We start from the raw sequence: 143,403 nt of genomic DNA, 5'->3' as shown, positions 1-143,403 counted from the left end.
ACTTTAAAAAAAAAAAATTGTATTATCACACACAGTCACAAAGCGTTCCTCATCAGAAAGATTGTTTCGAGTCTCTTGAAAGCCACCAGACTCCTCTGAGAAGAGCATTTTGTCTCGCTGTGCACAAACATTGCTTGTGCGTCGCTGTCTAGATTATTTGTTAATGTCGTGACACTGAACTCAGACAGTAGCACACACTGAACTATCTAGGAGGCCGTGGGACATAAAGCCCTGTGTCTTGCCTGCTGGATCGACTATTTTCTCAATAGAATGTGGTCGTTTTGAAGAGAAGAATATTACAGCACAGTTACCCATCAAAGAGAAATGTCATGCGGCAAGTTAAGGCCAGGAAGATATATGAAATATACTGTACACATAAAAGGTAGTCAATGGTTTGTTGATGTAAATAGTCTCATGTAATTTGAAAGAGTTTAAAGGACCTGCTGTCATCCTGACGGCAGATACAACAGTACACCTTGAGAGGTCTAGTGAGGCAGAAAACAATCGAATACTTCATGAGACAGGTGGTCATAAAGTTATGTCCGATTTGTATACAAGTGAAGCAGACAGCAGCATGAACATCAAAACAATGAAAGGAATTGATTTAGATCGACAAAACAGTATGTGTCATTCCAGCAAGTAACACACGTCACATCCAGCGAACGTCACTGTCAGTGACCACAGCGTCACTGCACGGCAAGATGCCATTGTTTCCTCTTGTCTTTAAGATAACATGTCTGGTGAACAAAAAAAAACACTGTGTTCTCACCACAAAGGTATGTGCAGTGACTGTGAGAGCGAAGCTGAGTTTGAGAGTCAGGGTTATGACAAAAGTTCAACATGGTTCAACCGCTCATATTGCTTGTTGTGCTTGTCTTGTTGTGCCACTGTTTATTTTAAGTAAATAAAAGCATTCTGTGAAGCATATATGGGAGAAATGCTTTGACTATTTAGAGCACATGTATGTAAAAATATCTGTTTCTTTGCATGTGAAAATCTGTGATTTGCTTTTCAGACTTTGGTGGTACCTGCATGTGGTTTCCTCAGGTGAGACGGCCGCGGATCGTGGCAGCCGCAGAAGCTTCCTCTCTCTTGAAACGACAGCGTGTGTCTCGCCTTCCGCTCCGATTGCTCGGGGTTAGAGTGGCAGCCCTCGCTGCGCACCGCGCCGGCCTCGCTCTCACTCGTGGTCTCTGTGTGGTAGCCCGTCTTCCTCTCCTGGGACGCCGCCGCTGCCGCCTTCCGTTTCTCTGCTGACACCTCTTTTCTCGCCTCTTTTCGTTCCTCCTCCCGCTCCTTCCTCTCTTCCAGGGATTGTTCCCGCAGAGGCAGGCAGGGCACAGCTGTCTCGGGCTCGGAGAGGGAGATGGCAGTCTCGTAGTCGGTGTTGTTGGCTGTGCTGGTGTCAGGTAGTAAGGGCTTCTCGGCGCTCGACTGGGCTGGAGTGAAGAACACCTGAGGAAAGCACTTTTTTTTTCAGTTTCACTGGCAATCTAATGAGGGAAAAGAGCTAACAGTTTACCCAGAGAAGATTCAGCAAGCATTTATTAAGTGGATGTTTGTGTCCTTAGGTGCTGAAGTGTGCATGTTTAAGGAGCAAAGTCATACAATATTTACTCCTCAGTCACCAAAAAGTATAAAGATTTTTTTTATAACTGTTATACTGTGTAAATGGCTTCATTTTAGAGGTCCCTCTTGCCTGGGAGAAGAGAATAAACTCTTTACAGGAGGAGAACTTGTAACCACAAAGGTGTGAAATGTGAATGGTGGATTGCAGACATATACAAGTTATTTTTTTCATACCTCAGCTGATTCAATAAAAAGGACTTTTCATGCCCAATGCTCAATTTGTATGCCGCATTTCACAATTTTCAAACACTGGCTACAAATATTCTTCACTTCATGGTTGTTGTTCCTGACATCCAAGGACACCAGTGGTTATACTGCGAAGTCACGGCGCATTTAAAATATGTTTTAGAGGTGAGTCTTTGTCTAAAAAGAGACAGACTTTTCTGATAATTAAGCCTGCTACCGAAGTATATCTTCATCAATAAACTCATGCTGACTGCAAACAGCTTGTCGACATTCATTATGAAAGCTTCTTGGACAAAACAGGAGTATTACCTGGGAGGTAGAGACGACCACGCTGAAGCTGTCTGCAGCAGGTGGAGGCTCAGCTGGAGCAGCGGCCGCAGCGGGTCCCGGCGCTGAGGACGGTCCTGGGCAGAATCCAGACGCGGGGCTGGGAGCTGGCAGAGCGTCGGCCTCTGACACCGAGTCCTCTGTGATGGGTATGAACTCGGACGGCGTGATCGCTGTGGTCCGGTCCTCTGATATCATGGGAGACTGGAGCGAGCTCTCGCCTCCGGCGCCGAGCAGTTCGCCGGGCCACGACTCCGGGGTGACCCCCCCTGCCCCCGGGGTGACTGTGGCAGAGCTGGGAGGCTCCAGGTTTACTTCTGGCGGTCTGTGGTGATCAGACGTGCGGGAGAAGCGGTGGTGAGCTGAGAAGGACTTTGGCAGCAGCTGCTTCTTCTGGCGTGAAGAGCGCTTGTTGCTGTTGCTGCCACCGCTGTAGTCGTCCAGGAACCCGGAGTCGTCGCCTTCGTTGGTTCCTGAGCCGCTGATGCAGTTGATGAAAACATTCCGATTGGCCGAAGAGGACGACGAGGAGGCCTTTTCAAAGTCCTCCGTCTGAGAGCGCGTGATTTTTTTCTGTTTGTGGCTTCCAAATCCGAACGAGTGTCGTGATCTGGAGCGGCCGCCGCTCTCGCCGAACCCCGTCGACGCCGACGTCGTTATCGTCTGCTGGTTATTTCCATTTGCGTCAGTGCTCTGCGAGAGCGGGGGTGTGAGGTTTAGATTGATGGGCTGGACCCGTGGGTCGCTGTTCCGTTTGAAACTGAGAGAGGGCGTGCGGAAGAGGCTCCGGCGCTTCCCGGTGCTGCCGGAACTGGAGTTGGTACTGGACGGTGAGGAGGTGTGGACGCCATTTCCCACTCCGCCCGAAGACGGGGAGGAGGGGAGGGACTCCTGCCTCTTGCTGTTGCTGCGGCGGAAAATTGGCAGACGGGAAACGAGTGTGGAGCGGCGAGAGCCCGATTCACCCATCGAGAACCTTGGACAGTGGGGCAACCTGAGGAAAGAAAAACAGCAGCATTTAATGAACACAGTTTTTGTACTTCAAATTTGTCACAGTATGACAGAAAAGTGACAGCTATGAAAACACAAGACTGCTATTCTTCTCTTTTTCAGTTTACTCATTCACTGCCATGGTGATTCTTTCATGAAGCTGAATAACAACATGCAAAGTGCCTCATCAAAGTAAAGACATGGCTACTTAAAGAAACTTTCACAACAAAATCTGGCTTTAGATCTTTTTCTTTAATACATTTTCTATATGTTGTTTCATAGTTTTGATGTCCCCATTCTTACTTTACAAGGTAAATATTGAAAGAAAAAGAAAGGTGTTTCCAAACTTGTGACTGCTACTGAATATCATTAAATATTGATACACATTGTACATCTGCATCAGTCTTCTGTCAAATTTAATGATGATCTTGTTGTTTCTGCTCATCTCTCCCTCATCTCTTCTCCTGTTTCATCCACCACTTGAGCTACAGCGTGATCACACTTTGAACATCCAATATGCTATTTGGAGCACAAGTAACATTACGCAACATTGAGGATACGGTATTTCTGAAGAGATCGATTCAGGGAGGGTGACTGTACAGAGTGGTGTAGAGAGAGCTCACACATTTCCCACGCTGCATGAGTCAAAAGCAAATCTACTGAAGATCTTCACACTACAGATGCTTCTGGATCAATTTGGATCAGGGTGTCATATGTTAAGTTATGCGATGTAAAACATTTTTTTTAAAAAAAGGCCCTGAAATAAAAAACAGGGTCTTTTTTCATGGCACAGTTTCATAGCACCTGTTGTGGTTAAGGGTTTTACGTTGGACTGACATGGAAAAGATTAGATATGAAGCTCATGCTGAGTCATGTGTTTGCAGTTTTTCACCTTTTTTTTAATTCCTCTCCTAAGAGCTTGTTATTGAGTACAACATTTTTGCCATGCAGTTACTTTGTCATTCCTTCATTTTTTTTCTAGATCGAACTGCTGTCTCCTTTTCTGTATGTGTATGTTTCTGCTTTCATTTTTTTTATTTGACACATTGTTCTATTTACCTGTTGTTGCGAAAACTCAAAATCTGAAACTTTCTTTTGAAAGACAAAAGGCAAAACTGTGACCATCTGTACTCATCTGGTAGCTCACATACTGAAGATGACTTCTTGAAGCACCGGGATGGTTTTTGGTACATCAGTGAGTGATTAGCGTATTGGTCACTCAAAAACCTTTCACCACAATCAATATTTTTCATTTGTTTAGTTTATCATGTGTGACTCAAAATCTACAGCCTTCTGTTAAACAGTCACTGTGAGACGAGGGGCTAGATTAGACATTCTTATAGTTCAGGCTTAATTAAAGTAAAGAAAGTGTGTAAAAGAAATGTGATTAGTGCTGGTGCGACACCTGGAGGGCTGATGTCTCTTTAACGTGTCCCAAATTACAATTAACCTTCACTTGACAACTCGATCATGTAAAGACAGGACTAAAGCAGAAGACAGAAAGAAGGTGAAACCATATGCACAGGTTATTCTATTGTAGTGGTGCAAAGTGGTAAAAAGAGGTGATTATGGCGAGGACCTACTAGTCTGTTCTCGCAAGGGCAGGGAATCAATCCTGACTGATGGCACACATACCACAAACCAAGATAAAGGATAAACCCACTGGAGCATTTTGGGAAAAAAAGAAAAGCGTGAGAAATATGAAAAAAAAAAATGCACTTGGAGGGCTCTCCATCCATCTGTACTGTGTGCTTATTCAGGTTGTGTTCACTCTCTTCAGGCTTTGTTCAATTAAGGAGAAGTCGACTGCAGTTGCTCTGCTGCTGCAGCTCAATTGACCAAGTTTGAACGCCTGAGGCTAAACCCTGTAGTGGATCAAACAGGCTGAAGAGGACCTGTTCCTCAAGGGATCGCCGAGTAAACAGAACCCAAGACATTCAACACGGGGAAGCAGCAAACACAGGATGTAACGGCTCAAAACGTCCGTCTCCTTCAGCAGCCGCTGTGTGCACGATGAATTCCTACTGCTGTGTGAACGCTTTTTCATTTCATACCCGACTGGTGAGCGGTCGGCCACTAAAAATTTTCTCAAAATATTCCCACAAGAGCACTTAGTATAAAACAAAGCTTTGTTGTGGATGTGATGAGACTGTCACATTAAAAAAAAAAAAAAAACACAAAAAAAACTGTCCAGTGTTCAAACATTCAAATCGGATCATAGAAGTAAGAAAACCAGGCTAAAAGCAGGCTTTTTGCTTTTATCTGCCCAAAAGAGCAATACCAGAAGTGTATGCACAGCAAAAAGCACAAGCCTACAATACTGTCCCTCAAGTAGAGTTATTTTACCAACTTTATTATAGCTGTAAAGCCTCCTGAAAAACAAACATGGGAAAGTGGTCTGCTTGTACGAACTGTTGCATCAAGAGCCTGAAGTTCCTTGTTTGACACAGACATTAAATGGAGTCATTAATTCCTATAATTCCTCACGTTTGCATTGTTTCCAGCCATGTAAAAGCCTCACAGTGACTATCGTAGCGTTGAAGACGCTCTCTCTGCAACAGCCAGCGGCGTGGTTTGCTTTCAATCTCTGTGTAATGAGATTACATTAACACCCTTTACTGAAGTGGCTGACTAGAGTGTCACCTCCCTGGAAGTAAATTTGATCAAATTCAAATGTGATGTAGATCCGACTTTCATTACGACTTAATGCAATAACAAACAATATCAGAGACATGAAAGGCCAATCATACCAAGGAGCCAAGGCACAGTCTGCAATGCACAGAATGCAATATTCAGACAGTGAAACGCTGTTAAGACTTTGGTGGCTCTGCTGTCAATCTAAGCTATCAGAGGGCACGACAGGTTAACAGCCTTGTCAAAACCCTTTTTTCAAATGAGCCGGCGGCTCAGACGCTTTTGGTTTTCATACCGTCAAAGCCACTTGACCAGGTCACGGCGCTCTTACTGCCTAAGACAAAGTCAACATCCTCTGATCAATTAGCCTGAGATTAAAACAGACTGAGAACACTTCTCTTATTCGCCTCAGCCATGTGAAGGCATACACACATTATTCTGAGTGACGGCTCGAAAGGTGTAAAGCTGTGTGAGGAATAAAATGTTGAACAGTCCAACTGACAGTATTTTAAGTGCCGGCTCTTGCTGAGTATGTGCACAATTACAAGTTTTCTTTTTAATAATCCTGCTTTAAGTAACTTAAAGATCTCTAATCTAATCGGGAACAAAATAAGAAAGTGGTACAGATAGAGAGTCTCAGAGGGACTCTGTTTAGCACAAATGTCAAACTCAGCCTAGTTCAGACAAAGTCAAATTGAAAATGTAAAACCAGCAAAATGACAGATTAATAATAATAACTGAATATACAAATGAATCCTGTTAGTAATGACATTTAATATTGCTCGCTCTCAATTCTTTACGTATTTACAACTCCATAACTTTATAACATCCAGTCTTTGTGGCTTTCCTTCACAACTAACTCTTTAGATTCAATCTTAAAAATTAACCCTATCTCAAAGGGGACAATTGGGAAAGTTTACTCGCAGTTAAATTCACAAAATCAAGAATCCTTGTCTAAGCTGAAACGTCAGTGGGAAGTAGCTTTGGGGGAGCAGATGTCTAAGGAGGTCTGGAGAGAAGTCTTAGACAGAGTTCACTCTTCTTCCATTTGTGTGAGACACAAAATCATTCAACTTAAAGTGCTCCACCGCCTTCACTGCTCTAAAGTTAAATTGGCTGAAATTTGGCCGAACATAGATCCTACTTGTGACCGATGTAGACAAGCAAGAGTGACCCTGTCACACATGTTGTCGCAATCAATATTTAAATTCCTTTCAGATAGTCTGAAGACATCCATAGAACCGTTGGCTACCACTGCAGTCGTTAGCAACATCTCACATAGTGCTCAGCTCAGCCATAAGGCAAACCACATCGTTGCCTTTTCAACTCTCTTGGCAAGACGGCTTATTCTAATTAAGTGGAAGGAGAGAAACACCCTCCAACATTGCAATTATGGATTAGAGATCTCCTGAAACATTTTGCCTGAGAAAAGATCTGCCAAACCACAAGAGGTTGCACACAGAATTTCTATTCCACACAGCACACTGGATCATTCCTATTTTGTATTGTAGCACAGTAACTGATTATGAATCTACTTTTTGGAAAGAATTGTTCCTTTTTGATATACCACATATATTTAACTTAAAACTTTATTTGTATACCACTTTTCATGTTCATAAAAAAACAACACAAAGTGCTTAACAGTAAAATCTGTATAAAAACAAAACAAAGCTGCACCTTTAATCAAGGTCACACACACGCACGCACGCACGCACGCACGCACGCACGCACGCACGCACGCACGCACACACACACACACACACACACACACACACACGGCACAGAACATCATGGGAAACACCACCAGTGGGGCCGCCCACACCGGGAGAAGTCATAGGTCAGGACTGCTGGGGTTCCGGCACCCGACCCCCAATCCCGCCAGACCAAGGGAATCCCCACAACAGGGTGGGGAGCCCCCCCTAGGCCCGCCAGGACAGGAGGACCCATGCACAGCAACCCCCACAACTAACCAGATAAGACTCCCAGTGTGAAAGACCCCCCCCCCCCCCCCCCCCCCCCCCCCCCGCGGGAAACACTGGAGTTAAAAATCTAAAAACTTAAAAGGATGTGATGCAAAATTGATCAGAATAAGTAATAAAACATTAAGTAAAGGTTTGTAATAAAATAGAGTAAACTTTTCTGACAATATCACAAGCAACATGAAATGAAACATCAGGACAAAATGGTCAAATGAAGCAGTTTTATGAGTTTAATGTTCACAAAAACTGGGGATGGCCCTGCTGCCTGATACCTTTGAGTAAAAATAGTCAGAAAAAGGAAAACACAGTTTGCAGCCTCAATGTACTCAATTACCTTTGCCAAGTCTTTTACCTTCAACAGTTTAAGGAGAAGCATATTTCAGAGTTATGACCTCAGACCATGTGGAATCAGAGTGTCTCTGGGTAAACGATGTGAAACTAGTATGGGTATGGTGAGCACCCCTAGCAGCAGAAGCTCTCTGTGCAGGTTAATAACAATATGTTGGAGTAGAATGTGGCTGTGCATTGCTCCAGAGGAGGGATTATATGACAAAGTCAACATGCTACCCTGCTTTTGTTTTATTAGTGAAAGTACTCACATCGATCCAAACAGGTTGTTTTAAAACTCCAGTCTACTCGAGCACTGCTACAGACAGGAGGACTGGTACTGTAGCGCCAACTCGTGGTCGGTTGCTGCAGTTAAACAGCCGTAAAATGAGCATAACAGTTTTTGATTAAACCAACTAATATTTCAGTTGCTTCCCAGCCAGAGGCAGACATTTGATTGTTTGGCCACATATATCCTTAGTGAAAGTCTGACCCTTCACAGACCTCACAATTTCTGTAGCCTTCAGCAAAACATGTTTTCACAAATTCAACCTCACACAGTATAACATTACCAATAATGAAGCTTTCACAGCAGCATTTTAGTGTATTTAACAGTTCAGCTCTGGGTCGCAGCGTTGCATGATGTCTGCTAATCTCACCAGAGAGATTAGCAGACCACAAATTAAAAACAGCAATTACTTATATTGAAAAACTGAAGGCAATGTCCCTGGTTGTATTTCACACTTTACGAGATGATCCTGCAAGCTGGACTGAACCCTCTGCTGGGCCGTACGTTTGCCATTGTTCCTGTTGAACTCTAAAAGAGATAGTTCTGCAGAGAAACATTTATTTACTTCCTATCTGCCCGAGAAGTGAAACTGCATGTATTAGAGAAGCCAGGCCTCCCCCAATGCAGATCATACTACCTTTGCACTGATAGAGATGATATATTGAATAAGAGTAAGCAAGCTGACCTTCAGCATGAAGATGTTTGTTCATACGCAACTGTGTGGTTTGTAATGCCTTTTAAATATTCTCCACAACATGTTAGTTGCTAATAACTTAACCTATGTACTACACATTCACTGTAAAAACATGCCTCGATGGAGTTTTCCACAGTTATCTGCCAGTTTAAAAGAGTGTGAGGTGTGTAAGTGGAATGAATACCTGGGTGTTTCCAACACAACAGGTTCTTGATGGGATCTTTTTCTCCAGCTGTAACCACATATTACTTGTAAATCATAACCCTCTAAGATATGAACAGGACTTTAACATGTTAAATTGGCTTGTACTGTGTTAGCGACTTCTGCCTGAAGACTGGAAAAAATATAACTCATTGAAGCCCTGATGTTTTAACAAAGGTTAATAAATGAGCTTGAAACCTGATGTGAAAAGATTTTGCACAGAAATTTCAACAAAGACAGTTCTGGGTAATATTTTACCTAGCCAGTGGAAACTGAGAAACATCATATTTCATGAATAAAATATTGTGACTGGATAAAATCAGGCATTTAATAGAAACTGTTTTTTATTGTTCACTTAGCTTGGATCTAACATTAAGCTATCTGAGGAAACTGAAAACAACTAATGCGTCTTTTGTTACTTAATCTTTTAAACATAAAGCTCACCTAGGTCCTGGGTCCACTGTTTACATGTAGAGAGTTTCATCAGAATGAACATGAGCAGAACTATACGCAGGCCAGAACATGTGGTCAAAAACAACATGTCGACCCGTACAAGAGGACTCCTGTTCTCAACTGTCTCAACTCAACTGTCAAATGTCATTTCTCACCCTTAGCTTCACACAAACAGCTTGAGTGTGAACAACTTTCAGTTCAAACTGTAAGCAAATAATTAACCAGCTACAGCACAATGACGCTCTGAGGTGGAGCTGAAAGTCACGTTTTACAAACGCAGTGACATCTGAGTGCATGTGATAACAGGGAAATCCATGGCAGTCTTCAGACCAGTGCGGTAATATTTATGACAACAGAATAGAACTATTGTATTAATCCTAGAGGGGAAACCTGAAAACCAAAGGATGTGGCTGCTACATATAAGGTACTCTATCCATCAGGTTTGAAGTTCAGCGATTTGCTCAAACACACATCGACATACGGACAGTGAAGATTGGGAATTGAACCAACAATCAGCTTATCAAAGAGCAACCATGCAACCAACAGAGCCGCAGCCTCCTCAAAACAAACAAAACACCTCCAGGCACAACGACTGGGAATGTATGTGTTTTAAAGGAAGACTACAAAAAGAAAAAAGTTCACATAAAACAGGCCCAACACAGACAGAACTAATGGAATATAAAAGGAGAAAGGGTTGGGAGTTTGCATATTCATCCTGAGCACTGTTTTACTGTCCACATACTCCAGTTTCCTCCCTCAGACCAAAACATGCATTCAGATCTAATTGGTGGCTCGACACTGCCCGTAGGTGTGAAATTATGTGTTCACCACATAACTTGTCTCTGCCAATAACCAACCAGGATCAGCTCCAGCACCTCCAGCAACCCCATCCCCCAATGCATAAGACATCAGAAATGCTGGATGGAAAAAATGGAGCACATGTTGGAAGAAATTATGCACTGTCTGGCACCACATAATAATAATAATAATAATAATCATAATAACAATAATAATAATAATAATAACACATTTGTATAGTGCTTTTTAGGACACTCAAAGTCACTTCAAGCAGACATAGCAGACATTCATAAAGTGTAATTTTATCTCAATATAAACATTAACAGCTAATATCTGGAACAGATGTTGAATAGTAGATACGATTTAAATCCCTAATGTAACAATTGTCGATACTCAACAACACAAAAATAGAGTACTGCATAAATACCTATCAATGTGTGTTTTTCAGTGTGAAATCATTCTGACCAACACACAAGTACATACAAGTTACAATTCAAGTGAATGGCAAAGACTGATGAAGACTGTGTTGTCTGACTGCACTTGTCATTTGGAAGAGATTTTGCCATGTAAGGCACAAACTCCTACATGATGTCTTGGCTTGTCTGTCATGACTTTCTTGGTCACAGTGCCAATTATGTCTGATATGTCTTGCAGGGGAAATTGGGCCCCCTAACATTTGCTTGCACTAGGGTGATATTCTACCAACACAATGAGTTGTAATAGACAAAACACCTGGAGAATCCAAAAGGTAATTACACGTATTGACTACTGTGTTCACCATTCATCCACCTATACGCTTCAGAAAAGTTAAGGTCACGGAGAGCCATACTCTTTCCTAATAAACATAGAGCGAATGAAAGGGCACATCCTGGACAGCTCAAAAGGCAATTACCCACACATACACTCACATTCACTGCCAAATTGAGCCATTTAAAGACATGTGCATGCATGGGTTTACATGTAAAAACTAAACAAAATGCTGCACCACAGAGTCAATACCAGATCATCAGACCTTTATTTTCCACACATTTCTAAATCAGCTTTTTTCAAAATAGCATTGGATTAACTGAGCCAATCCCTGCTGACAATGCGAAAAAGGCAGTCGATCACAGGACTCACACAGACCACTACAAACTATCACCTATAAGGTTGTTGATTTGTTTGTTTTCTTCCAGTCATTAATTGTCCTAGCTGGCAGGTTTTGGACTATGCAAGAATGCTGGAGTTCCCTGAGATTTCCCCAGCAAGGATTTGCAGAGGGGTTTTCATGCAAAGAGATGAAACTGGAATCCAAAACAGCACCTGTTACAGTGATCTCAATGGAGATTGTTCAAACTGTTTAGGTGGAGAGTTACTATGAAAATCATACTATTGTGAATTATAAGTCCATCAATGCTGAGCCACACAACACAGCTAAATACTGAGGCACTACTGGTGTTTAAGGCAACGTGACTGGAGTTTCTAATGTTTACAGGAGATAAATAAATAATAACATCTCATGTTGTCTTTTTGGATGGTCACTATGTTTTAAGGCCCATCACAACCACAACAATAAATGGGCCTCAGCACTGATGATAGAGGGAGCTCACAGCATCCTCCACAGTTCTTACAGCTGTATGTCTAATATGCCCTGGTGGGGTTTTTTTTACTCTTATTACTCCATCACTGCATTAGTCACGGTGTAGTTATCCCATTATAGCCGCATCGCTGCTGCAGAGATGTAAACGCGTGTCACCTGCAGCAGCGCAGCGGGGCGCCAGCAACTGTCAACACAGCGACGTCAACAACGATTTGGAGCTCTGGCGACCTTAAATCCCGACTAGCTAGCTGGGTCCTTTTGCAGGCGCTCCTAATGCTCCCTGAGACGGTATGAGCGCGGCATAATGCACCGTGCCAGCCGCAAAGGTCAGCGGTGTGCGGGAGGGGAAGAGGGAGGGGGCAGCCCGCAGCGGGCACCGTGCAGCCCTCCAGCCGGCCGGCGGCTAGCAGGTAGCAGGTAGCGGACAAACACGTTACCTTCAGCGGATTCCCGGAGTCCCCGACGAGGCCCCTCTGAGCAGAAAGAGCGGAGAGTATCCTCGCTTCCTGCTCATGTGAGTTACTGTCGCCTACATGCGGCCGTGAGGATGAGGAAGTGTACAATGGTCCAGGAATCGCACCGAGGAAGCACCTTGCGTCGCGCTGACGCCAATGTTACACCTCCGCGACGTGGAGCGTCTCTTCCTCCTGCGTCTCTTCCGCGTTGGAACGCGTCAGGCCGCGGGCGTGCACAGCGTGACGTCCGCGCTCCCGCTCCTCCTCTCCTCCTCCTTCTCCTCCTTCGCTTCTCCTCACATACCCACACAGCAGCATCCTCCAGCAGGTGGATGTATGAATGATTCAATCATTCACCACCAGTCATTAAGCGCCATTAAGCAGATGTTTGGTGACCTTCAAAAATGCCTCATTCGGCTACAGGATCATATAATTATGTTTATGTTGCTGATATCTACCTCTACAACCCAGATTTCGAAGATGATGTGCCAGATGTAAATAAAACAGGATGTGATGCTTTGCACCCACCGTAATGATACATTTTATTCCAATGGAGACGATAAAAAAAATCATGCCAGATGATGAGCGTGAAATATTTTACATCCTCTCAGACATCTGCTGTACTACTTCATCCAACTTCACTCATCGCCGCCGACTATAGCAGGATACAAAGTGAACGAGCTCGTCAACTTGCATTACCTATTCACCTAAAAGCATACCAACGCCTGGAAGTTATGTGCTGTTATTGAAACTCAATCTGAAGAGCATTTTGTACCCAGTTACAGCCAAAAAAAAGGTTGCCTTAAAACCGATACATTGTTGCCAACACCATTCAGAAAAGTTCATTTGCATTCGTTGGTCAAACTAGGTGATGACGTCACTAAACCGATACATTGTTGCTAACACCAGTGAGAAAAGTTCTACAAGGCACCATCATCTTATTTGCATAGCCATTCATTTACATTCGTTGGTCAAACTAGGTGATGACGTCACTTTAAAGTGATACATTGTTGCAAACTATTGGTGAAAAGTGCATCAAGTGGCTTGACTGAGATAGAGTCACAGAGAGCCCTGATCATTCAAAGACAGCTTTTAAATGGATGTACAGACATCAATTGCCGTACCTCTATTATGTTTTATTCTTTTTTAAATGTGGAAATGCTATCTACTGCTACAAATTAAATCTGATTGGTGTCTTGTCACATATTATCACACAGCAACATTTGAATAATTTAGATTAATGTAGCATGTCCTATTTGTAATTTATTATTTATTCTGTCAAGTGTCTATTCATTTGGTTAGTCATATATTCAGTTTTATCATGCATAATTGAACATGCATTTTAAAGTTCCATTAAGAGGGGATTCAAATTATTTGCCAAATTTAAACACATTTTTTAAAGTATTGCATTAGTTACTTTTCTGAGAAACTACTTACTTTTAATATGTTGTAACTCCGTTACTGACTCCGTTTTTTTTTTTTTTTTTTTTTTTTTTTTGAAGAAATAACTAGCAACTATAATTAATTAAAACTAACTAAACTTCCCAAATACTGTAGCAAACAAGTCAGTTGGTTGTGTTGGAGCCCAGGACTTCTGTCCGGCCGACTCCACCCGGTTCTTTGATTCTATGCTTGGTATGAAAAATGCCAAAACGACTGACTTCAAATTATTACCATTTATTTAAGTATAGCCAGATGTAATGCTCAGCGCTGGACCTTACAGGGAAAGATACAAAGTATTTCACCCCGAAAGGATCCTGATTGTTGATGAAACAGAGTTTTTATTCCACGTTCTTCTGGGCTGGGCCTGCCCCGACAGATAGGTTGGACTTTGTTTGCAATTGGACAATTTGATATTGATGTCAGCTGCCAACCAAGAGCTGACATCCTTATCCAGTATGTTTTGGAACACTAGTGAGTGTGTGTTGGTTTCTCCGGAACGTGTGGGTATGTTTACACTTTAGCAGAACATCTTATAACCTTGGTGTACTTCTCTCAGGAAAGGCCTAATGTGCAGTTAATACAATTATTCCATAGTAGTAGTGCTAATTAAAGTATATCCCTAACAGTTGGATACACAAAACACCTTTTTAACAGAGGCATTGCCTTTCAGAGGACTTAACATAGATTCAGGATTTTGCAACAAAGAACTACTCAAAAGTATGAAACAATTTATAGGAAATGTTTCTAATTGTAAGTTTGAAGAGAACTAAGATCAAACCATTCGCACATCCATCCATCTATTTTCCTTTTACATCCTCCAATGCAGTGTCGGAGGGTGCCATTGAGGGAGGGAAACTCATTCACACTTACAGATAAAACATATTCAGTAGACTCCAGAAAGAAAAGCCCAAAAACCAAAACTCCTCATTGTTACGATGGTTACCACTACACCACCGTCTGGCCTATGGATGTACTCATAATCCACAAAAACTCAAATCTACAAGAAATGAGCAATTATTTAATAGAATATCAATGGAGAGTGATTTTCCACAGCAAAGTGCCAGTATAAGCACTTAATTTGGAGGTTGAGGCTTAACAACCACTAAATACTGCAAATTCTGAATTAACTTGATATTTGAGGAATAGCTCTGAATGTGAGTACTGTGTGTGTTTGAGAAAGGGAGAGAATAAAGTACTTTGAAACCCTTTAGTCATCTTTAGTGTGTAGCAGCAGTTTCAAGGTATTTATAGATTCTTTTAAAAATGGATTGTAAAAATGTTTCTACAGCTTCAATGTGTAATGTGCAGAACGCATTACACAAACTGGGACAATCCTGAAATAGGAAGTGGTGTGTTTAAAGTAAAAAAAAAAATGCAATATTACATTTTATGTATGTTAACTGACAGTATGCAAATTACATTGAAGTGAAATGGATAAAGAGAAGACTACAGACAAAATAAATTTAGAAACACTACTTTTATTTGATAAAATTCCCACACGGCAAATTAAAAAGTGTAACTTTCCCAGGAATAAAAGCAAAGAACAGCATTTCCACACCTTCACATAGTACACATACAGAAATCCACTACGGTGGCCGACAGGTGCAAACGCGCTGCAAACACAGAAAACACATGCAAGAAAGAAACGCTGCAAGAAAAAAATGCTGCAAGAGAAAAAAAACGCCGCAAATACAGAAAACACCTGCAAGAGAAAAATGCTGCAATCACAGAAAACACATGCAAGAAAAAAAACACTTGCAAGAAAAAAAAACACTTGCAAGAAAAAAAAACGCTGCAAGAGAAAAAACCGCTGCAAACACAGAAAACACTTGCAAGAGAAAAATGCTGCAAATTCAATCCACAACGGAAGTGCGCCAGGTCGCTCCAAGAAGAAGAAGAAGAAGAAGAAGAAGAAAGTACGGAAGCCCTACAAGGACATGGTTAAATACTTTTTTTTTTTTCCTCCGCTTTGCCGTGATAACGAGTTAATTTCAGTGGTTTATCGAGAAGTCGACTTATTTTTCCACGTTGTCTCGACAAAACGACAATACGGTGAACCGGGAGTCCCAGTCTTTCACCAGACAGCGACGCTCCGCTGCCACGGACCACAGACAGAGGTGAATTCAGCCTGTTTATGAGTTTTTTGTACTGTTACTCATTTCTGAATAACTTATATGATGCACGCAAATCAAACAGCTGTCTGTCCAGCATCTGCACAGTGGAACTGCGATATTCAGCCTCCTGATGCAGGACCTGTGTGTTTTCTGGTGTCTGACCCAGACTGTGTCTGTTCTGGAGCAGCTCAGAGAACTGCAACAACCTCACCAAATTCACCAGGTCAGCTTTTCCATGCTGCTTCATGCAGACAGGCATATGACTTGTAAGAAAAATAGTGGAGCAGTGAGTTGAAAGCTGATGGCGACAAAATCAAAGACAGCAAGCAGACTGCTGGAGAAACCTGTTGCAGGAGTTCTAATCAGTGTAAAACTTAAGTGGGGATGTGGTTGATAAGGGTCTCATTCAGTTCTGCTTTGTTTCATTTTTTCCCACAATACTTTTATTGATTTTCAAGTTTTATAGTGAAAGATAAACAAAAGATAGCTTAAGAACACAGCTCAAAACACAAACACACCCATTCACACCTGGTAGACCTGCACCAAATGACTCATATATGCACATACATGTACACACACACACAAAACCAAGTGGCATGCACAGAACACTGATAATGGCGAGAAAGAAAATAGTAGTAGTTTGAATGTCATGTCCAGTTCTGCTGTAACATCTCTTTTCATTAACTCACTCACATGCTCACTAACTCACTTTCATTTACTCACTTATTCACTTTTACTGACCGATGCCTTGTGTCTTTTTTATTTTACAGAAGGAGCTGGACGTCGTGATGACAATGTGGAACACCGGGATCCAGCCAGGCACTAAAAGATACGATCCCTTCCATGGAAAACCTTTCCTCTGTATCATGTACCAGAACTTTACCGAGCACAGGACGACCTCCAGCCAGTGGACAGAGGGAACATTGTCTTGGAAGAGGACATCTGTCTTTGGAAAACTGACTTTGTCTGTGATCCATATCTTCACCAGCTCTGCCTTGTGGTCATAAATAAACTGAATCTTGAGGCAGGTCATAATGCTGCTGAGGCAACCAGACTGTACAGACAGCTGAAGACTTAATGAGAACACAGCTGTCAGTCAGATTAACCCCCACCTACCAAAACTGTTGCCACAACAGCCAATATTAAAAACTTTAGCCTACCGCTTTGAGCACACTTCCATTTCCAGTGTTTCATACACCCCTGTTTTCTGATTTTTTTTCTTTTTTTACAGTGTTAGTTTGTATGAAACATATTGTAAGAGCCATTGTAATATAGTCAGTTCGGTGCTTGTTGCATCATTTAGGTAATGGATTGATCTTATAGTTTAAATGAACAGGTAAGTGTGGAGGCAATATTTTATGTTAAGCTGGTGTCCTGCTTCTAGCAATCAGCTTGATTCTCCACAGGTTGCTGCTGCCTGCGAGGCCCGCAGAGGGGCAGGCTGAAAGCTTATTTGTAAAGGTGCTGGATGGGAGGAGGAGTTCAGTTGAAAAAAGTTTTTGACCGTGCAGCACAAGCGTGGAAAGAGGGAATATTTTGGATCTGGTAGTGGACCAGAAACATTTTGATTTTTTGTAAAGCCTTAAGTTGTTCGTTTTTGTTCTGAATAAATCTTCTATTAAGCTCAATCTTCTCATCTGGATTTTTGGAAGCACGCGTCTAAAAACACGACCCCCTCCCTCTATGTGGCCGTAAACAAGATTTTGGAAACCTTAGAGAACGGCCACAACACATATCATGGATGCACTGAAACAAATAAATGTGTTCAGTTTTAATGTGGGATGTTTGCATGTCCTCTAAGTCCAACTATGCTTCACAAATATCCATTTTCTTAAAGAAAAAATCCATTGTATATGCTTAACTTACACTGCTGGGCTCAGCTGTGGCGTTCTTTAATACTGAAGTAACAGTCAAGATCCATGTGTGCTTGTTTATTTTGAAAGGTCAAACCATCATTAGGTCATGTTAAATAATTTAATTTTATAGGACAGCTTGATGCTTGAATGTTTATCATTTTTGTAGATATTTTTATTTACACATCAAAGCAACCAAGATGTCAGACATGTAGCCTAATAAAGGTTGATGTCAGCTGGTTTATCTGAATCTTACACCTGTGTGACAACAGTGTGACGGAACAAATGGTTAACTTCAAACCTAAAACCAGGCATTTCAGTTTATGGTACAGCCAAATTTACACCACAGCCACATTTCAGTTAAGATCTATAAATTTGTTGAGTCAGTCAGTTTTTATGAAGAGTATCTCTTTATAAAGATGAAACTGTCCTGAAAAGACTGTTTAATTGTTCTTATATATATGCATTTATACCCTCAAATGGAGGCTGATGTACTCAAACATTTTTGACAATGTCCTCATGCATGACACTCATGTGGGCTCAGGAGCAGCTGTGATTCATAAAATCATAGATAGGAACCAAAACAATTTGACTCGAAGACATTACAAAAAACTGGATTGAATTTCAAACAGTTTAATACAAAAATAGAATCTTTGTTGACAATGATATTCTACAATAAAATTATTCAGGATCTGACAAGATTGTCATGAAAATAAAACGGCATGAAACTGAGCAAGAGCAGAAAGTGTAAAGATGGCCTCCACACGGCTCCAGATGAGGAAGAGACTTTGACAGGGCTTCCTCATCCTTCATCCCACCAGCATCTTTGTCCACCTGCCACAGTAAAAACAAAAACTGAAGTTACAAAAGAACAAAACATATAATCAGGAAGCATTCTTGGCTGCATTACTTGTCATCAATAGGATAGCCTGTAAAGCTGGAACACAGCAGAACCTTCCTGCAGTCAGCATCCAGTCCAATACGATTTTTTTTTCCCAATTCAGGAAAACCTTAAATTTCACTCTGGTTCATTTCAAGTCCCAATTTCTAATTTACTGTTCCATAACTGATTCATTTTAATTTCATTTTGTGAAAAAACAAACAAAAAAAGTTTGCCGTTTTTGCTTCACTATGAATTCAGACAAAACATTAGTAAATGTATTCTATTTTATTTGGATGTTTGAGACTTCCAAATATATCTAAAGTTTATCAAGCAAGTTACAGCCACCTTGCTCTTGTAACTCAACATTACCTGTGATTGATTATTCTGTCAACATCGACTCATTTGAAACGACTTTTTTTCTGTAATGAACATATGGCTATAGCCAAAGTGGCTGTTCTGCTATATGTATATAACTGAAAAAACACCAAAACAGTACAGTTGTCAGGATGGGAAGCAGGGAAACAGCAGTTTTTGATTATTACATAAGTACAGAAAGCTGACCTGGTGAATCTGGTGAGGTTGTTGCAGTTCTTTGAGCTGCTCCAGAACAGACACAGTCTGGGTCAGACACTAGAAAACACACAGGTCCTGCATCAGGAGGCTGAATATCGCAGTTCCACTGTGCAGATGCTGGACAGACAGCTGTTTGATTTGCGTGCATCATATAAGTTATTCAGAAATGAGTAACAGTACAAAAAACTCATAAACAGGCTGAACTCACCTCTGTCTGTGGTCCGTGGAGCGGAGCGTCGCTGTCTGGTGAAAGACTGGGACTCCCGGTTCACCGAATTGTCGTTTTGTCGAGACAACGTGGAAAAATAAGTCGACTTCTCGATAAACCACTGAAATTAACTCGTTATCACGGCAAAGCGGAGGAAATAAAAAAAAAAAAAGTATTTAACCATGTCCTTGTAGGGCTTCCGTACTTTTTTCTTCTTCTTCTTCTTCTTCTTGGAGCGAGCTGGCGCACTTCCGTTGTGGATTGAATTTGCAGCATTTTTCTCTTGCAAGTGTTTTCTGTGTTTGCAGCGGTTTTTTCTCTTGCAGCGTTTTTTTTCTTGCAAGTGTTTTTTTTCTTGCGAGTGTTTTTTTTCTTGCAAGTGTTTTTTTTCTTGCATGTGTTTTCTGTGATTGCAGCATTTTTCTCTTGCAGGTGTTTTCTGTGTTTGCGGCGTTTTTTTCTCTTGCAGCATTTTTTTCTTGCAGCGTTTCTTTCTTGCATGTGTTTTCTGTGTTTGCAGCGCGTTTGCACCTGTCGGCCACCGTAATCCACCACTTACAAACCACATCCAGTCCTTTGAAGAAAACACAAGAGGGCAACTGTACCGACACTAATCAACCGAGTTTCAGAGGAGGAGGGCATGACTAGTGTTTAAAATTCACACCGTAGCCCAAAAAGCCCATTTAAACCTTAAAGTAACCTAGAAAATAACAGTGCAAATTGTCTTCATAGGCTTATGTCTATTATGTCCCTCTATAGTCTACATCGAATATTGCACACACATATGATACACACCTGCAGAGCCAAACACTAGCTGACATGCTACAGATTCTTAAAGTGCTAGCTTGAGATTGGATTAAGAGCCAGCCCGCACAATATTTGGTTTTAAATTCGTTACTGAAAAGCCAGCCAGAGAATGCATTTCATTCCGGGATCAGCCTTGTTATTGAAACTGCAAGACGTCTGTAGGATTTCTGCACATACAAATGCACCATGACTCCAAGTGGGGAGGGGAGAACACTCACAGTAGGACATTCAGTTATTTGTGATTACATTCGGTGATTAAAAATATAAATCTGAACATGTCCTGCCAATTCTTAGATGCATAGATGTGTTAAGTAGATGTTACAGAACTCAGTTCTTTTAACACACAGGAGCCAGAGTTCAGACCCAGTGAAAATTTGTGAATACCTGTGAGACAAAATATAAACACAAGCACAGTAAATAAATATTCAACATGGAGAATTCCCAGCGTTTATGCAGGTAAATGTCGGCACGGATTTATTAAATGTTTTAGACCCAACACAAAACTATATATATCCCATACTCCATATTTTAAACAGATACTACATAGAGGAAGAAATGGTTCTCACTTTGGAGGAAAAAATAAAATCCTGACAAAGGCAGCTGAACCTACTTACAGTAATTTCCTTTAAGTGATCCACAAACGAACACCAACTGATCACAAGAACATTTATGATGCACTTTATTTCACCGAAAATAACAGACTCTGGATTATTATGTACATGGAATTTAAAATCGCACACTTTGAAAAGATCAGCTTATGTGACATGACAGAGAAGGCGGAGATACGGAAGAGACCGACGCAAACCAAGCTGCAAATCAAACCGAACTTGTTTCTGTAAGGGAAGGTACAGTAGTTAAGGTTTTCCAGGCCTGACGAACAGAGGTAGTAGGTAGCATCAGGCCCAGGTCAGGGCCAGAAACCTGAGAAAACACACGTACGCAGATTTCCCTAAACCTCCAGAAATCAAAAACATATTTCAACGTACAAACAAACTCAATGTGCAGGCACATACACAGCATGTCTCTGTACAGAAAACAAAAGAAAAGAAAACTAATGTGATCACAAACAAGTCTTGTGTGCTTTCTTAGAGTCAACATCTGAACTGAATCATTCAGTGGAAGCCAGTCAGTCATTTGGAACCGTGTTTAACAGCCGAACAATGAGACGTTCACATGCTACGCTTATTAAGTAAATAACGGTAGTGACAGCAGAAGGGAGCGAGCGGTTTGTTTCATGATAGCACTTCTTGTAAGAACCTGAACAACTGTAGGTGAGAAAGGTTAAAGGCTGTGGGTTGCACCGAAGTCAGCACCGGAACCAAAAAAAAAAAAAAAAGCAGCTTTGGTGACTGCAGCTGGTGAAGTAAGCGGTGCTGTAGTTGCGTGTCGAATTCAGTGTCAGTGGAAATAACGAGACGCTTACGAATCCAAGTAACTACTCGAGGATTCAGTGAGTGAAGGTTGACACTTGTGAGAGTGAAAGAGACACACTGAAGAGGCTGCGTGTTGACAACCAGTGAAGTGAAGAGGCTACTTAGGTAGTGATCATGTGATGATTGTAAAGTTCATCCTGTGTGATGATTCACGCATTGTATTGTGCAAAAAAGAAAAAAAAACAGCTGAACATAACTGACAAGTAGTGTTTTCTAGGATAAAGTAGAGTAAATATGCAAAGAAGAATTAATACCAAAACCCTTTTACACCAGTGTGATCAGACTACTACAGTAAATACACACATATGGTATCTTTGCTGCGAAGCATTTCCATAATTCTTGTGCAATGACAGTAATGTCAGCTTGTTAGAGCAAACTAAGTGACCCATTTTCTAACAAAAAAAAGGCACAAAGGCGCTAGTTTCAAAAGTAGCTACAAGGCTCTCTCAGGTCCACTAAGATTACATATCCACCTATGCTGCTACTTTTTGACAAGTAATTATAGAAAACAGCAAACAAATACCACCCAGTAATTATCACTATGTACACATTAGTCTATAAATATAAGCCCGGCAGAAGAGGAAGTGTCGGTGTGAGATCAAAGGCGTTTATTGATAAAAATCAAGATTTAAAGTGACCGCAGAATAAATGTGCAGCCAATCCCACATGAAGAGCTTCTCACAGGTGACAGTTAAACCCAGGTGGAATACAATTAGCAGATGCAGAGACTTTGGTAATTAGAGAAGAATTTTTTTTATATCTGAACTAGCCTCTGAGGACCTTAATCATACATTATGCATGCCGACTCTAAACGGGCCAGTCTCCGACAGACATCTCAGCTTCACATTATTTGCAAAAGATCCCGATCGTGTCTGCCTCATCTGACCCTCAATCACCATGGTTTGAACTGCACGCCGTCACCCTGTAAGTAAAACCTTGCTCCTTCCTTGAGGTCTGATTGCACCGCTGCCCCTCAGAAAGTCAGTCTCTTGGCGGCAACAAACTCCTCCAGCTGCACTTTGCCGCTGCCCAGGAGGCCAAACGCCGGATACATGGTTCCCGAACAGTCCACCTGCCTCTCGTAAAGGCACCTCATGGTGTCGGCGTCGAAGAAGTACACCCGGCCCGCGTCGTAGTTGAGGCATACGCCCAGGCGCTGCGGCATGGGGAGCACGCGGCTGCCGGGGTCGCCGAACGACGCGTTGGCCGAGGAAACAGAGGAGGATGAGGAGGACTTTGGGATGAAGAGCTTGCCCATGCCCAGAGTGAGGAGGGTGAAGGGCTGCGAGAGCTCGTAGCACGTGTCTTCGCTGCCGCTGTCGTGTCCGCTGTCATGGTCATACCTGGCAGGAAGAGACCAGAGGGCACAAACAAGTTTGGGGGGGGCAAAAAAAAAAAAAAAAAAAAGTAAAATTATTGTATGTAGGGTTATATTTGACAACCTGCTATTAACTGCTTTTCTATTAACAAGTAGTTTCTAAAAGAACTGATCAACATGCTTCAAACTGCTGAAACAGAGCTCCAAAGGATTTCAAACAGGTCAATAACGTTATTTTTAAATGTAAACTGTAATTTTGCTAACCTTTACTGTAATTTTTAAGTTGATTTTAAATCAATATCTTAAATATGTTTGACTTCTTTGGGTTTTAAACTTAACTATGGTTTGATTGATAACATTTCTATTGATGTTTTTATATTTCAAAAATCCTATAAAGTTTATCTCCAGCCGATGATTCAGCTGCAGTTCTGTTATGTGATTTGACATTTAATTGCCTCTAATCAGAATTTTTTTATAATTGAACTGATTCTGGTGTGTATTAGGCTCCCTGTTTTATTTTATTGCTTTGCAAATTTGGATGATTTTATGACTGTAGGTGTGGATGTTTGACAAAAAAAATAACTGAAAATATTCGCAATTATTGGTGAAACACTAATGTACTTATTTCCACAGAGATGTATTTTGATGCCTGAAAGGTGCCATTTCAGTAATAAAAAACAATTAAATTGGATAATTTTTTTTTTCAACTTTATCAAAAAATATATAAAAGCTGTAACAGTCGTCAACATGTCGCAGTTACTCAGGTGTTTTGTTTGCTGTGACCCATAACACAAAGAACAGTCACTCACTTTCGCATGTTGTCAAAAACCAATTTACAAAGATTTTCTTCAAAAGAAAAAGATGCGTCCCCAGCTTTCTCGTAAACAGCTGGTGTTTACAACCTTGGAGTAATTACATCATTTCCATAGCATTGAAAAGTTTTTGTGAGAATAATGTGGTCCCGTCTGCGCTTTACCATGAGCAGCTCCACCGAGACAGGCGGGCTTTGTCTGGCTCTAAGCTCTTTACAGGTTTATACTGGTTCTCTTACATCACGGGATTAGGTTCTACTCACTCACACTTAGTGCTGGGCTCTAATTGTGTGTGTTTACAGAGTTGCGTTCAGATTGTTAGAATGCACATTCCCCCCCCCCCCCCCCCTGCATCACCAGCCTGCGTAATCATGTGCATATAGTAAAACAGGAGTCATGGGGCGGGACCTACCTTGGGCTGCTTGTGTCTCTTGGATTATGAAACCATTCAAGCAGCTTTGTGTCTGAGGCCACGCCAACTTTAACCATGTAGGAGTACGGCTCCACCTTAAAGGCCCAATAGTGTCTGGAAAACAACAGTACTTTTATTACTTTGCTGCAGCACATGGAAGGCCAATGACAGAGTGTCGTGTCCAGTAAACAAGAGAAGGCAGACAGTAAAACGCCTAAAAACATTCTCAGGTGTTTAAATTCATTTGTTTGGTTTTCATAGGTGGAACACTTTGAAAGCTTTGGTTGATTTTATTACTTTCAAGAGAGTCACAGTCGATTTCAATCCAAATGAAAGATACAGTCCTACACAAACAATGACGTATCAGAGACTTGAAAGCAGACAGTTTTCAGTGGGCCAAAACTGAAAAGCATGACATTAAGGAGGGAGCTGCTTCAGAACAAAGGTACATGTCAGCTCAAACACCTTCAACAGCCTCAAAAGCCAGCTGCTTACTGAACTCACAAAATTAAACTAAACTTACACTTTCACCATTATATAGCTAAATGTTAGTCATTTGTTACTGCTACTTAAAAATGACCATTAACTGCAAAATGATGGCACATAAGCAAAACCGTGACAGTGCTTCACTTTGTGGCCAAATATAGTCGTACCTCTGATACGTCTCGAATATTTTATACCTGGACATCATGACATATTGATCGTCTCATCAGCAAGAAACAAGATGAACCGTCTGAACTGAAGTCTGGAAGTCTGAAGTCCCCCCCCCCCCCCCGACAAAAATTCTCTTTACATTCAGGAACATAATAGTTATGGTCAAGATAGTTATAAGAGAAACCTCATTAAATAAAATACCAGTATTTTTTTTTTTTTGCATACCTTCCCTGAGAGATCCCAGTGTCGCCAATTATGTAATCGAGGCCGATGTAGCTGCCCGTCTGCACACGATCTGCTGCGAGGAGGAAGGCCATGCCCGCCACGCTTTCCACGGCGTCCCGCCGCTTGCTCAGAATCAGTCGCTCCGTGCTGAAGCCACACTTGTCGTTGAACAGAAAACCGAAAGCTGCACATGGAGAGATGGAGGCCGAGCAATCCAGGGGGGGAAAAAAATAAAATAAAACATCAGAAGGAGATCAATTCTCTATAAGAAGGAAACAGATTTGATAGTATAAATAGACAGGAAGAGGTTTTTCCCTTTGGACCCAGCAGTAAACCTGCAGCAGACAGAAGAGGGCACTGTAACACAATCTAACGAAGCACATGGAGGTCTCCTTGCCAGTATTGTTGCACCACCACAAGCAATGATCTACTGAGACCCTTCATTTATCACGTTTAGTTTCTAATTATATTCCTCATCTGGATGCAATTAAATGCATTCTATGAATAGCTTTATGGGTCACAGGCCCCTGATTACCATAATCCAGGATACATATAGGCTGACGTGATTGTGCCGGTTCACTCAACCATCCCATGAAATCTGAAGGCTACACTGGGGAAGACCAGTTCATTTGCATGTGTCTCAGGAAGTCCTTATAACAACTAGGGCATGATAATAATAATAGCATAAGCTAGCCTCCAGGGCGAAGCCACAATTCTGCAGAGCTGTGCTGGTACTGACCATATTCTATGTTAGCATTACAATGTGGGCAAAAAAAACAACAACAAAAAAACAGAGTTATGACAGCAACCACAATTCACAGTATTTAATGATTGAGCGACAATGCTGTTGAATAAATATTTTTGAATAACACGGGTGTATGACCTGACCGATTTAAAGCTTAATCCAAAGAATGAACAAAAAAGCACAAAAAAAAAACAAACAAAAAAAAAAAAAAACACATTTTTCAGTCCTACGATTCAAAGATAATAGGGGCATTATTATTAAATGACACCCATTTGGAGAAGTAGCCCCTGTTATTTGGCCTCTTTTTGCACAAAGACAAGCTCTTTCACTCCCTTTTGTTTTGGAGCCGGTCTCCGTTTTTCAGCACTGAGCTCAGTTTTTGGAAAATTATCAGATGACAGATGCTTCTGTTTTTACATGTTGAATTCTCTTGCAGCATGCGCCATAGAGGTAATGAGGCACAGTGTTGTTTTGGCTTCTCGTCATGGCAGTGGCTTTTGTTTTCGATCACTGAAAACATTACAGCTATTGTCTGAGTGTGTGGGAGGAAACGGTGTGTAGTGTGACAGCTCGGTAAATAAACCTACAGTTACATCTGCTGCTACAATTCTTAAGCTTGTTGGAGAGCGGCGAGGTGGAATTCATTTCAAAAGAGAAAAAGGCTCTTCAGCAACCATCTGCTGGCCTCCAATTCAAACCATATCATCCAAGAAAAGGAGTGAATCACTTTGATTTACATCAATCTCTCCCATTTGGGCTATTTTAATTCATTTTCTATAAACTAAAGAATGGTGGGAATTGGAAATTATAAAATGACACTTTGAAAAACACTTTCTGTACGACAAATACATATAAATCAGTCGTATCCGTGACGTGAGGATTTGCAACACATTTGAATTAAAGGCTGATGTATTTTTGCAAGCTTCATATTGTTGGATATGTCATGATCCACTAATGCTCAACTTGGTTTTTCTCTGCCTCTTCACCCAAAAATAGAATACTGAGGCTACATATTCATTTGTAAGGTAAAAAGGGAGGAGAGAATCCCATTTTAAGATTTTGGGGCTTTTTGCTGGTTGGCCAGGGGTGTTGTCCATAACAGAAAACGTTAGATTGTGTACCTTATAGAGGTACAACAGCTTCTTTTTAAAAAGAAAAAAAAAATAAATAAAAAATAAAAAATATATATATATATATGCTGAATTGCAAAAGGAAATGGGGAAAATGTATAGCTGATAGTCTTCACTGTACCTGCATACAGTTTTCATGCAGTTATTTGACTCAGTTATGCCACGTTTCCATTCCTCTCAGATGACAGGGAAGTTTCTATCTCAATCATTCAGATGCAAACCTGTCGCATCACTGAGATCTGACAGGATTGTGCTTTGATTTTTGTCCCGCAGAGGCTTTGACATCTGAGTGGTTTTCCAGTTGGAGCTTCCGCATTCCTGTGCTCTCTGATTCGTGTAGGACAGAGCGGTTGGATTCAGTGTGCATCAGTAATGAGGTGGAATTTGTAGTCGGGGACAAATGGGCGCGCGTACACACACAGACAGCGCAGCTAATGATGTGGTTTGAGGGGGACACAGTTTCAAAGAGTTAAACTTTGAAAAAACAACAACGTATGAAAACACGTGGCCCAACACAGGAATTTCGCAAGTTCATCAATTACTGAGTTTGTATCCAAATGGAAATGTTTTTCTGCTTTTACTGCTCAAAATGCTGCTGAATAAACAATATTTTTTAATAAGATGGATGTATGAGGTGGTCAGTTACTCCAAAGAATGAACAAAATAAGATTCAAAGTTATGAATCGTATTTGTTGTAGATGAAGACATTACCGAGTTATTGTTTTTATTCTTTTCTTTTTTGTTATTTAATTGCCGTATAATGTCCTCTCCTAGTGTCACTTTTATTTCTGTTTTACAAAAACTAACCACTACCAAGACAAATTCTCAGTAAAAGCTGTCTTCACACGTATCGGACTTACCGGGAGCAGGTGGAGTGTGGAAGGTGACCTCTGGGCTGTAGGGGCTGAACATGGAGTTCCTGCAGCTTCGGACTCTGAATGAATACAGGCTGTCGGCCTCCAGGTCACACACCACCGTGCTGGGACCGTACACCCTGTCTGTCGTCCTCCACGCTCCACTGTCCTCACCGTCCTCTTGGGATGGAGACTGGCTTGAGCCTCTGAGTCTGAATAAGTGGAAGATTGCATAGATTTACATTTATATCAATGCATGAAGCTTGTTAGTGAATTTTTCCCACTCCTCTTAAGGTGGACTGACCTGCGGTACTCAAGGATGTGATGATCTGTAGGTAAGTGGTCATCAGACAGTCTCCAGCAGATCATGGCTTCATTATAGACTTTGCTGCTTGACAGGTCAATTAAAGGAGGGTCTGGAACTGGACAAGAAAGTAGGAGAAGTAACTAGTGAGTACAGCATACGCCAAAGATTAAAAGACTTTCATATTTACATATACAAGTAAGATTTCAAAATAAAAGTTGAGCATGCACACCAGATGTGCGGCTCATCTACAGACTCTGCTACTGAGCCTGTGTGGCACCCAGTAAAAGACCCGCTGAACTGAATGAAACACCGTTTCTGCCCCGTTCTGTAAAGCTGGATTTCAATGAGAGCAGCCTCAGGGTTGGAGAAGCATACTTGAGATCAGGAGCTACGACTGTGGGTGCCTCAAAAAGATCCTTTACCCCCGGGCATCACGCCACGGATGCCCACTGCTTCCTGGATGTGCAGTTAAGGTTAACTACTGTATAATTGAACATTTTGCATGGCGTAAGTAGAAGGAACTCAAATTACAGGAAAAATCATTAAGCGCTGCAGTTCAGCAACGCGAGTCCAACCAAATGGAGCAAATCGAGCAATAAAGTGTGGTAAAGATCAGCACTATGGAGAAGAAGAGCGTCCATAATGGCGCCAAGGAGGATTTTATAGACTTGCTGCTGGGAAAAGCACTTTGCAAAAACACCCCCACTGACGACAAAACACCCTCCTTCCGCTCTCACTTTACCTTTCCCCTCACTCATCGCCTCATTGTCTCCTCAGGGTGGCTGCAGACAGTTCTTCAGAGCCGCCGAGCAAGCAATTCAAATGCCTCCAACACTTCCCACTCAGCCTGATGGATGTTGGAGGACAGACGCTTTACACTGAACTTCAGTCGCCTCATTAGTTGCAGTTCTTAGTTAATTTTCCCCAGAAAGAACTGTAACCATGGAGGTCATCATTTTTTCTCTGAAATCAAGCCAATTGTCAGCACACTTCTATCAGTGCCCCTGTGAGAGCCTCCCCACCTCCCCCCCCATGATATTCCCATTTTAGTTCAGCACGCTTCCTATTTTTGACATATCCAATCCATCCTTTTTTCTAAAGCTCCTTTCCCCGATAGACGGATTCCCTTCACTGACCAATGTCAGAGCTTTCTGAGCCTACAAAGTCACTCTGCTAATCCTCTCTCCTCAAAGACTTATTCTCCAAGGCAGCTCTCCTTCATGAGATTCTCTCCTTTTAAAGTCCAGCTATACTGCCACTTTGGTAACAAATTCCATGCGTGGAGTACGTTATTAAATTCATGACGTAAACATTTAGTGAACCGTGACCAAGTGCATACCTTCACGAAAATATAATTAAAACCATATATAGACTAGCTAGTGGGAACATACTGGGGAAAAAAGCCTTCCCTAAGACTCCAGAGTTTCTACTCCGAATCAACTGACACTGTAATTCTAATCAAGCCTTTACAACAATGACCAACGAGAGTTTGTGTTTTCACCTGTTTCCAACAGATGGCTCAAAAAGCAAGGAGCACAAAAGGGCAGTGGGTCGTCAGACACAGCAGGCAGCCCTGCGTCAGTGACTCAGAGGAAAAGCAGCACCACTGATCTCATGCAGCTCAGGATGCTGCCAAACAGACTCGCACTACGGGGAGCAGCTTGCCCATTTGTAGAAGTGTCAGACTTAACTTTCCCTCACAGTCTGGTGAAATGCACTTTTCTCCCTGTACTGTAATGTCTTGGTCAAGTTGCGACACAATGTCTTCAAATGGAAACAGCGGAGAATGCGCTGTTGTCTGCCTGAGAGTTTGAGGAAACGTGCACCACAAACGGGCTCTTCCAGCTGACAAGGCAGTCTTTCACAGCTTCTTGAGAAGGAGGGCTCGGGGTTAAAGCCGACAGCAGGGCCGCAGCGAGGTTTACGTGACAGCAAGACACACACACAGTTATCCCACAGAAGATGACAAGACGAGGAAACATGCAAAAGCTGCAGGCAGTGAGAAAAATCCTACACAGGGGTCCTTACAAAGGAGAGATGCCCGGTAAACACATCAAGTCAATTCAGACATGCAATTTTTCAGTTTGCGTAGTGCTGCATTTGAGCTGTGTAAGCATGACGCGCACACACACTAAAAGGCTTTTTTTGTTTTTTTCCTTACTGCAGCATCTTCGAGCAAGACTTCAATTGAATTACTGCAGCATACAATCTCCCTATAGCTTCTTCCTCCTCAGAGTAAGAGCGCCATTAGCCCCCGCAGGCCATTTAGATTAAAACCATCAGCATGACGGTCGCCAAACTGCTGCATGCAGCTCTTTTCAAAATGACACATGGCTGAATGATTTATATACATGAAACCTGAATCACATATAGTGGGGTCAAAATTGAGACTGAAAACCTAAAACGAGTAGTGAAGTGTACTGTGAATATAAAACAAGCCTAGTAGAACACCATTTTTTGCAAAACTGAAAATGAATGAAACGTACAAACTGGAAGACTGGAAGCTTGCAGTGTGGAACAACAATATTTTTAATTTCAGATTTTATTGTAACAGCTTTCAAATATATTCTCCTCAAAAGGTGCTATAGTGGCTGATAAATCCTGAAGTATTCATTAATGCAAAGTCCTTATTCAACGGCACGTTCTACTGACACGGTTCTTCACCGTGCTTTGTGCAGAGTCATTTATTTTGCACCTTAATACATGCTGCTGCATTTTGCTTCACTGGATTTTATTGACTTTCTGGAGTCAGGGGGGTCATAAATGAAAGTTAACACCTCAAAAGCTCTTACTCTTCACTTTTTTCCCCAACATTGTTTCCATTCAGTACGGCTTCAGTTTAATCATTTTCTAGCCATTTGTGATCATTTAATATTATGAAGAAAACTAAGTTCTATTCACAGTTGCTTTCACTCACAGCCCATTTTTTTAACCTATCTATCTGTAGAGGGAGACAAACAAACCCTCGGAGACTTCAGATTTCACATCACTCATTGCAAACATACTCACAGGGCCGATCTCCAGCCTTCAAACTCGGGTCACCCCGAGCTTTGTTTGTCAGTAACGGTCACTGAGACGACTGCCAGTCGTTTAGTGGCACTTGCGGGAAAATGGATCAGTGCCAAAAGGCATCTGCTTTGTCCTCAGTGCCGGCCATTTTTAATCCCCCTGTCATGTTTGTCTCTCGAAGGGCAGCTGTCTCTCAAACCTAAAACCTTGATTAGTCCTGACCAGCATGTCATAAACAGAGCGCAGGATTCATTTTTCAGGATCTCCTCAAACGGGGAAAAACACATTTTAGCCGTCGGTGGTTCACAATGACGAAAGAAACAGTCACAACATTATTTCACCATGTGCAACAAAGAATATTCAACAGAGCTCTTCCTCCCAGCTACCAGACACATCCTCAGGTATGACAGGAGGCAACAGACGCTCCGATACAGCAAAGTGTCACAAACTACTCAATCATAACACGTCTGCCTCCACTTCTAAACATGTCGTGTTCCTCAGGCATACTGTGCGCTTTTGACTGTGTGTTTCACAAATGTGAAAAATGGCGGGAGTCTTGAGCATCATCAGACTATTGTACAAACGTATTGGGGAGGTGATGGCCATGAAAAGTGACTATAAAATGGGGGCAAATGTCTGTTTCACTGCTTTCTGGCAGTTTTGTCATGATATAAAAAGGTAAGAGATTTGGTGATGCTATGCACTTGCCAAATGACGTCCATGGCTCCAGGCCAGAAAGAGTTCAAAATGACAGCTATGGAATGAATTTAGGGAAAAAAAAAAAAAAAAAAAAAAAAAAAAAAAAGCATAAAGCTGCTGCCTTTATAAACACGTGGATCACAAAGCAACTGTGGCAATTACCAGGAAGTAGCAGGCAGAACACGATCTAAAAGAGCACATTTAATCATTCACGTATGTTGGGTCTTGTTTCAAGTATCTCACCATTTCCTTTAAATATTTTAACCGAATATCTATTAGATTCAAGCAACTCATTTAAAAATTTACATTTAAACCCCCCGAAAAAAATCAGTGGATAAAAGGGGAAAACCAGTGTGTGGTGTGAAAACATCCAACATGTTTCTCGCTTTCCCGAGGTTTTCAGAATATGTCTCCTTCCCGTTTTGGAACAGCCTCATAATAAGCAAAACTAACACCCTGGACTAATGTGCTCAAAAAAAAAAAAAAAAAAAAAGACAGTATGTCACCAAGGGAGTCTGTATCTTTCATCCCTGGGAAACTTGTACCTGAGCCGTTGTGTACAGAACAAGCTTTTGTCAATCAGCAGACCAGAACAAAGCTTCACAGGGAGGCAAAATCCTCTGTGACTGCAGCCTTGGCTCTCACCCTTATCCAACTTGGCTTCCCACAGATGACCTCTGACCTCCTGACACAGCACAGTTCACAGGACTGTGAGAGTGATAAACAGGTCAATGTGTCATTACCCCCATCGCCCTAAAGAGGAGCATCGGACATCCACAACAATTTGCCACTCTGAATGATCTGGTGATTTTATGCCAGTCTGACGTAGTTCCTGCTCTGCTGACCCTTTGCAGTTCACTTTGGGGTGACCACATTTTTCTCCTGCCCTGCGGGTTTCAAGATAGCTTTCGTCTTGTAACAAAGTCCTGCAGTTTCCCCGAGTGTGTGCCCGATCCACCTCCACTTCCTTCTGTTTATTTGGCATGCCACTGTTTCCTAGTCAGTAATTTCCCCATTCATTACAGATTACCAAAAACAACTAAAACTGAAGGATCCACATAAACATGTTTTAAATAATAATATTACTGCTAATCTAAAAACAGCCAGGCTCTATATCATACGTCCACATTTTGTAGTGGTCCAGGGGAAAAGGGAACAAAGACCTTCTTCATGTTCTGCTGAAAATGTCACCATATTTCTCCAAGATCAATCTATGGTCACTTTTTCCAGGCGTCACAATCAAGCAGCTTGTTCTTGAACACAGAGTCTTTCAGAAGGACATAAATGGAACATCTGAGATCATAAAACTCCAGAAAACAGTACAGTCTGTAAATATGTTCAGAGTTCATGGATTAAAATCCTCAATGTTCTGAGATTGGAGATTTTAATAAAGTTTCATGCCCAATAGAATATATTTGTTTTAAAACCAAATCTATCTGAAAGGCAGGTCGTTTTCATCATTCAGCTAAAACTAATAAACTTTACCTCCTCCAAAGCACATCTCTTTGAGCAGGGTTTCCTCTCGGGACGTGTCCAAAACAAACTCATCAAAACAGGGGTCAGCTGCAGGGTGGAAGGTCCTCAGAGACTCTGTGGCTTTCTGGATCCTAAAAATACATAAATAAAACAAGATCTCAAAACATTGACCGCAACAAGATCTCCATTCAATCAATGTCTCATTTTTCATTCAGTTTTGTATGCGGTACTCATTTGCATTTATGTCTTTCAAAATGCCTGATCTTAAATTCTTACCAACAAAAAACAGTTTGCAGCATCATACTCACAGGTAAAATGATTCCAAGGTTACTTAAAAGCTGCTAATGGAGATCAATTAGCCAGCTTAGAGCAGAAGACACCAAACAACAGCGATGAGTGGACAGAACAGCACTGGTGTTCCCTGAGCTGCCCTTGAGTTTTGTAACCTTTGTGCACGTGGCTTTGTGTGTTTCTGACATACTCCAGTCACCCAAACACCTAATGGGATTTGCTCCACTCGACACAGAAATAAACAGCGAATGTAACAGATGAAGTCTACCAGGAAACACAAAGGCAACACGAAAGAAACAATGTGTGACAATGTTTCAATAATGCGTGATTTCAGTCTTTCACTGTGCGGATTGTTTGAATACTCATATTTGCTCCCAGTAATATGAAATTAATTCCCCATCTGGTAATCTTTACTAAGCTGCTTCATAAAATTGACTGTTTACAACCAGGATTTCAGTGGCGTACGGCTTTTTCTGTCATGTTCCTGCTAATAGTTTTTGAACGTGTGACAGTTTTGAAACTTTTTTACACTGAAGCTCATTGAAGGTTATGGTGCTTTTTGCTGGTTACCTGGTATGCAACTGCTTTGCCGTCTGTACGAAACAAGACTGATCCGTCTCTTTCAGGACCTCCTGAGCGTATCCCACCAGCCCGCTGTTCTCCAACATGCCTTGATACTCCTCCACCTGCAAAAGATCAGTTTTACTCCATGAAACAGCCTCATTTTGAACCACTTTTCAGGCAAATCTCCAAAGATAATGAGTGTAATCCAAACTGGCTTTGTACCTGGCCTCTGAGTTGGTCCAGTCGGCGGTTACGGGACTGTTCAATGGATCTGAGCATCTCTGACTTTCTCTCCTGCAGAGTCTCAAATAGGCGCTCAAAGTGATCGTTGGCTCGACGCTCTGCCAGCTGGCCATTTTCCTGGAAAAGAATAATTTAATTTGGTTATTTTAACAAAAAAAAAAAACCCAAAAAATTCCCCATGTATGTTCTCCAATTCAAAATATGTTTTAGAGTCAATAACTACTATGAAAGATAAATTACACTGGATAAGGAATCCTCTCATTTTACTGCCTTGATTCTGTGCTTTCAAAATTAATATAAATCATAGATGCTCAAGCTGAAGAAACAGGTCAAAGTGCACATACAGAGAATATTCAATTAGTCTCCATTAGACACACCCACTACTCTAGAGGCTGAAAGGCTTATTGTTGCATTGAAACCTCTCCATTTATGACTGGCATCAAAGAAAAAGAGGAACGAGCTCGGTGACTGAAACCCAGTAACCAGGCGCTGTGTTTCCCCGTTTGCATGGTTACACGGTGGCCTTCCTTATTCCTACACAACGTGCAACTGTTTCTATGCTCAGACGTGCTTGGGGAAAGGATCCTAAAGATTTGTATTCAGTGACAAAGGAGATGCGTATGTACAGGAATTAAGGCACTCTGTTCGAGAGATGTGAGCTTAGCTACATTCAAAGCGGGGGATCACACCGCACCACTTCATTTTTTGGGTTAGACAAGACTTAAAGAGATGTTCAATCGACTAATGAAAATCCTCCGAGTTGGAAGAGTAAGTGAGCTTAACCCTCTTGTGGCTCTAATTATATTCAGGCTGCGTGGATTCTTTATTATTATATGGCTGTAGAAAAATGGAAAAAAATGAATAAGTGAGAGTTTCTGCCCTGTTCACCACCTCTGGCTGTTACTCAGTCATACTTTGACCCTACATAGTATACATCTGTGAGATGCTGGTGCCTCACTGGCAACTACCATAAAGGTTAGTAAGAAGGTGCAAAACATAATTTGTCTGCTTTTTGATAGTTGTAGAATTCCCTCAAGATCAAACAGCCCATGAGTTATAGTTATAAGCAGCTTGCTGCCAATGACAGCAGGACAGGCATATATGGGTCAAGACCTGAAAAAGTGGATGCGGATGTTTCAAAATACTTTCCAGATCAATTTGAGCAATAGTATAATGAATCTAATCCTAATATCTAAATCTAATATAGTCTTGTTCACCATCAAGTAATTAGTTATTTAGTGTTCGGAGTGGTTTTAAAAAGGGATTCCAGATAAATGAAAAGAAAACAATGTTGCAGCACAGTGTGCAGTGTTCAAAGGATCCTGCAGCTGCAGCATGAGTCAGCTTCCTCACCTCAGTCTGGCTGATGAGCTGCTCCAGCTCAGTAATCTGAGTCCTGACCTGGTCCTCTTTACTGATGAGGTAATGGATACTCTTGGCCAGCTTTTCCTAGAGAGGGTAGGAAAAAAAAAAAAAGAAAAAAGATTAGGAGCATTCACAATGTGTTATATTTGCCCTTGAAATCACATCCATCACACTACATACGTAGCAGTGACATAAGATTGAAACATTAACATCAGGACATCTGTGCTTGCATAAAATCACCATTTAAATATTGGCCAAATAAGAAGTACGGTGGAAGTTATCAGTCGTTACCCACAAATGTACTCATATGCCCGAACAGGAATTTTAACAGATCAATGTTTGCCTCTTCTAATCTCGTTACATCTGCACCTGACTGATGTGAATTTCTCACCATGTGCACAGTGACTGTGCATTACTGCTCTCCAAAGCAACTGAAACCCAAACCATTTCCTGGCTGACAAACATTTCCGGGACTCTTCAGGACATACAATACACCTTTCAGCAATTTACAGATACAATGCCCGGCACAATCAAGGCAAACAAATGGCCTCATCAAATATTAAGCAGCATATTGTTTGTGTCAACACAAAACGATATCGAATTTCAGAGGTTCAACTCGATTTGTTGAGCCACCCAGCATCACAACCTTTCAGATGAATGAAGTTACTACCCACAAGAAGGAACTGCTACTGAATGTATTTCCATTAAACCTGTAGTTGTGAAAGGGTTGATGTTTTGGGTGTTTCTATGCTGTCATGGTAACCATAGAGCACTGGAGTATAATCTCAGGAGGTTTTTCCATTTCCACAAGCTCAACCAAACACTTAAACTGATTGAAATGAACTCTGCTGAGGGGCAAAAATCTGATGCCCACACATGAGATTTAACCCACGGAGCCAGACAGGGTTTTGGTTTCCAAACAGATCGATGTAGTGTGACTGCAGCCCAGCACAGAGACAGGCCAGGCATCAATTTTACAGCAGGAGAACACAGATCCAGGGAACCAGCAAGTGTTGCAGCGCTACTCAACAAAACACCGGCTCTGAAGTTTTGGTACACTTTAAATATGAGCCAGGAGACAGTTTATTAAGCAAATCTAGTCACGATAGAGTACAGAGTTACTTTATTAATCCCAAAATGAGAAAGTCTGGTGTTGCAGCAGCGTCAGCAGCAAGCAAGCAGAAGTAGAAATATATAATTTACACAGAAAAATGATATACAATGAAGGCTACATACATTTATATCCATATACAAACTAATAGCACTAAATAATACTGCTACAACTGATAGCACTAATGCATGCAGTCACAGTTAAAGTCTGAATGGAGCACAAACCAAACGAATAATTCTGCCAAACATGCGTTTGGTTGTGAAACAAAATGGGGTTTTTTTTGTTTTTTTTACCAGATTTTACCAGCTTTTTTACCAGATTTTGTCTACTTCATTAATGTGCGATCAGGTCGACAAGGGAGTCACCGCTTAGGAGAAACATTTACCAAAAGGCCCACATTAACACTTTGTGCTAAAGCAAAGCAGAACAATTCACTGTTTATATCAAAACTGTGCTGCAATTCACACTAATCCTGCACAAGCATCACAATAAAGGACCTACTGAACAGGAAATGCTTTTAGTGCTAAAAACCACAAAGAACTCTGAATTATACACTTCCTTTCATGACTGTTATTATGAGATTGGTTTGTGTTGCCTTTCAATTTTCTCCATTTTAGATGAATCGGCCTAGAGTGTACTCATCTGGCGCACACACAGACACACCGTCTTGTCAGAGGATCTGCTTACCTTGAGGATTTTGTAGGCACTGCTCATGGATGTGACCTTATGGTTGGCGTGGGATCCTCCCAGCTTGCACAAGTGACAAACAGGCCGTCGGCAGACTTCACAGTACATGTTCACCTTCTCCATCTCGTGCTCGGGACACATGAGTACCTGGAATTGTTGGAAGGAAACATATTGTCTCCAAAGAAAACTTTTTTTTGGGGACACAAGTGCTGCACACAGCTGCATACTATACAGTTACATTCTGGATAATGTAAGGGAAAACAAGGAGGTATATTTAGATCACAGAATTCATGTACACGCATTCAACAACAGAGCTGGTCAACATAGAATTTTCTAGGCTGGTTCCACACTGACAGAAATCTAGCTGAAGTGAAACCGGAACATAAAAGAAGACTCTAAAAGAAGTGTCTCGCTGACTAACTTCCTGATGAGTCTAAAAAATAAACCTTAGATCAGCACTTTAATGCCAAGATCTACATTAGAAATAAAATTTAAAAAAAAAAAAAAAAAACATGTTGATGAAGCAAGTGTGCGATGAAAATTGAGCAGCACATGAATTAACATTTATATACTGAAACGTGTTGTCATCTAGGCTGGGATGGTAGCATCATTTTCCAATGCTTCCAATGCAAAATTAAATTATAATTAGTTGCACTTAATGTAACAATGAGTGATTTCTGAAGTGGCTGTGTTACAAACAGCAAATCCTTCCACAAAACCCAAGATGTGAGATCGTTTCCAGACATGCCATGTTAAATAACACTTAGTGTATCATGACTAGACTGACATGTTGAGACATGCTAACTCACGACAACTTATCTCTGAATGTTCACAGTCCAGAGTCTTAGTAGTGACAGTACTTGCCTTGGGCCTGAAATTCGTGGTCGGACCCACGTACTCGTGCTGAGCCTTGGGCGTGCCCCAGGGATGGTGCAGCTTGAAGCACTCGTTGCAGTAGCTGGCCTTGCAGTCCATGCAGCTCTTCGTGGCCTCCTGCTGCTGTGGAGGCTTACAGATGTTGCACATGATGGCGATGGCTGCGCGGGCGGCCTGGCGGTAGCGCTCCACGATGCTCTCCAGGGTGAAGTTGCGGAACAGCATGCTGATGCCGCGCTCGCCCAGGTCGATGTCGTGCTGGCATCCTGGGCACGGGATGGTGGTGACCCGAGGGGTCACCGAGCCCCTGCGCCACCCCTGTGACGAGATTGAACCTGAAGGGAAGCGACAGAGGTCAAGTGAGAGGAGTTCATGAGCAAGACGTTGGTCCAGCCTTGGGTCTGTCAGTTTCCACTCTTGTCTGAGGCCCCATTTTGACATGCGAGCTACAATGTCCAATGACTAAAGAGAGCTTTAAATGGTCAGATCTTAAAAATGCAAATTATTTTAAACAGATTTTGAGTTCAAAGTCAAATAATCTCAAGGCAAAAATGCCTTTGGACATATAAAGCCTTCCAAAATAGGGCCTCGGCATGTCTCTCTTCTTTATTTCCACTGTTACAACTACTTAATAGATGCATGGATGTATGGAACAACACACCAGTACAGGCAATGCATCAAGCAGTTGTCAAACACGGGGGGGAAAGTCAAGGAAGAGAGATTATAATAGAGTAGTAGGGAAGTACTGCGGAGTGATGAGGTTCAGGAGAGTCATGGGGAAGATGGCATCCTTGGAGCTTATACACCGTCTTGATAAGAAATCCAAGTCATTCATTTCTAAAGGAGTGAAGGCTACTTGAAGTGCTCACAATGATCTGGACAAACTTGTTCTTTCTAAATTGGTGATTGAGAAAAGACAAAAATATGAGAAACCATGGCATTTTGAAGACAAGCAATGTAATGAGATACATGGATACAAATTAAAATTTCAAGCAATTGAACTTTTGTATTGCATGTCCAGTTCAATGCATCGACACTTTACACATCTCCTCTTGAAGCAAATCAGCTTTCAAGAGAATCTCACAATCCTGTGCTTGTTACTGATGCAGCGGCATCGTAACAAGGCGGCAATATAGTAAAATGACGTGGAAACAAATATTACACAAGGTCACGGCACAGGTACAGGCAGGGTCTGGAAAACACATGGTTACCACAATCAAAGCCAGCAAACTGAAGTCAGCACACGCAAAAAGAAAAATGTTGCTTCACGTTTGTGGGGGACAGGGGAAGCGAGGAGTGCTGGATTTATCTCGGTATGCGAGCCGCTATTTCCGCTCCGTTTCCGAGGACCTGAAAATTAAATCAAACACTCCTCAGGTAAGCGAAACACTGGAAAAATAGTTCAAAACACTTTTGCGAGGAGAAAACAAAAAAAAAAAAAAAAAAAAAAAAAGGTGCAGCAGAGGGGAAAGCAGTGGCACAACAGCAAACTATGAAAAATGTGTGTTTTGTGCGTGTGTGTGAATGCCATGTGATGTGAGCAGAACTGAAAGCTGTGAAGAGACGGTGTGATACACACAGGTCAAAACTGTTGGTCATCTGAATGACTGAGCGTTGTTGATCGTCCAGTCATGCCTCAATATGGTCTGACAAATGAGAACTTAACATTGTGGTGATGTTATAATGAATGAAGATGGCGCTGCCTTGTTAAAATATATGGCAAAAAAGCAGGGATGGGCCACTTTGACCATTGTTATGGTCGCAAAAAATATAATTCCCACAGTCAGAGGGCCTTCCACCACAGGAACATTTTAATTCATATTGTAGTTCCAGAGAATTTACAAGTAAAATGAATTTCAAATATAGTTCAATGATTTTTCTCTTCTCAAAATCTGTGAAACTTGTTTGTGTATTATTCAGGGACAACTGATTTTTAAATTCATAGAAAAATGTAGTGAGTTGTGTTTTGAGCATAAATCTAATTTTAGAGTGTCATTTGTCGTTCGACGCCCACAAAACATTTGCGCAACAATTTGAATCAAAACCAAATGAGGAAATGCACGAAAGGATTTCTTTGTTTATTGTGCAAATAAACTATCAGCCCAACTGCAATCTGTTTTCCTGAGGAAGACGAATTAAAATCCTTCATCTCGCCTGCTTAGTCTTTTAAAATATACTAGCACGCAGGAGGAAGAAAGCAAATCCTCCTGCGTTTTTAACATTTGAAAGAACGTCGTTTCTCCTTAAACACATCCACGGAGCATGTCTGACTCCACGTTGGCGTATCAGGACCAACAAAGCCTGCATTCATTTGTGTTTTACTTGGCCGGCTGCTACATCGTAAATCATCACGCCTAAAATGATTAGAAGTTGGTTCAAACAGGTCTGTGTTCTCATAAACTGTTCCTCAAACACTGATGATGATTATCAAGATCAAGTGAAGCGTTCACAGCAGCCTAAAGGCAAACAGGTTATCAGTCAGTAAAACCAAGTTGAGAATCTTGGCAAGTCCAAACATACTGTAAGCTGTGTGTGTGTGTGTGTGTGTGTGTGTGTGTCTGTTCAGCTCCGCAACAACAGAGACGTACAGTTCCCCGTCTCTACAAAAGCTGATTTACTCACAACCGTGATTTACCAAATGAATGCAAAGCCCCGCTCGTGTACAGACACACACATTCCTGTCCCTCTTCAGCTCCTGGGAAACCTCCTCGCCCCCTTCCCCACTAATTTTAGCCTTTCAATAGTCTCTTAAGCACTGGACTCCCTGCTCGTCAGGAACTCTACCTCAGTTTCATTCTCACTTCTTTGTTACTACTGGGACAGCATTTTGCCATCCTGACTCATCACCGCCTTTTAATTTCAATTTCATGCTCAGTGGATGTTTTTAAAGGATTTCTAGTTAAAGCTACTTATTGTGTGTCAGGATCACCGAAAGCAAAATCTGTAATAATTTTACATGGAGCCAGTGATGCGAGTCTGTATGTTTGTGTTGACAGCGGTAAAGTAAACTATATAGAGAAACAGATAAAAATCAAAACTAGGGTTTCACAGGAGGTCTAGTAACACTGTACTCACTACTACAGCTACTCAAAACACGGAGCCCGCGTCTACCTCGACTTCCAATCGACCTTCGCACTGTGGCTGCAAGCAATGAACAGAGAAGTGAGGTGAGACCAACAAGGAAAAAAGGAAACCATACATAACATGAAGTGGTGTGTGAAGCAAAAACATTGGAGAAATTAAACCAACTTAAAAAGTGAACAAAAGCAAAACTGTGTTTGGAAAAAGTGGTGATGTCGTTCGGCGTGAAATACAAACCAGACCAGTGAAGTCGTTCACACAAGATGTGGACGGTTATACAAAGACAACTCACTCTTGATTAATGAATGGTGGTCATGTTAAAGGATCAAAACTTTAGCTTGTTCCGAGCACTTTTGGCCAAAGAGAGACTAGAACCAGCTTCATGTTTGGAAAACTAAACATGAACCCAGGAGATCCCAGGAACATCATTTATTAGCAGTAACTAATTTGAATTACTTTTGCCGATTTGTCATATCCATACTAATAAAAGGTGTAACCAAGTCCTCAATAAACTCCGAAAATAGATGTCTTGTTTGTTCATGCTACAAGATGCAGTCATGTAGTAAGAAGCACTTAAATGCAGCAGTTCCAAACTCCGGCCCCACTGATGTCAGATTATTCTTTTAGAAGATCGTATCAACTCTCAGACAGGCCTTGTCAAGCAGCTGAACATGTGCAAACGAACTGTGGCACAAAACGAAGGAGAGAAACAATCCTGATGAAGGTTTAGTGACCGTCTTTCTCCGTGCCGGCACAGCGGGACTTGTCCAAGCCGCACACGGACAAATATAGTCTTAAGTCTTTTCTTTCTCTCCCTTCATCTAATCCCTCATTCATTCCTCACAGGCAGGTTGCGTCACCATGGCGACCGATGATCTGATCTCCCAGTGGTGCAGGCACGGTGCGAGGAGCGCCAGTCCGTTCTGCTGGGGTGTCAACGTGCCGGCAGCACACTGCAGGGTTTCCTACTTGTTGTAAATACACTGCGAGTCTGTGTTTCTTAATCTGCTGGTTAAATGCACTTAACACGGGAACAATCACAGAGTAATCCCAGAAGGAATTTCACTGAAACATGATTCAAATAGTTCATCTTTGCATACAAAAAAAAAAAACAAAACAGAAATACCACTTAAATTAACTACTGTCAAATGACCTCACCCTTAGCATCATTTATGTCGATGCAGAGTAAGGACATGAGATGAGAAATGATGGCTTTCAGCACAGTGTGAGATTTGTTGACTCAAAAGTAGGGTTTTGGTTATTTCCTGCAGAAACACATGCAGCCCTCCCAGTGAAGAAAGATCCCATTCATATTGAAGAGAAGGAGTCTGAATGAGGGGCGCCGTGTTTGAGGGCCCGGTTTCAGTTCTCTGTGCTTCTGGGGTTATTTTCCCCATCTGGCCTTCCAATTGAGATTCTCAGTGTTTGTCAGTGAGTTGGCATTTCGTGAACCGCAAGAAACACCACATATCGGCCAGTTTCAAGCAGTAAAGGCTGCGGATATACAAGGAGCCTAGCTGCTATGTCTCAGATCGACACCACACAAGACAGTCTTAAATCGCAAAGACTGGAATCATGCCAGGGTTTCTCTTCTGCACAAGCAATGTTTTCATACCTGTCATTTGATGATTATTTACATTCACCGACACTTCCTGAATCATGTCCCATTGCTACTAGTCCAAACTGCATACAGCTACAGAGAATTTTTCATGCCGTCCATCAAGGACTCGATGCAAAAGACCAATTAATTTGTTCAATTTAAGGTGTGATTTACACATACCAACTGTCGTGTCCCGTTTCCCAAATAAACAGTATGCATTTCTGTTAAAAAAGGTATGCATTCAGGCGCAACCCTGGCTTCGTCAACAAGGGAGGACATGAGTGCAAATGAGGCATCTTTATGGAAACGGGCCTGCTGCCCGGAGCCCTCAGGAGGCAGAAAGGCTGCCTTGTGTCCTCGGCTGGTCTCAAGACTTTAGTCGCTGACCTGGTGGAGTCTGGCTGCAGCTACGCCATGTGTCGAGCAGGGAACTTCAAAAATGTTGTGACAAGTTAATTTAGCTGCTTGCGGCCCACGTCAACTGCAGCTCTCCCTCCCTCCCTCCCCCATTCAGCTCAGCTTGGTTTTAAGAGTTTGAAATGCCTTAAAGGAGCTTACAGATGCGCTTTGTTCACTCATGTGAATATAATACACTCAAACGCCGCATATCTGATTAAGAGTGAAGTGAAAATGATAGTTTATCTTGTTTATTTTCCTAGGGCATTCTTCAGTGAACACATGAGGGTTTAAATGCCCCGGGGCCTTTCCAATCAGACAGAGAAAACACGCAGGGCTTGAGAGAGCTTGTCAACTGTTCTTTTCTCTTGGTAGACAAATCTAAAGCTTGTAAAGACGCTCTGCTTTTTCTTTAATGAGGCCAGTCAATGCAGACAGGATTAGGAAAGTGATGAATGACAACGTAATCACACACCGGTAAAATTAACACCATTTTCGTGTTGGTTTTACTTTTTCTGAGCGTAACAAAGGAAGGTCTGCATCAGATTGAAATCCAAATATCCCACAATAACAGCAGGCTCATTTTCCTCTTTGCAAAGTTCCCATGAGTTTATTTAGCCTCGGCCATAAATTTGCATCAGCTTGAAGATTTGCTTGTTAGATCCTGAAGTCCTTGTCGCAGTGGCACTGTCTTTTGTACGCTTGAGGGCTGAACAAACACACCCTTCAGCTCTTATTTGGAAACAAATCTTTAATTGAAAACTATATCTACACTTCTAATCATCTAATATGTGGCAGTGCTCATCGATCAGTAGTGGACCAAACTGCCAAAGAGGCAGAATTACACTGAATCAGCCAACTCTGCTATTTTCTATAAATCCTCAGCTATTAAAATCTGTTAAATGCAGAAAATGAGATGGCTGCTCACAAACATGTAGCTGAGATTAGCAGAAAAGTGTAACTATGGAAGGACATCAGCATTATTGATAAGGAGTCCTGCTTCCTTTCTGTGGAGGTAATAAGCAGGATTTGCATTCCCTGTGAGAAGATTAAAAAGTGCAGCCCCACAACACCATGAGCACAGTTCCTTCTAATGCACTTTTCAACATCAGTAGAAATCTGAGATCCACTTCCCAGCACCAATCCGGCCACACTACATCGATTCCTGTAAAGAGCACAGTCACTTCCACCTGCAGAGGAGAGGAAGACTTCAGGTCCCTTACCCAGAGACCCACCTGATCTCACAAGCCTGTCCAGCCTCTCCATGGAGGGGGAGGGCACCCTGGACCTGGGGCTGCCGGGCAGGGAGCACTCGGACCCGGCGTCGAAAGAGTCCTCATGGTTGAGCATCAGCAGCTCGCGGACGCACTTGTGGCAGACACTGTGCTGGCAGGGCAGGATCAGCGGGTGGGTGAAGAGCTCCTTGCAGATGGGACAGATCAGCTCCCGCTCGATGTTCTTGATGGGGACCTGGAGGTGAAGACGTGACAGCTGAAAACATTTCCCATGCAAAGATCTAAGAAGCAAACTTGCACAAGCAGGAGGCTACAACTGTTGTCAACACAAGAAAAGAAGCGATGAAAAGTAAGACACAAAAGAGGACACAGACAGAAATAGCACCACGGATCAGCCTGGAAAATCTAGGAAGCAGCTTTCTTTGATTTATGGAATGATAACTTCAGTAGGGCAGGATGAAAAGTTACTTCTTTTTTTGAGGCAAAAACATCAAATCAAACTGTCATCTCCAGGAATTTAATGAAAGACTGAGACCATATAACAACTGCAGATAAATAGCAGTGAAGAGAACAACTCCAAAAAGAGAGCAGTCAGCCTCGGTGTGGTCAAGTGGAGAGTCAAAGAAGAACAGTGACAACAGATTATGTGCTAAAACAGATTGATTTTAGGGTTGTTTTTCTCAAACAAAAAAAGGATTTAGAGTGAATCGCGGCATGGAAACAGTCCAAGTTTTATTTTTCTATCTTCAGACAATACAAGTGCATTTCATTATGTAAATCTCTTTGAAAAGTCTGTTCAAAACAAACATTTCAAGCATTCAAAAAAAATGTCTAAATGATTATCTTGGGTTACAAAAGCATCTGATCTAATGTATATTTTAACCATTCTTTTCTTGATTTTCATGACATGAGCTAAAATTAACAAGGTGTTTTGTTCTGATTTTCACACAATTTGCCATTAATGACCACAACATTTGAATGATTAAAAAAAGTAGGTAAATTATATTATGTAGCAGATTCAAACCATTTAATATCATAGTATGCTCTGAGCATCTGTACTTTGGATACATTTCTGAGTCCATGCTTGCAGATTCATCCCCTCTCCCCCCTGAACATACAGTCATTTTCACTGGATCACATTAAAATCCAGCCACAGTTGTCTTTACCATGTTTCTGAAACATTACATAAGACGGGATTAAGCCGGGCTAAATATAGATAAACAGAGAAATACAGCCGGTCACGTTTCCACACATTGAGAAGCTTCCTGGGCTCCAGAGCCGTCCTCCCGGATTGCCCATTGAGTTCAGCTGCTGTGTTAAAACTTCCCAATAAACACCAGCAAACAGAAAGCGACGCGTCCGCGTGTTTAATGACGACTAGAGCGGTAAAAGAAGGAAGTCTGAAGAGACAAAAAGAGCCCAAACAGTGTCCTCCTCCAGCCAATTGTTTCATACTAAATAACTGAGACAAAGGCTGCCTCCTGCAATGAATGGACTCTGCGAACTTCTCTCTCTGTACACGCACACGGCGGAGGAGCGGCAGGCTGCTGAACAATAGCTCGTCTTAATTATCCCTCACAAACTCTATAAATCTACTTTCACCACCCTCCCAAAAAAAAAACACCAAACTCACCAGCATGGTGCTGTTCCGCCGCATCCCTGCAGACACGCGGTGAAGACGCCGCCAATGAGAGTGTCTCAATAACAATAAATTAATAAAAGCACAATGCGGCTCGTCCGGCGTTTCTCTCGATTGAGGCTAAAAACAAACTTCTCCGGAGCAGTAGAAGATGCCGACAGCGACGGCTGGGCGAATTTAAATAGAGTGACGCTGCAGCGGAACGGAGGGGGGGCGGTGAATCAGCACGGCGCGTGGCCGCCGCAGAGCGCGAGCCCGCTGCAGGGCGCGCGGGCGGACATGCACGCGCGCAGACAGACACACGTACAGAGAGGGAGGTGGTGGTGCAGCTGCCTCCATGCCTGCATTTAGTTTTTCTGTATGTCTTAAAATGTAAGTATGTTGTTTATTCTATAGATTTTCAAATTAAAAGTGTCTGTTTCTGTCTTTTTTTGTGGTATGTGACCTGCTTGAATTTCCCTTGGGAAATCTATCCATCTATCTATCTATCTATCTATCTATCTATCTATCTATCTATCTATCTATCTATCTATCTATCTATCTATCTATCTATCGATCTATTCACTGCACTTTCAAACCTATCATTCTAAATAAGAAAAAGGTCAATATCAAGATTTTTTTCTGCATACTGCTTAATCATACTCACAGTATTTTTCGAGATCAACAAGCTTTTTCAAAATGTACAGTACAGTAATCACTAAACAAAACAAAATCAAACTACAGAGTAACACAGAATACACCGCAAAACTGACAATTACCACATTCAAATTCACACCAAGGGGCAATTTAGGGTCACCTTAACCCCACACGCATGTTTTTGGACTATGGGAGGAAACGAGTACCTGGAGGAAGCTCTCACACACAAGGAGAACATGCAAACTCCACATAGAAACACTCAGACAGCAGTTGAACTCAAGACACACCATCTTGTTAAAATGTACCAATGGGTTTCATTCAGTCCCACAACAGATCCTTCAGAAACTCGATGCCTCCTTTATGGTACATAACTTGAAAAAGTTCACAGTGGTGTCAAAAACACAGACCGCTCTGTGCGTCGTCTCCACGGAGAAGCATTTACTCGGCTTTAAACTGCTCTTTGCTTTCAGTTTGAAGTCTTCTGCTTTGATGTGTTTGTGTGCGGAGTGGGTGTGTTCCGCATTGTTTGGCCAAGCTTGTTGTTGAGGGGTTTGACGGCAATCAGTTGACGAGTCACACAGAAATTTATCTGCAAACAATGAAATTGCTGGGATTTTTAATTATGATTAAAAGCAGCTTCCATTGCCTGTATTTCTGTGCTAGGATATAAACTCGATTAGCAACAGCAGTTAAAACCGCTGTAAATGTAAAATAAAAGTGCTAAAGGGCCACACATTGTTTGGTACTAACACAAAAAAGCTGTTTCCATTCTTCACAACAGTCGCGACAGGAACCACGTAACATACAGCTTGTGCTCAATTTACGGCCTTCTCTGATGTCGGGCTGCCGCCTATTAATAAAGGGGATTTATGGCCTGGTAATTGCATGCTGCGGTGGTTATTGGTAAGTCTTCAATTAATTTTATTACACAATGGGGTCTCACAAGTCAACCCAGCAATGTTTTGGTGAGAGAATGAACTGGTTCATAGCGGAGAGGAGTTAAAGACTTTGCACTTTGCAAAGCAGCTCTGAATTAAATCAATGATATGATTTAATTTTGATCTACAGCCCAGAATCTGCACAGTCACTGCTGGCAGCTTATGGAAATCTGTGAGTGATTTAGTTATCTTCTTTCAGTGTGTGTTACAATTTGTGAATAAAGTTTTGGTTCCTTCCATTAGCAGATGAGAAAACTTCATGTGCTTTGCTGAAAATGAGCAAAAATGTCAATAAGATCAGTCACAATAGTTGTACATTTTTTGTTCTTCAAAGTAATTCTGTTTTACAATCAAACGTGAAATACTAAAAAAAACAAAAACATGTTCTTCTTCTTCTTGGCATCGAGACAAATGCAGCTGGGAGGAGTTTGACCTTTCGTAGCAGTCTGGCAGCTTCAGCAGAGACACGGTCACCTCTGCCCTCTCGATACCGCTACATAGCAAGGCAGTTATTTACGTGAGCCTGCTGGTTTATATGTTCTCCGATTTCCTTCTGCAGTCTTGAGGCAAATTGCACGCAGGTGTCTATGTGGCTGAATAATGGTGTGTCCCTGTGGACCCTCCCACTCCTAACTCTCATAAGGATGGGTGTTAGTGTAGATTTACTGACAGATGTGAAATATTTCTCGAACTATGTCATATCTGGATCATTCCTCCAATATGAAACCCTGTCGTAAATCTGTGAAGTGTGTGACATATACCCATTTATTGTCATGGTGTTTAAAATTGCAACAGAAGATATTCCATATAAATTCACTCACTATCAATCAAGAAATCAGAGTTTTCTCTTGTCTTATGTTGTAAAACACAGGTCTAATTACTCTTGATAAAAAGGCTGACTTCAGTACCGTAATGGTCCAGTGACTCAATCGCGTGTGCAATCTGCATTTTTTTCACCACACATTAAACACACACAGCTTCATGCACGCATGAATGGATGACACGGATCGTGCCAGCAGCAGAGATACATCATGACACATTCTGTCAGGCCGAAGTGGGAGAAATGGGTAAGGACTTCCCCCTCTGAGCGAATACACCTCAGTAACCCGGTGCCCCATCTCAGCGCGCAGCTGCTGCTGCTGCCAAGTGTCCCACATATCGATGGAGCTCTGTGATGATCTCCCTGCAGCTCTGGCAACCAACACACGCAGCAAAGCCTCTAATTAAAATCATGTTCATTGCCTTTTTTCCTAAAAATAGCACAGGAGCCGCACTCTCCGTGAGCCTTGAAGCTAAAACGCTGCATTGGAAACAGATATTAGCCTCCATTGATTTCAGCTTGAATAGCAGCAGTGTGTGTACAGTACAGAATGCAGCTAAACTACAGATCGTACCAGGTGTTTTAATGTTCTAGTCTCCATATTTCAAAACTCATTCATGTAACAAGCCAGATTTCGGTGAGATACAGGGTTTCTTTGTTCATTCCCATTTATTACAGCAGATTTTTGTTTATGAAAGCAAGCCTGCATCTCATTGAAAACATGTGCATCTCACATTGCATGTGACAAAGTAAACTAGACCAGGGGTGGAAAATCAATTTTCCTGAGGAGCTGCATTAAAAAACAGAACTACTGTGGAGGGCTCAGGAATAGGTTGAATGCTATGCTACTCATATATGCAGTATGCATTGCAGTCATGACTGTTTCTGCATTGTATCAGTCACTTTCCTGCATTTCTTTGGGATTTGCCCAGCGGTGTCAAGTGACATTGTAATTTTTACAAACAGCAAACAACAAACTGAGTCCAAAGGTTTAACTCTGTCTTAAGAAAATACACAAGATAATGCCCCCAAAAAATGAACCTCCAGCAAAATTCTGCATCAGAATATAGATAGTGAAAGATACATCAAGAACTACTTAAACAACCACGTAAATAAAACAAAGCACATGTATTGCATGACATTAAATGACACTGATTTATATACAGCACAATACAATATATTTTTACTGTCCCACTTAAGGAAATTTGTCTTGGACTCAGCAACCCCTGATTGATCTCAACTCGATCAGTGAGAGTCAACCACAAAGCTGCATGGGGACCGCACAATGTCCAGATTTCAACTAGATGATGCAATATTTAGGGTTATTTCAGTGTATGGACACTTCAGGTCTTCAGTTGCTTTCAGAATGTGTCAGTAGTTCAGAAAAAGGCATTTTTCATTCATGAAATGTTTGCAGGTTGACGGTCAAATGAGATCCTCCTTGTGAAACCTTGTCTGGCCTCTTCATCATGGATTTAAATTATCAGACTAAAGAGAAAGAACACCTTGAACTGTACTGTATGATAGAATAGATGAAATTTGATGAACAGAAATTGTAATTTTTTTATTCAAATTTTAATGGAATGTTAGCACTGAATGAATTGAAGCCAATATTGTAAGACATTGACAAGCATTATAGACGGTGACATATAAAAATAAAAAAAAGGTTGAATATCAATTTGTTATTAAATCAATCAATAGAATAGAACTGAAGGAAAATATGTCTTTCTAACTGTTGCTGAATGACAGCTCAATAATGATCAAAATTGTGTCGAAATTAAATACAGACTATGAATATCCAACATGCCAACATGTCAGACGGAATAGAATAGAATAGAATAGCATAGAATAGAAGAGGGGCGTGTGAGCATGCCTCCCCTGCAGGTGACAGCCGTGCAGGCCGGCTGGATGGATCGTAAATCATCCGGATGAGACTCACCTCGCCCCGCTCGATGCGCTCCACGATGCTGGCGAACTCCGTGATGTCCTCGGAGTCCGACATGGTGACGGATGCACGAGACACAGACCGACACTGTATGTTGTTTTTTAAGTCAATGAAGAAAAAATCACTGGTAGGTTTGAAAGAAATAGACCAGGCAGCTTCACAGAGGAGGTGAGGTGGTATCTGGAGAGAAATGCCGCTCCTCAGACCACACTCTCCTCCTCCTCCTCATCATCATCATCATCATCATCACCCTCCTCTCTCCTCCCTCCTCCTTCTCTGTTTGTCCAAAGAGTCTACAGTACATGCGCCGGATGCAGGTTTATTTTAGTTAGCCTCATCTTGGAGGGAAAACCCCGCCCTCGTGCCTTCAGCCGCGCACCGTGCCATCTCCCGCCTCTCTGTGAATACACAGCATCCCTCAGCGGCGACGTCTCCGCTCAGAGGCCTCTTTGTGTTCATCTGATGTGGCATCTATCGACTCCACACTGAATGACTTCCCTTTAATCCACCAATCACTTCATATAATCGTAATCCCGGTCTGTAGATTAAGAGGCGGGGTCTTACATCTGTTCTGTTAGGGAGTCACCGGACATTTACGCACGGCTGTCAGTGCGCTCATCATCGGGGCATATGTTGCTTTAAGCGCCGGTTTACGGTCCCAAAATGACGCCGCACCTTTCTGATCCTGCAACGTGGCTCCTGTTTTCTGGGGGACATTCCATTGGCTCTTGGAGGTGTGACAAAAGGAGACGCACGCAGCCGGGATGTGATGCGCGCTGCGTGAGGCGGGATTAAGTTGTGCCTATTTTTTTTTAATTTTTTTTTTATTTTTTTGCTTTTTCTGGCTATGCCACTTGTTCCGCGTCGACAGATGGTCCACAGCTTCATGTGACCATATTCCTGATATTCCAGCCCATTGAGTACGTGGAGAGGGGCGAGAGTCCAGACTGCCCCGGCTGAGCAGAGCAGGGGGCACGACTGACAACTAATCACTGTGTTTCCAAAAAAGATAAGCAGTGTGGACGAACACGCTTCATCTGGAGAAACCTGCTGTCCATTGGGGTGTGGGGGGGTTGGGGGGGGGGGGGGGGGGGCATCCAGACAGATTTACAGTTTATCAGTTTATCAGTTAAATCTATCAGTATCCACTCAGTGACCCAAAACACTAAAGCAATCCAATTTCAGGTCAAATTTAAAAACAACAGTTGCGCAACACACTGGAAATGATCAATAACAGTAAAAAGACAAGAATGAAAAAAACACAGGAAACCTCAGGAATAAAAGCAAAAAAGAAACATGAAAAAAATGAGTCGCAAAAGCTTTAAGCTTTTAATCTCAGAGGAATAAAAGTCTGTTTTGAGATAGAATTTGAATCTCAAAAAAAAAAAAATTAAAAGTGTTTCAGAGTTTAGGTGTAATGACATTTAATTTCTGACTCCCCATGAGCAAGTATGTAGGTGATGTTCACTTTGTTGGGTCAGTCACTTTCTTGGTTGTGCTTTGCTTTCTGACTGCAGTGAGCGAATAAAATCCTCTTCAGTGTAAAAATGAAATGTGATCCTGGTGCTGAGAACCTGACAGGAATCACCACAGCCATCGTGATCCACCGTCTGGGAACCCTCAATGCCTGTAACAGGTTGTACAGCAGTGCTCCTGCTCATACACATTATCAGTAAAAATGACACTTGACTTCCCTATAAAAAGCCACTCCGAGCCACAATGCTCTTCGCCCAACTGAATAATCAATACAATGCACTGATGGTGTGTTTTACTAAGTAGAATTGATTTAGGTTAAATAACTACAGGGAAAGCAGCTGTTCTCACATATAAGTTGACCCAAGGGCCGGGAGATCATTAAAAATGAGAGGCATATCCCATGATGCTCCAAGGCAGATGCGGCGCAGAACAAGAATGAACGAGGGCATGCAGAGTTTTATTGAATGGGTCTACATGCTGGGCAACAAGGGTGGCTGTGATGTCCTCTGTTGTTTTGTCTGTTTTTAAGTTTTAGAATGAATTTTGCTGCCAACATTTGACAGTAGGATCAATGACTTTTGTATTATCATAAGCTTTGAAGATGCACACTAATTTTTTTCCTTGACATACGAGCCAAGTCCAACCAACTTGATTCCATTGCTCTGACAGAGCTCTGAAATAAAGATGGATTGATCATATACAGAATTTAAATCAAGCATCTGCATGATATATGTCAAATAAGTTTGCTAATATTACAACAGAGTATAATATCATACTATTGCTCATTAAAAAGCCTTATGGCAGCAGGCAGGAGTTTTCATGTTCCTCTCTGTTGCATTGTTGAGGGATCAGCCTAACAAGGTGGAAGGAATCTGTTGACTGACCACACCCACACTGCAGGTGCAGCTTTCTGTCAGAGGAGTTTCAGCAGACACTTCTGTCTGTAATGGTGCTGAACTCACAGGGGAGACAAAATCCATTTCCAGCCTCATCTTTCCTCTGGTTTAAAACATTTCTGAACAAGTCAATAAGTGTGGCAGCGTGAGATGTGGTGCTTTTTAAACTTTAATGACCTGAATACACAGAGGCTGGATATCTGAGTGCCACAAAACCACATTGGTCCAGATTGCATTACTTCATCGGTGCCAACAGGGAAGTCTTCTGTGACTGCAGCAGCTCCCAGGTGGGTCTTTATGTGTGTTTGCATGTGCGATCTACATTCAGCCAAACTCCCTCCTCCCCCACAGCTTTTAATTATGTCTCAGTCACTGACCAAGCAAAAGGGGAAAGGGGGGGGGGGGGGGGGGGGTCATCAGAGTGCAGGATTCATCCATGCTGAAGACAAATTAGAACACAACTGAAGCAAATTAGGAAGCACAAAGTTGACAGTTGTCATCACTGAATATAAAAATAGAGGAACAACAGTTGAGTCACTGCAGACACATCCAGCCACCCTGTGAAAGGAAAAGAGGTCTTTAATGAGGAAACTCGGCCGCTGTGGGAGGCACTGATCTCATAATATCAAAAGACGAGAGAAAACAAAGCATCTGTTTGACCGGAGGGAGAGGAAAAGTGTGTTATTCACTCATTATCAATGTCTGAAAGGGCAGAAATGCCAGAAATAACACAATATGTAAAAGCCCATAACTATATTCCCTAAAAATTAAATATCAGTTTTGTAAAGAAAACAGTTCAGAATACTTTCAGACCCATTTTGGTACAGACAGCCTTTAACTCCTCTGCAAAACAGTTTTTTTTTAACATCAGAAATGCAAACAAACCCACAAAAGAACCGAGACAAATGTAAAATTTAGTACAGGTTTTATTTACCAGAAATACAGCTTGCACGGCCAAGCCAGAATCAACGGAAACATCCTCAAATTCAAAGCTGAACAACCACGATACATCACATGCCAAAGGTTGCACCTCCACCTCCTCCAACCGTCACACTCATGTAGCTGTAAACAATTTCTCTTCTTGAGCACTTGCACAATAGAAGTCACATATTTATATACATTTACATATGTATCTATACTCAAGATTTTTCTACAAAGCATAGAAAAAATAAATTCCGTTACATTTATTGTTACAATATTACATTATGTATATTAATCAAGGACAGAGCAAGGATTTACAATTGATCCATGTGTGGCATTTTGGCTGCATCTCAAAAACCCTCCACGGTCCTTTTTCGATCTCCGGACTCGGGAGAGATTTAACAGCAGCCGTGTGAAAAAGCGCCAAGCCAAGGTCCCCCGTGCCTGTACTGCGGGAGTGAGAGCATCTACTGCAGCGTGATGTGGCAAAAAAAAAAAAGAGAGAGAGACGCAGCCCTCATCTGCAGTAAGTGGCAGCTGAAGCCGTCCGACCTTTTTTTAAAGTCAAGTAAGCATTTATGGGTTCTGCATCAATGAATTCCTCTTTCCTTCTGCAACAATATTAACAGACCAAACAGACGCGAGAGGAGGAAATACAAGCGTGCAACGCGGCACATCGCATTTTCCTCTTTCTCCTACTGAATGGGAACTAAACTGACTTTTAGCATATTGAGAGCAGGAGCATTCAGAGAGCAGTGACCCACGACGATGCTGCATGAGGCACATTTTGAAGTCAAGTTTGAGCTGTGAGACCACGCACACTGAGGGCAGACATGCAACCAAAAGAACCTGCATGAGGAGTAAATGTCAGGTCAGGAGATGCATGGGACGCCAGATCACTGGATTTCAATTGATCCGACTCAGCAGCTGCAGAAGCAGCAGTTTGCTTTCAGTGCATTTTTCCGTATTGGATTCAGGACAGAAAAAAAAGTAGACCTCATAATTATTGATACAGATCTATAAGGTATTTCATGTTGACTACAAAGAGAGAGAGAGAGAGGGAAAAAAAACAACTTGCATGAATTAGAATCTTCACATTTCTTGTGTCTGAGGCTCAATGCAGCAGGTGCAAAATCTGAAAAAAAAAACATGAATACTGGAAGTGGAACCTGACTGTACATGTGACAGCATCAACACAGCCAGGAAAACAACATGATACGTCACGGAAAAAGGTCGATGAGGGTAAAATGTCAGCAAAGCCTACAGTAAGGAGCATCTTACTGACTGAAAAGCATTGGTCTGTGCACCAAAACAAGGCTGGAGAACATCGGAGGGGGTGGGAGGGCTTCGGTTTGGGTTCAGAGAGAGAGAGACTCCAGCCTTCGACAGTGTACTTTTAATAATAGATGCTTCAGATTATTTATTTATTCACCTCTTCTCTCCTTTCCTCAGTCTGCCTGCTCTGCCTCCTAACCTTAAAAAAAAAAAAAAAAAAAAAAAAAAGCAGAGCACGCTGGTGGGAAAGAAAAACAAGGGTAGCTTTATCTTCCGTGGAGGAATAAAAACCAGAGAGGATTTGATTATTTGGCTGCAGGCGAGATACACAGAAAGCTCCTGCAGGTAGCACGATGCAGGTAACTGCATTTTCTGACCTGCTGCTCCAAACAAAAACCTCCTCAGACAGAGGGAGCAGGTGTTCGCCGAGACAGTGGAGAGAGAATAAAAGGGCGGGGCTTCAGGAGGAATCAGTGAAGCCGGGAATCAGAGCCGATGCAAAGGCAGCAGACAAAGAATTTAAATGTCAGGATATCGTTTGACATTTAAAACTCTGTCATTCCAGTTTGTGACTCAGGTCAAGGGAAGAAATGCTATATGATCGCTTGAAAGGAGCTTCACACTGGAAACAAACCTCAGCAAGCGTTACTTAGATTGTAGCCAGTCTGTCTCGTCACTCTGAAACACAATCGCTTTATATATTCCAGGCAGATGAAAAGATATGATTTTAAATTCTGCATCCGAGATGACATGCTGGAGTTCACGCCATGCCCATGAGCATCAGATGGTCTGGACTGAACAGAGATGGCGATGCAGAGTCTGGGAGCAGATAGCCTGGACTCACACAGCTGCTTCTGTTTCCTGACCCTCAGCGGTAAACTCCGTTCACGTTCATTGTTCTTTGTTTTGTTTTTTTTTGCCCTGCATCCTTTCTATACCAAAAATAACGCATCAATTCCCAATGCAGATCAAAGAAACACGTTTCCTCAAGTTATGAAGCCATTGTCTTATCTCTCTGCTATTGATTTGCCTCTTGAAGGGAGTATTGAGCACAGTGTTCATGAGCCTCGGGATGCGGGATCGTTGCAGACTCTCGAGCTCCCTCAGGGCGGGAATCAAAGAGATTTCTACAACTTAAGAGGCTCAATCTGTTTCTGCTTGTCTTCAGAAAAATGCAAACAAAAAAGGGTGGTTTTGTCCTGAAATAAGCCATGTCACTGAGGTGTATTGCAAACAGTTGATATATGCAAAAACAACAATAAAATGGCTTGAATGGCTTCGTCTTTAAAGGTGCAGTAGGTAAAATGTAAATTATGTTTAACTATTAAGTACAGTAGTTAATGTGTCAACAGTCCAGCTCTTTTGATGTTTGATCAAAACAGATTTGTGTACTAAAAAAACAAACAAACAAAAAAAAAAAACCTGCTAATTGTTTAATTGGAAGACGAAGGACTAGATGCTGGATGTACAAGATTTGACGACCTATCTGGTTTTAGCTTGCTGACGTCAGTATAACAGCAGCACACCCACATTAATTGAATGGGATTATGGCTGATTTCTTTCATAAGCTTATTCATTTAAAGTGGAAAAAAACATACTGGACCTTTGAATGAAAGCATGAGCCTGTGTTTTACCTAAAAATGACAATGAAACCGCAACAAAAGCAAAATCACTGTTACTGATGTGACTCCAGGTTAAAAACACAGCTCTGATACTTCCTTTGCCTCTTCCGGATCCGAACCCTCGGATGATCAATAAATAACTTTCACACGGCGCTGGCTGTGTTGATCCTTGGCTGGGACGGTGAGGCTAACTACAGTGCTGAAGCTAATGAGCCAGTGGCTACAAAAGGCCATCATATGACAAAGTTTGCAAAAACAGAGGCATCTGGAATTTCTTCAAGTTTCCAGCAACTCAAATTTGACTTTGTGGCACGTCGTTTTTTTTTTTCTTCTTCCAACAACTGACTATATGTGCACTAAATAACAAGGCAGCGAAAAAGTGCGGCGTATATTGCTCAATGGAAAACTTGCTTTCAGATGGACTTCTGACGACTTTCTCGATTCCAGAAATGAGGAAAACGTCAAGCGGAGGAGCGGCCGAATGGCTTTTGAGTTACACAGCAGAAGTCTGGTTTCGCCTCTGGCTGGTGAACGGAGAGGCGCTCGCTCCTCGGCGCTGAACCTGTTCGGAGCCGTTGGTCGTCCCGCTGTCAGTGCTGTCGGCCGCAGCTGCCGGCGCCGTTCTTCCACGTCTGCTGCAGCTGCTGGAGGTGCTGAAAGGCTCTCTGGGTGATGTTAAGAGCTGGGTGGACCTTTCGCAGGCTCGGCTCTCCGATCAGAGAGAGGCCACAAAGTCCTAAGTAGGCATGGAGGGGGTCTGATGGAGAGAGGAGGAAACAAGAGAAACAGTGTCAGTGATGTTCGTCTGTGTGTGACAGCTGAGCTTTACAACAGATAACCTCCAATTAACACTTGGACGGTCACTGTCCCCTCGTACGTCGTTATTAAATTAACAAAACCTGATTTAACTCAGACGTCCTGCACCGTGTGGAAGCAGCATTTTCACTGCACCTTTAAGTTGACATGAATTATGCACGTCGGTCGGTCCCGTGATGGTTTTGATCCCCCTGAGAGGAGAGTAAAAGCTGCACAAGGCCAGTAAGTGGAGCGCTAATTGAATTATAATGAAATGACAGATGATTGACCAGAGGCATCAAAATCAATCAACGCACCATTAGCAGCATCAATCAGGAGCCAGTAAGGACTCCAACTCCAGGCTGCTCACCAGAAATACACACATTTCCACTGAAATCTACATCATGAAATCATAATGGCCACTGGACTCAAACAAATAAATAATTCATGTTTGAATTTGGTTTATTCAGAATAATTAGACAATACTAAAAAAGACCAACCGTATCACCAGCTTACATGAAAGCGGACATTTATCATTTCTGTTTCCCAAACTTCTCTTAGATATTTACATCTACAGGAAGTAAACAACCTCTGGTTGATGATTGTTTTCTTTATTTCTGCCTTGATTAATTTTGATGCTACATCTTTAAAAAGTTCTGCCTTTTTATGCCTCCGTCCATCCACTCTTTTCATTATATCCATTTCTTCTAAGCCTTTCGTTAAATTAATCATCTGTATTGAGTGTGAACGTTTGCTCCGGCTTCTTGGAATATGTGCGTCTCCGGGAACCAGCATCCGCAGAAAGACCGGAATCAAGTTAGAGTAGAATAAAAGGTTTACATGGTCGCGGAATTTAATTCCAATTTAAAATGAGAGTAATCCAGTCACTTTATTTGGAATTAAATATAATTTGGATTAAACGTTTGATTTGGAAATAGGTCATTTTAAAGCAGAATGAACTTTTATTCGCGATTAAAAGTCTCATGTAAACGTGGCCATTGTCATCAGTTTTGATCATGAAAAGGCAAGCAACGGTAAAATGACAGAATGAATGAAACTGAAATCCAAACAAGTTTAACAAACTGGAAGAAGCGAATCACTTACACCTCCAGAATGTTAAAATATCAAAAGTTACAAACAGAAGAGCAAACAATTGAATGCTGTATTAAGTTACATTAAACTTTCAACTTCAAGGTCAAGTTTTCAATATTTAATTATTTAACTTTTAGTCATTCTTGTGCAGTTTAATTTGCACGGTTTTCCACCTTATTGAAGAAGTTCGTGTGTCGTTCCCATCCAAATCCACCTGTGCTGGATCTGTGGTGGAGCGTCTTTTAGTTCCTAAAACTCCCCTTTGTTTGTTCATATTTACAGAGCTTTGTTCACTCGGCCCATGCTTTCTTCCGCCCCGTCTTCTGAGCCTTGTTACTGTAACGTGAGCAGCTCCATCTCCTGTGTCCTTGGGCTACCCATGAACAATCTCCTCATCAATTACTCATAACAAGGGCGAGCGAGAACACACGTACAAGCCGACCATTCAAGTTTAAGGTTTCAGGAGGCTTTTCCATTGATCTCATGTAAAAACGGCCAACCGCAGCTCCACCCTGACCTCGCTGCACCTGTGGAGGGCAGGGCAGAAACTACGCAGTCCAGACAGACAGAAACTGCTGCCCTCGCCAAATTTCACAAACAATCACCTTCCTGATCAACCACTGATGCCACCTGTGGGCGATCAATGGTTACCTCAGGAAACAGGTGATCTGAAACGGCGGCGCTGCAAAGCTTGAAGTCACAAGCTCCGTCAAAACAGCTGGTGCGACGAAACAACATCGATTCGTCACCCACGCTTTGATGAGTTTTGACCAGAACCGCTTTAGAAGCTGTGTGTGAGACGAGGAGGGATCTCAGACTGCCAACTCCGGATGTGAATCATGTGATTTCTGAACAACACACGATTCACTGCTCAGCTGCAATCCCTGTACACAGTCCGTAGGCATTAAACTCACCGTGTAGCTTCACATCAACAGCTTTAATATATAGCAGGTCCGCAGTGCTTGTCCTTTCACACGATCCTCTACAAATACAACTAATGCTATTATACAAGACTTTCACAAAGGACAGCAACAGCAAATGATAGTAGTCTGTTTTTGATACTTGTAATATAAGCACCTTTTCTGAGATCTGAGTGTGTTGTTCCAGATTTCGTAGAGACCTCTGCAGGTCAGGTCATTTACCTGGATGACTGTCAGGCCACTTGGCGAAGCCTCCCACTAACCGGTCCTGCGTGGAGAGGATGAAGCTCCTGTTTCTGTCAAAGTTTGTGTATTGGAAAACGTCTAACAGCTGGAACAGGAGAGAGAAAGACAAAGAGGTTCCTCGTGTAAATCTTTACACATTTCAGGTCAATATACTCGTATTCTCAGCGAAGAAAAGTGAAGGGTGACTATTTGCCATCCTGCACTTTCTTCATGTATAAATATTTTGCCCAAATATTCACTTTTGTCCCTGTGGCACAGTTATGACCCAGAAATTCACAGTTTCCCTGGCTTTGTGTTTTTGCTTATTGCTGGCTTACTCACTGCTTCAGCTCACAGTTTTCTGGATCATGTGTGTTCACGATGCACCTCTAGCATAGTTGTGACCCACATGCTGAAAGGTTTTTTTTATTTAGGGGGGGGTTGTTTGTGTGGATGTGGGGATTAACTTCCTGGCGCATTCAATCAGCTTGATTTAAATAAAACAGTGCACAGAAGACGGCGTACGTGAATGCACGTGTCTGTTTACCTCTAGAGTGGCTCCCACCCAGAAAGAGTAGCACGTGTCTGCAGGTTTGTTGGGCCGTCCGTGGAAACCGCTCTGCTGCCTCATGATGCACCAGCGGCGGATCCTGTCCAGCTCCCGCTGACTCAGCGCCTCCTCCAGGCGGCCCATCAGACACAGGGAGGCGATGGCGCAGTACGTCCAGCCCCCTGCAGTCAAACACACACACACGCACACAGGAAATGCAAGCAGTTCTTACCATAATCTAATTAATTCAGAATAATTTCAGACACAGAGAGAGGATCTGATGGTGGAGGACTGCATGATTACAAAGTGCTGCAGTAAAAAGACGGCATGTCTGCATGTGGGTTTACAGTCGGCCCAAGAGAGAGGATATCTGCTGGGAAACTAGTACTTTTTTTTTTTTTAATCGAAAATACAATTTGCAGCAAGTAACTATGCAACCATAGCAGGATCAGGAGAAAGTGTGAGGTGCCTAACAGTGGTTAATTAAACTTTATAAAGAGCAAATGATTAGGAAATCCTGCATGTAATCATAACCACAAAATCACATGAGACAAAGCGTGAAGAGTGAGGGTTAGGGGGAGAGGTCAAAGTGGTTTAAGGAAAAGACTTATTTAAAAAAAATGAAATGAAGCCAATTGAAGGTATACAGGTCTATAAAGAAGTGGATGATCAGTGAGATTGTCTCTGCTGAGGCAGAAAGACCCATAGCAAAACGAGTACAATAATAGTTGGATTATTTTCCAGCAAACTGTTAAGCTTAAAGAGAAGTTTCCAGCTCAATTCACATAAACAGAGCGTTATTTGATTGATGACAGGATGTTATCAGCACAGCCTCGAGCAGCCAAGACTCTTCACCTGCTACATTGTGGCTGTCGAGTGCTTTCGTTTGTAAATCACGGGGCCTTTAATGACCTCTACAAATTACCAGCAAGCTTATCTGTGCCTGTATTGTGACCTGAGGCAGCAACACAAAGAAAAGAGGAAGACAAGTGTTGGGGTCACGGATATAAATCTGCCAAAATGCTGCACTCGCATCTAGCCGACCACATTTCACTCAGCATCTGATGAAAGCTCAGGATGAAAATGAAATGCATCTCTGATGAATCCAAAACTAGAAATTCACGTTGCAGATCCAAACAGCATGCATGAGGTTAGGTATATGACTGGTATGTGGAAATATTCTTTAACATCCAGGCTATCATCTGCCTGATTATGAATTTACAATAAATGTGAAAACAATTGGAAATTCTCCAAGCACATTCAAGAGTGCCATGCACAATCTACAAATGGCCGTACAGCCCAAGACCGAGAACAGGATTACCGTCCAGCACGTAGTTTCCATATTACCATGTTTCAACCAAAGAATGGACGAGCCGGTGCACGGTAAAAGCTGGCAGTGTGCTGAACAAAGAATCACTTAAAAGGTGTCTGGTGTTGGGGATCTGTAACGTGCCTCCACTGATTGGTAATCTGCCCTCAGACGGAAGGCGGGCTGCTGGCTTGCAAGAGGAAATCAAGCCTAAATTAAACCTGTAATCACACAGGTTTATCACAACTAATCATGAGGAGGGAAATTGCAAACATTAAAATAAATTACACTGAAATCTGTTGCTTTGAGGAGTCTAACCTTTATTGGATTCGTTTATGATTTTTTTTCATTTTTGCGACGGGAAACTAAGAGTGTTTCTGAGCACTGCTTTGAAGTGTGTGTATGTGCGTGTGTATAACAGGGTTTAATTTGAAGGATTAATGAGAACAATGTACTGTATCTATTGAGATGGATTTTAATTGCTAATCCTTTAAAAGCAGTAACTCCCAACAGCCACTTTCACACCCTCCACTGTGACGCTGCCAAATGTTTTGATCTGCTGTGAACCTTTTGATTCAAATATAAAGCCGCTGCTCATACATTTGAGCTGCCAAACACGTCGATCTGTACTCCCTACGAAGACATTTTTAATGCTTACGGGGACTCGAGAATGACTTTCCTGACAACTATGACCAATTACAAAGCATTAAAGGAGAAATCCCGCTCACCATGTGACTCTCTGCCGGCTCCCTGGCCGAACCCGTTGTCGTACGACTGCGGAGAGAAAGAGCAAGAAATAGAATTACGTCCAACAAACCAATAAAGCTGACATGGATGTCTGGAGCATGCGACTCTCATGACCAAAAGAGTCATTTCCAGTCAAGACTTCTTTTTTTCTGGAGCAGCAGGAATACAGCAAACCCAATTTTTTAACTTTTATATCAAGTTTTGTCTTTTATACCAAATCTGTTAAAATATTTTGACTGTTTTTAGCTTTTTAGCTGTAGATTATAACTCTACTGACAAACAGCTCTGAATTAAACAGTCTAATTACATATTTGCAACCACGTGTTGCCGCTGAGCAGGTATATTATTTGGGGTGCAGAAAGCTCCAGGTGGGTTTTTGCTAATACAATAAACTGAACCAACCGTTTCTGGAGCACAGCAGCTAAAAATAGTTGACAATAATGATTGAAAGTGCTCTGTGGCCTAATTTTGGGTGTATTTTTTCTTTTTTTTAGGTCTCTTGGGCCTGGATGAAGTCAGACACTATTCAAAGGTGATCCAGATGCAGATTAATAGAAGTTACACCCCTCACTATAAGCAGCAGTAAATACATGACAGATGGCATTTGCTCTTTGGCGTTTTTGTCTCAGACATCACAATGCGACTTCTAAGTGGATATCCGATACCTTCTATATGCAAAGTGAAGCGTTTAGTGCGGCTGGCAAAGTTGTCGACTGTCCCACACCCGCTGACTCATTTCCACGCATCGTCTGTTGCTTTCTGTGTGCTCAGACTCACCAAACAATCTGCTTGCATTGCCAAACACATTAGCATCCACCCACCAGGACACAGCCAGCAGATGAATATACATCAGTTATGATTTACAGTCATCTGTTAAATAATTTAGATGTCTTTCTCTGCCTGTGTGTGTGTAACAGAGAGAAGCCGTGCTGCATACACACCCATTGAAGAGTGAAAAAAAAGCTTTGTAATAAAATACCACTGTGGTAAATGTCAAACTTGATATACGCTGAAGCTTAAGATCAATGAGAGCATCCTTTCACTCGGGGGACCTGAGCTGATGATCCTGCATTCTGAACATTTTACTGTGTAAAGCCTGAGTAAAGCAAACACAGGGGCTAGTCAAGGTTTGAAGCGAGAGTCAATCAATCTGATGGAAAGTAATGTCACAGGTGTTGTTTCACTCCTGGCGAGGCAGAGACCGTCTGCTAAATCTTGTGACGTTCTGTTCAGGAATCAAATCCTGCTTGTGGAAAGCTGCAGTCCTGCCACGATTTCTACATTATCATGCTTCGTGCAAAGCTCAGATTCACTTATTCATTCAGAGATATTGCATTAGGGAGGTATTAAAAAAAAGAGCATGACCAGGATATGATACTATTGCAGTGTTGTAAAAAATGACCTATAATGCATTGCAATGACAGGGATTATTGTAATAAGTAAATAGGTTTGTTCTGGCTAATGAAAGTTCTATCGAAAGTCAAAATATGGGATATGAGAATTCATCAAGATTGAATGAATCATTGTAACAGCAATGTTTATAAGCATGTTTTGACAGCAACTAAGTCAGTCACACTTGATTTATACTGGTGTGATGTGGTATGAGTGTAGCTTGAAGCAGGAGAGGTGGAAAAAAAGGGAGAAAAATGAATCTGGTGCTTTAAAACGTGCTGCAAGATGTAATTTAGGTCTTGAAGAACCTGAGCAAAAATCAACAGCTCAACCAAGAGCACAGTCACATCAAATCAGCTATTATGAGTCCAGAGAACCACTTCGTATTCAATTTTTCATGAATATTGATAACATTTAAAACACATTCTTTCTTAGATGCAATAATTTTCAAAGTTTCACTGAAGGCAAAGTAGAATTAAAAATACAGAAGTCCAGAAACCAAAACAAAGGAGTTTTATAGAGAGAAAAATCTGCATAGATGCCCAAGCAAACTTACTCACCAAACTTCCTCGGATATACTCAATAGCTTTCTGGATGTCCATGCCTGACCAGTCATCCAGTATGTAACAGATACTGGCTGCACAGTAAATAAACCGGATGTCATTTTCACTTCCCTCCGGCACGGCGTAGAAACTGGAAAGCAGACAGAAAAGCCAGAGAAGTCACACAAACTACAGGACGTTAGCTCACTTTACACATTTCAGAATCTGCGTCACATCATATTAAAAAGGGAGCTTTCAGTGCCAGACAGGATAATGTGCACATGCAGAGCCAAGTGTGCGTGACGCCTGCGTGGCCTCGGTCATGAACCAGGAGCTCTTACAGTGTGATGAAACGGGAGTAAATGTCAGGCCGTGTCAGGACTGCTCGCGCTCTCACGGCCGCAGGTGTTTTGAATCAGAGTGAAAGTGTCACGGCAGATCAGAGTGTGTGTTCACGCGTGTGTTTGTGTGTGTATCCTGACCTGCCGTCTTCCAGCTGCAGCGCTCTGAGACCGGCCAGACAGGCCTGTTTGTTCACCCGACTCAGGTCATCCCCAAGTATTAGCAGTGAGCACAGTCCGGTGTAAGTCATGGCCACGTGGCCGCTGTCGTACGGATGGAGCACACCTGGACCCTGAGGACGACACAAACACAGGGGGAAAAAAAAACACACACACACGCACAAAAACAAAGAATAAAAAAAAAAGTATGAATGATTGCTATTTAGATGCTAGTGAAGTGTAGAAAAGGATTGCAACAAAAATGTACTTAGAGAAACGTAAGAAACAAATATGGGTTTTCATAAAATCAAAATGTTGGATCTAAAACAGTATGAGGAGAAAAGCAGCAGTACCTTCGTGCTGTAAGGAATTCCAATATGTGATGATCCTCTAAATCCACATCGGCTCAGGTTAGATTCTGTAAGAGAGAACGACCTGCACATCGGTGACTGCAGCACAAGAAAGCACTCTCCTCTCTTTCACTTCATTTTCTACTGATCAGTGAAACATGAGTCATTCAAAATGGTGCACTGCTGCCACCTGCTGGCTGGGGGAGGATAAATAAAATAGCAAAGCCTGGATGACCAAGTTTGGTTTTGGTGCTCAATGTGAACAACATGCTACAAAAACAAACATTTAAGAATACTTTAGAATGAATCCATTGCAAGTTTTTTAGGGGATATGTCACATTTTACGTTCTGCCCTGTTGACAGACTTAAAACTATCTACAAGCTAGAAAAGTTTCATTCTCATCTGTAACACCTGCACCATTACCATGCTGATTCTTCCAGCTCATGCTTTAGATTTTGGTTTGAAAACTAACAACAGCCTCAAGGGCCGAGGTTATTCCACCTCAGATGCAGGTATCTTACATACATTTACATTAGATACAGATTAATTCATTTCTTACACCTGCAGACTGAAAATCCATCAACAAACTGCAAAGTGTCTTAACAGTCCAATCAAACATGTGTCTCCAGAGAGAAACCCCATCAGGAAATCTCTGGCGCCTGCAGTGCTGTACGTTCTTGCCTACCAACAAAAAAACACGCCAGACAGCAAACATATGGCAACAGCTAAAGTGAAGCCAGTCGGGCAGGGCTCTCCCTCCATGATTTCCGCTGATGTCCCGAATAATTAACGAAATGGGCACTGAAACAGATGGCCCAGAGTTAGAGACAAAACAGTCATTAAATATTCAGAGTCCAACTTTCTCTGAAGAGGAAGGGTGCAGCAGTAACAGGTTAAAACAGGAGGATACCTGGAGGCCACTGTCTGTTCTGAATAAAAGTGGCAAAACTATGTTACAGTCTTTCAAGTTTGACAACAACAAAATCTAGAAACATGACGGGACACTGGTAAATCGACTGCAATTACAGTTGGTGTTTGAGTATTGTCAGCTACATATTGGATTCCCAATTCCACAAATGTTCAATGGATTTCACTTTAGCAGCACTTTTCCACCGATTTAACAGACCTCAAAGCACTCTACATTGTTAGCTGCACACACCCATGCACACACAATCTTTAGGGTTCAGTGTCTTGCTCAAGGGCACTTTGACATAACAGATGGAAAATCAAAGGTGCAACCTTACAATTGAAAGGTGACCGGCTCTACAACTGAGATGGACCCGCCTACACAGTCACTGACATAAAACTTGTGCCACAGGCATAGAGTTTATACTTATTCAATAAGTAGATCAGTTTAATGTCAAGGGCTTTCAAATTGATAACTGAGAACAAAACGAAAATGTCAAAAAGTGTCCTGATGTTCACACATTGTTAAATGCCTTAATATGCATGTTTACGTGGACAACAGTCCAAGGCGATGCAGCCTTTCTGTCAACAGCAGTGGAGCTGCATGAAAACTGGTCACCCAAAATGAATAAACCACTCCAAATCGAAAGTTCTTTTACACAGACCAGTGTGGTATTTGTTTGTTTGTTTACCTTACTGACGGTTTCGAAGGCTGTCAGCCATCATCCTCAGAGTGTTGGTCACACACTTCGAAACCGTCAGTAAGGTAAACAAACAAATACCACACTGGTCTGTGTAAAAGAACTTTCGATTTGGATTATAACTTTGAAGACCAAATGAACCTTTTTGGAATGAATAAACCACTGCCTGAGCTGCATCACAATCGCCACAAATGCTGCAGAAGACCTGTTGGATCCCCACATGGACCCAAGGTTCACCCAGAAAGCTTTTAAGCTTGGAAGAGGAAAAATCCTGGTTTAGAATTACATCCAGTATGTTGGTATGCCAGGCATGTGGTCAGCGGAAGGCAACATTAATTGCTTTAAGTACCAAGAAACTACTGATACTTTAACTCCCAAAACGCAAGCGAGAGAGCAAACTGCAACAGGATGGTGCTCCCTCTCATACTTCAGTCTCAATATTCAAGCTCCTGAAAGCAAAAAACACAACCTCTGATGTTGGGGAGTAGAGGAGGTTATCTACAAATCCCAAGGGTGTCGGTTCCAACACTCAGTCATTATTTATAGTGTGTGTGGGTGTGAGTGTATGGAAAACAAGGGGATTTCTGTGGGGTGGTCGGGTGGGTACAGGGGATTGTTTTTAACTTGTAAAGCACTTTGAATACAAAAAGCACTTTATAAATAATCTTAGATTGACCATACTTTGGGGAAGAAACTGAACTCCAAATTTTACCAACACCTTTTCTTGGCAGCTTAAGAGCAAATGCAAAAGCAACAACATGTTAGGCAACACAGGATTGTTAAACTCAAAGGAACACAGCACAGTAATAGAATGTAACCCAATGGAACGCAACACAAGACAATGCAATGTATCGCAATGTTGCAAAACGCAATGCAATATACTGCAATAATTACACATTCTGTTTGCCCCCAAATCCAAAATACTGTTCACAGTTAAAAGTTTTTACACCAGAATTTCCTATTTTGGCAACAATGGGCACTTTGTATTCTCGCTAAAACTCAATAGTTATTTCATATCATACATCTGTTAAGTTATAAGAATTCTGATTCTTTTTACTGAATGTCAACAGTAAAGTTCACAGTTACTAATAGACTGAGTTGATTTGACCACTAAACTCAAACATTTATCACTATATGCAGGTGACAGCACAATAAGAACTGGTTCCATCTGTAGGTAAAAGCCACTTGATTGGCTCAAAATCTGTGCTGTTCAAAAGACTCATGATGGACTTAACGCCTTATTTCTGTTTTTAAATATTCATGTTTTATTTGACGCTATGCAAGTTTGTTTTGTAGGCTGTCTATCTGAATTGGATGTCATGGCATTCAGTTGTGAGAAGGTGATCGGATATGAGACTTACGGTCCTCTGTGGGCAGAACCTGTAGTGAATAGATCCACTCAATCATGAGGTTCCTGTCGATCATATCGAGGGCATCTAGGACATCCAGACCCGAAAGGGCAAAAAATATAATAGTTGACCTGGAAAAAAAAAAGCACATTAATTAGCTTTTACAGTCACATTTCTTCCTCCAGATTATTGAGGTCACACTGCGATATAATGGCCAGGACTTTGACTCAAAGCAAAAATAAACCTGGTTGTCTCCCAGTTAAAAACTGTGCATAACAAATTAACTGATGTCTGAATGTTTGAATCCAGATATGTGTGACTGTCTCTTCACTTTTACCCTGTGATGAATTGTAGGCATGTGTAAGGCGCCTTTGGCCATTGTATGATAAGACTGGCTCCAGCAATCTGTGATCCAAGTGGGATGAAGGTGGCATAGGACCGTGTTTCCCAATCGAGGTCCTCCTAAGCACCGATGTCCAACATGTTTTAGATGTTTCCGTCTTCTAGCACATTCTGCAGAGCTTGATGATGAGCAGATCATTTGAATCAAGTGTGTTGGCATAGGACATGGATCCATAACTTATTCACCAAGCTTGTGTGGTGAGAAAATTTGTCCAAAATGAGGTTAAATGAACATGGGAGATGGAGCAAAATGTACTCCCACCACCAATAAATAATGAGACGAAAATAACACCATCATACCCTTGGCACTATATTGCCTTCTGTGAACACTGTCTCTACACTGATGACTGATCTGTAACAAACACTCCAGTACCCAAGGATTGTAGATGTAGCCTCTCTGGATCAGCATAAGATTTGGCAGTTGTTTTTAAGAGATTCAACTCGCAATCTACTACTGTACATACACCTTACACAATGTCTGATCTTGTTTTGAGTATTATAGAGGTACTTTTTCACGTTATTGTGAAGCACACGTATTCTTCTGTAAGAACAGTCCGAAACGTTCACATCATGGACTGACTTGGTATGACAAAAGTCTTTTCACACCAAGTTATTTCCCGCTGTTAGAGAGCCACGACTAACAGGAAGTATACTTCATCTACACTACATCGATGCCAAAGTTTCTGGCTAGATTGGCAGGAGGTGGCTAATGTCACCCTGAAGTTTGAAGATACCCTTACAATCTCCAAAATAGACGTGTGAAAACATAAATAAAGAAAATACATGGCAGTGTAAACTGACAGGTTAAATTAGATTGAGTACAGCTGATGGTTCAGCTTTTGTTCTGCTTGTCAATGTAGCTGACTTAAACTTGACACATACCAGCATGAATACACTGACAATACAAGCAACCCAATACTTGCTTTACTTCCCCACACTATGGGACTAGCGCTGACAGTTTGGTTTCCCCATCTCTTCCTCTTTGGTCCACTCCTGTCACAACTTGTCACAGTAGGCTAAGCTAACAGCACTAGCCTCCATTCAAACTGCTGGGGAAGCGCAGCTAGCTCCGATGCTAATAACTTCCCCAAAAAGACGCAGAAAACAGAGCACCGCGCCTCGTCCCGGTGAACTAACCTAGTGGTCTCCAGCGACGCGTATCTCTCGGGCAACACCTGCAGTGTCCTCTGAAAGAACCGTACATGTCTATCTCTTAAAAAGTCTATTTGCTCAAATTCTTCAAACTGGTTCTCCTCCTCCGCCATCTTTGAATCCGCACCTATGAGGAACCTTTTCCGGTGAATAAAGGTTCCGGCCGGAGTGCAGGGTTGGTTGTGACACATAACAACGTAAAGCTCAATCTGAACTGGACTATGAGTCAAAAAGTCATTTTTAGAAATTAACTTAGATTTTTTTTAGGATGTAGGGTCAGTTGTGTTTGAAGACCCCCTTTCCACTCGTCATGCTAAACCTTAAAAGATCCACTTCTTCAGTAAAACTGAATGGTGTTGGGAACAAACTCTATGAACTCCTGAAGACTGCAGACAAACTTCTGAAAACATCATCTGCTCGGCCTTCCCATCAAACTGAATAATTTATCTAGTTTGTCACCTTAATCTTTATATAATTTTTTTTCACCTCATTCATAACAATTATGCAGATATTAGCCTTCAAAGCAGTTTTTTTTCTTCCATCACAGTAGAAAAGTTGCTTTTCTAAACAAACAGCTTTTTTAAAGCTCTGAAATGCACATGAATTTTCACTTTAAATCGTTCATTCTCTTCCAAGTTACAATTTCAGTCTGAATCCAGTGACTCATTTCATTTAGAAATTGCCCACTTCTTAATATTCAACACACCTGGAAAACCTTATGTGTGATAAAAACCTTCAACCAATAATGCAAATAAAAACACAAACACACAGCCAACAACTGTTTCACCTTGGAAAATCCAGGTTTATTTGATGTGATTCACAGGGGGTGAATAGCAACACAATTCAAGTTCAACTAAAGGCACAGTTTGTTGTAGTAGCCCAAATGTTTCAATGTTTCAATGCAATTTCTGCTTTAATTCAATTTCCATCAAACATTTCAGATCAATTGAGGCTAATTTATCACAGGCCTTGTCTCCATGTTGGAACGGCCCTGCAAAAAAAAAAAAAAAAAAAAAAAAAACCACAGAAGATTTCAGTGATCAGCAGTGTTTTTATATCTCAACATTTTGAACAAAAGTGCCAGAGACAAACCTATGAAACATCTGTAATGAGGGTCCTGCGTCTTCTGAGGGTCCCAAGTGTTTCATTCGCTCCTGCCATCCTTTAGTGGGGCGGGTCAGTCTGGAGGGATCTCTGTTGACATGACCATCCATCTGAACGAGGCAAAATCCATTCATTTAGGTTGTGAAAGATAAAGATATTTGCGATTGGGTTATTGTGTCACTGAACGACCTTCACCTTCTCCTTCAGCTTAGCAGTGATTCTCTTCTGTCTTTCCTCCTCCTCTTGTTCCCTCAGCCGCTTTTCATGGATCCTTACCTCCACGTTGTGTAGATCCTGCAGGAAGACACAATCAAGTCTCGGAATTTCAGCGTGTTGTCTTGAACTTACAAAAACCATGCTCTAATGCAATTATGCTTTCCAACATGTGCCATCGAGCGAGAATGTATTTCACAATGATCATAACGCCATGTGCGTCCATACTGTCGCACCCTTTCACTGAAGTGTTTGATGCATTTTGTTGCCTCTTTCCTTCGCTCCTCCTTTTCTCTTTGTTCCTTCTCTCTCCTCCTCCACTCCTGTTCCTCCTCTTCTTCTCTCCTCACTCGGAGTTGCTCCTCTAGGGTCATCTTCACCTCCAGCTGGCGGCGCCGCTCCTCCTGATAAACAAGGATTGGCTTGACTGGTAAAAATCTGTTGCGGTTAGCAACCATCCAAATGTTGTCCTTTGTTTCTTGGATTGTTTGGCGATGGAGTTCTACCTTCAGGCACAAGAATTACATAAAACCTGCTGAAAAAAGTGACACCTTTTCTCGTCTCTGTTTTTGTATCTTTTCAGCCAGCCGCTGCTCCTCTTCTTGTTCTTCTCTCCTTTTTTTCTCTTCCCTCCAAGCCTCCAGTCGCAGTGCAAGCTCCCTCTTCTCTTCCTCAGTCCTGAAGCAGAGGAGAAGACGTTTATGGCCGGGTTTATCCAATAATCAATGACTGTTTCACCTCATCTCATCCATTTCTGACTCACCTGTGTTGCTCCCTTTTGGCCTCCTTTTCCCTCCTTTCTGCCTCTTCTTTGTTCACCTGGTCCTGGATCCTGTTCAGGCGTTCTTGATTCTTTCCAGCTTTCCACCGCTGAATAGCCTGAGTGAAATTAATACACTGAAATTAGAAAATTACTTAACAGAAAAAAAAAAACTGAAAGAAAGAATCAAAACCTCCCCACATTCTTCTGAACTTGAAGTTTCACACATTTAGTTGCAATAAAAACATTTATTTGTAACTCTCTGAACCACAGGTATAGTATTGCAAACCTACTTTTTTTTCTCCTATTCTCTTTTATTCTATTTATTTATGGACACTAATTTTGATTCAATAAGTAATTGCATATAAATGTTACTACCTCCACAGAGCCAGAGAGCATTATTCAGATGCACATCTGATTAGAAAATAGCCTACACCAAACAACTCATAATATCTACAACACACATTTAAACAAATAAATTCATTTTTGAAATTAATTAAAAAACCTGACTGGTTCAGCTGAGCTTTGTTAACTTTCCCAAACACGTCTTGCCCTTGCCGGTGTTTGTTGACCAGGCCCCTCTGACCTCTCTCTTCTTGCCCTGCAGGCACAGCAGCTCCCGATGCCAGTCCTCATGCTGCTCTATCTCCTCCAGTGTTTTGCCGGGCAGGTACAGTTTGGCCTCTTTCCTGTAGACTGGCTTCCCGCTGTGCTTATTCCAGACCTGTAAATCCAACAGACACACATCTTCAAGTGACTTTTGGACTTGGAGTCTGCTGAAGCTGCCAGGAACAAAAATAGCACAACGATCAATAGACTTTGAGTTTTATAATGGGACAGTTTTAGAATGCTTGAGTCCATAGCTAACAGTGAAAGCCTCTGCTCCTGTATGCTCAGGACAGTCATAATAGAGAGCTCAATATTTTCTTAAGTAACACATGTTGAAAGCCGGGCTCAGAGAATCACTGTTTTAGAATAAATCAGCTGTAAAATAACCCTTCTTCTCTGAACCATTTCACACTGTGAGGCTGATTTCTTGATTTCTTGGTATAACGACCTAAAGGACATTATTTTCTCTTTTTACTAATACTCTGATCCTCTCAAAAACAGAGTAGCCAAAATATTGGAAACACCATTCAATGGCCATTTGGCAAGGTTGTAGGCCTTACAAAGAGAATATTTTAGGTTCTAAAGGTGCATCTAAAATCATCTGAAGACAATATAAGGTTCTTATTTTTCCATAATTTAATACAGACAGGGAAACTTTCCCAAAAATTCTAGCTTATTTTTTTTTTAATAACTTTTCTCTTTAGCTTAGGGATCAAAAAATAAAATCCAGAATCTCAAAGGTCATGTCATTCCAACTGTCTTCAAACTGAAGATGTCATCACAGTAAAATCTTTAAAATGGTTAAAATTATGACTTAAACTATATTAAAAGCATTTAAAGGTGCTGTAGGCAGGATTTTGCTAGTCAATGCTAATTTTTCTGTGTTTTCTTTGGATTAAATGTTAGAGTATCCATTGATAATCCTTTAGGAGTGTAGCATAATTGCACTACCGCGAGGGCGCAGTGTTTCCATCTGTCTCTGTTCTGAGCTGAAAAGGAATCTCCACAGCTCCAGGTGTCTTTGACCAATCAGAAGAGCCCCTAAGGCTCTATCCTGATTGGTCGAGGGGCGTTTGTCGCGCGTTCTTGTGGGAGGGGCTTAACTTGCGTAAGGGCGTGATGTCAGAGAAAACAGGACTGGATTGGCTGTGCTGGGTTTCAAATCGCCATCTTAGATGGGTCAAATCGCCATCTTGCTTAGGTAAACCTAAGCAAGATGGCGGAGATGTGGAATCCTGCCTACAGCACCTTTAAGTCAATTTGTCCTTTATTGAGATTCACCGGTATAAACACTTCTCCAAAATAAAATAATAAATAAAATCTTACTTTCATGAATGCTTGGTGATCAAACTGGTCCCAGCCCCCATACTGGCCCCCAGTCTGGTGCAGGAAAGCCTCCAGCGCTCTGACCTCTGCAGGCAGGTCTCTGTCCAGCAGTTTGGGCTGAGTGAAAATGGAAACGGTTTCGGAATAAAGCCTTCATCCTCTATTCATTGAAAAAACAATACAAATCAGTCAGATTTTTTGACAGTGGGAAGGTGATGGTCATTCAGACCTTCATCGAGGGAGCGGTGTGCATTCTGAGATTTGGTTTTACAGCAAGGCTCCAGTTTTCAATCTTCTTCTCATAGGCAGCGATTTCCTGACTGGATATCCTCTCCTCCTTCAAAAACTCCTCATAGCTGAAAAGAACAACAAAACATTTCATGATATTTTATTACAGTGTTGAGAAGCTGCTGTTGTGTATTTTCACCACTTCATTGTATAATAGATGTATGACTTGATGTTAAAGTGCATTTTTTTTGTTTTGTTATTTGCTACCATGACCGTTGCTCTTCCTTTAGAGTGTTGATAGAGATTTCCACTTCTGACATGATCTTCTTCAGTCTTTCAATCACTGAAAAATAAAATAAATACATAAATATTCCTGAACTGCTGTAACACGATCTTGTTTCATTGCAAACTCTTTGTGCTTTTTATCTTGTAATGTCATCAAAAATGGTCCTATAATGGACAGAAATAAAAACTACAAGATTATTTTCTTGCATTATTGAGAAATACAATGAGATGGAATACTTACGCTCAGGAGTCGGTTTCACATCAATTAGATGTCTCTGAAATTTCCTCACACCGTTATGAATCTTCACTAGCTGCATCTGAAGATGCAACTCTGAAAAATAAGAGCAGCTTTTGCAATCACAGAGCAAACTGTTGGGAATTTCATTGGGACATTCGTCTTGAAGTAATAATAAGTCTTCATAAGTGATTATTTTATGGATTATTTTCTTGTGCTATTTCAAGTGCTAAAGTCTTGGAGGCCCTGTCACAATCACAACATGAGTGAAAAGTTCCGACACTGCAAAGACAAACCCACTCTCAGCATTTCTCTCTTGTTCAAGCACTTTCTCGTAGTCGTCCAGTTCCCCTGATAGATCTGTCCATCCGTTCTTTCTGCATTGCACACTCAGCATCTTCTCCTTCTCCAATTTTTCAATCCTACACAGAAAGAAAAGAAACAATTGAATAACAGTTAACTGTAACACTGAAACAGAACAGATAACAGAGTTCTACACTTATTTCAAAATGTAACATACTGTTTGAGATGCAAAATAATTGTATTGATCTTATTTCAGAAAATGTGTACATAAAATGACTAAAAGTGATTCAAACCAGAGAAAGTAAGTCATTAATACTTTACAGATGCACTTGTTTCTTGTTATCTGTTCAGCAACATTTGAAATTGTCCACTAAAAGGCAAGAAATAATAGAAGGAAATGTCTTTTATAAGCTAATTTTACATTTGTAGTTAGAGAAGATTCACTAACTTATGCAAGCATATGTACTTGAATTTGAGTGAAAATGTATGAAAACAAATCGGTTAAAATGCAAAGCACCCAATTAGAAAATAAACAATCTTTCAGTTAAATAATGCATGTGTTAAAACCTCAATTTACTGAAGTTAGTAGTAATGCTGGATAGCAATATTCTGAGTAGTTTCACTCACTGCCTCCTGTTGTTCTCAGCCTCTCTGAGAAACTGTACAGCTTTTTGTCTCTCCAGCCTGTGATCCACACCATCACTGCTGAGCAGTGAAGTACAGGCCTGTCGGACACCAGAGGCTTCCACTTCCTGCCAGAAATCAATTCAGAGATAGAAAAACACAAGAGCAAATTTTAGAACAATAAACACAACATGCCAATGTTCTTTACCATCGTGTCCGATAATGGAAGCACTACATATGACGCCGCCTCAGGACGTGGTTACAGGGTAACTACGCTGCATCCATTGTCGGACAAATAATGCAGACGAACATCATTATCAGGCAAGCCTCCTAAAGTACTACTTTATTTGGTAACGAGTAGACACTGTGCAAATTTAAAGCAGACCCCAGCAGAATGAAATAGAAACAATAAATTATTACGGATTCGCTAATTAAGTCAATTTTAGCTCGTCCTTCGTTTAATACCCTCCGCCTACTTCAGAACATGTAACACATACAGGACATGAACAAAAAAGTCAACTTAAGAGAGAATACGACAAAAAAACAAAGAAAAAGTTACCGGATGATCATCTTGTGGTGTGGTTGCTAAGGCGGCCATGTTTAAACGCGTCTGTAAACTAAAGTAAACTTTATTTAAAAGCATACGGGCGCAGAGCTGCATTTCTACGTGTTTACCAGCAGAGGGCGCTGCGCGTCACAGCAACACGCCACTGAGCAGAGGACTGAACAAAGCAGGACACTGCAATCAGGACAGCAGCCACCAAACGACCAGAGCATTAAATCTGGCCTTCTGAGTGATAACACTTAATTCATGGCGGCATAAAGTGAACAAAATGCAGGAATTATAAACACTGATAATGTCATTCTTTGGTCATATTAAAAAAAATGAATATAAAATGTCATAAAGCTGCAGACAATCAGTAAGAATATGTAACTCCAATTAAAGCAGTAACTGCTAATCTTGTAAAGCAAGAAGAAGAAAAAAATTATAAGGTTTGAAGCCAAGCGGAGGAGTTAATGACCTGAGATGGGACACTACTGTTCTCAACAACACGAGAATAAAGAGTCTTAAATTAAATTGACCTGTTTTTAGAAGTATTATTATACGAAAGTTTTCAATCAGGAAGTTACCTGTATATAGGTGACCTGAATAAAAATTTGTAGCTGTATGCAATTCAGACAACTGTCAGAGCTCGGGCTCACACCTTCTATCTATCCATCTCCTATGCTTATTTATCCGGTACTGAATAGCCAGTTCCTGGCAGGACACACTTTGGGCAGGTTGCCTGTTCATCACTGGACAAATACCCACATCTCTGGGCAATTTAAGGTCGCCATTGAACCTCATATGAATGTTTTTTCTACCGTCGGAGCAAGCTGGATTACCTGAAAAAAAAACTCATGCTGAAATGCACAGATGCATTTCAGTGGTTTCAGTGTAGAGATGCAGGTCAGGTCTCTCAGAGAAGAAGAATCAGGGAAAATGGATTCACCATGACTGCTGAGAGGGGCTGTTCCCCTGTCAGCAGCTTTAGTTATTATATTGTTCTGATTTTATTTCATTGTGTTGAATTTTTGGATTTTGAGCTGTATTTAGAGGGTTTGTGAGGTGAATTATGCATAGGTACATACATAAATGTAAAAGTACATAAAAGCCCAAGAATATGTAGAAACTGGAAAAGGTTTGCGTGTGCTTCCTTTCACCTTTCATCCCATTGAATGGGCAATCAGTCTGTAAAATACCCAGACGTAAGTTGTTATGAAACTTTCTGTACTGCAGTCTGACTGTACCCCATTGAAACTCAATGGTTAGTTACTTACTCATCCACCTCTCTCAAATAACCGCTGTCAGAAGCCTCAGTTATTTCTGTCGCAGGTTGTTTTTTTTTTTTTTTTTTTTTTGTGATGGCTAACAGCCCCAATTATCATGAGAGGCAGCAAAGTGAGAGTCACAGAGAAAGCGATGGAGAAAGTGAGAGTAGTGGGAGTATAAATAGAAACCGGAATCCATTATTGAGTGCAGATATTGGGGATGGTCTCTCCCGTGGGTGCCGAGGCAAGGGCTGTCATTGCAACATAAATAGGCGCCGCTCTCCTTAATGAAGAGTGTTACAAGTTCCTGTCTTCATCCTCAGCTGAGGGGCTCATTTAATCTGATGAAAGAGACAATAAGACGGACCCTCAACTGCTTAGCACAACAGAACAGTTAAACACGAGCAGAACAAGGAGGGGAGTTTCCAGAGTGGAAAATCTATGCTAATGCGCAACAAGGGAAAGGTCAAATAGTTATCATGATTTAGATCAGCTCTAAAACAGGCTGGCTCTATTTGTGTCAACTATTTGTTTTCTTCTCTTACAGCTTGACAAAACAAATGTTGACTCAAAGTCCTCTTACTGTCAGACGTGTTTGTCGTCCTCAGCGGGTAGAGTTTACTTAATCGGGTTAATTCAATTACTGTGTCTGAGTAACCTGTGTGTCTCAACCGCAGCAGTGCAAAGGGTGTCCGGCTCGTCCACTAAACGGGAAGTGGCAGTAACTGATTCATTTCTCAGATTTCTGTGATTTCCAAAACAAAGAGAAATCCTAAAGAAAAATTTAAATCCCCGTTTTCTTTTCAGAATACTAATGCTTAATTAATACCACAGGGAAATCCTTGTTAGTGTTTCTTGTAGGATCCACAAGGAATAACATTTAAAATCGATATATAGAAGAAAAAAAAGACATCCATCCACCCATCTTCCCCCCACTTGATCCTGTGCAGGGTCGTGCGGCGCTGGAGTCAATCCTGGCTTACCATGGGCGATGGCAGGCTACAGCCTGGACGGGTCACGAGACAGACAGCCACACACGCTCTCATTCACTTCTACAGGCAAATTAGGATCACTAATTCACCTCACATGAATGTTTTTGGACCTTGGGAGGGAACCAGAGAACCCAGACGAAATTCGGACACATACTTGGAGAACATGCAAACTCCACACAGAAAAGCCTGGCAGATAATATAATAAAATATTAAAGAAATTAGTACAAAATACGTATATTTAGAAGGGCTTGACAGAAGATTTAGTTGTCGTAGAATTTGATGGTGACAGGAAGGAGAGCATCCTGTGGTGGACTCAAGAGCATTTTAGTGCAATAAATATGTTACTGAAGGTGTTTTAATATTCACTCACTCATCATGAATGAAGTGAAGGTGAGAGACATTTTTCAAGATGGAATTCAGTTTTAACTTCATACTCTCGTATCTAAATTAACCTGTTTAGCTTTTTGGTATAACAATACTATATTTTTCATTTTATTTTATTTTCAGCATTTCAAAGGGTAATCATGACCAATGACATAAGATATTGCCAGAAAGCATACATTATTGTGAAAAATATTATACTAAATCTGAATGTTCTTAGTTTGTTTTTGTTTTTGTTTTTTTGCAAGGTATGTTTGTACTTAAGGTCACAAAAGATATCAGAAAATGTGCATTAAAATGCATTTTCAGATTAGCAATTGCTGTTTACACTTTCTATCAATACAAGTCAGACGTCTAAATAAAACACAACAGTGAGGCTTTTACAGCAGAAAAAGAGGCTTACTTCAGCATAGAGTATTAATTCACTTTAATACTTTTTAAGTCCAAGATAGAAGCTGATAGTAGCAGGAGGGAAAGAAAGTAAGCGCTTGAATAAGAGGAATATGTGACCTTTGACCTCTACTTGCGCGCTTGCAGGTTATTTGTTAATGTTATGAGACGTGATCCCTGTAAACTGAGAGGTGAGTTTTGCATTCTTGAAAAGTGCACGTATGAGCGCCCCCCTCCATCCAGTTCTTTCAATTAGTGGTGGTTGGTGGTGTGTGAGTGTGTGAGTGTGACGGGTGAGGGCGTTTGCTCATGGCCAGATCACCCTGTAGAGGAGCCTCTGTGCTGAACTTTAACTGGACTCAGGCTCCTGTAAAATGCTCTGTTTTTTTAAGTGGAAATAAAAAAAAACACAGCTTCTTTAAGGTGTGTGCTTTTTGGTGAACAGTAAAAATCCAAATAAAAATAGACCCAAAGCACGGTTCACAGGAAAGCTACACCTGGACAGATCTCCAGTCCATCACGGAACAAATACACTGAGACAACCACACACACTCAAGTTCACACTGAGAGGAAGTTCAGGGTCACCAGTTAACCTCACATGGATGTTTTTGGACTGTGGGAGGAGATAGACGACACCCAGGCGCACATGGGAAGAACATGCAAACTCCACACAGAAATACTTGATCAGATTTGGAGGAACACTGTAATTTTATCTCTCAAAATAAACAAAATCTACAGACACTGTCACCCTCCTCGTACTTCCTCTCTTGTATATTTCCTCTATTTTGATGCTGAGAGTTCAACATAAATCTTAAGTTTTAACTTCCTGTGTGTGTATCAGGCCCCACTGTCCCATATATATGAAGCTGATGAACGCGTTGTTCCAGTTCCCTACGGTCTGATACCGTCTGAATCCGCTGTCCTAAGTGATATCGTACTGGAGTGGTGTGAATGAGTTATTGCCAAACCAGTAGTGATGAATGAGTGTGTGTGGGCCCCTGTTGGTAGGGGGCCAACAGACCCATGCCCACTTTGCAAAGATGGTGAGCCAACAGCGTGTGTGTGTGTGTGTGTGTGCGTGTATGGATGTATATTTGTGTTATTTATGTGTGTTTCCCCACATAATAAAAGCAGGTTTGTTGACAACTAAAAATAGTCCCATTAGCAACAGGCTGACAGCCAGCAGCACTAAAGTTTACACACACAGGTTCACCAACCTGGAATCACACACACACTATTTTGTGAGGCCCACCTATTTACATAATGTATTCCTGAGCCCCTCGACCTCTTGCCCCCTGAACCTATAAATGTTCAAACCTAAACCCTATCCTTAACTTGTAGCTTTAGCCTTAAATCCACACCCTGACCTTTAAAATCCTACAAAACTTTGTGGGGTCTACGAGTCGGGTCAGACCCCACAAGTATGGTGCGTTCTTCAGTTTCAGGCCCCGCAAAGTGAGTATAAGGAAGACACACACACACGCACGCACACGCAAACATATACTCACGCTCGTTCACTCACTCACATGCGAATGTATGTGCCTCCGCCGCCTCTTAGCCCATCAGAGTCTAACATGCTCAACATGTGCAGTATGCAGTCGGATCATGTTGCTTCGTAACGCTGTCTTCAATTGCAGCAGGTGTCAGAACTCTGTGTATGTGTGTGTGTGTGTGTGAGGAGTCAAAGACTTGAGCGAAGGCAGCGGGAAAGTGATCAGTATAATTGCTTTTCCCGCTGCTCCTCCGTCTCGCTCCCTGTCTCTCCGCGATGTAAACATGTCAACATTTCTCCGAATGTGCGTTTTGATCAGTCCGAGCACGAGATCTGTGTGAGCCTAAACTTTGCACTTTGCCTCCTGTCGTCGCGTTCGATGCTTTCACCTCCTTTCCCTCCTGACCTTTCTGTTGCCTCTCAGAGAAGGAAGAGATGGCTCTCTGGACGGCATCTGGGGACTTTAGGAACATTTTTTTCCTGATCAGAGAGGAAATCTTAGAGGCAAAATAATTTCACTGAGCTTCATTCTTGTCTCCATCTTATCTTTGAATGTGGATATTTACATTTTGGGTCGATCTGTCAAGCTGATTTTGATGATTTTTTTTTTTTTTTAATTATGATTTAACATTTTTACAGGCTTTTTGCTGCCTCTCAGACCGGACGGCTTGAAGCGAGCTGCAGTTCGACTGATATACTTTTACTTTTTTAATAAAGTTGCTAGGTGTTAGAATAATTTGTTGCACTTGCTTATGCTGTAGCTTCTATGCCCAGGCAATATTGAAAAGTACATTGGTCTGTAGCATTTTCAAAACAAAACAACTGTAAAAACGCAAATAACTTATATCTTGACTCGTTCAGTTTGTGTTGTGCATCCAACGCTGACCTTATCTTTGCTTCAAGTTCCAACATAAATCAACAGAGGTTTCAGACTTGAACGTCGACTTGATGACCTTGAATGTCACTCTTTATGACGCTAACCAGAGAGCCAGACACACTTTCAGTCATAAGGCGTTCATTTAACTGATTTGATCAGGGAGGCCATACGTCCTGCTTATCTTTGGGAACGTCATAAATCTGCCAGCACTTGAACGCTCAGCGGCAGTCCTCTGACTGACTGTGGCCTGACTTACGTTATCCATCAGTGAAGCGATGCTCTTATCCAGAGTGCCTCTCACTGTGCCATAAGCCCTTACCTCACCCACACACTCCCTGCCGTGATGCACAGCCCAGGCTTTTCGCAGATGTCCTCACATGACCTGCCGAGAGAGTCCCGTGCTCCCACTGCGCTACGTCACAGTGCGGTATGGGAGTAAAGCGTCTATAGCGGATACATACATCAGATTGTATTAATTCGTGAGAGGAAATAGGAGAACATGCAAATTTCACATAAAAAGGAAGCCTGACCTTCTCACTGAGGCTCTAACCAATGAGCCAATCTCTTCACAGTTTAAAAAAAAGATAGATTTAGATTTGAGGTCACTTTGTAACTATGAATTGTCTGTATGTGTCCATCCATCGGTTCAACTGTCTCTCTTTTTCTCAAGACATAATTTTGTAGATTTATTTGTACATTTATTATTTGTAGACAGGCTTTCTAAAAAGCATTTTCCCTTATATCATGACCACATTCAGTTAATCTGAATTTGACACTGAATACCAACGTGACTTACCTCTTAATGTCTGATTTTAAGACAGAGACAGGACTAATATTGCTGCAAGTGGGTCAACGCTCCCTTGAAAATGTGTGTCTGACTAAAAGGATACGTCCCTCAGAGCATCATTTTACTGTCACGAGACACACTCAATCAAGTGCGCCACAGACTTCACACTCATGAGGACACTTCATACAGTCAGCCATTGTTCGATTTCTGAGTTGACGGAGGTTCAGCATAGCAGCTATGGCTTACATCCTGCTTTTGAGTTTTTCACGAACTGATCAAAAAGGTATTACTGTAATTGGGAGTCAGTTGGTGGGGTGGAGGCAGTGCTGTTGAATAACTTTGGTATCACTATTATTATGCACACAAAAACACAATAAAAGGCTAAATATTTTCAGTAAGATACACCACAAATTTGAAGTACTGCATCCCTGCCCTCCAAAACCTCACTGATAAACATAAATAAGACCAATACTCAGCTCAGAAAAATAAATGACAGCTGCGCCTTAGGATTTCTGCTACATCTGTAGGTGTACAGCAGATAATGACTCGTGAGTTCATTAAGAAAGCTGTGTGTCTGGGTGTAGCTTGCGTGTACTGCAGCAACTTTTGCTCTTTGTACAAACAACTAATTTTACACGTTCATAAATCTAATTGCACCCTCATTTTGTTATGTCAGTTTATGCAAATAAATAAGCATGCATTCATGTGTGTCATTGCACGATGACAAAAATCATGAAGTATGTTCAAATATACAGATGTCTCTCCGATCACACGCACAGATTATTTTGTTGAATTAGTTCTGTGTCCGGAACTAGATAAAGTGGTGTAGATGATGAATAAAATGTGAGTTCAGACTGTTGGAGACTGAAAATTCTTCAATCTTTCAGTGTTTTTGTTATAAATGTGCTTCACTGTCGTCTTATTGTGGGTGAAACGAAGGTAGGCGGACGCAGCCTGAAGTTTATAGCCATGTTATCTGCAACTCTCAAAATTTCAGAAGATCATCTTTTACATCAGCGCATCTTTAGCCACATTTAACATGTTCATATTTTTGTTTTCAATTTCATCCTGTTAAGACTGGCCTGGAAACATTAGCTTAACTTAAAGGCTGGAAACGCTGGAGAGCGGCCAGTCTGGCACTGTTCAAGAGTAATAAAACCTGCCAAATAGCACATCTAATAATTAGCGCCTTATATCTTGTTTGTTTATTATTAACCGGAGTGCAAAAGTGTGAGTGGTAGTTTCACAGCGGGAAGCTTTTGGCTCGTGTGCCTCTAAGTGGAAAAGCACATTTTCCAAACTCACCGGTGTTTCATGCTGAAAGACTTTGAAACATCACGCAGAGCACAGATTGCATAAAATGCTCTTGAAACATACTCTTAAAATAGGTTTGTACATTGTCTTTAGTTTCCTAAAAAACCCAACTTGTGTCTTCTCAAAAGAAAATCTACTGTTAGCACAGCTAGGTTTTACAAAAAAAGTCTGAGTAAAATATCATGAACTGTTTTAGCCTCACTACAGACAGACAGCTATTAACTCTAAATGTCAAATTTTCTCCAATTTGTTGCTGAGTGTGTGAAAATATTTATCCTGTTCCAAATAAAGAGCTGTCTTAATTCACTGGCCTCTTGCTGTCCTTGTAAAAAAAAACAACAACAACAAAAACAAAAACATATAAGTTATGTGTGTGTTAGTTATGTGAAAATAATACAATGGCATTTGTTGATTAGTGGACTTCCTGTCTGAAGATTTTCTACAGGTTCATCAATCATTAGAGGCAAGTGAAGGAGAACGGTCGGCTTCAAAGAGGTTTTACCACACACTGCTGTCACTGTCATTTTGCGTGTGCGTGTGTGTGTGTGTGTGTGTGTGTGTGTGTGAGAGAGAGAGAGAGAGGGGGAGAGAGAGAGAGAGAGAGGGAGAGAGAGAGGGAGAGAGAGAGAGGTGTTAAAGTTACAGGGATGACCTGTGGGGCTCAGAGGAGTTGATTGCAGACGTGCCACTCAGGGTTCACAGAGGGTGTTTGTGGTTTAATGAGCAGTCCTGACGCTCTAAAGTCTACATGGCGTCACCCCACCACCAGTGATTTATCAACCAAAGCTCAGCAGTCAGAGGGAGCACCGGCTTCACGACGTTGACGGAACATGATTATCAGTTGAAAAAAAGTCACCGATAAGTTTATAGCCCTCACCCTGAATTCTGAACTTGCTCAGCACCCCCGGGACGTGACCCTGTTATTTCTGGATGAGTCTAGACTCACAGGCTGGCCTTCACACTGGGCCTGAAGCAAAATGAACTTGATGTGATGTGAGGTGCTGTGACTGACAGGAGCTTTAATTACTGAACTGGGATTTCATTTTTTATTCTTAAATGTCGGCAGATCAAATAAGTTTTTATTAAACTTATTAAATGATGGCCATTTTTTTGGATTCAGGGGAGGGTCATTACAGTTTTCATCTTATTGTGGTAAAGATATGATCAATTTCCTTTGAGTACCAGGATCATAATGGTTAACATTGTGGTGCTTTGCACCATTAGCCCTCCATTCTGCGTCATTACATGATATTTCTTTACAGATGATGATATATTTCATATTTGTCCTGCGACACTACATCACAACCTGTTACATATGATAAATTTTATTCTCCTACATTTGATTTTCTATTTCGTTGTGCCCTGTTCAGTGTGTTGCCTCATGAAGTGTTATTTTACCTTAAGTTCTAGAATACTTTCGCATACGTTGTATTCTAATCTGCTACATTAGAGATGATCAAATGTTCTTTTCGCCCTGTTCCAGTCCTTCCCATTATTGCATTACTGCTGTGGTGCATCACATTAACTTTCATTGTATCACATAAAGTTACATTCCATGATATTAGATTTCTATTTCTGTACATTAAGCTCTGACCTGTGTTAAATTGCTGAATATTCAATTTTGTATTTATCTTGACTGACCTGATTGTCACATGTCTCATTAATTAACGGGTCAAGAATTGAATCTTGATTGATTTGCAAGTGATGGTCATAGATATCCTTGTTTTTCTTTTCTTTTTTTTTAATAATGTGAATGTGGTCTGTGACTTCAATTCATGCAACAACAAAAAAAAGAAAAACAAAAAATCGATTTGCTGCGGACAACCTGATGTGGGTGGGGAGCCTCACCCATACCAAGTGAATCAGCAGAGAAAAGACCTCAAATAGGCCAAACTGTGGACGACGTGCAAAGAAAGAATCAAGATCCAGAGTCCACACCTCGAGAGCGGAAGCAGACCGGGCAGCCAGCCTGGCCTCAGGACCACTCAGGGTATCCCACCACACACATCCAAGCTTTAACTGATGAAATGACAAATCATCTGACCAAATTCAGCTGACCTGATTCAATTTGCTCTGAGAGCCATCCAAGCAGCACACAGCCACCGTGTATGTGAATAGGTCCTTTCTGTGTGTGCATGAGAAAGAAAAACTACCTGCTCGAGGCAAACAAGGATTCAAAATGTGGAATAAAAAAACAAACAAACTGTAAAGGTCTGAAGAAAGGTGTCAGCCGTATCACTGATCACTGGGATCATGAGTAATGGACACCAGCAGGCAGGAGCATCGAGTTTCTGCCGTGGACACTGCATCTGTCTCTGCCTGCAGAGCAAAAACTGCCGTCAGTCGCTCTTTGTCTCAATCATCAACTGCTGATTTGAGCCAGAACACAGAGGGAGAGATAGACTGCTTGTGTGTGTGTGTGTGTGTGTGTGTGTGTGTGTGCATGCATCTTCACACATACAAGTCGTTATGTGTCTGGACACTGAAGCTATGACATAACTGTCCAGCAGGCAAATTCTAGAATAGAACAGAACAGAATAGAATAGATTAAAAAAAAAAATTGTAATGATGAATGAGTTTTATCAAAGATCTGCATCACATATTCACACATTTGCTGAAAGACTGAGGTGGTGGCCATGACTGCTCTCTTATCTGCAGCAATTTGCGCCCACATACTCAGGTCTGTGTTTGATTCAGCGCTGCTGAGAACCAGGGAACTTGTGGGGAAGGTACAGTACACGCTGATTAGATAGAAATGGAGGTACCTTGTGGAAATTATGGATTCTCAGAAGAGCGTAGGCAGCCCTGATGAGTCAGTGTTGCTTTGTGGCAGATGGTTTGGCATTGGCAACAAATGTGGGCACAGCCAAACATTTAGACTGATCAAGAGGAATTGTTGTTGTACAAGCTGGATTTGAAAAGAGAAAAATGGAAGCTATGTTGAAAATTAAAAAAAAAAAAACCTGTAGTAAACTTAAATGGAATTTTCACATAATGGATTTAATTGAAGGTGGCAAAAAAAAGTTGTCATTAAAAACCTGATGGTAACAGACAAAATGCAAAAAAACTAGGTTACGACAGGAATGTTTTCCACTCCACATGTTCACTGTTTCCCCGAGATGAAAATGATAAACAGGAGCTGTTTGTCTCACATAGCATGACTGGCTCTTTTTGATTACTCATCATGATATGAACGCCAGTACAGACTGTGGCATTTACTGTTTTATGTGTGCTGATTTCTCCTCTTATCAAACGTGCAAAGCTCTTCTCTGCGCAGTAAACGCTCATAAAACTGCTTCCGACACGTGTTGTGGGTTTGAAACTCGGTCCTGACGTGCAGTGGCTTGCAGAAGTATTCAAAACCCCTTGAAGTTTTCCACATTTTGTCCCATTGCAACCACAAATGGAAACGTATACTATTGAGATTTTATATGATGGATCAACACAATGTGCGACATTATTGTTGAAGTGGAGGGAAAGTGACAAACGTTTTTCCAATTTTTGAAGTTTGTAAAGTTGTTTAGCGTCCCTGAATCAGTACTTTGTCAAGTCACTTTTAGCTGCAGGTCTTTAGAGGTATGTCTCTACCAGCTTTGCACATCAAGAGACTGTTTTTGCTCATTCTTTTCTGCAAACTGTGCAAACTCAAACTGCAAACACTGCTGGGTTATACTGTAGGTGAGTCTGAGTAAAGTTTACATATTCTTCTGGTTTTCCCCAGGGTTTCAGATTATCTCCCGCAGTCCAATAACATTCATGTAAGGCTCATTGAGGGGACTGTAAACATCCCTTGGGGGATTTCTTGTGTTATCGTGTTAGCTATGGAGTGAAGCCAGCCATTGACAGCTCCACCTTTTGGACTTTGAAACCACTGCATCACATTCTACCTGATACTTCACACTCATTTTCATCTGAAAGTGTTTTGTGTAAATGTTTGTTTCTTTTTTTCGTGTGGTAAACATAACGTAAAGACGATGGAGAGCTCTGCGTGATACCCTGCCGTCTCACCTGTCTGCACTGCAGACAACAAAGAAACACCATGATAGATAGATAGATAATGCTATCATATGTGTGAGAGTGAGAATGATGCAATAGAACTAGCTTCAGCGATAAGAAGACAGTTCACGGCTTCCACGTGGCTCTCTGAGTCAAAATAAAAATCTGGAGCTTCACAGCATCCGGTTTCTGGAGCCTGAAGGAACAAATTCCTGATCATTCCATGTATGAAAAAAGGCTCCTGGCTTCTGCTCTTACCAACTGTCTCCGACTCTCAGCGACAATTGGATCTCAGAATGCTCTCTCTCCACGAGTCCGTGCCTGCACAGTCACCGATATCGGCTGCCCAGGTTACCCTGAATGCCACGGGTGGCGGTACAGTGAGGTCCCAAGACGATGAAACAGATCCATCCGCATGTATCTTTAGTAGGGAAACGGTTTGCAGAAGATCAAACGAGGCAACAGAAGTATCAGCAGCTGTGCTCTTTGTCACTTCGTTTCTAGAACTGTATCTCAGCAAAGGCTATTAACTGACCAGCATGTCTGTGTGTGTGTTTTCATGATGCTGTACATTAAATTAGTTTGAGTGGCACTTGAAAGAGGATCAGCCTTTGTGTGCGACTGCGTTGTTTGTGTATCTGTTGTTATAATCACTGCCATGCCAGCTAATTCTCCCTCTATTTATACAAGTGTTGCTTTGACAGCTGACTCAAAGTGGAAAGTCTTGGTGCCAGTGCACTCGGAGCGCGGCGCTCACACGTCGGCGCGCATGCACACGAACGCATTCGCGTTCTTCACGGTAACACGCGCACACAATTAGCCGCGCTCCGCGGTCCAATCAGTGAGCGTGGCGTGTGAGTCGGTAGACAGATAGCAAGAGAGGAAAGCGAGGGGGGAGTCCAGGCCTTCCAGTCCACACCAGTATCAAGTTCAGACCACAGTGATCCCCATGCTAATACCCTGCATATCTATTTTAGCTGCAGGCTCTCTTATGTAATCTGTCACGTTTTCCCAACGCCACTTTCTCAGTCGCCACCTTCTTGTTTTACAGCGAGCAGGTGCTCCTCTCAACCAATGCATCAGAGTAGACAATGAAACACAGGGAAGCATATTAGTAGAGAAGATAAGCCTGTCTGCGTTTAAACTTCATCTAAAAGGGACAAACACATTTATTTGGCCTGACTCGAGCTGCTGAATCTGAATCTGCTCGTTCTTCTCAAGCATATCAGTTCATTCAGTGGTTCATATCTATTTCTTATCAAAAGGCTATTCCTGTAAGGGTACACCCTGAACACACACACACGCACGCGCCCACTCGCGCTGTTGAAAAAGGCCCATGCATGTGCAGCAGGGACATGCAAACTTTTGCACAGAGTAGCAGAATCCAGTAATATTCCTGCTGCAAACAGCGCAAACCACTACTTTCCATCGTCCACGCCGTTGCAAAACTAACCTAGTAATGAAGCAGTTAAAGAGCGATCAGCCCCCCGGGGTGTCATCCCTGTATTTCTTACTGCTGCACTGTGGCATTATTTTGCTGGTCTGCCATGTCACTGGAACCTGACTGAACTGAGTGGCACATGGAGACAGGCGGAGGGAGGAAAAAAAAAAAAAAGTGTCTCGTGAGGAGAATTCACCTGCAGGTATTCAGAGACAGTGAGGCACATTCAATGTAGGACAGCTTTCCGACGGGCCATTATTCAGCCCTAAATTTAGACAGGACAGAAGTAGGCTGAGCTGACAGCACTGCCAAAAGGCCATCAAATGAGCTGCAATTTTGAGCCATATGCACAGAGAGTGGGCTTTATGTGCCTATTGTTGAGGTTTGTTCAAGTATGCTCACAATTTGAACATTTTACTGTAAAACCTGACAGATAACTGCACGAGGGGAGCAGTTAACTTATTTTCTAACAGCAATGCTGAAATAAATTTCCAATATCCAATATCAATATCATCCACAGATAGTAAAATCATGCTTTAAAAGTTTCCATTTGGGTCACGATCACTTCACTTACACTGACCTATTTAGACGTCTGTATTGGTTTAGGAAGACTTAAATAGCCCTGCCTTTCAAATATGAATGACGCACATTATAAAACAATAACTGGGAATCTCTGTCTGCTTTTGGAGCCGGTAGAAAGTCTCTCTCTTACTCAAAGCCGGTTCATCACAGCAAATTCTCGTTAACTTCATGGGCAACCCTGTGACTCACTACACCCCCTCCTTCCTGAGCTGACTAGTGATTTTCCTTGAAAATGCATCTTTTCTTCAGTGGAAACCATGCATTGTTGCTCTCCCTTTTCTGTTTGTGAACTTCTTTTCATTCCTTCAGCAGCCATTCAAACTCAGATCCGATGGCACTGCTGACTTCCTGTTGCAGAACCGGTGAGGCAGAGGCCCACAAATGCTCGTGTGCGGCCGCGACATGCTTCGACTTGTTCCAGGTACTTTGACCCAGAAAGACGGACACCATATAATTCGCAATTATCATCAGTGAGTGAACATTCTCACATGAGAGGATCTGGGTTAACCGGGACTCACACGTCTCTGATAACAGGTTGAGAACGAGCGGCGGTCCGATTGTCTCCCGGCCACCAGCAACATGCCACTCCTCACAACAGATAAAAATAACTAAATGATAAATGTGCGTCCTCTTTCACCTCATAGCATCCGTGGTATTTTTAGCAGGTAATGCTGGTATGACAGTGATCAAAACAAAACTGCTTCTTGAAACCGGGAAACGGGCATTCCCCCAAAACATCCTGTTAGTACTTTTAAAGTCTTTCACCTGCGGTTCAGGTCACGTAATAAGCTGCTGGCCAACTTCCAAAATGAGATGCAGCCATGTTTTTTGTTACATAAGAGTCCCACGGTGTGGCGTCAGATAGCAGCCTGCTGGTGGAAAAATGTCCACGAAGGTTCGCAAGGGTTGATCATACCAACCCAAACCTGCCCTGTCCTGCCTCGGCACACACAAAAACACACACACACACCTTCAGTGATCATGACTCATTAAGAAATTCCCACTCGGAGCTTTGCTTGAGATCCTGGCAGTGAGTCACGGCAGAACATGCAGGATAGGTGTGACATTCAGGGACTGAACGCTGCTGCTGCTGTGGAGGAAACAGGTGGTGAGCGCCTCGCTGCCAGGGAGGAAGGCGGAGGAAAGAAAACCCACTTCATCTCTGCCTCTGAATATATTTAAACTGTGGCTTTTATATAAAGTCATAAATGCGTAATCAAGACTGGATTTGACTCCTTTAATCTTTGAATCTGAGGAAGCTGCTTGAGCAGGTTGATGCTTCACAAATCCTCATAAAAATCCGTGATGTTCCACTGAATAGACATTTGTGGTCAAAGTTTTAAGCTGAAGAGGATAAGGATCACTTTTTAAGAGTAGAAAAATCCACAGTGGTTCTTTAAGCTGAATACTGACACATTCCTGATTAGCATTAAGCATGAATTTTTTCCCCCAGATATTTGCATAAACCAAGGTCTATAAAATGTAAATATTCAAATTGAGGGAAAAATAGGGAGAGAGCATGAAAGTGGTTAATTTTAAGAAACACAGGACTGTGGGTACCATATTTCAAGACACTTGTGCTACAATGTAGCTTTGCAGACACTCCTATTAAAAGCAACATACATGCGGGAGTTGAAGTCTGTGACCAAGCTTCCTGCTCAAGGACACAAGTCAGGACTGCAGCCAGTTTGTGATGCACTGGTCACCCAAATACTGAGCATACATAAGCTTTATATGTGACTGTCGTCACTTTTAAAGTTCTCACATGGTGCATTCATGAACAACTGGTTTGAGAAGAGGGTCTGATGAAAGCCAGGATGCGCACAGATAAGTTATTTCCATCTATTTTTGTGCTCATATTTACAGGAGTAGATTACATTCCTTGAAAACTGAAGTTTTGGGTGCATGTAATGTGATGCTTCTGATCACAAGCGGGAAGGCGTCCAAATAATTTCTGCAGCAGAGGAAAACAACCTCAAGCAACAAGTGATCAAGTGAACAACAGTGATCAACAACTAACTTGGAGGGATGGTTAATACTTTAGTATTTGGGAGGAATGTGAGATCTCGGATACAGTTCGGTCATATGTGGAGGAGAGACGACTATGAAGCGAAAAGGATGCTTAGGATGGAGCTGCAGGTCAAAAGGAAACCAGAGAAAGCATTTTCAAGTTGTCTTTAGGCAACAGGCATTGAACAAACAAGCCGTAAGCCTGCCGGTTTTTATTTGGGGTAGTTCTCAGAAGTGACTGGATAGGACGAGCAGCCCCCCTCCTGCTGCGTCAAAGGCTTTCTGGACCCTCTCCAGCGCAGAGGGATCTTCAGAGTAACGCTCTGCAGCTCAGATATCTGGAGTGAGTCCACTGCTCAGCGGCTGAGGTCAAACCCAGCAGGAACATGGAGTCGACCTGGAAAATGTAAACTCCTTCACGGCTGCCCTGGCTTTGAGTTTTTGGTCATTTGTAACCACTAGTATATCATCATAAACTGGTGAGTCTCTCAAGTAATCGTCCACCTGCTGTACTAATTTATCCAGATCTGTGCCGGCTGTGGACCCGGGACAGGATGTACTTTTACTTGGCCAAAATAAAGAGATAGTCACATGCGAACGCGTCTACATCAAATGGCAATTTATAGTCACCAATTAGGGTCACTGTTTTTTTTTTAATAATAAAAGTGCAGGAAGAAAAGCGCTGAAACACAAGGGAAAAATGCAAACATAATTCAGATGCAAAGGCCTTCAAGCCTCAGCAGGACCCAAACCAGCTCCTTCTTTCAGAAAAATTGTAATTTCTCCAATAAATTATGTAGTTTGGAAACGTTTTCATTCTAAACAGACCATGATAAACTACACCAATGAAATATAAATGTAGCAGCTTGCACGGTTGTAAAAAGATTTCTTCATCTCTTGAACGACCTCTGAACTTCCATAAACTGATGAAAAATACAAACGGATCCTGAAATGAAGACATGAGCACAAAGGCACAAGTGCAACATGGGTTTTATTGTCAAACTGGTTAAGACATGAACTTGATTAATGCCATATCAAATCTTAAAACTCCGCTGTAGTAAAGTGCAGAATCAAACCAAGTTGCCCTGGGAGTCCTCATACATTTTTCTCTGTCTGTTTGTGAACGGTCAGGTTAAATAAACTGCAATATGAAATTCTAACAAATTATGAAAAGCCCTTTTTTTTCTCTCTCTCTCTCTCTCTCTCAACCCACACGTCTAAAAGCTAATGTGCAAACAAGATAATTCACAAAGCTTTACTTAATCAGTCCCGATCATTTCCTCTCGAGTAATTGGACACCGGTTGGAGAAATGAAGGGACCGACCCTCGCTGTGAAGAGAAGTCGTCTGCAGTGATTGGCCGGCTGATAAACTGCAGCAGCACAGTGGGACCCACAGGTGATACCCTAACTGTCTTTTGTTTTTTTCTTTCCTAATTTAAAAATCACGAAGGTGGCATTTAAATGTCGGCCATATATGAACGTTAAGAGGTCACTTCTGTGTACAAGCCTGCGCTCCCCCAGTGGTTGTGGACTTTTTGGCCATCGTGGTGTTTAGTGGCAGTCACGAATACTACGGAATCCCAAACAAGCACCACTAAACTGAACCCCTGTCCTCAATCTGTGTAAGCTTTATATATTAAAAAAAAAACAAAACAAAAAAACAAAAACACACGCTGCATACAACAAACACTGTGTGGGATGCATATGCACACACACGCAGTCTCACACACACTCATTCGCTCCTCTGTCAACAATCAGTGAGATAGTTTTGCATCCCCCCCGGCCTCTCGGACTGAAGCAGGTGGATGCCGAAGGAAAAAAAAAACGGCAGCAATGAGGTAAACACAAAAACTCATGAGAGAATATTGCACAGACAAGTGCCGGCACAGAATACAACAGTCTCTCTTTTCCAACAGCCTAGCCTGTGCATAGGAAGAATAAAGCACTTATGGTGTTCGCACTCATCAAACCCTTCTTTGTAAAGCTTTGTTTCACTCTAAAGTGGGGGGAAAAAAAAAAAAAAAAAAAAAAAAAGAGTCCAGAAATCACTTCACTTGGCAGATATTCAGATTTGCATGACAAAAATAAACTACATGTTTCTGTAAAAGTAAAAAAAAAAAAAAAAAAAAAAAAAAAAATCAACCAATTCATGACTGAGGAAGGGTCCATGACTGTTGGCAACAGTGATGGGATAACCACAAAAAAAAAAAAAAAAAAAGGTATAACCTGAAGTCCCAGCATGTATAGAGGTGCCTCAACTCTTGCTTTGAGGAGAGCGAAGCAGGCAATATTGAGACTGGGCCGGAGCCAGCATGGAGAAAAATCTCTCAAGTTTCATTTAATAAATAGCAATGTGGAATATGCAAAAAGTTTTTTTTTTTCCTCCTCTCGATCAAAAAAAAAAATAAAATAAAAAAAATTCGTAAACCCTTTTGCCGAGTTCATCTGGTGATACTGTCCATGTTGCCCACGGCTCCAAATCCATCCATACAGAGCACACAGTGGTTTTTCCACAGAGGAGGAAAAAAAAAATTCCGACTCCTCTGAATCCGACCAGGTTTCAGTCCATCCAGGACAGTTTCTGTGCACACGAATCTCCAAGTATATTGATTTGCAAATAAGCCCACATAATTGTCTCTTTAGTCTTTAAAAAGATTTTCTGCGCCAGGTGTTTATCTATAATGTGCAATTACACACATCCACTCTTCCCACACGTTTTTTTTCTCCTTCCTTTCACCCCCACCCGGCAGTCTCCTCTGCTCCTTCCCGGTCATTATCTGTGGAGCAGGACGAAGGCCTCCAGTTTCTCGGGGATGTTTCCCCGGTAGTCGAGGCTGTGCTTGATGATGGCCCTGGCGGCCAGGCACTGCAGAGTAGTGTGGTTGATGGGCTGGATGACGTTCCTGGCCAGCTCCTTCTCGTCCAGCATGTCGCAGGCCGTCTGCTTGAAGGCGTTGGTGCTGTCGAAGTGGCTCCCGCAGGAGATCAGCAGGTTCATGATGTCGGGGTGTCCGTTGGACGCCGCTATGTGCAGGGGACTGGAAGGGACACGGACAAAAGGACTGGCATGAGCTTCCACGTTCATTATATAACTTCCGTTTCATACGATTAGTTAGCGGCAGCTTTAGAGGTTTGTTGTCAGACGTCAAAAAAAAAAAAAAAAAAAAAAAAAAAAAAGATTACAACCAAAGGAGCTCGAACTAAAAAAAAAATAAATAATAAAAATCAAACCTGTTATTGTCTTCATCTCTACTGTTAACATCTGCGCCACACTCCAGGAGAATCGACGCAACAGTGAGGGAGGGGAACTTGCAGACAGGATAGCGGCCCACACAGGTGGTGTTGCGGTCGACGGCCAGGTGCAGCGGGCTGTAGCCGTTCTTACCACACGGATGGAGCTTCAGGAACCTGAATGTGAAGAAAGATGTGAATTTCAGTGAAAACAACTGAAGTAATTAACGCATAAGGACAATGGACCTCATTGTGATTCTCAGTGAGGCGAAGACAGTGCGGATCAATCTGGACACAGTGTCCAACTTGACAGAGCCACACACCTGTAGATGGTTTCCTTCTTGAAGTGGTCCTGCTCGGCGGTACACGGCACCTTCTCCAACAGACAAATGAGGTGCAGGATTATTGAGAGGGCCTTGCTGAGCTGAGTGGGGTCAGGAGGCATTGGTCCGTGTGGTTTGACCGCTCGCTCAATTTCCAACACACTCTTGGATAGGATTCCCATCAGGTCCTCAAATGACACCGATGTCCCCAGGAGCCCCTTGGCCCGGTCCTGGAGCATGAAAGAGAAGAGCTCCGCGAACGACAAGAGGCTGGAGGCCGTCATGGGGCTGAGAGGGTCCAGGTTGCTCTGCTGCATGTCCAGAGCGTACTTCCACAGATTGATGCAGCGCTCAAAGTTTCCAGAGTCGGCGTAGACGGCCCCTCGATACCGGATGTAGTAGGACGTGTCGGGGTGCTGCGGGCCGAGGATTCTCTCTCGGATGAGCAGAGCCTGCATGCGCATCTCATCTGGGTCAGATATCAGCCCGTCCAGTTCTTCTGCGTTTGTCACCTGGAAAACGATCAAGAGAACAGCGATACCCTCTGGTTAGGATGGCCCAGTTTCCAGGCTCAGCATTTCTACCTTAAATGGAACATCTCTTCATGGCAAAAACGAAACTGCAGAGTGTGTTTTATAAACAATTTGACCAAAATTTGACTAAATCAGAAACAGTAAAACCTATTTTAATGTAATCAAATTCTATAAACTGCCCAGGAAGGTTTAGGAAAGTGCTAGAGAGGAGGAAGGACTCACCTCCCTGGCATAGTCGTATGCCATGATCAGCTGTTTGGGTTCTGGTTTCTGGACGACGTTGTTGCTGTCTGTGTACCGCAGGTCCATGGCTCTCTTCCAATATTTTAAAGCCCCAAGCAAATCTCTTTTCTTATCGACAAACGTGGCTCCCAACAGCTCCAGGGCATCAATGCGTTCCATGTGACTCGTCTATAGAGCAGAAGAAAGAAAACTAATTTAATTATTATTGCTCAAATATAAAAACGCATCATCTGAGCAGAGAGACGGCCGATAGCGAATCGGACCTGCTGGTGCGTCGTTAGGTAGTCTACGATGTTTGTGTGGCCGGTGACGCTGGCCGAGAGCAGCGGCGTCATCCCGTATCCGTCCTGCTCCATGGACGCTCCGAACTGCAGCAGCATCCGCATGATCTCCAAGCTGCCCGACTCGGCACAGTCGTGAAGCGCCGTGTTTCCTGCAGGCAGGACAAGTCTTACACCCAATACACAGATTCGCAACAACAAAAAAACGAAACACCCTGCAGAGGACTAGCGTGTGTTTGAACAATGCTGTGTTCATCTATAAAAATATTTTGAAGGAGGACTTCCTGATATGATGCAATGAAGCGCGAAGAAACCTTTTTTGTTATGCTCCAAACATCTGAAAAGGCTGATGGAAAAATTTCTGCGGATGTTGCCACGAGCGATTTATTCAGCCAGTGATTCCAGAAAGATACGTCATGATCACAAGTCACATCGTTCCAAACATGCAATCAGATAAAGAAATAATAAGTCAGGATTTCCACAGCTCTGGCATAAATTCACGAGAGAACACTTTCAATGAAACTCCACAGTGAGAGAGCTGACATGGCAAGGAGAAACAAAAAGCTTTAAGCTCGGGTCTGTCTTGCTCTGTGACTTTAAAACAGTCCAACCTGTTTGCTCTCACTTGGTGGGCGTGCCGCATTGTGGGCGAAAGCTTGTGAGACTGCAATCCACACTGTGGCTTTCTATAAAGCCATCAAAACAATACAGCGCAGCACATATTCAACTCTGATGTGTGAATTCATGCTTCAAAAACTGCCAATTTCAGTCTCTGCATTGGAACTTTATATCATCGTCAAGCCTGACTGTTTAAGGTTGCCCAACAAGAACTATTTTTACTGGGACTGTATGTTTGAAGGAAAGTCAAGCAGATTGGGAACAACACTGGAGTTTAATATTTGAATGAGAAGTTTCCCCTAAACTGATTAAATTTTAACACAAACTTGTTAAAAATCAAACCCACTTCCTTCTCCTCGTACTTTGAGCTCCGTGAAACAATCACTCCCAAACAAAATAGCTCAGCTTGTCCAAACTTGCACATATAACACTGGATGTTTGTCTTAAAATTTCTTCCCAATCTTAACAAATTCAAGTAATGTTGTATTCGATGGTCAAAATACGAAAATGGTCAGGAAAATAAATAAATAAATAAATACAATACAGCCCAAAAGAAGTGCTGTGTCATGCTGTTCTTATGTATATTATGTTCTTATATTATGTATATTATGTATATTCACAATGCTTCTTCTGGGCTTTCCCTTAAACCTGCTCGCACCCAACATGACACAGCTTTTAAATAAGAATGTAACATATGCTGGAGCTTTGTTTGCCCGGATGACAAACTCATTTGCACAAACAAAACAAGTTAACCAGCAACTCAGAAAACCTCTCCAAGCCCGGGGATTAGTCGGAACACTCTTGATAGACATCCAAACAAGAAATTAGGTTAGCTTAATTCCACAGAGGGAGAGAACCTTACATACAGTTTGTGTACTGGAAGAATTCCTCACACTCAAATACAACTTTTTTTTTGAACGTATGACAACTTGTTGCATCTTAATCATGATTCACCCAGCTATTGCTTTGACGCTTTGAGCTCATCTCCACCCGAACCTGCTTTCCCACCTTGCTTCATCAACACAAGATCTCCTGTTTTGGAAAATTCTGAAGTTGGTTTGACTCTGCTACGTGAAAGCAAACAGTTTTTAACAATGACTTCAATAAGCTGTGTTTATACAGGTTCTATCTTCTTGCAATCAAGGAACCCTCTGCACTCAAAACTTATCATGACCTCATCTGGAGCTAATGATACACTCACTTTATTGGCTGAAGTCGATTGTAAAAGAGATAACACATCGCACGGGTTTTTACAATGACTGAACTTTGACATCATGTCTTTTGTTGTTATTGAGTCAGAAAATAGACAAACAGACTCAGGTGAGCAAAGGATGAACTACAACTAAAACAACCATGTTTTGGGAGTGATCACTTGGAGGAAATGTTCAGAGGATGTAACAATGGTGCACAAAGCTTGAGGCATTTCACTTTTGAGAGCCACATAGTCATTATTGCAAACTAATTTTGGCTTCTGTATCTCATCAAGGGACAACCAAACACTCAATGCTCAGTTGTGTATCATTGACCACATGGACTTCATGGAGGAAAACCATAATCTTTAATAAATCATGCCATATGTCACTGCCTAAACCACTCATTTCTTCAGACTTAAATGTGTTCAAAGGAGAGCATCATTTATCAGACACACCCAGACAAATGCATCAAACCTGACGTAGCTAGCAGGAAGTTTTTCCTACTGTTGAACCAGAAGTTCATATTTTAATGTTGAGTCGCTCCATACACACATATGCAAATGACTGCACAGCCGATATCTTGCTGTATTTATATCAAATATGTTCAGCTTTTCTTAGCTTTGCCACCATAGCAATGGGGACAAACATTTGAATCAATCTTTCTTTCTACTGTACCTCCAGATCTTCCTCAGGATCTGGAATGAAAGCTAGGATACACTATTTAGGGTTGTATTACTGCCAAACAAAGACTCTTCAATTGTATATTCAGCATAACATTCTTTCTGGAGGTAAATCCTTACTGACCAGAACTCAGATGTATTTTGATTTGAATTGCCCTGGCTCAGTTTAAGGGAGAAAAACACAGTGATGGACTGGCTGAAACCCAAACATTTGCTGTGGAACAAAGACTTTGGGCAGCAATAACCTCCGAGGCGTGCCACGCGGTGTTTGATAACATACCTTTCACACTCTTCCTGTTGACATCGGCGCCTTTCTCCAGCAGGTACTGCGCGATCTCCTTGTGCCCCTTGTAGCAGGAAATCATGAGACACGTGTGCCCGTGTCTGTTGGCCACTTCCAGGTCAGCTTTGTGCTCCACCAGGTACTTGACAATGTCCAAGTGGCCGTCGAAGCAGGCCGCCCGGAGGGGAGTGGAGTTGGTCAGCGTGGTGCTGTTGACCGAAGCCCCGTGGCCCAGCAGGGACTGGACCACCTTTAGGTGTCCCGCCGCGGAGGCCGCCCACAAAGGGGGCGCCCCCTCGATGGTCTCCCCGTCAAAGTTCACCGACCCTCCGACCTCAACCGGAGCGCTGCAGCACTCCAGCAGGTACTCCACCAGGTCCAGGTGTCCGTAGCGGGCAGCCATGAGGAGCGGGGTGGCTCCGTTGGTCTTCTCGCCCATTAGCTTGGTCACCTCGTGTCCATCTTTGTTCTCCAGCAGTTTCTGGAGCAGCCGGAGCTTCCCGTCCCTGGCCGCGTTGAACACCGCCGTCTTTAAATCCATCTCTGAGAGTCGCCGACACGGTTAAATAAGATATTAACCCTTTGTCCGTGGGACGGTGAGACCGGTGGAGGGGTCTCCGCTGTGGACAGGTGGAGTCCGGGACCCTTTGTTTACAATCGGCTCTCACTTTGAAGCTAACGGGAAACCGATTAGATGATTCCGATTAACAAACAGCAGCGATTTTGCAATTTAGTGAACTCCCGCTTTCAAAAGTTTAAAAAGAATAACGAGACTTTTGAGGCGACCCTTGGTCCAATAAAACATTTGTCGCCGTGTTAGCAGGCTGGCTCGTCAACTTCCTCGATCGATCGAGCTAACCGACTAGCTCCGCTTTAGCTCAACTACTTTGCACCCGGCCGAAACTTGTCCAGCGACACCTCTCCTCTTCCGAGAAGCCCTCCCTCATCGCATCTGCCTCTTTGGCTTGCCATCGTCGAGCCACATTTCGTTGCTCCCGCGGCGTTATATTTTTAAATGCTCTCCTAAGGCCGTACAGATAGAAATCCACCCCCACCCGCTAGCTTTAGCCTGGAAAAAAAAGAGGAGGAAAAAAACGACGATCGGTCTCTTGTTTGGCCGAACAGACTGGGGGATATCCCCGCTATCCGAGCCGTCTCAATCCCACGCTCACAAAGACGCACATCGGCATGCGTTACCCCCCGAAAACACCAATAATAGCGTCCATGTAGGCAGTCCTCGACGAGATGGCACGGCAGTAATCTCGGCGCAGGGGAAGGTAAATAGGGAAGGCTAACCACCCACGGCTGGACCGGATGATCACGACTCAGTTTCTGTCAAATCACAAACCCAACGCAGTCTTTTTCTCCGCTGGGCGGATGATTGACGGCGGGAGCGCCCAATCACAGCCCGGGTTTCCCTACCAAGCAGCCAATAGGAAACAAGAAGGGGATCAAAGCTTTTGCTGGAGCACCCCGGTCTATTCTTTCAGTAGAAACTTAAAAATGATAAAATCAATAAGAAAGACAGAAACAGTTTTCACATTCCTGGAAACTAATGACAAAAGACAAATGGAAAATGCGTCATCTGTTCCTGCTGCATCGCGGGGCAATCTGAAATATGTCCTGCTGGCTGTGACGGCTTTGGTTATGTCGCCCCCTAGAGGATGATTAAGTGGAGGCAGAAATGGAAGTAATACTTAATATTCTTTTACATTTCTATTGCTTAAAAAAAAACCTTGAGTAAAAACACTTTTATCTCTTGCATCTTATTTCAATTCAGTTAAAATATCCACACTTGAATGTATGTCTCAGTCAAACAAAACTGAGGTCAAAATTACACTGAAACAATTTGCTTTGTGAACAAATAGAAAAGAAAGGCAGAATTTTTCTTAATTGGACAAAAACATATCAGGAAAAAAGATGCAGATCAAAATGGTGGATCATTAATCCAAAATCTGGGCATTCTCAGTCGATAAAACATGGTCTAGAGTTTACTAAATCTAGAATCAAATCATATACATGAAGAAAATACTCTGGTTCAAATACAATAAAATATGACTTCGATACTTTTTTGTGACTTTTTGTTATTTGCTGCTTCTAACATTGTATTTTAGAACATGTAGGCAATAGGGGACAGGCAAACCATATAACCTATTTAAAAGCCACTTGAAAAAAAACCGAAACTTTATCACCCAGTTGTTTTTGATATCAATTCTTCATTAATGCTGAATGCAGAGTTTTGCCATATATTTTTCATAAATCACCTGAATATTTGACATCATATTCCCTCCTTTTCTGTTATGGACTAGCAGCCAATTCTGCCTTTTGCCCAGTGTTGGCTGGCCTCTGGATGACTTCCAGAAGAATACAAGATTTTTAATGCTATCACATTGCGTTTGTGCTGTCCTCAACATTGACTGACCTCAGCATGATGAGAAATATTTAGGTTAACAAATACCATTAAAAATTGCGTTAAAACAGGAATGATGCCCCTTCGATGTCTGTTTCCCTGAATGTGCACCTACTCAAGCAACCCAACTCGTCCCAGCATGCAGTTTTCATTGCGCAGAATGGTGAATCACTCTAGTAGTTAGTCTGTCTTCATTTGCGTAGGCAAGGAAAAAGCATCACTGTAATTATAATCAAAGCTCTCGGCAAATACTTTGTGATTCATGACCACCACCCGAGACACCACCTATCCTACATACCTAAACTTCAACTTCCGCTGAAGGGAATTTCAACAGACATTTTATCCATGCCTTACTGACAAATGTGTTAAAAATGACGAGAGAAGTACATTGTTCCACACTGAAACAGAAAGTTTATTCAGCCATCCCAATAACTTAACACGTTCCCATTGAATTTAAGTCCAAAAGTGACCTGTCAGCACAAAGACCTCAGGGAAATGCCAGCATTGCAACACATACCAAACCAGACGGCAAACACGTGGCGAGAGGAGAAACAACAAAAGAAGCAGTTAAAATGAACGGTTACAATTATTTATAGTCATTTAATGTTCATGAAAAATCTAAACTTTGAATCTTGAAGTTCAACATAATGCGTTAAAATCAATAAAAGCATGTTTTTGGTCTCTTTAGGTGTGTTTGGGGTTAGTTCGTCTTTGTCAAAAACATACAAAGTTACATTCATGACAAATTAACCGTCTAATCTCAGCGACGGTAATTGACGTGTTCAGAGAACATTGTGCATGTCAGCTTTCAGTCTTGGGTGTTCCACACATTAGGCTATTGAGCGAGTACTGAAATGACAGTCAGATTTTTGCAAGTCAGCGTGACGCAAGCAAATTTACCAGTACGTACAGCTAACAAGAGGACAGGACATGCGTGCTGATTTTCCCACAAAGTGAACCTCCGCTGAAAACACGGTCAGCTTGTTAAAAATCTTCTCTTTCTACAAAACAAACAATTGAGAGGAAAAAAAAAAGCAAAATACAGTAATAGCAGATACAGGCGTTAAAAGCTGTTAAGTTTTACTTCCTGTCAGTCAGTGAGGGGATAAAACACCAGATTAGAACTACAAATCCGAATGAATGCCATTATTTTTTTCTCTAAGCAGTATTTTTCACAACATGAATTTCACAACAGCGCTGTATAAAACCAAAAACCAAACCAAAAAGACAACGTGAGCCTACGAGATAAATAAATTCTTACATATTAAACTGAACAGCAGAATAGTTTTCAACAAAGCAAAACGGAGCTACTGCTAATTAAACTGTAGGAATTGCCACCTAAACACAGATGAGCTGTTTTTAAAGATGATTTTTCGTACATTATTTTTCCTCCAAGTCAAACGTGAAAGAGAGCAGCAACACCTTGTGATCCCAAATTTCTGATAATATCACCTTCATGTGGCCAAATTGGACAGATTGTTCACCTCAGTGTGTAACAAAATCAAATGGAAACAGACATGCAAAATTGAACTCTCTCTTTTAAGGGCTGCAGTCGCTCAAGAGAAATTATATCTACGTTCACTATTTCAATCCACTTTCAAACTAACCTTTGACCTACTGTGTGCAGTTTACTCCCTCTAGAAAACTTTGACAAAGCAGATAAAAGCAAACAAAATATCTCCTTTTTCCCAATTAACAGTGGTTTAATAAAGAAAAAAATATTTTTTTCTCAATAAGCAGGTACAAGTTTTGTGGAGCAAACAATCTTTGCATTATGAGTGTGGTTTTATAGACTGTGTTCTGCAGTAAAAAAACAAACATCTGTAGATTATTTTAAACCTAATTCCAACTTTTACTGTTACGCTTATGTCAAAGTGATGGCTGAAAATAATGGTACAGATGATAGAGATAGATGTACGAAATAGTTTGGGTGGAAAGGGAAACAAAAAAAGAGCGACAGCACGTCACATTTAGAAATAATTTCAAATATTCAAATTACTTGAGATTTGCTTCAACTGTATGGCCAGAGATTGAACGGCTTCAAATACAGAGTTACAAGGAACACGGTCAAGTATTCCTTCAGTTAATATCATATCCAGAAAAAAAAAAACACTTTCAAACACAACTTTATCCCGAAGACAGCTTGCATACGTTTTCTAAGAACAGCAGCGCTGAATGAGCACGACCTGTCAGATTGTATAATCTGGCAGTTTGATATGATCCGACTTCCAATCAGCGCTGCTGTTCTTACCCACTCGATGAACAATGAACCCAGGTACAGATGAGAAAGTAAAGAATCACATCCCAGAGGTCAGAGGCTGTTACGATCCAACGCGCGTTGTCGTCGTCTTCTTGTCAGAGAAGAAACTTCTCAGCAGCACCACCTGGCTGATGCTGACCACCAGGAGGATAATGGCTTCTCCAATTGACCAGAATGCAACGCGGGTGTTGAGGTCCTCTGCCCGGCTGCGTCCCTGGGCTTCCCGGAGGCGGAAGTGTGTCTGGTAGTCGATGACTGACTTTAGAGCCTCATGAATGGACACGCAAGCTGATTCCATCTTGAAATGCAGATCAAAGAAGCCAGCGTCAATAACACATTTATTCATTTAGTTCTGCAGTTTTTATAGGATGGACTTATGCTGTGTTGGGTCAAAATATGATAAAAATCCACTCTGTTTTAAATATGTGCCTTATTAGTCCAGAATGACACGAAATAAAGAAACATTGTTTTTTGTATTTCAAGCATGTGCAGCTTTGAGCAAAAAAAAAAAAAAAAAACCCAGCACAATCGAACATTGTTCTGGCTGCTGATTTTAAAAAAAGTTTTACTTCACTGTGACTTTGTTATAAGCCCTTTATAGGTGTGACACTCTAGTTATTACAGAGCATTATAATTTCAGGATTTCAGCAACTAAACACACTTGTGTCATTATCCCTTTAACCCTCAGAATTAGACATTACGTTTAATACAGCTTTCTCTGTTGTAACAAATTCTGCTTCCCTTACGCATACATACATAAGTAGCTTACCTGAGTGAGAGCAGTGACCCTGTTCTCATTGGGGAAGAGCGGAGGGTCATCGCCGACCTGGAAGTCGAAGTAAACCGTCTTGTGTGTGAAGGTTGAGAACTCGTTGCTGAAGCAGAACTTGTAGGTGCCGTTCTTGGCTGCTGTGAATGTGAAGCTGTCGTACTGCTTCTTCATCTCCTTGTACAGTGTAGTGCTGTCTGGATCCTCCAGACGACAGTCTACGTCATAATGTCCACCGGTCACCACCTAATAATCCAAATGACAGAGCAGCTACTCCTTTAGGAACAAAAATCACAATATTTTCTCAATTTGTAACACGAACATGACAAAGATGACGGAAGAATGTTAGAATTGAGTGATCATGACCTCAATCATATCATCTTGTCACCACACTGAAGGCTTGTGGTGGGTGGGTGGGCAAAAATGTTATTTTGTTACAAAATTATAACAGGCACTGAATTTACATTAAGAATGAGTGCTGTTGTCTTATCTATGAGGATTAATTTATATCTGTCACTGTTTGACTGAGCAGCATGAAAGAAATCTTTTGTATCATAGCCAAACAAATTCAGGGTAAATCACTTGGTGTTTTAAAAGTCCTAATATTAAGTTGACATAATTATTAGTGCTATATCGCCAGCTAAAGGCTGCCACGCTGTACATCTCACCACCTCTTTCTTAAATTAGATAGGAAGTCAAACTCCTAAAAGAAAAAAATAGTATTTCGGAGATGTACAACGTATAATTAACATCAATTGAAGATGGATTACCAATAATGAAGAGGTAACTTGATCACCCAGTTTGAACCCGACCCCATTCACATAACTGACTAAAAAAAGGGACAAGGACTTAAGATGAAAACACAGCAGAGGTGGGAAAAAGTGAAAAGGGCAATGTGCCAGATAGGAATGCAGGAATTACTTTCCATGCGCCTCATCTATGATAAGAACAAATGTAAAAGAAAAAAAAAACTGTTAACAACCAAAAATACATTCTTTTTGGTAGTACTCACTTATATATAATATAGCATATTTAAAATCAGCTATTACAAGAGAGACACCACTAACAGCTGTTTAAAGTCCCGAGTGCTTCAAAGAGAATGTAAAGTCACCAGACATCAAGACCAGGGATAGATATCCATCTTTTACAGCACAACTTAAAAACCGACGCCCTCATAACGCAGTGGTCAGTACCTGAAACTCCAGCGTGCACTTTGTGCCGATGATGATGTCTTCGTAGAAACACTGCTTCGCGTTGTCCGGCAGCTCAAAAGTTAGCTCCGAGCTGAGCACCCACCCACAGAGCAGCTGGGCCCACAGCACCTGCAGCAACACCCGGACCGATCGGCACATCCTGGACATCGACAGCCAACAGCCTCGCAGGGAAACCTGCCGACACAAACACCGGCAGACACTCCACTAAATCCAGAACCGGGAAGACGGAAACGGCGACGGAGCGAACCCGGACATTAAAATGTTAGCTTATAGCTAACTACACAGCTATTCGTCGTTATATTTACAGATATGAGGCGGCGTGGGATCTCTAACATTTTCTACGGGTAGTGTATCCATGTGTGTTGAACGTAATCGTTATCACTTGGGCTCAAATGCATTTGAAGACGAACATTTATTAATTCATCATCGTGTCTCTGTGAGAGAAACCTACTCACCCCAAAGTCCTCACCCGGATGTGACTAATGCTACGTGACGTGTACCCAACGTAACATCCCATTGGCTCCTTACCTGCCCAAGCCCCGCCCTACGCCTGCTGCCATTGGTTGAAATAAGTAGGAATGGTGCGCTTGTGAGATCACATGGGCTGCGTCCACACGCCTGGCGATAGAAGCGTCTCATTATAAAAATATCCAACGTGGCCGGGATGAGCGGGCACTCTAAACGGTTTCCTAATATTTTACCACATGCTTATTCACTTGAAGGTATTTTAGGCAAACAGACTATTACTGGGACGAAACATCCTTATTCTCTTACTGAGAGAGACAGCCCCTACTGCTTACTGAACAGGTGCAGTCGCTGCGAGTGTCTGATGGTAAGATGGAGAACTCCTTTGAGCACAATGGAGGCATCACATTAGTTTTTGGTCGTTTACTCAGTCACCTGGAAAGAGGATCAGCCTCAACGCATACTCAACGCTGTTTTATAGAAGTTCAGAACTTGAATATCTACACCAACACAAATTGTTGAGCATTATATTGTAAAAGTAAACCATTACAAAAATAATGAACGTCACATTATGGAATATCCAAACCAACCAGTCAGTGGTGTTGTAGCTAGTTTATTCACTACATAATCAGAATCAGAGACAACGTTTTATAATTTTTGGAGAAGATTAATGAACGATCATTTGAAATGTATATAAGCAACTGAGATCAAGACAAATAACAAAAAACTTGCAAATTGCTTTGGGTTATTGTGTATCTGGCTAATAAAGTTCTACAGACAATCATACCAGACTGCAGAAGCGACATTAACAAGTAAATAAAATATTTGACAAATGCTGCAGTAATGGAGCGGTATGATTCACATAACTGTGTCAGGGTAGTGTTAGAGTGGTCATATATAAGGTGTTACCACACTTGGTAACAATTGGTACACTAATATATAATGTCTGGAACCTGCAAGGAAAAGAGCTTTGTTGACTGATGTTGCTTGTCCAACACCATCTATGGTCCAACACATATAATCACAGATGATCATCCGGATTCAGATTTTAGAATTGTGACTGTCAAATCTCTGCTGTATGTTTAGGTTACCTCGTCCTTTTGGCACCCCTAATAGTTTGCCATCTCATCAAAAGACAAAGATAAGCAGTCACCTACATTCACATGACCAATTTAGAATAGCCAATTAACTTGAACTGCAGGTTTTTATTTACAAAAGATGATTAATATTGGTCATACTGCCACGTCTTTCCCATACAGATGCAATTATTCATACAGACCTCCATATAAAGTAAAAGACCAGGCAAGTTGCTAATGGGCGTTTTTTTTTTTTTTTTTTTTGTATCTCTCTAAGGTCTTGCTTTGAGTTAAATAATAGCTTTCAGGCAGTTTCCAGGATCAGGATAATAAGCAGGCAGGTCTAAAGGCATGCACATACAGCCCGATGAGTAACAACCCCTGTAATTTTTATTTAAAAAAAAAAAGGGGAGGGGGTTAAAATTATTTATATATATTTTTATACATTTCCCATAGCTCATGTCACCTGTGTTCTTTCCACTTTGGATGATAAAGATGAACAAAAACAGAATGATGTTGCCTGTCATGATGGTGTGGTTAAAAAGCAAATGAAACAAATAAACAGTACAAATGTACTGGCATGTGTTGCCCTACCCTTTCCCTGCAGCGTTTTCACGCACCATACGTGAAATAAATGGAAACACTCTGCTGGTTTCTCTTGATCTCCGCTAGTACAGTGTAAATACCAAAGTATCTATTCTGCGGTCTCGCTAAAATTCACTCACTGAACGGGACATCTAATTCTGAGTAAATACAGAACTGAAGTGTCCGGATAGGGCGCGCCTGCTGCAGGATGCGCCTTCAGCGCGTCTTCCGACTCCAAAACCGAAGTCTCGCGCGATCTAGCTAAACGGGATTACAGAGTCGGGACGGGAGGGCTGCATGGGGAGCTGAGACACAACAAAAGACACACTTCAAGTAACTGGAGGCGCCGGATGCTCCATATTTTCTGTAAACAAAAGAGCATTTAAGTCGTCCTTTCCATCGCTCCGCGCTCAACGGCAGTACGTCGGGGGTTCAGCATCATGCCGAGCAGCACGTCTTTGCTGGAGGCCGATGAGGGAGAGTCCGAGGTCCCACCGCCGCTAGTGCACGCTTTCGCCGGTATGGGCCTCGAAGAGCACCACGACACCCAGAGCCAGACCCCCGAACAAGCGGACGACAGCGTCTCCCTCCACCACCACCACCACCATCATCACCAACAACAACAGCAGCAGCTGCCCCCGGTGAGTCACTTCAGCCTGCTCGGTACGGTCCTCGACCTGAAGCCCCTGCCCCTGCATCGGCCGCCCTCCGGAGATGAAGCCAACAAAACGGCAGCGCCCGAGGACGAGGAGGGAGAAGTTGGAGCCGCCGATCCTCCGGGCTGCACCGGGGGCTCTCTGCTGGCGCAGGCCCACCGCCACCCACACCTGACGCCCGGGCTGGAGCACGTCGAGACAGTTTTGTTATACAGCGGAGAGGAGCGGGACGATCCCGCGGTCAGCGGCGGCAGCGCCTTACCGCCGGCTAACAGCATGGCGATGCTACCGTCCGGCGTGTACGGGGAGTCGGGCTACGAGGCCGAGCCATCGCTCCTGACTCGGAGAAAGAGCGTGAACACGACCGAGTGTGTGGCCGTGCCGAGCTCCGAGCACGTCGCGGAGATCGTGGGTCGCCAGGGTGAGTGCAGCCTCCGGAGGGTTCCAGCAGAATGGGAGCGAATGTTACAGCGCTAGCCTGTTGTTCCCACTAAACTTGCTTGGTTGATAGTTTAAGCAGCAGAAAAGAACTCGATACAAAGTAAATATGTTCAGATTGTTAGCGTTTATAAAATGTTATTTGTAAATGTTTTAATGAATTTACTTAGCAAAGCTAAAACGATATTGAAGTTGGTCTCTGATTCGACACTCGCTTACCTCAGTTAAGGGAAAAGTTAAGAGAAAAGTAATGAACTGCACGATTCTTTATTTTTACACACCTGTGTTGTAAAACACTACATTCGTTAACTGTGGCACTACTGGTTCCCGAAACCCATTTTATACATTTTTGAAAATCCCAGATAACTTCCAAAATCACAATTAACAGGAAAAAAACACGTAGTTTCTGAATGGGGACTTACAATCAGAACTCTATTATTTGCAATAGGTTGAACCTTTCATGGCATTGATTAAAATGCAAAGTAAAGAGTATATTTTTTTCCCAAGTTTTCATTAACTCTAATTTGAGTTGCTTTTCACACACTAAAAAGTTAGATTTTCTTCAGGTTTATAAATGAAAAGGGACATTGCTTGGTATGATGATTTATGTAGTCCAGATATGCTTTATTGGTTCTTGATTTTTAAAACTAATATGGTGGTAAAATGTCTTTTTTCCTTTGTTTAGAGTTTTCCCTTAAATTCCATCTTAACCCACCATTCGGAGGCTAACTTCCGGTTTGTTCCAAATACTAACTTATTGTCATCCTTCCCTTGCCTTCACGCTATTTTCACATTTACCATATATTTTCTGACCGTATCTTTCTGATATTGCTTAGTTATTTTATATTTTTAGAGTTTCAAACATGTCAATTGCTTTGAACTAGAAAGTAAACCATGTTTATAGCATGTTTAGCTTCTGTAGTTGATGTTAGCATGGAAGCAGCTAGCCTAGCATGCTAACTGGGTCAACAACACCCTCACTCAAAAAAGTTTACATCACTTAAATATAAATAAATAAACATATATATTTCGATAATCGTGATGTGATGTGATCAAGCTGTGATGGCCCGTCTCAATCAGGATGCTTTGATAGCGCCTTGCTGTCAGCCGTGCCTGGTCGTGCTTTGTCTCGGAGGGTGAAACATAAAGAGCAGTGTTGCTGCTCACCACAGCTCTGCCACATCAGCTGCGGGTTACAGCCATCTCGATGACAAGACAAAAAAAAAAAAAAAAAAACCCGCACTATGTGTTTGAATCTAACACATATCTGTTTTAAACACATCTCTTTTGTCTCTGCTGTCTGTGGCTCACATAAAGTTTACAAGGGCCGGCAGCAGGGCTGGGGAGAGTTACTTGGTGTTGTTGACCAGCAGCCTGGGGGAGGGTGCTCACTCTGCAGTGTTGACAACAACAGGAAATGGCTCTGGTAATGATGTTGGACTCTCAACCACGGCTGAAAGGAATATTTAATTTATAAGCTATGCTACTTTTATATGCCATCAATGACTGGAAACCTAAATCACACGTGTCATAAACTTTTATTGGTTCTCCTGAACTGGAAAGTTTGTTATGTCTTTGTCATGTAGTGAGTTTTAGGAATGAATGTTTTATGGCTTGTCCCCCGACAGGCTGCAAGATCAAAGCACTGCGAGCCAAGACCAACACCTACATCAAGACACCGGTGAGAGGCGAGCAGCCCGTCTTTGTTGTGACTGGACGCAAAGAAGACGTGGCCATGGCCAAGAGGGAGATCCTCTCAGCGGCGGAGCACTTCTCCCTCATCAGAGCCTCTCGAAACAAAACCGGCCCTCTGCCCGCTGGGAGTGGTCTCGGGACCCCTGCACTGCCTGGACAGACAACCATTCAGGTTAGTATAGTTATAAGTCACATTTTCATGAAGTGAAATCATGATAGATAGTCAAAGTATGCAAGCTAACCTTGTGTTCTTCCATTTCTTCAGGTGCGGGTGCCGTATCGGGTCGTGGGGCTGGTTGTAGGCCCCAAAGGTGAGTCTTTATTATTTTGTATTCATGCTACTGCTCGGGCTGCAAGTTAAGGCCTGGTTAGGTGGAAAAATACAAGGAGAATGATTTTTTTCTTTAGCTTTTTTGTTTATTTTAGCTTAAAGAAGATTCAAGTTTTAACATTTAGTTTTTGATTGTAACTAAAAGTGAAATCAAAGCATTACGAATGAAATGGCATTTTTCAACAAAGTATGAATGCTCAGACAAAAGTTGAAATGTTGATAAAGTTGACATGTTATACCCAAAATATATTTTCAATCAGAATTTATTTAAATGGCTTTAACATTTTGATTTTAATCAGTAGTTCTTTTTTTGTTATATTTTTGAATGCCACTCTGAATGGGAAGGCACCAAGTTTATTTCCTGCTGATAAATGCATTTCTGGGTCAGATGTAACATAATTTTACTTATATACCGCCGTCTCCAACTTTGGGTCATGAGATGGTTTATCTGATTCGAGCTGACTGTAGATGAAGGTAGGATACACTCTGGACATGTCTCCAATGAAAAGGCAAAAAGACAGATGTTCCCAAACACTTATATGCATACCTAAGAGCATTTAGAGTTGCCAGTTACCTTAAATTTGTTTTTGGATTGTTTAAGGAAGCAAGAAATCTGAAGTACAATGCACCAGCTTGATACAGAGAGACAAGAGACTCCACCATAGTGGAGCCTCTTAATGTACAAACAGTCAAATTCTTATTCAAAACAAATTCTGTATTGTTTATTTTAACAGACATTAATTCAGTGCCACATTGACTGGTAACACAGTATGAAGGATGGAACTGATAACTTGCAGTTTGACAATTTGCACTGTAACCTGTCGTGTTAAGACAAATAAACTCTCCTCAAACTTCTTCAAAGTAAATTTTAAGAATTGTTTTGTAGTATAGCTTGTCATTAAAAAAAAAAATCCTTTCTCGTGTGTGTAAAATGAAGCTCTTTCGGGAACTTGCAAATTGTCTTGAGTTGCTTTCTGCCTCTTAGTGTGTCTGCGCATAGCAGAAGGTTACATTTTGCTCTCAGAGAGTCTTTGACCCCTTGCCCTGTTGACATTACCACCTCGGTGTCGGGAAGCCTGGGGTTGATTTGTAAATTGAACTGCAGCAGCTCTCAACCATGTGCCACTGCACTGCTGAGGCCAAATCTGAACTCCTCTGAATCTCTGGTATTTTAACATATCATAACAATTACATTTACTACCTTTTGCACTTCTGTAAATTTGCATTTACCTCAAGAATTAATTATGATCTTTTCTCAAATATGTCTGTTTTTTTTTCTTCTTTGGATCAGTAATGTTTGATGTGGTTTCTATAGAAGGCAGGAATTCAGTGGAATCTGGGCTTGAGCCAGGTGAGTCACCAGGACAACCTGCAGCTCAGGGCTGTAACTTACTGAACAGCTCAGCTTCCTCCAGCAGCAGTCAGACTGGTCCGATAACTGTTTGTGGCGATGAAGTTTATAATATCAGGCATGTCATTGATTGTAATTAGATATCTTCATGTAACAATGTGACAAAAATGAACATTTGTTCTTTCAGGGGCAACCATCAAACGCATCCAGCAGCAGACTCACACCTACATAGTGACGCCCAGTCGCGACAAAGAGCCGGTGTTCGAGGTCACCGGGATGCCCGAGAACGTGGACCGAGCCAGAGAGGAGATCGAGGCGCACATTGCCCTCCGCACCGGCACCTGCGGGGGCATCGAGGCTCCGGGCGTGGACAACAACGATTTTCAGTTCAACGGCACAGACGTCAGCTTCGAGACCTCGGCGGCGCCGGCCGGGCTGGGGGAGGCCGGGTGGCTCCACGCAGGCGCGTCATCGCCGGGCAGCGGCGGCCTGCTGCCACTCAACATCAACGGTACTCAGCGAGTCAACAGCAATATCAACAGCAGCATCAAGATGTCTTCCACCTACCGCAACGACAGCTCCAGCTCCCTGGGCAGCGGCTCCAGCTCGGCCGATTCGTTTTACGGCAGCGGGAACGGGAACCAGCTGTCTGATTTCAGCCCCACCTGTGCGTTTAATGCCAACACTAACAACAACAACAACAACAACAATAACAACAACAACAACAACAGTGGCGGCAGTGGAAGTTTCTGGTTCGGCGAGAGCCTCGTTCCTGTGGGGTCTGAGGAGCTGATCAGCCTGGGAAGCGGAGGCTCCTCCTCAGGATTTGACCCGTTGACCATTTCCACTGCCTCACACTCTGCTGCACAGCCTCACATCTGGAGCCCTTTTCTGGAACACCAGTCTCTCCAGGCCTTCGACGCTCACCAGCCTCAGGTGGGTGTAAATCAACAGGGCCGCACCATCCGTGGTCTTGTACACTGACACTAAAGAACATACGTTCAACTTCTATGTAACATTACACAAAAGATTAAAAAAATAAGCATCAATTCAACCAGTTTTTGGTTTTGTTTGATGCAATGGGAATTCATAATGAAAATTAACTGGCATTCCTCTCCAAGCTTTGATTGTGGCCATTTTGAGGATCTCGTGTAGAGACCGTTTTCTAAATGGGTAATATATCAACCAGTTCTCTGTTTTGTCTTACTGTAATTTAATACTGGCACTGGTGTCCATGTCAGATGAGGTGGCTGGTAGTGCCATGACTGTTCAAGCAAAGCTGTTTGCTTTCTGGGTGTTTCCATGTGTATGCTCATCAAACTCTTCTCCCTTTGTGTAAAGAAAAACATTGAAAGAGTGTGGCATGAAAGCATCTAAAAGATGCTGGAATGACCAACCAGGCTGTTTGGAGAAACTAAAACACAAACTGACACTTTTAATTAAAAAAAAAAAAACTCATGCCATTCTCATCAAATCAACAAAATATGAGTAAAATGACGTCTGGTTGACGTCAAAGACACCCGTATGATGAGCTGTTGGTACATTTATTGAAGTTAAATAACTTCTATTGACATGTTATTGCTTGTGATTTATTTTTTACAACATGTAATTGTCATCTATTTGAAACGGCAAGCAAGAAGTGTTGACAGATGGTGCAGTTGATTCAAATAAGAGCAAACTATCAAACTCCTCAAATGACTGACATTATCTGAAGATGAAAATTTCAGCTGTCTTTAATGCACTGGACGATGTTTGTTTTATGAATTTGAGTTTGACGGTAAGTTTGCCTGCATAATGTCCGAATCCACACAAAAGTACCAACGTTATCCTGTAAGTCATCGATGTCTTCTGTCAACAATCTTTGTATCTATACACAATTTATCTATTCACTAAACCAACAACTGAGCTATCGTTATTGTTACATCTATGTGGAGGAAAAATTCGGTTTGGAAGTAGATAATTGTGAAATTCCCAAAGAGGTAAAAAGCCGGAGCACGTTCTGACCATTGTGTTGATGTTGCTGTGATCATCACACCTTTTATTTCCGTTGGCTGGTAGTAACTGCAGCCCGGTGCAGCAGTCACACTGTGGTCGAGTGACAGCCGGAGAGACTATAGATGTTTAACTATAGTCAAATACATCACCACAGTCACCTGTTTATAATCTCAAACTCTTAGGTTTACCTCCAGGAAAGTTGAAAGAATTGCTCTCAGCCAGTTTTCTACTACTGAAGTTGTTTAACAACTTTTTTTTTTTTTTTTTTGGTTTTTTCTTTTCTGTTGACCTTTTCAGACCAGTCAGCCAGGAACGCCCCGCCTCTCTCCCACCTTCCCGGGGACTGAAGCTCTGGAGCACCCTCAGGCCCAGCGGGTCCTCCGGGGCCCCTTCGGCTCAGCGGGGACCCTCGACGCCCACAGGTTCCCTTCCTACAGCTCGGCCTTTTCCTCTTCCAGCGAAAGCACCGCCTCGTCATCCTCGCCCCCCGAGTCCTCCCTGTCCTACCGCGCCGGCCTGGGAGTAGCCGGGAGAGGACAGGAGATATGCATCCACTGTATGGATAACCAGGTGATCGCTGCCTTGGTTCCCTGTGGCCATAACCTTTTCTGTTTCGATTGTGCCACCCAGATATGCCAGGGTCCAGAGGCTACGTGCCCTGTGTGCCTGTCCCCGGCCACACAGGCCATCCAGCTCCGCAATATATGATTTACTTTATTCAATTTTTTTTTTTTTTATTTTGAACCATCCACCTTGACGGCTGACGGCGGGCCAGCTTCCCCAGCGCTGCTGCTGCGGCTGTGTGGGGAACTTACAAATCTGGCCCTGAATCAGCGTCGAGGTGGATCCTCGCCCCTGCTTTTGTCCCGTCCGCTGTGTTGCGTGACAAAGGCCGGGGAGAGCGGACGAATAAGGAATGAGGTGTGTTGAGGGCATAGGTTGGGGCGTCGAGCCCGTTCACGTGCCTGCTGTTGTGAAGTCTTCTTCCCTGATTGATCGACGACTGGGAGGGTGAGCAGCCCTCAGTGTAGCATTGGGTGGGTTGGGATACATGAGATATATAAATATGTCGTTTTTGTTTTTATTTTCATTCTTTTTAAGTTTCTGCTCAAGAAAATGTCTTTATTTGTTTGAATTTTACTGGAAATGTTTTTTTTTTTTTTTTATGGCCTTTGGGGCAATTTTTTCATCCGCATCTCAAAAGTTTTATCCTTTTTTCAAAACATTGTGCTGCTACATTTTTTTTTTTTAAATAATGGCCCTGCCCCTGTTGCCTCTTGTTTGCTGTGCTCACGGTGGGATGTGGATCGGGTTTGGCGGGGGGGTTTAGATGAAGAGGCGAGCACGTTTACATGGACCACCACATCCGACTGTAGAAAAATAATAGTATTCTCCTTTTTCATTACACAATCTGTAGTAGACGCCGCATATCAAACACGTCGTCCCGTCAGGTCACACGCTGGCCCAGACTATTTGCGCGCAGACAGCTGGCTTTATGATGTATTTTTGTGCTTCTTAAAGAGAACATGTTTACATACAGATGGTCACTGACTGATGTTACCGGCATGTTGTTAAAGGTGCAGTGTGTAAGACTCTACAATATCTAGATTATTTTTTTTTTCTTCCACACACAAATAAAGAGCCAATCTTAGTTTTCAGAACTTTTTTTTTTTTTTTTTTCATTTGTGAAATATGAAGTACACCTCAAATCTTACAACTGCACCTTTAGGCATGTAAACCCATCCATGGAGGCTTTTTCACTCAAGCAGGTCAAACCTGCAACTACAAAGTTGTCACACTCCAAATGGCAACCTCTTTTTCTTCTTCTTCCCTCCCCCCATTTTTGAAAATTTTATTTTAGTAAAGTACTGAAATGAACTATTTCGGTTTCGCCACGTCTCTCTTTAGTTTTAAATGGTGTTTACGGTAAACTTGTGCCTAATTCCGTTATGAGTAAACAAAAGAAGCAACCGATTCAGGGGACGCAACGCGTCGCTCTGTATTCAAACAAAACTTGTGGCCTTTTATTTATTTATTTTTTTTAAAGCCTATCATTAACTAACACTATCTACAAACCCAAACTGGAAAGAACACAAACTGACTGGCCGAAGTCTTAATGTATTTCTCTAAGTTCAGCCTCTATTGTTGGAACAAAGCTTATATATAATATATATCCCAGCAATGCTTTCTTTTTTTCTTCGTTTTTATTTTCCCCCTTCCAAGTTTTTTTTTTTTTTCTTCTTCTTTTTTTGTTGATATCTCAGTTAGATGCTCGTATAGGAATTCATGTGCTGGTTACCAGCCGGAAAGATATGCACAGTCTTTAGTTTTGGTAACATTCCTCCTCCTCCTCTTCTTCCTCCATGCGGTGGCCACTTAGTTTCACAGAACCTTCACATTGGAGCTAAAAGAGCTGATATTGTCTGAAACTGTACTGTGAGGACGGCTGTGATCTGGAACAAATCCCTGCGTTGTACAGACAGGGGCTGCTGTTGTTATTTTTCTTTTTTTTCCAAATAGCCATCTCAATAATATTCTCCTCTTTCACTTGAATGTTGATTTCCTGGGACTGCTCCACCCGGTGGCTGTTTCCACGTGTTGGAGAGCGGTCAAAATGTCAAACTGAGATGAAGGCCACTTATTGTTTATCTCTCAAACACCCCATCTCTGTTTGCCAGGCCTATGCAAAACTCATCTCAGTGTGGTAACTAGTCAAGGAAGCACTAGATGACTAAAAACTCCTGGTTTTAGTTACAAAGCTGAAACTACTGCTTTTCCAGTCTTAACCCTCGATGAGCTGGTCCACATCGGCTCCACTGCTGTTTTTTTCCTGTGAGCCTTCCTCGTGTCTGATCAAGTCAAGAAATAGTTGAAAATCCTCTCAGAGGTTTAGCTTTAAACACCGGTGTCTGTAGACTTAACAGGATGGAATAGGTCGGCACATCACTGAAGGGAGAGCAGCTGGAATGGTTCCATGCCAGCCTGCGCTTCATAAGGTCAATACTGGACGTTGGACTTGGTTCGTTCCTGCTGTAAACAGTATTTGGGAGATATTCCATCGCATAGCTCGGCTCTTTTCAAGCAAAAATCCATTCTTTTTTCACGGGTGATTGAGTTTTCTTGAGGAAATGGAACCACAAGAGTCCCAAAAGTGCATAAAAGCCCCCTCCGCTCCTGTCCTCCCGGGTCTTCTATCCGTCCCTGGGCTGATCTCTGCTCTCGCTCCGTTTCTCTTCCCTCCGAGGGATCGCAATACACTGTCAGCCCTCAGATTTATCCACCAATCTCTTGACATTTTTGTGTATGTATTATATAATATTACTGTTGATGACTGATGAATATACAGAAGTTATTTTTATTTTGTTACATTTCATATATACATAAATATATAATACAATGTTTACAATAAGATTTTTTTTTATTATTATTACTTTTAAGTGAATGAAGAGTTGGAAACCCAGAGATGTTGCAGGAGAGTGTCAGTGCTATTTGCTTGTAGTCTAGTTCTTAGTTTCCAGTATTGACGATAATAGTATTGGTAGCTGCCGTTAAACCTAGTGGAAAATGGAATGTGCATCACGAGCATGTCTTCATACTTCATACCGCCAATGTAAAACATCTCACTGCAACTGTACAAAGGCCAAGGATACAAGCTGCCTGTCATGTCTGTACACCACCAAAATTAAGAACGGTATACTATTAAAATGTATCTTAGATTATCTACATAAATATATATATATGAATACATATATTGTTAAGCTGTACCAACAGTTCAAAGTATTTGCTAATTTTACTACACTTTTGTTATGTATATGTCGGGGGAGTCTTAAGGCATAAAAATTCTTCAAATTGAGTCAGGAGTTTAAAAGCAAACTATATTTTATAAAGGCCTTTTAAGTTATTGCGGCCAAAGCACTGATATTATATATATTTGCTGTAAAGAGAATTTTAAGAGTTTTATTTTTCTGATATTAAAGTTACTTAATAAAGACGGTTTCATTTAAAGCCAAGTGGGACTGCTGTCGTTCTTTCATTCATTCATGATGGGAAATGTTTATGCTCAAGGTTTTTGTGAGGATGTGAATTAAAGGAGTGAAGGATGGAGATTTGATGTTCTGCATTACAAATGTAATGCGTTTATTTTTTGCCGGATCTTAAAAATAACAGGAAAAAAAAAGGTTAGAAATATAAAGTCATCATGATTAAAGGAAAAAGTGAAGATGCTTCCTACGATCCTTTTCCATTTCCTCCCAGTTCTGTGCTTGAGGTAAGATGTTTTTCTGTGTTTCTGCTCCCATACGGCTCAATGTGTCGTTCATTGCAATGAGATATGTCAAAGATTGGCAAAACCATGCAGAACTGTGAACGAAACGGTTGATACATTCACCTCACCCGCTTTGTTTCTGTGCAGTTACATATTGTCAGACTGTATGTGAGGAAAACCTTTGTGCTGCAGTGAAGTGTTTTCTGACATTCCTCTGTTTTAGATAATGTATAAGCGGCTGTTCTGAGGGAGCAGAATCACAACGAACTTTATTTTAAAGACATGATTAAAACATATTTTCACCACTACATCAGCGTCGATGCTGAGGAACTGTGCAGATCTGAGTGACGTCAGTGTTGTGCAGTAACGGCGGTGAGTCACTGCAGCATCCAGTCTGTCCTCAAGTCCGGCTCTCTGAGTTTTGACACTTTGTTTGAGCGGCTGTGAAAAGCTTCACCAACAGACAGGGTGCAACTTGTGCTGCCCTTTGGATCGGCTGTGGGTGATCGCTTTCGTCTCAGAAACGCAGGAAAACTGGAATTTAACCAAGATGTATTGCTTGGGACGAGTTGATAAACGTAAGGACATTATTTCATGTTGTTGTCTGTCCATTTAGATACTGGTGCTCTGAGGACAATTGCTCAGCATTTACACTCTGCTTGATGAGAAAATAAGCAGGACCCCTATGATAGAATTTCAGGCCAACTTTAATTATATATTCTCACATAAGAAATACACAAAATTTATATCTGCAATCTGTCTTAGTAGTCAGCATCAACTGATGTGAGCTGCCTTTTGGCTCCTGTAATATGTGTATATAAAAAAAAATAAGGACATGGACACAAAAACAGTTTCCATCAAACATTATTCAGCAGAAATTCTGGCAGTAAACAGATTAAAAAAAAACAACTCACAATTGCTTATCTGTTGAAAAGACTCAAAAAGGTTAGTTTTTTTAGAGAGCAATCCACGACCAGTTTTACTGCTTGTGTCAAACATCAGCACCCTCAAATTTAAACTAAAACCCAAACAAAGGAAAAGACAATCTGTTAAAAAAGCACATCAGCATGGACAACTGGGTCGGCTGTGGCTCAGGTGGTAGAGCCAATCATCTCTCAAAGGTTGCAGGTTCGAAATTCACTATCTGTCTACATTGTGGAGGACAGTAAGTCCCAATCTGCTTCCGATGGGTGGAGCGGAAGTCTCGCAATGGCGTCCGTCTCCACATGGATTCAAATGAACTAAAAGATCAGTAAAAAAGCTGACCACAGCTGTAAATACTTTTAGAAAAGGTGTCTTAGTGTTTTATTAAAGTATGATTTCCAACTCCATATCCACTTCCTGTGTTCCTGTCTGAACCACTCAATTCTCTCCCCGATCTGAAGTGCAGGACCACCACCTCAGAACCACGGTTAATGAAATAAATCCACAAGTAAAGTGCCACAAATGTACATCTCAGTGAAAGTTACAAAAAGTCTCAGTATTGCTGGGTGCAGAGTTAAATGCTCGTCTTTGTAAGTAAGCTATCGTCACTCACGGGACTGGCAGGCGGCCCGTCATTCGATAGAGAATGACTCTCAGCTAACTGTCAGGTTAAAAAAAAAAAAAAATCACTTCAGGCAGCTGACCCTCATGATCATACAAGATGTATTTATAGTGCATCTCTGAGTAATTAGTACTTTGGTTTGCCAAAAAAAACAAAAAAAGAAGCTCGTTTTGTGCACCGAGATTAAATCTCAGACATCAAAACTAAACTTCTGACCTCTTTCTGGCTTCAATTTCATCGAAACCAAAACCATCTGATTTCTGCTTTTATTTTGAGCTAGGAGCATAAACTTAAAAAAAAAAAAAAGAAAGTAAGTAAGTAAGCAGTTAAGTGAAGGCCTCTGAATTCATCCTTTGCGGTAGTGTAAAGCAGGACATTTGTTCCCCTCCAAAAAAATAAAAATAAAACAGACAAGAGGTGAGTCATGATAAGCCAACATCTCATCAGAAAGGCTTTTCTGTGTTTGGGAAAAGTGACGACATAATCACAATGGATGAGGAGAGCGATGCATCATGGGTGAACAGCTGAACTTTCCCAGGTGAAGAAGAAAAAAACGACGCAAGTGCAGCTATGACCAGCAGAACCGAGCAGGAACCAGGTGTTCTGCTGACGGCGCCTCGGCTCCTGCTACAGGAAGAGGCTAGAAACACCCAAAGGTCAGAGAAAAGTCCATATCAGACTCTGATTTGTGCGCCTTTCGTTCAGTAACATTCGTATAGTGAAAGTCAGGCCTAACCTTATCACCGAGAAGTGATCCAACTTATGACTGGATGTCTGTAACAGCATGAGTAAATACGAAAAACAACAAAAGGCAGCAGTATTCACAAACTGACGTACAGCAATCTGATGCTCACAGTTCTAATGTCTGTCAGTAGTTTGATTTCGTGTTGATTTACATTCCAGTTTCGGCTGATCTGAAGGTTTCCAATAATCCCCACAGGAAGTCTTCCCACTGTGCTCTCAGTCCAGGAGTTGTGGGTCTACGACAGGCATGGTGTGCAGCACCTCGTCCAGTAGCTGCAGGGCTCTGTGCAGGTGGATCTCGATCCAGCAGGGGGTCTCCTTGATGCTCTGGCGGGGGTAGTCGGGCCCCCAGCCCTTCACGAAACTCATCCTGAGAATACACAGCCGGCGGAGGTCGTCCACGCCGATGCCGGCTGCCGCCGAAAGACCTGGCGACAAGAGGGAGAGTTTTAATCAGCATGAACATCACTGTTTACTCAAGAAACAATTAACACAATAAAAATACTGATAAAGATCAATAGAGAAACTTGCACATTGATACACACGCGTAGTGTTAGTTTATCTTACCGATAGCTGGAGCGATCCCTCCCACGGATCCGGGCCCTGGGATGTTTCCCGCCACGGCTGCTGCCTGTGCTGCTGCAGCTGCTTGAGCGGTGGCGGCCTGCTGCTGCATCTGCCTGTGACACTGACGGAGGTCGAACACCTGGAAGGACGAAGAAGGGTTTGAGTCACGCGAACTCTTCTAATGAGGCATACGGGGTCAGAGGTTAGAGGGAAAAAAAAAAGTCTACAGTTTGTAGAGTGAGAGCTAATCTGGAGAAAAGCTGGTGTGCTTGCCTTGATGTAAGCACTGGGGTAGATTTTGTGCACGGCGTCTCCCGGCGCTCTGCCCGCCTCTCTGTCCAGGTAGTAGCTCTGGACGAACACCGCATGGTCACTGAGGCATCGCACCCACACGTCTCCCTCTCCTTTACACTCCAGCTGGACTCCTTTACCGATGTGAAGTCTGGTGGGGAGAGCAACCAGAAAAATCAACAAGCTTCCCAGGGAGCTAGGCTGCTCTAAACCCGCCTCTTCTCTGTTCTTCGGTCTCTCACCTTGCTCTCTCGATGGCCTCAGTGCGATGGACGTTGCTGAGCTGACCCAGACAAAATCGGTCTCCCCCCGAGGGGTCTACGTAACCGTCCACCGTCACAACGTGGCAGGAGGAGGGGACTTTAAACGTCTCCCCGACTTGAACGTCCATCTCAAAATATCCAATGGAACACCAGTAATCGGGAGCTGAAACAGAAAAGAATTCAATGGTTTGAATCATCAATAAAACAGCAGCTAAACTAACTGTGTTCTTGGGGGGGCGGGGTTTGTGGCGTCTCACCTGGATGGTTGGATACGGGAGGCTGGAAGGCGAGCTCATTATGCGGCGGCCCTGAGAGAAAAAACACAGCGAGGTCAGCGATCAGATGCTCTGAGAGAAAACAGCGAGCGATTTTAACTGGACGGCGTTTGAGTTGTGGCGACGGAACGGTCTCACAGTAGTGTGCCGGATGTGGCACTGGAGGGTGGTGCTGCAGGTGGCTGTTGGTATGGTGGGTCATGCTGGGGGTGAAACTGCTGCTCCTGGACCAGGTGGAGCCGGCACCTGAGGAGACACCACGACGCGCCGTCATTAACGGCAAACATTTGTGAAACATCTTCAGAGTGTTTTAAATGCGTCTTACTGCCTGGTCCGGCAGGGAAAGCTGATGCGGAGATGGAGGTGGAGGCCTCAGGGGGCGGGAGCAGGTTCGGGGCCACAAATGACTCCGGGGGCGGCGGGCGGCTGCTGGATGAAGGGTGCTGCATTATCTGAAGAGAATGGCTGCTGTCGATAGCGGGCAGACTCTGGGGTCCATCAAAATCATACTCGTCTTTAACCATGAGGGCCGAGCTGGGTCCAGAAGGAGTGAGCGTGAGTCCGGACAAGTCTGTGAAACGGCAAGCGAAGATGAATCAACTGTGGTGCAAGAAGGGTGCAGGTTACAGAAAATACTTTTCTGTTGGACATTAGCTACACTTTAACTCTGCTCACATATAAATCCACACATATTAACACAGAGTCCAGAAGATCAGCGGCTGGTGTCTCCATGTCAGCTGCTATAAGCCAGCTTCTCAGTTCACAATATACAGGTTTAAATTCTGTTTATTTTCTGTGAGTTCCACTGGAATCTGCAGCTTTACCTATCCCGGGGGACACCACTCTCTCGTAGTGGTAGGGGTTGACACACACGTTGTCACACTTGAGGTCAAAGGCGAACTGGCAGTATTTGACGTGCTTCAGCTCATTCTTGTGCAGGTCGGGCCAGCGCCACAGCCGGGCGTAGATGATATGAGGGAAGCCTTTCCGTCCAGCCACCTGAGGAGAACGACAACCACTCAGACAAGGAAGCAGAGGAAATCCATTCACTGGATGCTTGAGTAAACTCGTTTACAGTGGGCATGACTCCTCCCTCCTACCTGCAGGCGTCCATCCAGCGTCCTCTGGATGGTCACACACTTGCTGGGATGAGCGCCGTTGGTGGTGATGGCCGTGATGAGGGAGTCCAGCTCGTCTTTTTTCTCCTTCAGCTTCTTCACCAGGCTCTCGATGGCCCGCTTGGAGAACGCCTCGCTCTCGCCTCCCTGCCTGTGGCACAGCAGGCTGTGCACAATGCTCAGGCAGGCGTCGTTGCTGGTGGGCGTGTTGGTGATGGACATCTCAGCTCGTACTTTTGCCGCACTTTGGGGAGTTTGTGGAGGTAAGTTTTTCTCTGGTGCTGTTTCACAACATGGCAGAGGAACTTAGTTGGAGGTGATCCTCCTGGGTGTGCAGGAGAAACACGACTACGTCTGGAAGAAGAGACGAACAGGCAGTCTTTTAAATGTGATTCAGGGGGTCTCTTTTTCAGGATTTTTTTCATTTACCATACATGATAATACCAAGTCATGAGCAGCTATACAAATAAAGTGCAGTAAGTGCTTTTCTTTGAGCAGAGGTCATCAGTTCCTACTGAAGAACTGTGGCAAATGTGGAGCTAATCCTGAACATAGATTAGATTTCCTGCAAAGACATATTTCTGTTTAGAGTCTGGTTGACTGACAAGGGACACACGCACACACACTGGGTTATTACAAAAAGAAAACTGCTTCACACCGACAGATGAATGCCTAAACAGATTCAGAGTCAGGCTGAGAAGAAATCAAAAGCAGCAGACTGAAGTTGAAGTCTTGCTCTCTGGTCTCTTTGCCTGTTTGAGGCGCCAGTCTGGCTGCAGTTTGTCCACAAAAAGTTGCTGAGAGTTTCTACACTCACTGGATGTACCGCCCCATTCCTTCAAAATAAAAGGGATGCAAATACTGCAATCTTGAATTGTTCAACTAAAATTCACAACGTCATTCTAAATGTAAAAAATAAATAAATAATAATAACAATAATAACAATCCCAATTTAACCAATGAATTCAGTCAATAGTTTAGTGTTGTATGTATTATTCACCCACGGGCATGCTCTGCCCCCCCCAAGGAAAACTGGATGTTGACGGCAGTCCGGGTGCAGCATGTGACATCCCATTCATGTGTCGCGATTAGCACCCCCAGTCCGACGCTCTGATGGCCCATGTCAGTAGCACCCCCCGTTGAATGAGGGCCCTACGCTGGATTTTGAGCTTTGCCCCCCCCCCGGTAAGACAAATATCTACCCAGACCTGGCATCCTAGTAACACCACTGGCACCCACTTATGCCGCACATTGTATTTCTCACGCTGGAAAAAAAAAAAAAAAAACGGTAAATTTGTCTGGTGCGCCGCTGCTATGGAACTGTAATTCACTGCTTTCAGCCTGGTTTTTCCTCCTGTGAAGTCCAGCTGAGCTGACATGAAGATTGTGCAAAGAAAGAAGGAACCTTATTGGTGCTGAATTGAATTGATTGGTGAGTTGTGTTATACATATTACAGTGTCAAAATGATTTAAATGAAAGTAAATAATATGAAGTAATGTTAATATTTACATTAAATGTTTAATGATTAAATTTAAAAAATGATTAAATTAAATATGATGCACTTTTTTGCGTTTTGCAAAAGAAAGAGCTTTAAAACTGACACATTGTTGTCAACTCCTCACTTAGGAACGTTCTAAATGACGCAATCTAATTTGTATAGAGGTTCATTTGCATATCTAGGTCAAATTTGATGATGACGTCATCTAAAACGATACATTGTTGCAAACTCCTCAGTCAGGAAAGTTCTAAATTACATACTTGACTGGATCCCGTAGTGGGGTCCCATTAGGTAGGTTCCCGACGTGTCATTGTAATGTATCCGGGGGGTTTGAAGTTGTGTTGCTGATATCCACTGTCTGTCGGGGGCCCCTTATAACAACTAACCGGCGGTGAGTACTTGGAAAGGGCCCCATGCGGGGGATTTTCGACACACTGTCGTTGCAGCGTCAAGTGTAGCGCCATTAATTTGGCATTGAAATTGACTGATGTCAGCCGTTCCTCGGGGCCCCCTTCAGCTCAGGTCCCTAGGCAAATGTCTGTGTTGCCTCCCCCATAGCGACGCCCCTTCCTATCCGTCTATCTTCAACTTCATGCTCATGGTGGTGGAGTTCATCCCAGTTTCCTACAAGCGAGGGCCCTCAGAGGACACCAAAGCACCGGAAGAAAAAAAAAACAGGTATGCGTGGGGAGAACATGCAGACTCCACACAAAAGCGCCCATGACACGCGGTCTTATTGTGAAGGGCCTAACCGGATGTAAGTGCGCTCTGTTAGCAGCGCCGCTAACAGCACCAGGCATGTTTATTTATTTAGACCGACCTAACAGCAACAAACCCTTCAACACTTCACTTCACAGCGAGCAACCAAACTATCCCGAGCTATCGTTCGTGCGCTGCACATTAAATGCCGGTGGAGTAGTTTAAAGTGTAGTTTTTTTGAAGTGAACGGGAGCTACCTGGAGTTAGCCCCGGGTTAGCGGTGCAGACTCACCCTGCCGCTCTCCCGGACTCCCAGCACCGATGGGACCTGCCAGACGATCCAGACAAGCTCCACACCCGTTCACAGACACGCCATGAGAAGGTTTCCACTTCTCGCTCTGCAGTTTTACATCCTCTGATATGGAGCTCAAGTAAGAATCAGAATTCGTGACAACTCCGTCCCACTCCGCTGGGTTTTCTCAGTTTCCTTCCATGGCGCGCCGCGCATGCGCAGAGCAAGAGACGAGAAAGTTGAACAGCATTGACATACCGATGGCATTTATACCAACAAAACACACCACTCTGAAACACCAGGGAGGACTGATAGAGACAAATCTGTCACACATTATACAACTAAAACATTTGAAACTATTGCACAACTCATGTTGTAATATCCTACAGTTATAATAGAAGAGTTTAGTTTAACAAACCTGAATAATTGCAACCTGATAATGTACTTTTTTTTGTTAATCTCAAACTTAATATGCCATGAGACCTTTGCATACAAATTATCTACATTTCTCCAAGGTTATGATGATGCATGGTCATATTTTCCATCTCCTGTAAAAGGAATTATTGTTTCTCTTTAAGAAGGATCGTTTTCTGAAAAAAAAGAAGCATGGTCAAACACTTGCATAAAAAAACCCTAATAACTTAGCTGCTTTTTCCAGATTTGTGCACATAGTTTCATTGTCATTTTTTGTTACTGTTCCAATCTATGCTTTTCTAATTTCAATATAAAAGCTGCAAAACTTTACATAACCCCAATCACCACACTTATAGATTCATATGAGATCTTTGGATCATAGTTTATTCCTTTTATAGTGGTTATAAACTGAAATATAAGGAGTTATTTAAGAATTAAAGGCTGGCAGGTTTCTTCTGAGCTTCAAAATGACTGTGACTGGAAGCAAAATCAACCACAACTAAAACAGCCTTGACAGTTCAGTACAATAATATGTATTTTAGTTCAGGATCCACGTGAATGGCCACACCCTGGTATGTTTGTGTGCTGGTGTGTTAATATCCTACATACATTATTCAGACACTTATACTGCAACAGACAAATGTGTGAAGCTCAGGCAGATTCATTTCATGCTGCATGAAATGTTTCATTTGAACTTATCTATAGTGAAGCAGTACAGTTTTATTTATGGCGCCTCGTGACAGCTGATGGCTTCACACTGGATTTTCTCCTCTGTGATAAATGAGGTACAGATGAAAATGAAAACTGCTGCTCTGATGTTTAAGGTGGATTGTTTATTCTTGATGATGTTTTCATTTTAACCTCGATCCAATAATAAATACACAATTGCATGCTCACGCACACGCACACACACACACACACACACACACACACACACACACACACACACACACACACACACACACACACTGCAGTTTAAATGCCCCACTGGTTACCAATTTGTCCCAATTACAGATGTGACTATTACCCACTGACAAGGCAGACAATGGTGATTAACTATCAGCTTTAGTGGCTAATGTAGCAGCTCTGCCCTTGTAATTACATTTTAATTGCCTATCATCTTTTTCTTTGTTATCCTCTCCTCTCTTGTTGTTATTTATGTTAAAGAATCTTTACCAGGGAAAGTCAATAAAGGATTCTTTCTCAAGTGTTATTGGATTGTTTTTCTCTCTCCAGACGAAGTGTCCTTGATTCCCTCCGCTAAATTACTTTTTTTCTGTCCTCAAGAGAACACGAGACAAACCATCAACCATAATGGAAAATAAAGACAAAGCAAAACAATATCTATTGTATTCATAGTCATAATAAATTATTAGACATCATAATATTATATATGCCTTAATAAATGATCATAACTATGACTATTTACTGTATTCATTATCATAATAGACAGAAAATAAAATTCTCTTTTTTTCTCTAGCATTGTTAGTCACTCAAACGTAACGATGGCTTTCCCCACATTGTTCACCAGAGGGCAGTAACCACCAGTCTTTAAATCCTTTGTTATCTGAAAACTTCAGAGCAGAAAACTGATTAATTTTCTTTCAATAGGATCTGTGTTAAAGAGGTGACCTGAAACAGAACTAAAAACTAAAATAAACTGAAATCGAGGACTGCATATTGTAGTGGTCTACATTTTTTAATGTTGCTGCTTGGTGTGCAAGCATTTGACACCTTTATGTGTAGAACTTTCATGTTCTTCCTGTGCCCTCAGTGGGTTCTGTCCAAACATTTCTGTGACTTGTTCCAGGTGAACAATAAGATGGATGGAGTCCTTCATGCATCATTTTTAAGATGCAGTTGTATCTGTGTCTATGTAAGATAATTTTAAGTCATTGATCTTTAAAAGTATTATCGCAGGGATCACAATATTATAAATGTGTAGATATCGCAAATACAAAGTGAGAAAATGAAATAAAAACCACGTGGCCTTGGGATGTGAGAAAGGCATTTATGGTCACAGGTTTCACTTCCAGGCAGGACTTAATTGTTGCCCTTCCATTATACCCACATATTCAGTTTATGTTTCACCCTTGAGGTTTGTCAGATGCACATAAATACGTTCCTTCCCCATTGATGGTCGAGCAAATTGAATTTCGCCCCTTTCATTCCCCTGCATGCTTCACAAATGCTGAGAGTCACAGGAGTAGGTGGGACCCGCTTCACCCTTTTAGACCGAGTGCAAACAGCACAGTTGCTGCTCAAAAAAATTATTGAGCATGAAGTGATCATAAAGCAAAAATGTGTTGACCTTGTGACTGTCTCTCACTCGACTTTACATTTACTGTAATTCTGCAGATGATTGTCTCACATGATTCTGTAAATAGCATGAGTGGAATCAGAACATATATAAAAAAGAATAAAGACTCCTGTAAGGTAAACTTTATATTTTTAGACACACATAATTGACAAGTGAACACTAACTGTCAGGTTATTCTGACGGTTTACAGGTTGTTCGTACCTGTAGGGAGTTTACAGTTAAAGCAGAGCAGCCAGAAGCTTTCCCATTTAAACTTGTTTATCATATTGTGGCACTGATGCACACAAACAATCCACAAAACAGTGAAACGCTGTGATTGGCTGATGCTGATGGTCTTCAGGGTCTTCTCAGCTGAGGCTGAATCAGTCTGTTGTAGATCACCTTGACAACCGTCCCCCAGAGGCATGATTGCAGTGTGTGAGTGTGTGTGTGTGCGCACACGCCTTTCACCATACATCTACTGACAAAGTCACAAACATAAATAGAAATAGACAAGCACGAGGGGTGTGTGAGTGATGTGATGTGACTACCTCTCTGTCAGACTCAGCGGTGGTTTGAAAAAAAAACCTGGATAAAAGGACAGCAGCTTTTTATTTGACACACAGAGTCACTTGTTTATAACCTCCTCACTGCTGCTTCCTCCTGAGTGTCACCACTTCTCTTTTGATACCAGTGGTGGTAATCTGTTGTAGATTAAATCAGCACACACATTCTATTCTGGTTTAGTTCAAAAGTGGGCAATCACTGGATGTTTATCCCTTTTTTTCAAAGATGCTCCAACTTTCAATATCTGACTGGCAATACTATTATTATTATTATTATTATTATTATTATTATTATTATTGGTGGGCATGTAATCTGTGTCTATGATTTGCTTTAAAAAGTTTTAGGCTGAGAGACATGCAGTATGCACCACAGACCCGATCAGCAGCAACAGGACGGGAATCAATGCGATCAATTTCTGTTGCCATCAGCACATATGGGGTAGTTCAGTCCATCTCCATCCTCAGCCCTTTTCATCAATGTGGATGGAAATAGTTCCATCTATCATCTTCTTTACCACTTACTGCTATTCAGGGTCGCAAGGCGTGAACGGTGCAGGTCACCCTGGACAGGTCACCAATCCATCACAGGACACAAGGGAGACACTCACATTCACACCAACGGGAAATTCAGTTTTACTAATTCATAAAATGCATGTTCCCTCAAGGGGAATATGAAATAATTGTACACCTATATGACTTTTTATTGCTATTTTTTCAAATGGTAATGTAATGAGTGACGAGTTCACAGAAACATAAATCACTGACTACTATACATATATGATTATGCCACTTCATTACCAGAACCAGAACCAACCTGTGAACTGATATAGACTATTTATTTCTTTACACTTTGTCTCTTGTTTCCTCATTTTGCACCCAGCGTACAAACTGTCATCACAAGTAACTGTAATCACTGAATACATGAATGAGCTGAAAATATAACTCTCAGCTCTTTCTACACCTGCTCTTCTTCCTTCACCTCTTATTTTGTTTTCTTTTACTCCTCTCTAATTGTGCCTGACTTTTCCCTCCCTTTTAAAGAAAGTACACTTCATGGGCCAAGAAACAATCCAATACGCTTTAGATCTGACTCTCCAGAGGAGTTCTTTCATTAATTTGCGGCCTAGATTGAAGAGCATCCAATATACCATAGTAAATCTTAATTGTGACAAAACGCTGCTAATTCCATTATTAAGTTGACTCCGAATCAAAATGAGCACTCATGAATGTCAGCAGGCCTCCGTTAGAGAATCATATTTCAACATCACTGTAATTCTTTGGTAATTACATTGACAGATGAAGGACTGTGATGTGTGCAAAGAGAGACAGAAATCATCCAAAGCAGTGGAAGGTGTGACGGGGAGGTGAAAAGAGGAGAGTACAGTCGGGGTTAACTGGATAATAAAATTGTCAGGAGTGATCTGTTATAGTGGGATCCCAGCTGGGCTGAAGGGGAATGACTGAAGGACAGGAGGACAGACTGGAGGTGGCCTTTGAGGGTTTCACTGGGACTGAGCAGAACGGTCGGGATTAAGAATGTATGCTGGACAGATGATAGCTATGTAGGATGATGAGGTTGGAACTGCCTGGCAGGATGAGAAGAGGAGGCTCAGTGAGGAGTGAGGCCATGATGCAACCGGAGAGGAAATGCAGGTGAATGGTGTGAAGAAGGAGGATGCAATGGACAGGATGGTGTTGGAAGAAGATCATCCATTGTTACAACATCTAACAAGGAAACTGTCCAAGAAAAAGCACTGATAGATGATGAAAGTTCTGGCTGGTTTAGTGGTTAACTACCAATATGCCAGAGTTTTCTGTATGAAATTTGGGTGCTCTCATTCATTGTGTATGGATTTAATTTATTGCATCCTGTATATTTCATTGCCTCTTCACCTTTACAGTCAGTTCGTTTTCATAACCTTCAGTATCCAAGCTATAACCACAGTATTCAAGTACCGCATTTTGGTGTTTGGGCTTGTCAACAACATTCCTGATTTCAAAAATTAGTGAGAAAAATCTTGATATATCTGACCACAGCAGATGGAGTTGTTCTACACTGTGTTCACATCTCATCCCCGTCTGATCTTGTGCAGGCCCAACTTCACTTTTGTAGTGTTTAGTACTTTGTACTTCCAGGCCACCGTACTCACTGCCAAGAAAGCAATTGCCTGATATGCTGTGCCTGTATGATACTAGATGAATGTGCAATATGGAACATTGTTGTCAAGTATTGTGATTCCCATGTGAGTTGTGTTTTTGCCTAGGGATTTGTACTTTCAATTAACTGTGCCTTTTCTCTCCTTGGATGTAACTAGCTAAGCAGTTTTTTTTTAAGTATCTGGCTTGCTGCCACCAGGTACGATGCGATCTTGAAACAAATAAGTAGGGCAGTAGGCCTCCATGTGATTGCTCAGATACTGTATGTTCACATGCCGAGCATGAATGCACACTGCATAAATTTGCTCTATATCATTGCAGCTCTGCCACCCATTGGAGTCTCCTTTGAACAAACTGCCATATCTCCACATACATTTTCATCTGCTGCTACGATGCTGTGCCAGACATCCGTCAATGTGGAGGAAATAATTAACACATCTTCTGTTTTTTTTTCTTTCAAATTTGCACGGTCTCTTTTTAATTTAATACAACTAAAAACATAAAAATGTTTTATAATGATTTCTGGGTGTTCAGATGCTTTTTCTCTGTTCTGCTTCTGTAAACGTCATCTTGCGCGTATTAGAAAAGCTGAGGTGAGACTCATGGATTCAATGCTAACATCCATGAAATCAAACTTAGCGTTACTGTTGGCAGATTTATTGTTGCAGTTTGTAGTAATTTTAGAAACAGTGGGTGTCTGTTCTCAGACGGTGCCAGATGTAATCACATTTCTTCATTCTGCGTGTGAACACTGACTTTCTGGCTGAAATGACGGGCAGACTTTATCAGTTGTTGCTAGATTGCTAATTAAACCTCCTGAGTAGGTTGAAATCACTTTTTCTTTTTTTTCCTGGCTGGCTCTCGCCTGGCTGTTAGATTGTCAAACAGCGTGCGATTGCATTTTGAAAGTGTAAAGAGAAACAGCTGTGTTTGAATCCTGTAACACGAAGTGACGCTTCTTCATCTCTCTGTCCGCTCGTCCCGAAACACCGCGCACGCGTCCCGCTCCTTCCCTTTCCCTCTCCTCCCTTTGAAACCCCTCAGCTTTTGTTCTGAAGCCCGAGCACATCACATGAGTGCGAGATGTATTAAATCTGAACTCTTTCCACTTGAGTGGGATTCAGGAAATTGTCCACCCCGCGGGAAGTAAATGCAGATGGAGGGATGGATGGAAGCATGGGAGAGATGGACCGGGGGGGTAAAAAAATCTGAAGGAGGAGAGGCAGATTCAGAGAGGGAGAGAGGAAAGGTTGGATTGAGGGATGAAAGGTGTTTGGAAGATGGATGTATGGGTGGTGAGCAGAAGAGAGACAGAGCAATGGAGGAATAGATGGAAAAAGGAGGTGAGGGAGAGGAGTGAGCTGTCTGTTTGAAGATAAATCAGGGAGGCAGTGTAGTGAGGAGATCTGTATGTATACACACACACACACACACACACACACACACACACACACACACACACACACACACACAAGGAAGCAGATGTGTGTGCGCACTCACGCCTGAAATCACACACATGCAAACAGAAATACACTCACTTACTCACTCGTGCACGCTCTTCCCCCCACGGCGAGGTGGCAAAAGGCCACGGCTGATTGGGTGCTGCGGGCTGACTTCGCCCCGAGTGGCAGAGCAGTGCATGTTGGGATGTTTGGATACAAGTGCAGTCATCCATGAAGACATGAGGTAGGTCACCCCTCTTCTCTGTCTTACACATCCATGACTCATTCCTTCATTTCATCCTCTCCCCTACCCTCATTTTTCCTCTGTCTTGGTCTCTTTCTTTCTTCAGTCCTGTGTGTCTTGCACACATTTACCCAGGGGGCTTCTCACTAATACACCTCCAAATTTGCCCTTTTCTCTTCTCCTACCAAGCCATCTTTCACACACAGAGTGCATTCTCTCTGGGTAATGACAGTTGCTCCCCCTCTTTCTCACTGTCTTGCTATCTTTTATCTGGCTCGATTTGTTTCCATCTGTCCACCTCTCTCTCTCTCTCTCTCTCTCTCTCTCTCTCTCTCTCTCTCTCTCTCTCTCTCTCTCTCTCTCTCTCTCTTCCCTTCTGCCCTCTTTGCAGACACACACACACACACACACACACACACACACACACACACACACTGCCTGTATCCCTCCAGTGTAGTGTGCTAACAGAATAATTAGTCGTGCTTGATGTCTCTGACAGCTCTAATCCTTCTAAATGGCCACCACATGCCTTCCCTCATCAGCCCATGGTCCCACATACACACACACACACACATACACACACACACACACACACACACACACACACACACACACACACACACAAAACCAGCGTAAAGTGGCTCCAGACACAGAGAACCTGCATCCTCAACAAAGATGAGGATGTTCCGTACATATACATACATATGTTGCTGTCTCTGTGGTGGGCCAGCAGCCTGTCCTGGGTGGACACAGTTTTCAGCCATATTTGTTTTGAGCTCCAGTCTATTAGCTTCAATCTAAAGTGATATATAAAATGGATGGAAAAATGTGCTTTAGGTGTTAACAAGATGACTAAAAAGCAGATGAAGCCATCTGATGACTACAGTATGGACACAGTCATTTGGAAGAATCATACCAACATTTGGGGAAAAAAATATTGAGATGAAAGATCCATGTGTGCAAATAATAAAGATAAAATCATTACCATGAGAGACTAACATGAGCTTGTTTGGCTCCTGTATTCTGATATTGACACTGTTGCTAAAATCCCTTGAAGATAAATGTTCATGTACAGTAGCAGCAAAAGTTGTAGAGCAGCACAAATAATATAATTTTAATAATAGTCTGTTCAACTGTGATAAAAAAAAAACATGATTATTGGTGATAACATTAAATCAGCAGTCTCATAGCAAATAATGTAGCGCCGACAGGGCGTTCAATGAATGGATGCCTGAGAGTTCCTGTTATAACTTCAACAAAACTCAGCACAGCAATAGATACAGGCCAACAAAACAACAAATTCAAATCTAATTTAATACTTAGCCCTGTACTCCACTTGAGCAATTGGCTTTGCCAATTCATCTCCAACACAGCTGCAGAAATCACCTCGTCTGCTGAGCGGATTGACCTGCATGCAATTTGAAGCTCACTGGATTTAATTCGGGACTGCCGCAGCCTGAGAGAGCTTTACATCAGAGTAAACATATATTTATGTCGGTGTTTGTTTGTTGGCTTGAACATTTGGGTTGGTTGAGTTATCCAATTCCCCGTATCTAGTCTGTGTCTGGGAGCATATGTTTCTATGTTTGTCAGTGTGTTGGCGTGTGTGTGTGTGTGTGTGTGTGTCTGCGTGGAACATGACATGCTTCATTACGGTGCTGAACAGAGTCAACAAGGAATGAACATAAACAGCTACATTCGCTCTGTTTTGCTCTATTACACATGTACACACTAAAACATGTGTGTGTGTTGTTTGTGTCTTTGTGTTACTGCGTGTTTGCATCGCTTGTTTCCACTCTGTGCACAATGAATCCTGTGTAAGGCCGTGATAGGAAACAGAGACAGAGTCATGGGGGGGTTCGCAGCTTTGTACTGCTCTTCAGTGAGATTTCCCCCGAGAAAAGACTATCAGCTCAAGAGAACCACCGGTGAGAAGCAGAGAGAAAACATGAGAAGGAGGAGAAAGAGAGAGATAGAGAGAGAGAGAGAGAGAGAGAGCGGCATTGAGGGACATCTCAGGAGACAGGGAGAAAGGAAGAGAAAAGCAGAGAGAATCGGGATGTCAGGTAGAGGAAAGGAAGGATTCCACAAGGATGAATAAACTGAAGAAAAAAGAACGGGGACAAGTTGAGGCAAAATATGTCTGTCTAAACATTCAAAATGTTTATTGGTCATAAGAGGAAATGAGGTATAGAAGTTAAGTCAGATAAAAACTAAAAAATACTACATTTTGTAGCACATTAATGAAATCAACAACCATTCAATTCTTGATCCACTTTAGATATTCATGTACTTTCCAGTGATGTACACGGATGAAATATGCTGTTACTCTTGCTTACTAGAGTATTAAGGTAGCAGTTGTAATCTATATTTCAGTAGAAATTGGTATTCTGCAATCAAACACTGTACACAAGTCTAAGAAACCCAAGTCAAAAAGTGTAGCGCAAAATAAACTTATAAAACTGAAAAAAAAAGCAGTCTGGAGGACCATTTATTGAAATTCTGTAAACTTGTAGAATTGAAATAGAACTTACGTTGCTCTACATTGTTCTTTGTGTGATGTACAGTAATGTGTTTCAACGTTTTATCCTGCCAACATCCGTACAGTAACTTCAATCACAGAAATCCCATTAATGTGTGTCAGGGATTAAATATCCTCAAAACAGCTTTCAGCGAGATTTAAAGTTCATTTTACTCATTTCAGCATGAAAAGAATATTGTATGATATTCAATTTTCAAAGAGTTTAATGCATTTGAGCCATAAAGTTCACTCTGATTAGGTCTGTCTGGGTGAAAGTTTCGTATCTCACAGTGAGGAGTTTTCAAATGTGGATTAAATACATGTGCGGAATTATGTAGTCACTAAGAAGACATACCAGAGCTATAGTCACAGTGTGGTTTAACCACACGCCAACCTGAGCGAAGATTAAACAATTCAGTTGAAAAGCTCTTGAGGTCTTTACAAATCATATCAGAACCCATGGATCCATTTTTGATCGCAAAATGAATCATTTTCTTGGGAAAAAGCAACGTATCACCATTGTTATGGCTGGTTTTTTTTCTGCCTCTCTTGTGTTAATGTGATACCTGAGTTTCCCATGAGATTCCCACCTTTTGTAGAATAGTTTCCACCCCAGACTTTTTCCATTTGTGTCTCTTCTTCTCCCAGTGTACTTGTACATGAGAAGTCATTTTGTACATCTTAGTATAGGATCTGATTACAACGAACCCCTGGTAAGATTTCTGCATTTGTGTAACGATTATGTGGAAGTTTGAACGTCACCTTCTGTCCTGCATACTGCTGCACTATAAACACATGGATGACACTAAATGTCATTTTTCTTCCCAAACCAACCCTGCAGATCACATCAGGAAACTCTAAAAGGACCAGCCACAAGCCGTACTGCTGTATTGTTGTGAGAACAGATGGAGAAAACTGAAAAACTTGCTTACTTATTTCGAACATTGCATTTCACAATATTGCCTTCAAGATAACATTTAGAAGGGACTGCATAGTGGAGTAAGCATTAGCACTGTCTTCACATCCAGGGTCCAAGGCAAAGGTCAGAGCAAGACACAAAGCACAAGACCAAGAATCTAAAAACGCTGTCTGGAACAAAACCCATGTGACGTAGTGAGATAAACAAGCGCAAATAGACTGAGGACGGCACTTTAATACTCAGCAGGGAGTGGGGGGGGGAGGGTAATCATTCACAGCTGACAACAATCAGGGGAGCTCCATATACAGCAGTAAAGAGGAGGACATGAGGATGGGGTCAGACGATCACCTGAAACCAGAAGCTCGTCAATAAGAAAGCACAAGCAGCCCCAACATGAAACAGAAAAACAGATATTTGAAATAGACATATGAAGAGTCACCAACACACCATCAGTGATTCCTGATAGCAGCGATGGATCTAACGATACATGTTGATGGTGGTTTGAAGTATTCTCATTACTAATGGATTCTCTCTGTAGATCTCATCTTAAAAAAACAACAAAACAAAACACTATTGTGCCTCTTCAACAGTATATATGAGTACCATTTGAGCAAACAGAAGCTTTATGTGCTTCAAGTTAAAATCAATAATTAATAAGGAAACAAATCAACCATTCATTTGATCTCGTTCTGTAGGGAAACTCTTGGAACTGTGCTGTGAAAAACATATCTGAAAGTGTGTCGCTGTGGCAGCAGATGTAGCAGAGCAGCCCAGGTGTAATCTTGGTTGGCCCCGTGATTTCAGTGTGGTACAGCCCACCAGAGCCATTCGTTTGTCAACAGCATCATGATCAGATGTCTGAACCACATCGTTTGGCTCTGAGCTCCCTCTGAAGGCCTGAACTCCTCACCCCGGTCCACTAGTATACGTCTACGGCTGCTGTGATGGAAACACTTGCCAACTATCTGCAGCTGGGATCTCAGTCTTTTAGGCACTAACCAGAGCTCCTGACTCTACAGGCGAGGATAAGAAAGCAGATATAGAGGTGAATGGAGTTTTTCTTTGGGATCTTCACCACAACATTGCGGCAGCCGTCCATCTCGCTCTGCCCTCGTGAGCCAAAACTCTCAAGTACCATCTTTTTCCTTTGTCCTCCAGGGGGTTTGTTCCATTTATTAGTACTACTACGCCAAAATTTTAACTTCAACTGTAAATTCACAACACACTGTGAGTTATGTATTTTTTCAAAGAATTTGAAATGAAAATAATAAATGAGAGCAACATGTTACTCACTGATGTTGATCATTTTTATGTAATCCAGTACTGAGAGAACTATGTTCAAACCAGCTGAAAGCAAAAAAAAGGCATGAATGAATGCAGGTTGCAGATTTTTAAACATCTTTTTTTTTCTAATTTTTTTTCTAATTTCCTATTTTTTTTTTATCTGTCTTCCCAGATAAACTTACTATGGTAGTTTTATCCCAGTAGATATGGCCGACAATTCGGTACAACTTTGCTGTAATTTGTTGGTTTTGTCATGTTGGGAATTAGTCTGTAAACGTAAATGTGACTGCGCTCATCATGGCATACATCAAACGTAGCAAAGCTTCAGAGGAAAACAAGCTTTTGTTGATTTGTGGCGAATGGCGCTGGAAGAAAAGGCTGCGGACAGTTCGCATGTGCAAAGTGGTTAAATAGGTCGCAACACAAACACTGACACAGCTAAACACACAGACACAGACATCCTCAAATACATGTGTTTGCTTAGGGACACACATCATCTATCACATGTCTCTGTTTGGCTGCAAGGAACTAAAATCCTTTACACCATCCTGGCTGATTAACTATTAACTATTGATAGTTCATTTTGAAATTAAATGCATTTGATTGATAGCTGAGTTGACGGTGTGTGGTTAAATTTAAATACATTTGTGATTAGAGAAAAAAAAACTATCAAACTATTTGACTGTAATTTGTAATTCTTCTGTATTTTTGCAGAACACTGACAACTTTTTAAAATCTACAGAAAAAACATTTGCTTCCTAAAAAAAATGACTGGGTCATTTTGGGTTATACAGAAAGCAGGAATGGAAGTGTTGTGTTGTGGTTCGCATCGTGGTATAGCAGTCTCCATTTTCAAGACACCTCTTAAAATTGATTGAAAGTCATGTGGGGTGTGTTTGTATGGCGTTTGTTTGTTCACCCCGTGCAGGCATACTCTCTGAGCATCTTTCATCCCACATTTGAAAAAGATTGAAGGTCAATGTCTCTCAGTTTGCTCCATAATGGACTGGCTTAGTGGCTTTGGCACATTGTTTGCTGAGATTGGCTGCAGTGACCTACAACCCCGAACTGGATGAAGCAGTACAGAGAATGGATGAGACCCTGAGAGACAGTGTGACAGTGAAAAGACATGCAAACTTCTCTTCCGTTAACATAGCACGCTTGTTTGTGGCTGTTTGTGGTGATACTTCAAAGAAACGTCTGTTGCAAGCTTTTGCACTGACAGCTGAATAATTTCCCATCATGCAGCGTAAAATGTAAGGGAACTCTGGTCTTTCGCAGTTATCCTTGTCAACATGGGAGAGCATGTCTCTACTTTAATACCATCTGATAGAAAGTAATATTTTAAATGATGCTGCATGTGAGACAAATTTCTGTCAGTATCAGTATGAAAAACATTTAGGATTGATGAACATTTTCACACCCTGAAAATAGTATAGATTTAGATGGAATTTCTGTTGTGATTCCATTAGCTATTTTGACAGTTCAATAATAAAAAAATCTACAGGTTTTGAGTTGCAAAGACTTTTTATGAAACGTATGTTTGAAGTGTAATGCAACATTACAGTATTTATTTGGACTAGTGTTTATCGTCTGGGTGTGGTCTTACAACACCTTCTTCATTGATAAAATGCCTTCAGCATCTTGTCTTCCAGCAAGATGTGACCTGAAGAGACGTTTACTGAGCAGACTTCTGAAATGAGCTGAAATATGTGAAAACAGCGTGGAGCTGAAGGAGGAGTATCTGGACTGGGAGCTGGGAGCTACTTTACACTTTGCTCTGTGTGTGTGTGTGTGTGTGTGTGTGTGTGTGTGTGTGTGTGTGTGTGTGTGTGTGTGTGTGAGAGAGAGAGAGAGAGAGAGAGAGAGGGAGAAACCATTAACGCATCACATGTGTAAAGTGAATGTGTGACCACACACCCACACACACGCACACGCACATACGCGAACATGACGAGTCCCTCTGTGTCTGGGGAGATCAAACACTGGTGCTGTCATATGGCTTGAATTAGGGTCAGTCTTCATGTTTCATCATAAAACTTCAATAAAGCAAGACTCTTACACACACGCGCATGTGCGCGTGTGCACGTGGGCTATGTTAGGGTGTTTGGTTTATGTGAGCACTGCTTGTTATGATGTGTGTCACACCATTGGCTGTTTTTCCTGTGTGTGTGTGTGTGTGTGTGTGTGTGTGTGTGTGTGTGTGTGTGTGTGTGTGTGTGTTCAGCACGATGGTGTGACAGTGTGTGTTGTGGTTGCGGTTCAGAACATTTTTTCCTAAACCACTGACCCATAGGCTATGAGAGGTTGTGGGCTAATGGGCCCACCCACAACCAGGAAACACAGGCTGACACACACACACACACCTGCATGAACACACACATCTGATATTTCACAAAGACACATTATTAGTTTCACACAAGCGAGTGTCTCCCAGTGGGAGTGATCGCCAAGATTTGCAGCTTTCCTTTAGTGGTAAATTTGTTACATATGGGCTCTTTAAAAATAACCACTTCTTTTTCAAAGATCAAACATTTAAATATTGAATACAAGAAAACCACAATGTTTAAGTAAGAAATTATACAATATGTTGATATTTTCCATTTTCAGTTTTTTTTTCCAGGAAATATCTCCTTTCACACTTTGTTTTCTTTTCTTTCGTTTCTGATTTGAAACTAAACATACTGTAGCTACAGTGCCTTGCCTATCCTCAGAGTCAGTGCTGTCCTGTTGCTGCCAGACTATTCATGTTTATTTCCATTATTTCCTAAACATATCTGTTGTTCTGGTGTTATGATCATTCACATATTGCAGTTTTGACTGTTATAGTTCAGTCCCACCGTATCTGACAGAGTTTTTGAGATTTTTTTTCTTTTTCTTTTTTCTTTTTTTACCTGGCTGGAGTTGATGTTGACCAAATAAAATCCAGAGTTGATGTGACATCTCATTTCAATACTTTATTTACAGTAATATGCTGGCCACATTTAATTACAATGAACTGTAGTGAGGTTGATCTGTTATTGTGTTTCATTTGCGAGGTTTGTTTACAACTTAGGGAAGCCAAAACACATTGTGATCATTCACACGGCATCTTCAGGTATCTTCCTGAAGGTACTGTATTCATGTTTTATTATGTGAAAGATGCATCTGTGTGTATTTTCTGCAGGGTTATTGCATGAGCTCATTTGTCTTGTGGTAACCGAGTTCACTGTCTGATGAGATGGCTCTGTTTAGTGTTGTCTGAGGAAATGTATGCTACACAAACCAAAACATGTATGACTAAAAGAACAGTATGTGGCAGGTTTTCATGAGCCTGTGCCATGCACACATAAATTCCAACCAGAGTTTCACTTTCTTTCTGTGCATATTGTATGTTCTGGGATTCTCTCAGCTGGTTGAAACGCAGAAGCAATAATCCTCTGTGTGTACTGAGCCTTGACGTCACAGAAGCTAGAACTTTTTTGTTATTTAAGACAATATCAATTATCCAGATATTACTCTGTTTATTTCTTTTGCACAACTGTTATAGCTGTCAGTATGAAGAGGTTAGAACGGACAAATTCTTATTTTTATTGTTTCATCTTCATCCTGTATCAGAGAACTTATTTAACCAACCTCATGAACTGGCTGTGTTCTGTACGGAACCTCATGAACCTCACGGACAGACCCTCGAGCAGATTAATTTCTCAGCAGTGATTTGTAAGGGTTTGAAAGGCACCAATAAATGATGTTGCCAAACTGATAAAAGATCAGGTCATGAAGTACTTCTATGTCTTTTGAAGGAGCTTTCTCCGTGTTTATTGTTTTGAAGGTTCAGCTGCGGTTCAGGCCTGGTTGAGCTATAAATATAGATTTCACTCCATAAAAGTTTTACCAGCCAGAATGTCAAAATGTTGGTTTTCAATTTTCCACAAAAACGTCCAGAAGCTTCTAATTTGAAGTCCACAGTTTGTCGATGTTAGTATGGTGACTTCTGTCATGCCTCCACACTCAGTTGTCTGAGCAACATCTTTCTTCTTGAAACGCCGTTAGTTGTGGAAAAGCAATTTCACTGATGTGGGGTTTTAACTCGGCACCACTGGTGTCACATGCATCATTGCTAACCACTCGACCATCCAACCTCCTCAAAGTGCTTTCAGCTATCGGATTGTGTGCTGAAAAAATTGTGGGTTTTTACATCTCACAATATAGAGCTTGTTCTTGTTTTTGTTTTTTTTTTTGTTTTTTTGGAAACAAGATTTGTTCTGTTTTTCCTTCTTCTCCAGAATCCAATCAGTTTCTCTGTTTAAAAGTACCAGAAGTCATTAGCACGTTGTCACGCTACCCCGGTTTGCCTTGTCTGCCTTGCACACACACACACACACACACACACACACACACACACACACACACACACACACACACACACGGAGCTCCACTTAGTGCGTCAGCAGCCGTCCGCTCCGCCACTGTATTGCTTTGTTCTCGACATGGAAAATCTCCTTTTAACAACCACAAGTGCGGCAGTGTTCACATACTGTACACACGCCGCGGCCGCAGCAGGGTACAAATAAGAAGCCTGCCAAAAACGATCTGCCGTTATGCCACCTGCACGCATGTTAGCACACATGCTTTCCATTAGACTTCTTATGACACCCGCTTTGCCTCTATTGAGTCAGTCTGACCCGTGGCAGCGTTGGCTTCTTCAAAGCTGTGAGGTCAAGACATTCCTCACAAGTCCATGATACGGGTATCAATCATTTAGACAGCACTCATAAAGCAATTATGTGCTTTCAGGAGAACTGACAGGCCACGTTCAGCAACAGCATCAAGCTGATATAAATTCACAGGCTTACGCAAAACACTCATAGATAAGAAAGATTTTACCTCAGAGAAGTTAATTGTTTGAACATGTTTCTCGATGTTTTGACCCAGTGATGGACTGGCCACCTCTGGAAAGCATCAATATAGAGACAGATGAATTAATCAATGTATCTATCATTAAAACAGTGAGACTTCAACAATATGTCATCATATTTCACCATCAGAGAAGCAGGTGAGGCTTGGACAGAAATGTGCTCTACGTGTTGCCCCAAGATCTTCAGCAGTTAGGGACTTCATCCATCTTCCTGTCCCCCTTTCACCCACAAATTCAGTATGTCCAGTGTGGCTTTTGAGGACTGTCTGTTTTAGCACTTTGCAGATTGCTACTAACAAAAAAGTCTTCCATGTTATAGTCTCCGATCCAAGGATGCAAAGACAATAAAGAGCAACTTTAAAAACTGTAAATGACATGAGTGCTGATGAGAGGAAAATCTTTGATTTGTTCAGTAGAAAAACTCCAACATGATATGACAACTAACAGACAGTTAGTAACAAAGAGGAACAATTTATATTTTATGTGATCACAGACTAAAGATATCATTTTAAGAAATGTCCATTTGCTGCACTAATTCATTTTGTCTGAAATCCTGAGCGGCCTCAGTATAGATGTCTGGCTCTTCTCGTGTTCGGGGTAATATGATTGTGGCAGTTCAGCTGACTGCTGCCTCTTTCCGCTTCTTGCAAAAGCCTTGATACCT

General features: G+C 42.0%; 8 protein-coding genes and 1 long non-coding RNA gene across 14 annotated transcripts in view; 2 read left to right on the top strand and 7 right to left on the bottom strand.

The window, feature by feature from the left end:
- Positions 1–12,734, bottom strand: part of ccser1 (coiled-coil serine-rich protein 1) — a 122,192-nt gene extending 109,458 nt beyond the window's left edge. The window contains exons 1-3 of the mRNA XM_030104976.1: positions 12,524–12,734; positions 2,125–3,136; positions 1,029–1,455 (exon numbers count right to left, since the gene is read on the bottom strand). Of these exons, the coding sequence (XP_029960836.1) occupies positions 1,029–1,455; positions 2,125–3,111 (1,414 nt within the window). The 5' untranslated portion in view covers positions 3,112–3,136; positions 12,524–12,734. The remainder of the gene's footprint in view (positions 1–1,028; positions 1,456–2,124; positions 3,137–12,523) is intronic.
- A 3,348-nt stretch (positions 12,735–16,082) lies between these two features.
- On the top strand, positions 16,083–17,633 carry LOC115398294 (uncharacterized). The gene is made up of 3 exons (XR_003932565.1): positions 16,083–16,101; positions 16,286–16,321; positions 16,869–17,633. It is a non-coding gene; the product is annotated as an uncharacterized LOC115398294 (long non-coding RNA).
- Positions 17,634–20,450: 2,817 nt separating this feature from the next.
- On the bottom strand, positions 20,451–51,004 carry trim36 (tripartite motif containing 36). Of its 6 annotated transcripts, none has more exons than XM_030104982.1 (14): positions 50,918–51,004; positions 44,946–45,180; positions 41,709–41,774; positions 38,622–38,968; positions 37,758–37,904; positions 35,948–36,043; positions 34,574–34,711; positions 34,358–34,473; positions 33,506–33,627; positions 28,310–28,427; positions 28,012–28,217; positions 25,277–25,460; positions 24,398–24,511; positions 20,451–23,198 (listed from the first exon to the last, which is right to left on the bottom strand). In XM_030104982.1, exons 1-14 carry the CDS (start codon positions 50,978–50,980, stop codon positions 22,829–22,831), a joined length of 2,322 nt encoding a protein of 773 aa, XP_029960842.1. In that variant the 5' UTR covers positions 50,981–51,004; the 3' UTR covers positions 20,451–22,828. The 6 variants fall into 6 exon arrangements, with proteins under 6 accessions (XP_029960842.1, XP_029960838.1, XP_029960837.1 ...); XM_030104978.1 differs by having other exon boundaries at positions 41,745–41,774; XM_030104977.1 differs by lacking the exon at positions 41,709–41,774 and adding an exon at positions 39,903–39,983.
- A 3,926-nt stretch (positions 51,005–54,930) lies between these two features.
- On the bottom strand, positions 54,931–70,178 carry pggt1b (protein geranylgeranyltransferase type I, beta subunit). The gene is made up of 9 exons (XM_030105349.1): positions 70,032–70,178; positions 68,505–68,623; positions 65,539–65,603; positions 65,168–65,319; positions 64,704–64,836; positions 62,733–62,778; positions 60,693–60,877; positions 60,143–60,251; positions 54,931–57,870 (listed from the first exon to the last, which is right to left on the bottom strand). The coding sequence occupies exons 1-9, from the start codon at positions 70,157–70,159 to the stop codon at positions 57,704–57,706; spliced, it is 1,104 nt and encodes a 367-aa protein (XP_029961209.1). The 5' UTR covers positions 70,160–70,178; the 3' UTR covers positions 54,931–57,703.
- A 696-nt stretch (positions 70,179–70,874) lies between these two features.
- On the bottom strand, positions 70,875–76,331 carry ccdc112 (coiled-coil domain containing 112). Its single transcript, XM_030105083.1, has 14 exons — positions 76,293–76,331; positions 75,737–75,861; positions 75,107–75,228; positions 74,813–74,902; positions 74,554–74,629; positions 74,288–74,414; positions 74,059–74,175; positions 72,710–72,847; positions 72,127–72,242; positions 71,915–72,041; positions 71,600–71,767; positions 71,346–71,444; positions 71,139–71,260; positions 70,875–71,037 (listed from the first exon to the last, which is right to left on the bottom strand). Exons 1-14 carry the CDS (start codon positions 76,329–76,331, stop codon positions 71,007–71,009), a joined length of 1,497 nt encoding a protein of 498 aa, XP_029960943.1. The 3' UTR covers positions 70,875–71,006.
- A 16,452-nt stretch (positions 76,332–92,783) lies between these two features.
- Positions 92,784–100,512, bottom strand: fem1c (fem-1 homolog c). The gene is made up of 6 exons (XM_030105145.1): positions 99,191–100,512; positions 96,402–96,571; positions 96,118–96,306; positions 95,363–95,874; positions 95,040–95,216; positions 92,784–94,846 (listed from the first exon to the last, which is right to left on the bottom strand). The coding sequence occupies exons 1-6, from the start codon at positions 99,732–99,734 to the stop codon at positions 94,582–94,584; spliced, it is 1,857 nt and encodes a 618-aa protein (XP_029961005.1). The 5' UTR covers positions 99,735–100,512; the 3' UTR covers positions 92,784–94,581.
- A 1,485-nt stretch (positions 100,513–101,997) lies between these two features.
- tmed7 (transmembrane p24 trafficking protein 7) lies at positions 101,998–106,373 on the bottom strand. Its single transcript, XM_030105268.1, has 4 exons — positions 106,302–106,373; positions 105,826–106,020; positions 104,633–104,878; positions 101,998–104,161 (listed from the first exon to the last, which is right to left on the bottom strand). Exons 2-4 carry the CDS (start codon positions 105,991–105,993, stop codon positions 103,925–103,927), a joined length of 651 nt encoding a protein of 216 aa, XP_029961128.1. The 5' UTR covers positions 105,994–106,020; positions 106,302–106,373; the 3' UTR covers positions 101,998–103,924.
- Positions 106,374–108,216: 1,843 nt separating this feature from the next.
- Positions 108,217–115,597, top strand: mex3c (mex-3 RNA binding family member C). The gene is made up of 5 exons (XM_030105294.1): positions 108,217–109,049; positions 110,695–110,933; positions 111,027–111,072; positions 112,631–113,379; positions 114,736–115,597. The coding sequence occupies exons 1-5, from the start codon at positions 108,413–108,415 to the stop codon at positions 115,144–115,146; spliced, it is 2,082 nt and encodes a 693-aa protein (XP_029961154.1). The 5' UTR covers positions 108,217–108,412; the 3' UTR covers positions 115,147–115,597.
- A 3,805-nt stretch (positions 115,598–119,402) lies between these two features.
- smad4b (SMAD family member 4b) lies at positions 119,403–126,186 on the bottom strand. Its single transcript, XM_030105377.1, has 10 exons — positions 125,997–126,186; positions 123,489–123,860; positions 123,213–123,387; positions 122,714–122,959; positions 122,527–122,634; positions 122,371–122,421; positions 122,093–122,276; positions 121,833–122,001; positions 121,560–121,698; positions 119,403–121,420 (listed from the first exon to the last, which is right to left on the bottom strand). The coding sequence occupies exons 2-10, from the start codon at positions 123,726–123,728 to the stop codon at positions 121,209–121,211; spliced, it is 1,524 nt and encodes a 507-aa protein (XP_029961237.1). The 5' UTR covers positions 123,729–123,860; positions 125,997–126,186; the 3' UTR covers positions 119,403–121,208.
- Between the last annotated feature and the right edge of the window lie 17,217 nt (positions 126,187–143,403).

Source organism: Salarias fasciatus, chromosome 12, assembly GCF_902148845.1.
Source record: "Salarias fasciatus chromosome 12, fSalaFa1.1, whole genome shotgun sequence".
In the NCBI taxonomy this organism is placed as follows: domain Eukaryota; kingdom Metazoa; phylum Chordata; class Actinopteri; order Blenniiformes; family Blenniidae; genus Salarias; species Salarias fasciatus.
Note: the sequence above shows the minus strand (reverse complement) of the source record. Positions and strands in the feature narration are given on the sequence as shown.

Coding starts and splice junctions, on each gene's coding strand:
- smad4b (XM_030105377.1), bottom strand. CDS start 123,728: ATGTCCATCACCAACACGCCCACCAGCAACGACGCCTGCCTGAGCATT. Junction 122,635..122,713: donor TTTCCCTGCCGGACCAGGCA/GTAAGACGCATT, acceptor GTGTCTCCTCAG/GTGCCGGCTCCACCTGGTCC. Junction 122,002..122,092: donor GAGGCCATCGAGAGAGCAAG/GTGAGAGACCGA, acceptor TCTCCCCACCAG/ACTTCACATCGGTAAAGGAG.
- ccdc112 (XM_030105083.1), bottom strand. CDS start 76,331: ATGGCCGCCTTAGCAACCACACCACAAGATGATCATCCG. Junction 75,862..76,292: donor CACCACAAGATGATCATCCG/GTAACTTTTTCT, acceptor GATTTCTGGCAG/GAAGTGGAAGCCTCTGGTGT. Junction 71,261..71,345: donor CTGCTAAGCTGAAGGAGAAG/GTGAAGGTCGTT, acceptor TGCCTCGTTCAG/ATGGATGGTCATGTCAACAG.
- mex3c (XM_030105294.1), top strand. CDS start 108,413: ATGCCGAGCAGCACGTCTTTGCTGGAGGCCGATGAGGGAGAGTCCGAG. Junction 111,073..112,630: donor GCTGGTTGTAGGCCCCAAAG/GTGAGTCTTTAT, acceptor TTGTTCTTTCAG/GGGCAACCATCAAACGCATC. Junction 113,380..114,735: donor TCGACGCTCACCAGCCTCAG/GTGGGTGTAAAT, acceptor TGACCTTTTCAG/ACCAGTCAGCCAGGAACGCC.
- tmed7 (XM_030105268.1), bottom strand. CDS start 105,993: ATGTCCAGGATGTGCCGATCGGTCCGGGTGTTGCTGCAGGTGCTGTGG. Junction 104,879..105,825: donor AGTGCACGCTGGAGTTTCAG/GTACTGACCACT, acceptor TTGGATTATTAG/GTGGTGACCGGTGGACATTA. Junction 104,162..104,632: donor GGGTCACTGCTCTCACTCAG/GTAAGCTACTTA, acceptor CTGCATTTCAAG/ATGGAATCAGCTTGCGTGTC.
- pggt1b (XM_030105349.1), bottom strand. CDS start 70,159: ATGGCGGAGGAGGAGAACCAGTTTGAAGAATTTGAGCAAATAGACTTT. Junction 64,837..65,167: donor CTGCAGCTGGAAGACGGCAG/GTCAGGATACAC, acceptor TCTGCTTTCCAG/TTTCTACGCCGTGCCGGAGG. Junction 60,878..62,732: donor AGCCGGCAGAGAGTCACATG/GTGAGCGGGATT, acceptor GTTTGACTGCAG/GGGGCTGGACGTACTGCGCC.
- trim36 (XM_030104977.1), bottom strand. CDS start 50,980: ATGTCGGACTCCGAGGACATCACGGAGTTCGCCAGCATCGTGGAGCGC. Junction 36,044..37,757: donor GTGCCTACAAAATCCTCAAG/GTAAGCAGATCC, acceptor TACCCTCTCTAG/GAAAAGCTGGCCAAGAGTAT. Junction 34,712..35,947: donor AGCTCATCAGCCAGACTGAG/GTGAGGAAGCTG, acceptor ATTCTTTTCCAG/GAAAATGGCCAGCTGGCAGA.
- fem1c (XM_030105145.1), bottom strand. CDS start 99,734: ATGGATTTAAAGACGGCGGTGTTCAACGCGGCCAGGGACGGGAAGCTC. Junction 95,875..96,117: donor CATACGACTATGCCAGGGAG/GTGAGTCCTTCC, acceptor ATCGTTTTCCAG/GTGACAAACGCAGAAGAACT. Junction 95,217..95,362: donor AAGAAGGAAACCATCTACAG/GTGTGTGGCTCT, acceptor CTTCACATTCAG/GTTCCTGAAGCTCCATCCGT.